General features: G+C 41.7%; 8 protein-coding genes across 12 annotated transcripts in view; 3 read left to right on the forward strand and 5 right to left on the reverse strand.

Annotated features, from left to right (window-relative positions):
• Window positions 1-6112: 6112 nt before the first annotated feature.
• On the forward strand, window positions 6113-53947 carry atp11b (ATPase phospholipid transporting 11B). Of its 4 annotated transcripts, XM_069704703.1 has the most exons (31): window positions 6114-6491; window positions 15333-15449; window positions 17022-17111; window positions 19300-19380; window positions 19732-19839; window positions 21592-21720; window positions 22649-22752; window positions 23766-23813; window positions 24177-24241; window positions 25015-25096; window positions 25192-25342; window positions 26486-26683; window positions 26789-26947; window positions 27071-27258; window positions 28636-28704; window positions 29279-29352; window positions 29621-29724; window positions 30598-30779; window positions 32351-32554; window positions 32956-33109; window positions 33207-33309; window positions 33429-33574; window positions 33734-33793; window positions 34241-34368; window positions 34671-34809; window positions 35206-35229; window positions 36537-36602; window positions 37362-37465; window positions 37823-37988; window positions 46139-46302; window positions 51323-53947. In XM_069704703.1, the coding sequence occupies exons 1-31, from the start codon at window positions 6465-6467 to the stop codon at window positions 51402-51404; spliced, it is 3516 nt and encodes a 1171-aa protein (XP_069560804.1). In that variant the 5' UTR covers window positions 6114-6464; the 3' UTR covers window positions 51405-53947. The 4 variants fall into 4 exon arrangements, 3 of the variants coding, with proteins under 3 accessions (XP_069560803.1, XP_069560804.1, XP_069560805.1); XR_011311155.1 differs by lacking the exon at window positions 35206-35229 and adding an exon at window positions 39167-39252 and having other exon boundaries at window positions 6113-6491; window positions 26789-27258; window positions 51323-51398; XM_069704704.1 differs by lacking the exon at window positions 33734-33793.
• Window positions 53948-57972: 4025 nt separating this feature from the next.
• On the reverse strand, window positions 57973-66178 carry mccc1 (methylcrotonyl-CoA carboxylase subunit). The gene is given in 19 exon segments (XM_069704699.1): window positions 57973-58118; window positions 58233-58304; window positions 59028-59135; window positions 59929-60066; window positions 60816-60865; window positions 62007-62093; window positions 62177-62393; window positions 62527-62636; window positions 62821-63004; window positions 63112-63239; window positions 63317-63398; window positions 63573-63684; window positions 63781-63902; window positions 64015-64162; window positions 64366-64568; window positions 64570-64680; window positions 64772-64911; window positions 65245-65288; window positions 66015-66178. Coding segments are annotated over 19 exon segments (2256 nt in total). The 5' UTR covers window positions 66071-66178; the 3' UTR covers window positions 57973-57974.
• Window positions 66179-66528: 350 nt separating this feature from the next.
• lamp3 (lysosomal associated membrane protein 3) lies at window positions 66529-72121 on the reverse strand. The gene is made up of 7 exons (XM_069704842.1): window positions 72061-72121; window positions 70638-70754; window positions 69330-69412; window positions 68869-68994; window positions 68190-68262; window positions 67919-68089; window positions 66529-67221 (listed from the first exon to the last, which is right to left on the reverse strand). Exons 1-7 carry the CDS (start codon window positions 72119-72121, stop codon window positions 67082-67084), a joined length of 771 nt encoding a protein of 256 aa, XP_069560943.1. The 3' UTR covers window positions 66529-67081.
• Window positions 72122-74199: 2078 nt separating this feature from the next.
• kng1 (kininogen 1) lies at window positions 74200-80685 on the forward strand. The gene is made up of 10 exons (XM_069704716.1): window positions 74200-74328; window positions 74473-74579; window positions 74804-74900; window positions 76302-76448; window positions 77281-77397; window positions 77504-77579; window positions 79022-79191; window positions 79281-79391; window positions 79511-79609; window positions 80287-80685. The coding sequence occupies exons 1-10, from the start codon at window positions 74239-74241 to the stop codon at window positions 80647-80649; spliced, it is 1377 nt and encodes a 458-aa protein (XP_069560817.1). The 5' UTR covers window positions 74200-74238; the 3' UTR covers window positions 80650-80685.
• A 4166-nt stretch (window positions 80686-84851) lies between these two features.
• On the reverse strand, window positions 84852-106561 carry LOC138624477 (phosphatidylinositol 4,5-bisphosphate 3-kinase catalytic subunit alpha isoform-like). 2 transcript variants are annotated; one of them, XM_069704707.1, is made up of 26 exons: window positions 106492-106561; window positions 106024-106099; window positions 102167-102273; window positions 101792-101960; window positions 101272-101398; window positions 100759-100968; window positions 100206-100300; window positions 99823-99978; window positions 98510-98755; window positions 97888-97973; window positions 97234-97339; window positions 95091-95243; window positions 94807-94941; window positions 92549-92673; window positions 92269-92350; window positions 91674-91838; window positions 91296-91399; window positions 90987-91158; window positions 90383-90489; window positions 90161-90282; window positions 89318-89396; window positions 88924-89094; window positions 88612-88729; window positions 87744-87895; window positions 86998-87160; window positions 84852-86890 (listed from the first exon to the last, which is right to left on the reverse strand). In XM_069704707.1, exons 3-26 carry the CDS (start codon window positions 102220-102222, stop codon window positions 86783-86785), a joined length of 3207 nt encoding a protein of 1068 aa, XP_069560808.1. In that variant the 5' UTR covers window positions 102223-102273; window positions 106024-106099; window positions 106492-106561; the 3' UTR covers window positions 84852-86782. The 2 variants fall into 2 exon arrangements, with proteins under 2 accessions (XP_069560808.1, XP_069560806.1); XM_069704705.1 differs by lacking the exon at window positions 106492-106561 and having other exon boundaries at window positions 106024-106233.
• Window positions 106562-108270: 1709 nt separating this feature from the next.
• zmat3 (zinc finger, matrin-type 3) lies at window positions 108271-120156 on the forward strand. Its single transcript, XM_069704700.1, has 6 exons — window positions 108271-108480; window positions 114718-115460; window positions 115549-115689; window positions 116372-116541; window positions 116952-117055; window positions 119935-120156. The coding sequence occupies exons 1-6, from the start codon at window positions 108357-108359 to the stop codon at window positions 120141-120143; spliced, it is 1491 nt and encodes a 496-aa protein (XP_069560801.1). The 5' UTR covers window positions 108271-108356; the 3' UTR covers window positions 120144-120156.
• A 7117-nt stretch (window positions 120157-127273) lies between these two features.
• LOC138624474 (E3 ubiquitin-protein ligase RNF14-like) lies at window positions 127274-133720 on the reverse strand. Its single transcript, XM_069704701.1, has 7 exons — window positions 133323-133720; window positions 132750-132880; window positions 131589-132560; window positions 130786-130864; window positions 130049-130261; window positions 129098-129270; window positions 127274-128947 (listed from the first exon to the last, which is right to left on the reverse strand). The coding sequence occupies exons 1-7, from the start codon at window positions 133474-133476 to the stop codon at window positions 128813-128815; spliced, it is 1857 nt and encodes a 618-aa protein (XP_069560802.1). The 5' UTR covers window positions 133477-133720; the 3' UTR covers window positions 127274-128812.
• Window positions 133721-135380: 1660 nt separating this feature from the next.
• ankmy1 (ankyrin repeat and MYND domain containing 1) overlaps window positions 135381-141886 on the reverse strand; it is an 8507-nt gene continuing 2001 nt past the window's right edge. Inside the window, exons 5-20 of the mRNA XM_069704708.1 lie at window positions 141835-141886; window positions 141408-141624; window positions 141010-141171; window positions 140273-140418; window positions 139840-140059; window positions 139545-139729; window positions 139256-139427; window positions 138878-139018; window positions 138666-138761; window positions 138054-138161; window positions 137753-137875; window positions 137144-137245; window positions 136665-136818; window positions 136499-136544; window positions 136189-136343; window positions 135381-135596 (exon numbers count right to left, since the gene is read on the reverse strand). The exon at window positions 141835-141886 is cut by the window's right edge and continues 181 nt beyond it. Of these exons, the coding sequence (XP_069560809.1) occupies window positions 135475-135596; window positions 136189-136343; window positions 136499-136544; window positions 136665-136818; window positions 137144-137245; window positions 137753-137875; window positions 138054-138161; window positions 138666-138761; window positions 138878-139018; window positions 139256-139427; window positions 139545-139729; window positions 139840-140059; window positions 140273-140418; window positions 141010-141171; window positions 141408-141624; window positions 141835-141886 (2201 nt within the window). The 3' untranslated portion in view covers window positions 135381-135474. The remainder of the gene's footprint in view (window positions 135597-136188; window positions 136344-136498; window positions 136545-136664; window positions 136819-137143; window positions 137246-137752; window positions 137876-138053; window positions 138162-138665; window positions 138762-138877; window positions 139019-139255; window positions 139428-139544; window positions 139730-139839; window positions 140060-140272; window positions 140419-141009; window positions 141172-141407; window positions 141625-141834) is intronic.

Below are 141886 nucleotides of genomic sequence, written 5' to 3' on the forward strand. Positions count from 1 at the left end.
TTACCCCGAAATTAACGTGTTTTTTCTGTTTAACACACTCAATAAACACACTGATTCTTCTGTAAAAAAAAAAAAAGACAAACTTTTGTTGCTGAAGCTGAAGTTTCCTCAGACGCCTGAATTTGAAAATCTTTACGTCGGTGGCCCCGCCCCCTTCCTCTACGTAGCCAAGACAGCGACCGTTTCGGGTGAAAACTGTCCAGCGTTTCATACTTCTTTATTTTTGGACTGTTTTAAGTGCATCATCCGGGGACTTGTAGCCCACTGCATGTTTTTGTACTTCACTTTGTGAACGCACTTATGCACTCAAAATGGTGAGTGCAGTTTACTCATCTAAGAATAAGAAATGGATCAAAGTAGAGAACAAAAAAAAAAAGAACTAAATCTGCTTTCATTTTGTTTTCTTCAACATTGAAAATCAGACTAAGCAGACGAGAAGCTGATGGGCTTTGGGAAAGCAAACCTTCACCATCACCACGTGGGCGCTGAACATCCCGTAGCTTTTTAAAGCTGTATTCTTCCTCTTAAGAGTCTAATTTTCTTGTTGAGTTGGAAATAAAATGGCATCTTTAAGAACGCATCTTTTATCTTTTTCTTAAAAAACTTTATTCAGAGAGAGAAACAACTCTCTCCTGCCTTCCTTCTGGCTTCGCTGTCGCTCCTCTGTGAAAGGAAAACCTTCTGCACTCTACGTGGATTATTTATTAAGAATCTCGGGTTCATTCAACGGTGATGCATTTTACCCACACACACACACACACACACACACACACACACACACACACACACACACACACACACACACACACACACACACACACACACACACACACACACACACACACACACACACACACACACACATTATTTGTCATCCATGACCAGGTCTAGTGAAGTGGATGAAGAGCTGCCTTCCCCCTGGTCTCTCTGGGTCACAGACTAAGGAGGTCGGGGTGTTAGGTGAAGAACTGGTAGCTCCTTAGGAAACCCAAAACCACCCACCTGGCCACACACACACACATACACACACACACACACACACACACACACACACACACACACACACACACACACACACACACACACACACTCAATAACACACACTTAGAACGCAAACACATAAACACAAAATAGTAGAACTGCAGTGATTCAGTGGTCTGATGAAAAGCTGCAACCAAAAACAAAAATGTGCACACGTATCCGAAAATCATTTGCAAATGAAGTGTGATGCTCTTAATGTCAATTTTCCATTTGATTGCATTATTGCATTGCTCTAAATTGGGTCTTTAATTTGCAACACCTCAGCTTGTCCTCAAGAGGGAGACTCACACCACACATCAGGTCTCCAACACAGCTTTTACTGTGGTGACTTATTAAAATTAAAAAAAAGAACCTCAATTATTACCAACACAACATACAGAGAAGAATGAACTTTTACACCCTCTGCTGCCTCTCTGGATTTTTTTTTGTTTGTTTATTGTTCAGTATCTAAAAAAAAACCAAACTGCACTAAACCACTTCCTTTTGTCATCCTTGTCCTGATTTGAAAGCAGTCTTCTTTTTTTTTTTTCTCTCTCCACTAATGGTCATTTAGTATTGAGTCAGCCCTCCAGTATAAAAGCCAATCCATTTATTTTCTATTTCCCTAAGAGGCAGGACGACTGTTTCAGTCGGGCTCCCGGAGTCCTCGTCCGCTCAGTGAGATAGATATTTATACTAACACATGGAGACAGACTCTGATATACAGACATGCAAAGTGGTTCTCTAGAAGCCTGAGCGAGCATCCGTTACACAGAGAGAGAGCGAGGGTCCTTCCTAAGCCTATTAGTACTATTAGGGATACTCGGCGGTAATGATTGAAAGCCACTTAGTGCTGGTGTATTTACCAAGAGGATCAGCCTCGGCACGGTTAAACAGGCCTGATGAATGAAGTCAGTTCAATACTGTCACTGACCAGGAGAGGAGAGAGGGGAGTCACGCTTCAGCACAGCTCGCATTGGATATAAAGGAAACTGATGTGCACCATTTTGGGGGTGGGGGGGGACACAGACACCGTTTTACATGTGCAAAACCTCACGTGACCGCACACGCGTGTGGTTTTGCACATCTGAGACATATATGTGGCCCGTGCATGGGAAATGTGTAGTTTTGTAGCGTTTTCATGGTGTAATGTGAAACCAATGTAGATTCCCCGTATGAAAACTTTTCCACTTGTTTTCCTCAATTTATCGTATGTTGCAGCGTGGAGATAAAACATGTGTCCCGTGTGGAAAACACGGGAAGCTCGTGTATTCACCATAATACATCAGTGAGGCCTTTCTTGCTTCGCTGATCTTTAAAGCTGCGCAACAGTTAAATGACGCACGAGATAAAACGATATTATATTAAAGAACTGCTTGCATGTTAACAAGCCTATATTGTATGATATATAACCCTAATATGTACCCTTCACTTTTACTTTAATTTTTCATGGAGAATTTCTACACCGCTGTGTGTGGTTTGAATCTTCCACTGCAACACACTTCTTTTTTTTGGTTTTATTTATTTGTAATGTGGACATATTGTTGTACGCTCTAAAAGCAGGAATATGTCTATGTTTTCAGCCACAGTTAAATTACACTGTACAAAATATCTAACGTGACTTCTACATAAAGAATATGTGTAACCAGTGGGCCACACAGGCAGGAAAAGGGATTCTGTGCAGAACGGAAAGCTTTATGACGAGCACAAGATTACAGTATAAGTTCAATTCAATACAAAGCTGGGAAGGCAGCCAGACATTATCTGGTGCCTCGCCATCCATTCCTATGACAGACGCTGAGGCCGTTATGGATCACTGGCCACCGTGCTCCTGTCTCAGGTTCAAAGAGGGGGGGGCGTTAAGCAGACTCTTGAACCGGCAGCCGCTGTGCATGTCTGCATGATCTGAATTATGCATCATGTCATTATGACATCAGCTTATGCACACACTTTGTGGAGTGCAAACAAATAGTGTGTATTCCAGACGATTTGTTCTGGTTTAAAAAAAAAAAAAAAAAAAAAAAAAAGTCTTGTCCCTGCAGATTTATCAGGGGAGGAATTTCCCAGTCCCTGAAAAAGTCAGCGTTTCCAAATGTGCGGTTTCCACTTTAACGCCATTAATATTTACGTCCCTGCCAACCTCTCGCATTAAAAGCTAGCATACTGTCTCCAGTCCAGCTGTGAGGCTGGAGCTCCCAGATGTTGCTGCGGCTGCTGCAGTGGCATTACGTAAGTCAGCGAAAGAGATTTCCCTGACAGTCACATGGGTGAAAACCACCGGGCTCTGCGGCTCACGTACAAGCAGACAGATAGCGGATTATCCACTGGATTTGCAGTTTAAATCTGTCTTTCTAAGATTACTTTATAATATTTCTGCTTTTACTTGGTTGCAAAGCAGAAAAAAAAAAAAAAACAACCACAATGAGGCACTGGTTATTGTGTGTGACGGATGAGAGGGGCCTTGAACCCAAGATGGTGCAAACACTGTGGCACAGTCGGAGCTGCACTCTGCTGACTTGCAGAGTGGCCTAAAGCCGTCTTAATCCTGGAGATAAATGCATATTGGTGGCTTTTGGCTTAGCTTCAATGTATTTTCTGTTTTTTTTTTTTTATTTTTAAGGGATTTCATGATGGAGAGGCCAGTCGGAGGGGTATTTGTGTCACGAGATAGTTGAGTCACACTTGCTCCTCAAAGAGTGAAGGCGAGCTCGCGTGGAAGGATGCGGAAACACGCAAAAATACATGCTTCACTTTCACAGGCGGACGGGAAGAAGAAGAAGAAGAAGAAGAAGAAGAAGAAGATGAAGAAGAAGAAGAAGAAGAAGAAGAAGAAGAAGAAGAAGAAGAAGAAGAAGAAGAAGAAGAAGAAGAAGAAGAAGAAGAAGAAGAAGAAGAAGAAGAAGAAGAAGAGCTTTGACAGCTGCAGCTGTTCTGCTCCAAATATAGCTGCTGGAACACATTGATTACACAGGATCATTATCATTTGCATTTTCCTTCTCCTTCCACTGATGGGAATTTCATCTTGACGTTTTCGATCATAATATACTGAATCCAGTTAAAAAGCTCACTGAGATTTTCAAACGTCTGAACTTTTGTCGACCTCCAGCCGTCATATGTTCTGATACATTATCGACCGATCGGGTTGTACCGCAGCCAAGTCCGCAAAGGAGGGAGGGAACAGGAATGGGTTCATCGCAGGGAAGGAGCCACTAATATTAAGATGACCTCACTCTATGTGAGATGACTTGCAAGAGAAGTCCTGGAAGAGCAAGAGCCCCGGAGAGCATCGCCAAGAGGTTCACAGGAAAGAGATTTAAAAAAAAAAAAAATGCGAAAAGAAAGAGGACTAGTTTATCAGCAGGTTCAGTTTGGATTCGTCCCAGAAGAACAAATTCTCTCTGGCTTAAGACGTGCAAGTCTCCGACTTGTTGGCTCCATGTCAAACAGTATTCAGTTTGAAAAAAAAAAAAAAAAAAAATGCTGAGTAAGCAGTGACTCAGAGCCCTGTCTTATCACATTTTGATGTCTACAGTACTGGCAGTTTGCATCGAGGTGAACTCTGCAATTTAATAGCACTGCAACTTGGTATACATGTATATCCGGTTTATATCCGGGACCACTCAGCATATGAAGATGAGGAAGTTTAACATGAATAAGTGGAACAGCAATTACTCATACGAATTTCACTCAATTTTATTGACACTGACATTTATAGTTCAATATTCCAACTTAAATTATATTTTTAAATGTCACTAATGAATTGCTTTTTTTTTTTTTTTTTTTCTCTCTAAGCATATTTTACATTTAGATGATTACATGATCCATGACTTTTGTCATTGTACATATATTTTGTAATTGATGCCTTTCTTTTTTTTTGTCTTGTAAAGCACTTTGAAATTCTGTTTGGAAAAGTTTTATTGTCATTATAAAGGTTATTTTTTACAATCATTAAATGTAATAAATTACAATCGATCGATCATTCGTTCTTTCTTTCATTTTCTTCCTTCCTTTCTCTCTCTCTCTCTTTCTCTGTCTCTTTCTTTCTTTCTTTCTTTCTTTCTTTCTTTCTTTCTCTCTCTTTCTCTGTCTTTTTCTTTCTTTCTTTCTCTCTTTCTTTCTTTCTTTCTTTCTTTCTTTCTTTCTTTCTTTCTTTCTTTCTTTCTTTCTTTCTCTCTTTCTTTCTTTCTTTCTTTCTCTCTCTTTTTCTTTCTCTCTCTTTCTCTCTCTTCTCTCTTTCTTTTTTCTTTCTTTCTTTCTCTCTCTTTTTCTTTCTTTCTTTCTCTCTCTTTCTTTCTTTCTTTCTCTCTCTCTCTCTTTCTCTCTCTCTCTCTTCTTTCTTTCTTTCTTTCTTTCTTTCTTTCTTTCTTTCTTTCTTTCTTTCTTTCTTTCTTTCTCTTTCTCTGTCTTTTTCTTTCCTTCTTTCCTTCTTTCTTTCTTTCTTTCTTTCTCTTTTTCTTTCTCTCTCTTTTTCTTTCTTTCTTTCTTTCTTTCTTTCTTTCTTTCTTTCTTTCTTTCTTTCTTTCTTTCTTTCTTCCTCTCTCTTTTTCTTTCTCTCTCTTTTTCTTTCTTTCTTTTTTTCCTCTCTTTTTCTTTCTTTCTTTCTCTCTCTCTTTCTTTGTATTTTTCTTTCTTTCTTTCTTTCTTTCTTTCTTTTTTCTTTCTCTCTCTTTCTCTTTCTCTCTTCTTTCTTTCTTTCTTTCTTTTCTTTCTTTCTCTCTCTCTCTCTTCTTTCTCTCTCTCTCTTTCTTTCTTTCTTTTTTTCTCTCTTTTTCTTTCTTTCTTTCTCTCTCTCTTTCTTTGTCTTTTTCTTTCTTTCTTTCTTTCTTTCTTTCTTTCTTCTTTCTTTCTCTCTCTTTCTCTCTCTTTCTTTCTTTCTTTCTCTCTCTCTCTCTCTCTCTCTTTCTTTCTTTCTTTCTTTCTTTCTTTCTTTCTTTCTTTCTTTCTTTCTTTCTTTCTTTCTTTCTTTCTTTCTTTCTTTCTTTCTTTCTTTCTTCTCTCTCTCCCTCCCTCCTTCCTTCCCTCCTTCCCTCCCTCCTCCCTCCCTCCCTCTCCTCCCTCCTTTATATGAGTGAGCCCAGACAGGCAGGGGGCGTCGTCAGGCCGCCGGAGAGCAGCCGTCTCCTCTCAGAGCTGTACTTGTGTTGGCTGGCAGGAGGAAAGTGATCGTGGCAGAGCAGAGATGTAGCAACGTAGCTCGCTGGGACTCCGTGGTCAGCCGTCTGTCACTTTTACCGGGATCCGTTTGCCCGAAATTACCGCGGAATGGGAGAGACCGGATGTGTTGTTTGGCACCGTTCCTCCGTGTGATGCGCCGCGGTGATGCGCCCTGAGGAGACTCGACTCCGGGGGGAGATCTTCATGTTTCGGGACGGTTGTGTCGGAGTAGCTCGTTGCTAGCGCCGGGCTAGCGGCTGTGCGGGCTACTTGGACCGAATTCAGCGAGGATGCTTCGGTGGATCCGACAGCAGCTGGTAAAAACAAACAAAACAACAGAAACAAAAACGGAAACAAACAAATAAAAATGCTCTCCTACCTTTCTCGCAGCGCTCACCTCCATTAGTTCGCCTCGCAACACGACGCAAAGATTCCTCCATTGAACTTTTATTCGTGTCAAATTTAGCGAGCTAACGCCGCCAATTATGTTTATCGATGTTGTCCCAAACATTGTTGTTGTTGTTGTTGTTGTCAGGTACAGGTTGCGTTAGCTAACACCTACCAGCTGGCTATCGTTAATTAGCTGGTAAAAAAAACAATTAAATTAAAAAAACATTTTTTTTTTTTTTTTTAAAAGCTGACGAGTTTATATCCGAGTTTGGTTAAAGTTTGTTGATATTAAATTCGCTGTTGAAATGTTTTTCCGCAATAATAATAATAATAATAATAATAAAATGTACCTGGAAGTTAAAAAGTAACTTAACACGCGCTAACAGGCTGATGACGTCAAACTCAGCAAAGTTAAACAGCGTTTCTAACTCTGGTGTTAAAACACTTTAACAGACTTTTATTGGTTATTTAATATTGAATTATTTATTTGTGTCACACACACACACACACACACACACACACACACACACACACACAAACTAACTTTAATAGGTGGTTAGACGTTAACCTGAGTTATTTAATTTAATTTTATTTTATTTGATCTCCCCTGTTGATTTATTTACCTGGGATAAATCTGCATGTTCTGGCTAAAATGCAACTAACCACATTACACACACACACACACACACACACACACACACACACACACACACACACAGAGAGAGAGCATCCTGTTTGTGCTGCCATCACCTGTTGTTTGCCTACAAACATGGCTGCGTGGTGACGCATTGAGAGGCATCAGCAGAGCAGCTGAACTTGGGAGGTTTTGAATTATGCTGGAGGGACGATGCGTTCCTGTTTGTCAAAGTTGTGTGTGTGTGTGTTTTTTTTGTTGTTTTTTTTAGGAAGGATCTGCATTGATGTACAGTAATGGGAGTGTTGTGACTGGGAGTAACGTGTGAGCATGTGAGGAAGGGCATGTCCATGTGAATGGATGAATAAGTGCGTGTCATGAGATTAGTCACGCAGTTGTTCAACTGTGTTGATTTCACCGTCGAGCCTGAGTTTAATCAAGGTGTTTCTGAACTCCCTGTCCTCCTCACTGAGTCCTCCCTGGACTGAGATAAATTTCTGCCTTTTTTTAAAAAACTTTTTTTTTTAAAAGAGCACCACCGAGAGTTGATGTCCGTTTAGAAACGGTAGCCTCTTTCTAATTTGCGATTGCGCCGCTCATTTGCCCCCATCGCACATAATTGACCCGCATGGTTAATTAAAAGTGTAATTAAAAGCCGTCTTAATGCGACCGGCCTAATGGAAAAGTTTGTTGAGGGGCATTTGTCTGACCTTAATATCAGCTGGAAGGTAATGCCGTGATGTTTATTAACTCCCATATGGCTTATCACCTGGTAACACGGGAAGAAGTACGCGAGGGGGATGTGGGAGAAACATTATTGGCAGCGTGTCTGGCTTTTAATATCTTTTCTTCTTCCATAAGCAGTGGCGACGTCATGCCAGTGTTGCTGCATTCGCGCCATAAAAGACCGAATTTTACGGCAAAAGCAACTGTAGCGTCTGTGAAAACTCCTTGACATTTTGTTCTGGAAGCAGGACATGGGAACTTTCTGTGCTCTCCAGTATTCACTTCGGAGAATCGAAATTTGCAGCGTTTATATAATTGCTGGCGATTATTATGACTGCTGACCATTAGTTTCCGTATTGATTGCTACCTCGAAGGCAGCGATTAGTTTATGCCCATTTGATATAACGTCTGGATGTCTTCTATGTGTTTACATTGTTCTTTTCATAACTGGAGATATATTCTATTATTCATGTCTGAATGTGAATTCCCAAAAGTACACTTTGCAGATGTAAAGCTTTTCTGCAGGAAGGCTTGATATGACATTTTGGATTTAGCTTCAGTACACTAAAAGAGAAGAATTTACAGAATAGTCCTCGATTTGTGAACTTCCGTTAGGACACGTACATTTTGGTACTCGGTTGCGTAACGCATGAATTTTGACAGTGTAGCGTTCTCTCGAATCAGACGCTGCTGCAGGCCACTTACCTGAAATGGCTTTAACATTTGAATGCATCACCCACCAACATATCTGTCAGCTTTTCTTGGTTATTCTCCTTGAAAATGACTTCTTTTTTTTTATGCCCCCACACAAACACACTTCTCTATGACAACAGTATAATGGTACTTAAAAAAAAAAAAAAAAGTTTGTATGGACGTGTACAACCTGTATGTGCGTAGTGAAGCGTTTGTCGCCGGAGCTGCAGCATAAAGCGTTCATGCATTCAAAATCACAGGTGTCAGTGTAATGCATGTACGCGATTTACTGGACAGAAGTAATCATGATGTCGTTCTGAAAAGAAGAGGTTATTAAATGCTCACTTGGATGGATTGCCTGCTTTTGTTTGCTAATTTTTTTTTTTTTTTGGTCCTTTATTGAAATATAAATAAACCTACAGCTGTATACAAGAAGTGGAAAAGGATGTAGATACGTGTGGTTTATTACACTACGTAAACTACCGTTGAGCTAAGATGACGCCCCGTGACTTTTACGCTCTCATTCGGGATCTTTTTATGGACACGGCTGCAGCAACGTTAATAATCCGCTGTCACCGAGCAGTAAAACATCTGATAATTAAGTGTCGCGTGCCACCCTTGATCAAAATCGTTCGTCCCTCCGTCTGTAGCTCAGCTCCTGGCTACCCATTTTAAACGCCACATGTTAGATATCGGTTTGGCGCGCCGGTAGTCGTGTTGTTATTATTGCTGTTGTCATTAGTCGTACAGTCAAAGGCAGCTCCCACGAGCGCCTGACGGCAGACAGACAGTCGGCTGCTCTCCGTCTTTCTCTTTGTGTTGCAGTTTCTCTGTCTTTTGCTGCTTGCTCTTTATGCAACTACCTCTCTGTCTTTTTCCATTACCAATTAGCTCATCCCATTTGATAAAAAGCCTCTCGGTCTATGATACGACTCGGTGCTTTACCTCAGTCGTGTTACGTCGCCATTGTTCAGGGCAGTGATCGCCCCCTCCCTCACCAGGGCACCGTGGGACTTGTAGGCTTCATGCGGGGAATAATTACCCGTCGGCCTTCAAATTGATGCGGGCTCAGGAGCCAGTTGACAAAATAAAAGCTCTAATTTCAGCTCGTCAGAGTGTTTATCACTGAGCCACATTGCACTTATTCTGCTTATTTTCCTTTTGGTTATGGCCAGTGTTGACACTCAAGCTTAAAAAGTTCTCTACGAAAAATATGTGATATAACTTCACATTAAAAATTGAAGACACCTTCCTGGTATTCACCATGAGCCTTTTTGCACAATCTTAGTGCTCTGAAAGCTTTGAAGAGTTTCATAAACAGATCTGCTACTAGTTATATCCAGGGTTTTCCCCTATGATTATAAGGCTTATGTTTTGTCCAAATCAATGCGGAGAGCATCAAAACTAGATTACAGTTGCCAGGACAAAAGACTGTATTTGATTCTCACTGGATTTCTTTTCCAAGTTTTCTCTTCAGGCTTTTTGGGTGCAGTTTGTTTATTATCTGCTTTAGCTTTTCCTTATTTTGGGGAAATTTTTTTTACACATGTGATTATAATAATGTTTTTTCTTGGAAGGATACCCCCCAAAAAATAACGCACCAAATATGTATACCGAAGTCTTTCACAAACTTAAGGGAAAACACAGTTATATCCACCTACTGTTTTGTGATCTGTCTGGATTTACTCTGAGAAATTGAAAATGAAAAATGGCTTTGACTTGGATTCCCCTCGTTGGTGTACTTACCTCACGGTTACCTGATTATCTGCCAGCCGAGACATCAGCACGATGCAGTTTTCGGGCGTTTCTACTCAACCTATTGTTTCCAACTAGTGAAAGTAATAAATACCAGAATCTGGCAGTTATACACCAGGTTAGGTTTTTGGCTCTTTATCAGCTGAAGTCAGTCGAGATGTTTAATTCATGTATAAATAAGTCACCATTTGCATGTTTACTTTATCTACACAAGCAAATATCTAGCCTGCATTGGATTAACTTGCTACAGTGCAACAGAGGTCGACTGTCGAAATGCAACTATGAGTTGAAGGACACAAATGATTTAGCAACTCTTTTGATAATTTAATATGGATATAGTCACTTTTAAGCACAAATGCTACAAATGTCTTGTTTCCAGCTTCAAATGTGAAAATGTGATGCTTTTCTTTGTTGTACGTGACGGTGAACTGAATCTCTTTGGGTTTTGGACTGTTGCTCAGACAAAGTGAATCACCTGGAGATGTCACCATGGGCTTTTTTTTTTGGGGGGGGGGGGCGGCATTTATTTACAAACAATCGCGAAAATAATCTGCAGATTACTTTGAAAACACAAATAATTGGTAATTGCAGCCCCGAGTGTACAGTCGGAGATCTAGAGGTTTGGAATGAGTGCTGCTTGTGTTGTGTATGTTATTGTATATTGTGATGTATTTATCAGTCTCGGTTCAGTGATGGTTTACATGCATTGGGAATCAGCAGTACGTTCAGTTCATTGCTTGCGTGTTTTTGTTTATCGTCGCGATATTTTTTTTTTTTACTCTTCAAACATTCGAGGCATCGATTTGTAAATTTGAGTTTATCTGTTAAAAATACGTGAAGCATGGCACTCTTTTCTTGTAGGGTGCAATTGCCTTGTTATTGGAATTACTTTTTTTTTTTTTTAATACACGTTGTGTCGTGTTGTTTTCTTTGCTTTGACAAAAAAAAAAAAAAAAACGTAGCAAATCACGACTCAGAAATCAAGATGCATACCGAATTGTGAATTTGATATTTCATCCCTAGTTGTCTGTGACTAAAAGCTGGTTGTCAGCCATCACATTTAGGGTTTCCTGTGTGTGACCGTTCAATGTAGGCCAGCCTTGACGCATTCACATCCCATTAGCTGTATATACTTAGCAGTTGTTCAGCACAACATTTATAAGCCTTTGGTCAAATGAAGAATAATGTTATTTTGTGGACGTTCTTCAGTTTGCACATGATGGTGCGACCAAAGTAGCTTCAGTCTAACTGTGAATACGTCGCTGCTGGCAGTAATGGAGGCATTAGACGAAATAGCAGAGGTGACGCAGCCAGTGGGAACATTTTGACATATCCGACATTTCTTTGAAACTGTCAACTTTGGATGACCTCGTACGTCATCAGCATGTTTTCTTTTCTCTATTGATAGTTCACTCACCAGTTCAACCAGATGATCTGGAAGCGTGACGCGTCATGAGCTAAACAGTACAGCATGGACAAGGACCACTGTGTTACAGCAACAGTGAAGCGTTTAGGAAGGTCCTTCCTGTAATTTCACAAGACCAACCACTATTTAGAGCAGACACAGCCGGCCGTTTACCCCGACTTGAGCCATTGTGTGCGATGATGATGATCAGGATTAAGCACTTTAAACGTTGGCTGATTGATGTGTTGCTGACTCCTCGGACTGTCTGAAAAACTGGGCGGGGAATGGGAAACCTTCTCAGACAACCGCCGTCTAGGATCCTCACGGCAGTCATGTGAAGGTGCATTTAAGTACGATGTTTAAAGTCTTTAAGTCCAAAATTACCATAAGCTATCTGCGAAGATATGGTAGCTCATTGATCAACGCCAGTGACTCAACAAGGGCTGTACTAGACGTGGGGATTTACAGATTACAAAGCGCCCTTCCTGCCCCTTCATATCTGCGGTTTCTTGTTAACATCTGTTGGGAAAAAAAAGAATCCCGTTTAATTTTCATGGACATCGCTCAGCAGTCAGTGGTAAAAAACAAAAGTGGTTGCATTGTGCGGGTTCTTATCTTCAGCATGGTTGTTAAGGACAACTCGAAGCTGTTGGTAAAGTGCTGTATGTGCACTTGATGTCTCTTGGTAAACAATGCAAGCAGCCCCTTCACAGTGTTTTTTTTTTGTGATTGCTGCTATCAGAAATGATCAATTTTGCATCATCTTTTTTTTTTATATAAAAAAATGTGATATGTGTGTGTTTTTGTTTAATCTGCACTTGTAATATAGATATAATATAAATGCTTTTTAAATAATGTTAATTATTGTGCAATCTGATGCAGGGCTCTGACAGTTGTAGTTTAATTCTCATGATATGACCACATTTCCCATAAACCTCATCACTTCTGGTTTTACAGGTTGACTATCATGTGGTTTGGTGTGATGATGGGAGGAGAGATCTAAGAGCTCTCCTGCCTGTAAATGAGGAGTTATAGTTTGTTGATGAAGCATACCTAGTGCTTTAATGCCTTCAGCAGAGGTTTTGTTAAGCACCATTACCGTAGAGAAATTTGCAATTTCCTGGAAATCAAATCTACATTTTAAAGTGGTGATTTCAGGCTACATTTGAACACAATGAGATACTCTGAAGTTTGAACCTTGAGCTCTGATTTACTTGGCATATGTGAGAACTTCCTTTTTCCCGGGTCAGGAATTCACAGGGAGTTGATAAATGCTGCTGTTTGCCGTGATGGACTTTATCAGTATGCTGGTGAGACTTCTGTGGTTCCAGTACATGTGGTATTTTTGTACAGAGTGGTTTCTGTTTTAAACCTTGTGCATGGAAAAGCAGCCATGCACTTAAATTGTTGTACAGAACATATGGAGTTGAATAGGGGTTTTAATCTTCACACTTTTTTGAGAAAGGCACCAATGAATGTTTCATCATAGGAGTCTTTTTTTTTTTTTTGCCCTGAATGCATTTGCTGTAGCATTGCTGTTGAGTGTCTAAATATAAATTTGGATATGTTTTGCTTGTGTGCATCTGTGGTCCACTTTTCATCAACTTTAAGTAAAATCATGTGACTAAATCGAATGCAAATGCCAAGAAATTAAATTTACATGGACCTTTTTTTTTTTTTTTTTTTTTGAAGCTGTGAAGAAAAGTAGATCAGCGGAAAATGGAAAATCCTGAACATATTGTTTTAATTTCGATTTTATGACTTCCTCTCTATGGCGGCTTTGATTAGTACGACAATAACCTTTGCACAAAATATACAGCAGGTGAGAAAGGGCCATCAGTTTGTAAAAAACAGCCAAAAGTTAATAAATGTCCTGTTACGCAATCAAAACAATAAGACAACAACCCGAAGATGGAGAGCTTGAATGAGTTGCACAGAAAGGCTGTAATAGTTTACGTGTCCCTGAACAGAGCTGAATCTGTGTGGGAGTGAGTGACGTGGCCCAAATACATTCCTGCGTGTGTGTGTGTGTGTGCGCGCGTGTCCGTGCGTGTGTGTGTTTTAAACCTACGTCATATAACATTTGCAAATGATTGTAAGCAGCACTTTCTTTCACCTTCCTTTTGTAAAGCAGTCGGTTTGGGTGTGACGCACCAGACGGAAGAAAAGTGCATCTTATCATTTTGGTCTCGAGGTGAACTCAAGGAAAAAAATTCCCAACATTTTCTAATTTTAACCACCGCATGAGACATTACATCTTCTTTGTTACATTTGGGACACCTTATTTTAAGGTGTAAAACTCAGTTGTCGGAGTTCCTTGAAATGTCACCTGTCGGCTATATAACCAAATGCTTACCGTTGCTGGTCATCTGCTTTCTAAATCCAAATGTCTTTGTAATTTCGGTGGTTAGGGGCAAAAGAGTACGAGAGTATTTTCTGATCGACCTCGTGCTTTAATCCTTATTTATTGTTAAAAAAAACAACAACAAAAAAACATAACTGTTTGAGGTATGGCTTCTGTTTAATGTGGGTCTTCGTTCCATTAACGTATATTTAAACCTAAAACTGGTTAAAATAACCTGGAAAATGTATGTTGATGCTGAAACTGCACTCTGAGCAACTATAGGTTTCATTTCGTTGGCTCCTCAGATATTTGCATTTAAATGGGAACACGCACTCGTAGTAGAGCAATAGATGTTTACCACGGTCTCCCTCTTCACCTGTAACTATATGCCAATCGTCTGTATTTGCATGAAGTGATATTTGGTGTAGTTGCTGCTATTGCTTCTGTTTCTCACCGTTGAATCCATCGAGCCCCAAACTAACCTCGTCTGCACCCGACACGATAACGTCCCCGAGAGATATGACTTTACACTCCCAACTAAACAGTGACTGAAACCACAGAGTACAAATAGAAAATGTTGCCCCTGGTGGATTCAGCCGTGGTGTACATTCAGTGGTTAGTCACCCTTCTATCCCGTACCAACAATAAAAAAAATAATAATAAATAAATAAAATAACTTTGGCTTTAAGTAAGGTCGCAGTGATGCAATTTCACCAGACATTTAATTTACTCATTTGCCTGCAATTTGAATAAGTGTGCTACCTTAAATTCAGGATATTTAAAATTTGAGTAGTTATGTTTGGGTTTTTTTACACTAAAATGTTTCATTTTGTTTATGCTATTTTTGTTTTTTTCTTAATTGGCAGTGACCAAGTGTCTGATCTACTGCTATTTCTTAAAGTGACATGAAAGTTACAATACATAAATTACGATTTTACTAATATTTGATACTAGATAATAGTTATCTTGATAATTTTACACTTTTCCATAGAATTTTCCATCAGTGAAATACTCAACATGCTTATTTTGTTGGAAAATGTTGAAAATAAAATAACTTTGACGTAAAGTATACTTTGTATGAAACTTGGACTAACGGATATGCTAAGAGTTATGTAAGTAACCTCCTTTTTTTTTTTTCTTTCTTTTCTTCTTCCCTTTGTCTTTTTCTTCTGCCCCGTCCTCCACATCTCTTGTCTCCTCCCTCCTCTCAGGGCTTCGACCCCCCTCATCAGAGTGAGACCAGGACGATTTACGTAGCAAACCGTTTCCCCCAGCATGGCCACTACGTACCACAGCGCTTCGCTGACAACAGAATCATCTCATCAAAGGTACCAAAAGTTTTCCACCATGATGTTTTCCTATATATATATGTCAAAAAGAGGCAGCCTGTCATATTCTGCTTTTGTGATTTATTGTCTTTATAAAACAAGGATGCTTATGCTTCCACTCTGATTTTAAAGTCTGTGTCATCACTGCGAAAGCACTATAGCCAAACTTAACATCTGGAGCCAGAAGTGCATAAACTATGAGTGATGGTGTTTATTTATTTCCAGATTAGGTATTCTGAGGCGCTTCTTTTGTTGAGAGACCTGAATTGTAACATTTTGCCGGAGCAGTGAGAGCAACAGTGGCTGAACAAAACATGTCACCTTCAGGAACTCTGAACTCTTGAAGCTGGTGCCAGAAATCAGCTTATATGTTAATAAAATAAATGAGTGTGGCGCTCTGGTGTGGTGGGAGAGAGATAAGCTTCAAGTGTTATTTGTTGATAACTGGATCAGCAAAGACAAAAAAAAAAACCCTTTGGTGTTGGTGGGAGGATTAGTATGTCAGCTAGAAGACCTACTGCACCAAAGGACAATAATCCAGAGAGGCTCATGATTATGAAGCGATGATTATCATTGCAGTTATTAAAATGATTGACAGGCAGCTTAAAGGTCCTACATTGTATAGATTCAGAGTTCCATCTCTTTTTTTCTGTGTTTTATAAATACTGGGAAAGTGTCAAAACTTTCAGTACAGGGAGAAAAGCTCAGTCCGTATTCAGCACCTGTTAGACTTGCGTCAGTTTGTGACATCACAAACTCACTTGTCATATGTCTGCCGTCGCCACGGCCCAATGTCCAACCCTTTTATACTGAAGAAAAACACGTGTAGTGATCATTCTGTTGTGTAGCAAACACACAGGAAACATGTGGTTGTCCTGGGCGTGCGTCGCTCATCAAAGATTCAGCCAATCAGATGCGAGGGTCACTGATATCGGTGCCCCTTAAAGACACAACCGCAAAACTCCAGACTGCACTTTAGCCAACATATAGTTGTCGAGAGGGGATGGAAAACTATTCTGTTATGGTTTTGTGTACTTGAAACCACAAAAATAGCTTCTCATGCATATCGAAACTGTGAATACAAAAAGGGAAGAGTGTAAATTATGGGACCTATAACACACCTGCATTGATGAGGAATTGATTTTAAGTTCAGCTTTTTGACTGTTCAGATAAAGATGAAGTGATTTTTTTTTTTTTTTTTAATGTTTTGTTGACTTTTCACCTTAATAAAGAGCAAATGTGAAAATTATTCAGTTCTAGTTCTGTATTTATATTCATCAACCCTGCAGTGGCACTGTGACAATATGCAAACGTGTTTTTATGTCTGCTGAACTAAACAGTTTATACAATAATCCGAATACTGCCAGTGTGAAGGACGCTAATTTTACTGCCTCATGTATATATTTTGTTTTCAAATGCAGCTCCATCTGTCTAGCTTTTTTTTTTTTTTAATTTTTTTTAATTTTTTTTTAATGAAAACATGCAGATATGCTCCTTAAATAACTTTTCATGATTCATTTTCCTGTTGCTTTAATCTAAGTTTTGTGTTTTTTTTTCTTTTTTCTCTTTCAGTACACAATTTGGAATTTTGTCCCCAAGAATCTGTTTGAGCAATTCAGAAGAATAGCAAACTTCTATTTTCTCATTATCTTCCTCGTACAGGTAATAACACGTTTACAAATGCACACACTTGCTTTTTTGCGAGTCCATGTTCTCGTCAGTCAGGCATTGACGAGTCGAGTGTGATCTCGGCTTTCCTGCCCTAAATACAAATGTGTGTGAGTGACTCATCGACTTCTAGGGACCAGCGGAGAAGACAGGTCTGCCTCTGTATTAAGACGTTACACCCACGCATATAGTAATACAGCCAGCCTTAAGCGCTAGGCCTTCGCTACGCATCCGTCATCCTGCGCCGGAGAAGGATTTGGCTTTCAAATTTTCAGCCTTCTCCTGATTTATTTGGGACTGTGTAGTGTGTAGTGAAGCTAAAAGCAATCGACTTGACTGTGTCTTAAAAGGCTTTCTTTTCGTCCACTCAACTTGTCAGCGGAGCTGAAGTCCGCTTAGCCGCAAATAACTGGAAAAAAGGGAACTCTTCAACTTGACGCGGTGAACATGACTTTTACTTTAGGTGGCCGATTTGGCCACTTTAAGATGGATTCCTCGGTGTCTGAAGTCGTATTTCCCTTAATGAGACCATTACAGTTTAGTTAGAGTTTAAGTGTTTGTTAAAATGATACGATGTGTCTTGTTTACCCCGAGGAGTTTTCTTGTAAACAGACAGTTTGCATTCAGAGTTCAGTCACCTAAACCCGTTGTTTGTATCCTCGAAGCTTAGATGATTTGAGTGCATTTTCTTCCAAATAAAACATTTCCAAAGCTGATTTTCTTTTGTCTTTTAAAGCCTACATTCTTTAAATTTCTTCATTTTTAGCAGCCTTCCTCTTCCCTGTATTCTTTTTTTTGTCCCTTTACTGCCGCCTGTAGATCGGTGCAACAGTGTGAAAGCGGTTGTGTATTGCATCACCTGCTTGTGAGAACAAACCAAACGGAGGCCCGCCCATTAAAGCACTTGCACCATATAGCAGGAGTGGTCAAAATCTATAGGGGACATTTGTTTGAACTTCAGCCTTCATAACTGAGAGGAAGCTTCAACTCTTTATGGACAAAAGTTAAATTACATTACACAACACAATACAACTACCACAATATGGGTGTTATCGATCACATAAGCTGACCCCCTGATGGATTTTTGGATTTATGTTAATACATAGACTTGTGCAGCATTACTAAACAGGTTATCTGAATTTACTGATATTCTCAACCACCAAGAAACAGATGCCGTTTCTAGCTAACAACGCTGTTGTTATACATTTAAACAACAGGATGTTAAAAGTGTAATCCTGGAAGTGGTGACAGAAACACAAAGAGGACACATTACTGTGCACGTGTTTTTGTGTGCGTCTCTCAGCTATTGTAAGCTAGTCTGTAAAAAAAAACAACTATGACGTGGGTGTTCATGGTGGCTGAATGGCCACATGTAACCAAATCTATGAAACCATAAAGTCCCAGCTTAGAGTCCAACTGTGCACCTTCGTTTCATGTCACATCTTTATCATTTCCTGTCGCTTCATGCAATCAAAGCGACACAAAAAGGTTTTTAACCAAAATCTTGAAAAATAAATGTTCGCATAAGTGACTTAAATCTTAAAGAGCACTTAAATGTTGAAGATTACCTTTAAACATTTGCGAAGAAGGATGTTTTTGTTAACTGTTGCCTTTGACGCTTTTATTATCCTTTGATTGTGTCTGTATACTATTTTGTGAGGACCATTTTGAGCTTTAGACCTTGTGTGTCTGTGTGAAGACATTTGTGAAAAGAAGTGAGGACATTTTTATTTGGTCCTCGCTCTTTGACCCGCCTTTAAATGACTGTTTGACAGTGTGGTTTAAGGTGAGGGTTGATTTTAGGCATTTAGCTGTGATGATTAGCGGTAGGAAAGAGGACTACAGAATGTATCACGTCAGTGACTCTCCTCACAAAGATAGAAATACAAACGTGTGTGTGTGTGTGTGTGTGTGTGTGTGTGTGTGTGTGTGTGTGTGTGTGTGTGTGTGTGTGTGTGTGTGTGTGTGTGAGACTAGCTGTGATCTTATCGTTGACGTTTTTGAAGGAAGTTATGCGGGTTTCCTGTTTGACACATCAGCCTCTACTTCCCTGTGTCATTTTTCCAGTTTGCTTGTTTTCGTTCTAATGGGTCACATGCACAGTTACTCTGATGTCTCTTTATTGACTGCACTTCCAACTTACTGACATCTCTGCTCTGTCTTCTCTATTTTTCCTTCCCAGTTAATGATAGACACCCCTACTTCCCCAGTCACCAGCGGTCTGCCTCTATTCTTTGTGATCACAGTAACTGCCATAAAACAGGTGAGAAAACATAACAGCTTCTCTTTGACGGGCTGGAAATGGGGAACTAACATGCAGTACATGCAGTGTCATTAAAGTTGAATTGTAGTGAAAGTTCTATGAGACACAAATGGTTTTGACTCGTTACAGTTCATTTGAACATGATTGATTCCTTTAAATTTGACCAGTTATGATGTTAAATATATAACAATCCTAAAAAAAAAATCTTGATTTGTTTGAGAAGTAATAACCTCGACTTTAAAAGAAGCTGATCAATGAGCAGCACCGCCATAACCATGTCGGTCTATATCATTGTATTAACTAACTGTCATGTGCGCAATGTGACTGGCTGTTGAATGAACCTCTTCTCAGGGCTATGAGGATTGGCTGAGACACAAGGCGGACAATGAGGTGAACGGGGCTCCGGTGTTTGTGGTTCGCAGTGGAAGTCTAGTCCAGACGAGATCCAAGAACATCAGGGTAAGACCGCAAAAACGACACTTTTAAAGGAACTTTCGCGTGTCTGTTTTTCAGTTCAGGGATTTGCTCTTTGATCTTGTGCAGAAACGACTTTGTTAATGGGGGGAATCCTGTATTTTAATGTGTCTTAAAATAGCTTCATGCCACTCAAAGCTAATCCCTGGAGCAGACTTTAGCTCGGCTGTTAATTTACTAGCGCTTGCAGCGTTTGTTTAAACCTACACCGGAGCGATGCCGTGGCCGAGTGGTTAGGGTGCATACCACATGGCAACGAGGGCCATCAGCCACGAGTCGGCCTGGTCCGACCTGTCACTGCACTCCCCACGTTTCCTGTTGGTTTCGACTGCTGCTTTTTAACAAAGGCAAAATGGCAACAAATACTAACAAAACACACACACACACTGTATAAAAAAATATATACTGTTGTCAATGAAAGTAGCTCTGTTTCATAAGGTTTGAAAGACACTAGGGCATTCATAGTGCCGAGCACCAACGTGACTGGAATGTCTCGTGAATGGAGCATTTTTTAGCAGCAACACAAGTGAGTTTAAATGCTGAAGTGGCCCTTTCTGCCACTTAGTGCTACCAGCCAAAAAAACCTTCAAATGTCCATTCTACTCATTAACATTACATGGAGTTCTTGCTGACCTCAAATGGAAATGTGTTTACCAAAGTTTTACGCACCGACTTGCTCTTAAGTAAAAACTAAAAACATTAAACAGTGATGTGATGTTCATATTCTTATCTTTAATTCATTGATTGAACGAGCGGCTGCATTTTCTCCACAGGGGGTGTGTGACTTTATGACTTGAATTGTCAAGTTACAGCAGCCTTGCGATGATTCTGGGTTTTCCTTGATCTTATCTGATGTCGTCAAAAGACTTCTGTATTTGTAGCTTTAGCCTGTTTCTGTCATGGTCACGCAAGTTGTGTTGAAGTAAGTGAAATAATTGAGTATTAAAATATTTTATTGAGCAATTTCAGCTCTTTAAAAGTGAAGATTTTCTGCTTTCTTTTGTTTTGCGTTTATAAATAATAATAAAAAAAAAAAAATAAAAAAAAATTTTCAGAGACATCACATTGGGCCTGTAATAATGGGCATATTTCACTATTGACACAACTTTTTTTAGACAAAAGGAACAAATTATACACACATTATTTGATCTTTTAATGTATTAGTTGTAGCCCCCTGGTCGAAGAATCATTGAAATACAGAATCAAGACATGTTTGAGTTGTTTTACATGTTTTACAGCTGACCCATTTGCGTGAACAGGTCTTGCTGTTACCTCTCTTCTCACTGAGGCGATGTTTTTGCTGCCATGGTTTGCCTGTAACTCAGAAAATTAATTGCGCACAAATCCTGTGAGGTCAGGCTCCTCAGACAAACTGTAACTAGCATGTCTGGAGTCAGTGCAGCCCTGTTTAAATCACAGTGGGCCCTTCAGTAATAAAGTAAAGGAACCACTCAAGCTTGTCAAGCACACTCAATATTGTTCATTCACTCGCAGCCAGGAGACTTTGCGCCGACAGGAGTGAACGAGTTTATTTATTACAAAGGCACAAAGATTTACAGAGTTGCTGTATGACAGAATTGTGTTTGTAAATCAATCCTTTATGTTTTAACCCAAATAAATGGCAAATGTAAGAATGAGTAAGGTTCATTTGCAATGACTATTCGACTAAAAATGTCACATTATTAACGTGTGTGTGTGTGTGTGTGTTTTTTTTCTTTTTTCTGTGTATTTGACCAGGTGGGGGACATCGTTCGTGTAGCTAAAGATGAGACGTTCCCAGTCGACCTTGTGTTGCTGTCGTCAGATCGACCAGATGGAACCTGTCACATCACCACAGCCAGCCTCGATGGAGAGACCAACCTTAAGGTGTGTGTGCCTGTGTGTGTGTGTGTGTGTGTGTGTGTGTGTGTGTGTGTGTGTGTGTGTGTGTGTGTGTGTGTGTGTGTGTGTGTGTGTGTGTGTGTGTGTGTGTGTGTGTCTTTGTCTTTGTCTTTGTGTGTGAACATGCTTGCATTCAAATTAATTGGAGACTCACACAGGAAATTTGTGGTCAAAAACACATCAGAAGTGGCACAGCTGTGTGGGCTGAGGCAGTGCAACATGTAGTGATGCATGAGAAGAAGAGGGTTGAGGATGTGCCGGTACTACTGGAGCATAATGCTGATGGTACAAATTTTAAAACTCTGTGCGTAACGACATCCTCACTGAGGCTCATTTATAAGCAGATTAACAGAAATAGTTCTCATGTATTCATAATGAGGTTTTCATTTGTTACAAAATAGAGATTAGTCGACAGATCTCTGTCATATAATAAAAGCCAGTTTTGTGTGTTCCCCTCCCCCCACTTTTATTTTTCCCCACATAAAGTAAGTTTGAAATTAGTCATACAGAACAAACAACGGTCTGTATCTTCTCATCAGCTTTGTCCAATGTCAGCGGTTTTGAAGTTCGATGGCACATACATATATATTTTTGGATTGAATTATGATGTAAATAAAATCACTCCTTTTTGTATGACCTCATCCTCAGCTTGAGCAACACCAACTTACAGAGCCAGTATTTTATAAATAGAGAGCTTTTTGTTGAACTTGTCTATTTGTCTTTGTTTTGAATTTATTCCTTATCAACTGAAAAAATCTTTTGTCACATTTTGATCAATGCGTCCTTTCCACCAGAGTTTAACTGTGTTTTTCTCTCTCTCTCTCTCTCTCTCTCTCTCTCTCTGTGTGTGTGTGTGTGTGTGTGTGTGTGTGTGTGTGTGTGTGTGTGTGTGTGTGTGTGTGTGTGTGTGTAGACCCATTACTCCGTGGCAGAGACATCAGTGTGTCAGTCAGTGTCCCAACTGGAGGCTTTACAGGCTGTGGTGGAGTGTCAACAACCAGACGCTGACCTGTACAGGTAATCTGCACCTGCGTGTGCACATGCATCTTTAAGATAAGAGTGTGAAATTCTGTATGAGGTCCAGTGTGGGGCCCTCATGTTGGAAAACATTTGTGTTTCTCTACTATATTTTGTGATTTTTTTTAATTTTTTTTTTTGTATATATATATATTGCATCACACACACTCTCTCTCAATAATATTGTAGCTTTTACTCATTTGCTTCGGGTCATCTCCAGACCCCTTTTCTGAACCCACTGTAATTAATACATGGTAGAAAATGCCCTGCCTGAAATGTGTTATTAAATGGTTGATGGGGTGAGATGGCTTCATTACCTCGTCGTCAACCTCTCTCCTTCTTAGCTCACTGCTTTACAATCGATCAGTGTATTTTTAGATCCGGCAGTTTGCTTCTGTGGCAGTGATCTCCCTTCCCCCTCTCAGGGTGTCCATCTCTTTCCTCACACTCTCCGTGTTTACGCACACTTAACTAACCCAGCTATCGTTAGCTTTCTGCAGTAATATTATTTATTTAACGTTCTGTTAACCTGGTTTCCTTAATCAAGTTAAGAATTCAAGATTAACCTTGTTAGAACAATAATGGAGGAACCTGATTGTTTACATTTCACATGTGAGCGTATGCATCACAAACACTACAGACAGGGAAAAAAGTATTGCTACTCATCATAATGCATCCTTGTTTTCAATATAATTTAACCCAGAGTCCAACTAAAACTCAAGTTTAACAAGTCTAAACGTGTATATTTATGTGGTGAATTGCTAGAATAATGCTGTCTGCTACAGATTCTATTCTGTGAGGAAAAACCTGCAGGGAAATTAATCTGATGAATAATGTAAAAGATGTATAAAATATGCCAGAGGATAGACAGTCAGTGGGTTATTGGAAAAACATGTAAAAATTCTTCCTCACATTTCCTGTGTTTACATGATTTATTTGTACCCTGTGTGCATTTGACCGGAGCTACCGTCTCCATCAGTCCACTCAACTAAAACGTCTGTGGTGTTTTCCAGATTCGTTGGTCGCATGACGGTGACTCAGCAGGGGGAGGAGATAGTCAGGTAAGATCACATTTATCCAGTTGTAGTGGCTAATAATAATCATTTATCATAGCTAAAGAAGCTGGTATCGTGACAACCCAGCAAGACTGGGATTAATGTAGGGACCGGTAGCAAGATTAATTCATCACACAAATAAAAATGGATGGTAGTTGAGGGAAATAATGAAACCCGTGTTTGTGCAACTATTATCAGAGCATCACGTTTGTTATTTCATTAGCAGTTTGCTGCTATGTCATGAAAAGAGAACAACATGTGTAACAAAATGAACATTATTTATTACACATAGAAAATACGTTTGTTGTAAAACGTATAAACACATTCATCTCTGTCTGTATTCATGTTGTTTTTTTACTTTCATGTCAGACCGCTGGGTCCAGAGAATTTGCTGCTGCGAGGAGCCAGGTTGAAAAATACCAAAGAGATTTTCGGTGAGTCAAAAATAAGGAGAGTGGAAATAGTTCAGCGAACCCTGACCTCCACTGAAAAGCTGCTCGGGAGTTAAATTATTTCCTGTAGTAAGACGTTTCCTGTCAAATTGACGGCGAAAAAGACTAATATACAGCGGCTGATGAAGTTGTCTCTGGAAGCAGGACAGATCGGTGACACATGACCACCACAGCTGTGACATGAACAAGCTCAGTGGCTGTTATGGGTGAGACGGGCCGCTCATTATTAGAGCTGAAGCTGACTCCAGTTTTGTCAGTCCAATTGTATTTGGCTGTTCAGTATTAGGCTTCAACTATTCGCTCCTTTTTTTTTTTTTCTTTGTATTTTCTTTGGTTTGTTGGGGTGCGTTGGGAGGTCAATACGGGGACCCATTCCATCACTTGGACGGTTAAACTTTCCATTGGTTTCATGTCTGTGTGTAAAATAATCCTAAACCTTTAAAGAAAGAAACCTGCTCGAATTAAAACATTTCAGTTGTCTAACAGGTTTCCAACAGATGAGTTGACTCATCAGCTTTTAAGGGACAGCCCTACTTTTTATCCTGAAGATGATCACGTCTACCGTTCCTGTTGGTTTTATAGCGGTGACTCGATGCTTCAGTACTGTGTGCTGTTTATAACGTCGCAAATGTTTTCGATGATGAACCAGACGACTATCTGCTGCTACCTGTTCTCATGACTTCAACCATGAGTTGTTCAGCAGTATAACGGACAAGCGACCATCGTGCAGTAATACCGTAACTATTCTGTTGCAGGTGTGGCAGTTTACACGGGGATGGAGTCCAAAATGGCTCTCAACTATAAGTGCAAGTCCCAGAAACGCTCTGCAGTAGAGAAGTGAGTATCTGCTGTTGTCTTTGAGGAACCAAAATATTTCTCTTATAGAAAGTGCAGAATTAAACCTTCAACACTGAAATGTTTCCATCTGTCAGGTCGATGAACACCTTCCTCATCATCTACCTGGGCATCTTGCTGTTCGAGGCCATCCTCAGCACCATCCTGAAGTACGCCTGGCAGGCTGAGGACGAATGGGACGAGCCTTTCTACAACCAAAAGACGGAACAAGAAAGAAACAGCAGTCCTGTTAGTCCACTTTGCTTTCAGTATCAGAGGAATGCATTCTTATTGATTTGTTTTTTTGCAAGAAGTGCAAGCTATCAGCTCCAGAGATAAGACGAGTCCATATTTTAGTTCACATTCCCCTTTTATCTCTCATTTTACGTGTGCAACCTACTTTTTTTTCCCCCTTTTGCTACATCTGCAAACATTAATGGGCTTGTTCTCTCTACTGCATTGAATAATAGTGGTAAATATATCAAGATGAATCGCCATATGTGTGCTCTCACGCACACACGCACACACACAGACAGACAGGAAGGCCTAAAAGGGTGCTAGGAAGGCGGTTTGAGTGTCTAGATTTTCTGACCAGACTTAAGAAGCAAAGTGCCTGTCACTGGGCCAGTCTGCCAGCCTATCAGCCTACCTGCCAACACTAATCAGTCAAAGGGAGCAATAGCCTCCATGTATTGAGATGGAGAGAGGCCCAAAAAAAAAATCGGTGTTGTGCAACAGCTGTCCTGCAGACAGAGAGAGGAAATATCAGCAAGATATGAATGGTCGTGTTTTTAGATTTGGTTTAACAGGTGCTCCAGAAACCTGCTGACCCAGTTACATCCTTTAGCAATGACTCCATATCCCCAAATCACTCCCCTCTCTAGGGAATCTACTGCTTCTTAAAAAAAGTCTAGAACTTTTTGTAAATCTTAAAGCCTAAACTTTCAATATCAAAGTCCAAATAACAAAACTATTAAAGTATTTTTTTTTATTGTGTGTCATACCTGCTTGTAGAATTTAAACACAAGCTTGTTTTATTATCTGTTCGTTATACTTTCCTTATTTTGTTTAGGATGTAAATCCGAGCTCGTTCCAGGTCTAACACGTCATGAACATGGCTGTTGAAAAGCTGCCGTCTTGCAGTCCGTGCTGCTTTCGCACTCTCCTTTCATGTCACATAAAATAATTAACTCCTTAATGGGAATGAATTACCCTGCCGGCTTTGATTTTGGACCATCAGTGCTGAAGCCCAATCATTCTGTGTGTGGCTAAGATGTACAGTATAAAAGGCAAATTCATTGACAAGCATTCTTAATCTTGTGTTTCCTCTTAATGATACTTTCACCCATTTTGTCGCCCATTTTCATACAATTTCTCTCCATTCTCCTTCAGATCTTAAAGTTCATCTCAGACTTCTTGGCATTTCTGGTCCTCTATAACTTCATCATCCCCATCTCGCTCTACGTTACCGTGGAGATGCAGAAGTTCCTGGGCTCCTTTTTCATCGGATGGGATTTGGATCTTTACCATGAGGAAAGTGACCAGAAAGCTCAGGTCAACACCTCCGACCTCAACGAAGAGTTGGGACAGGTACAAACGATAAGTGAAAATAACTGGATGAAAAAAAAAGTACAAGCACAAAACTTAATGTTTATTGACACTCGACTGCGTCTGTGTGTGTTTTCTGTTCCCCAGGTGGAGTATGTGTTTACCGATAAGACGGGTACGCTAACAGAAAATGAAATGCAGTTTCGTGAGTGTTCAATTAATGGAACCAAATACCGGGAAGTTAATGGCAAACTGGTACCGGAGGGAATGACGGACGACTCGCCAGATGGTTCTACGCCTCACCTGGTAATTCACCTTTTATCTCTCTTGACATATACGCACACCGTACACATACACAGTTCACAGTGCTGCCATCAAGAAGTGACTCACCGTCTCCTCCCATCCTTCCCTGTTGTCTCTTTCGTCCAGATCGGTGAGGAGCTGTTATTTCTCAAAGCGGTGTCGCTGTGTCACACGGTTCATATCAGCTACGACCAGCCCGACTGCCTGGTCGGGGGAGGAGACCCGTTCTCCCACGCCAATGGTTTCTCTTCCAGTCACATGGAATACTATGCGTCCTCACCAGACGAGAAAGCTTTAGTAGAGGCAGCAAAGAGGTAAAATAACATTGCAGCTTCATAAAGGGACTTTTCCTCTGTAAAATTCCAAACGTGCATAAGTTGAAATCTGAATGCAACCTAGAGATACAGTAGTTGATAAACTGTGGTGCTGAACTACAAAGGCTGCTGCTTCCAATGCATTTCACAGCTGTGTGGTTGTTACAACACAGGAAATGTGTAAATTCCAGTCTAACGGTTTTTGTTGGTGCCCAGTAGCGCTAGAACAAAACTTGTGGAAGCCATTAATCAGATTAAAGATGCAGTCCTTATTTTGGGGCTTTACTTAAAATCCCCAAAAACAGTCTTAATGTTTCTGCCTCATTTCTTGACCGCAGCAAACATTTTGGACTTAAATTCTACTTGGTGTGAAACCTTCACTGAATCTGTCAGCTGCTCAGGGACATTAAGACACTTGTGGAGGTTGGACTGCCGGCCACTTGTGCCTTGTAGTGTCACAGAAATACAGCACGGGCAGTATTTCAGTGTCTAGGGAGTGGTTCAAAAAAAAAAAACAAGCAGACCTGTGTGGAAAAAAGCTTAACAGGGCAAAAAACAGTTAACAGATTTTACTGTAGCAGATTGATATACCATAACTAAAAAAAAAAAAATTAAAAAAAAGACTCCGACGAGGAAACATTGTAGAATCGATGTTTAAGATAGTTTACTGGGTAGCACCAGTCTCTCTTGTTTTGGAAAGCTTTCAAGATTTATGGTGCATGAAGTCAATGTTTAAAGTAGTTTTTAAACCCATTAAATACACATAGCAGAATGGTGACTGGCTGCACCCATTGACCCAGTGAGTACCTGTGTTGATTTAAACCAAAAAAAAAAAAAAGTATCATCAGTTCTCACTGGCAAGAGCTCTTCTGTTTATCTCATATATTATTAGATACACGTCGCTAAACCCTCTTTGCTTCTTAAAGGTCAGATGCCACAAAATGATAACTGATTGTCTAATATTCACGTACAATATCATTATCAAAACAACTTCAGCCTAAATTCTCCACACCGTGCATTGATTGAAAAAAGTTAGTTAGTTAGTTAAGGTGACTACATTTCCTATTGAAATGTGATGCTGTTGGTCAGATTACACATGACATGGTGGGATTACACATCTCGGCACTTTATTATGATGTCCGGTCTTTTTGCCAAAAAAGAAAAAAGAAAAGCGTCATAATCTGTAGGCAGCAGAACTCCATGACTCTGATGAGGATCAATAAATGGAGGAACGAATGAATGATCCTAAGGGCCAGTGCCAAAAGTAAAACCGGCTCAACTCCATATTAGTTTGTCATCCAGTGTTTACAGTTCAACATGTTCAGCCTCCTAATGATTCTAGCTGAGTGCTTTTCTGGGTTTTTTTCCCCCCCTCAGGATCGGAGTGGCCTTTACTGGCAGCAACGGAGACACCATGGAAATCAAAACGTTTGGCAAGTCAGAAAAGTATGTCACGCCCATGCATCACTTAAATCACAAACACTCAAAACTATTTTACACTGAAATCACATGTAAAGAAAAAGCTAACTTTTTGACACCCAACTGTGAAGTGAGACTTGATATGTTTTATAGGTAACATTGGTTTAAATGTTAAAGTGGATTAGTTGTTACATCATTTTTATTCATCTCAATAAAACACTTTATCCCAGGTGATCTGTGCTGTCATGTTGAACTAATCTAATGCTGGACCGTTATTTATTTATTGTTTTATTTTTTTGTGTATATAGTCTGTGAATTTATTCTAAAATAATTATTTTGTATCTATCTTATTTCTTATATGTTAAGTATTTGTAAATGTTTTCATATTGTGTGCACTTTTTGGGTTTTCTTTGCTGCTGTGATGACCAAATTTCCCCACTGTGGGATTAATAAAGTCAAATCTAAATCTAATGTAGCAATGAAAACATGCAATCCAGACAGCAGCTGGAAAGTGACGTAAAACCTTCCTGTCCAAAAACACTGAATCTGTCTGGTAATTTCAAAGTGAAGCTAACACAAGTGTTCTTCGTTGGTCCCTCAGGTATAAACTTCTCCACTTATTGGAGTTTGATGCCGACCGCAGGAGGATGAGTGTCATACTGCAGACTCCCTCAGGTAACGCTACCTGCTTCAACAAAATATTGACTAAAGCAACTTACAATGAAAGAACAGGAGAAAAGACGAGACGAGAGACTGAAAACAATGAAATGCGAAGCGTAAAAGTGAAATAAACTCAATCAATTTAATAAATTCAATCAAAAAATACCTGAAAATGGTTTGAGAGAATTGTAATAATAAGTTTAAACAAATAATTAAAATGTAAATATTTGTTTTTGAATATATTTACCTTTCATGCCATTGTCTTGTTGTTTTGACTTCCAAGGAGGCCAAGTGCTGTTCACCAAGGGGGCCGAGTCGGCCATCTTGCCTTTCACGACTAGTGGTGAGATTGAAAAAACAAGACTGCACATTGACGAGTTTGCCTTGGTAAGACATTTTTTTCATGTTTTTTTTTTCCCCTTTATAAACATGTTTTGAATTTCGCACCTTTGACAGGAGTCAACGATGTATTGCCGATATGTTTCAGTGACTTTAATCAGCTGTACATAGATTATTCAGCGGTACGTCACAAACTACCCGACACGGTCTAGAGTTAATATGATTATCAATATTCATCTTTTCCCGCAGATAAAGGATGGCAAATGAGCAGATATTGCAAAATTCTTTGAGAGACATTGAATAAACTTGACATATTGCTACAAATGAGAATTCAACTGCAGAAAAATCCTTCTTGAACTTCAAATGAAACCTTTAAATATTTGATACGTTTGTTCAGAGTTGTGTGTGTGTCTCTGTGTCTCTGTTTGTGTGGGCGTGTGGGCTCAGCTTTTTGCAGTGTTACTGTGATTACTTTTGGCTCTGTCGCTCTCGGCCCCCTTTAGACTGTAAATTCTTCACCACAACAGCCCCCCTCCCACACACACACACACACACGTATCCGGCCCCCACATCATGTCATCAGAAGTCAGTGCCCAGGAGTTGTCGCTGTGGACCGGGTTGATTTGTGGTCATCTGGCCCTCAGGCTGGTTCCGTGATATAAAGCCAAGCTTTGATAATTTGTTTTTCTGTTCTTTCCCTCTCTGCTTTCTTTCCTCTCCCCTCTTCCTCTCCTTTCTACATCTCCTGCACTTTCTCACATTTACCATGCACCTCTGCACAAACTTTTTTCTCTCATTTTGTCCTTCACCACTTTCTCTTTTTCTTCAAATTTGTCCTTCCAACCCCCCCCCCCCCCTCCTCCTTCCCTCCCTCCTCTGTTTAATCTGCACACATCACCCATCCACCTCGTTCCATTACAGAAAGGTTTGCGGACCCTGGTGGTAGCATGTCGCCACTTCAGTCCGGAGGAGTACATCGATGTGGACAGGCGCCTGAACGCTGCCCGCACCGCGCTGCAGCAGAGGGAGGAGAGACTGCAGGAGGCCTTCAGCTACATCGAGAGAGACCTGCAGCTCCTTGGAGCAACCGGGGTGGAGGACAAGTATGGAGACTTTAAATATGCAATGGAATATATTGGTGCTGACCCTCCTAAAAAGAGTTCCCGTCACATCCATAACTCATCGCTAATGTATGCGTCTACAGCTGTTTTCAAACTGTCAGTCTAAATCTGATTAATGTGCATATCCGGTTAGACTTCGATCTTTACAGCTAATACTCATGAAGTTTTGTGCAGGTATTAATTCATTGTCCTCAGAGGATAAGCCCTCTGACTTTGATGATTTTTTTTTTTTAACTGCAAGCACCACCAACAGGTTTATTTTATTTTATTTTACTTTTTTGATTAACGTTTTCTTGACAATAATCAGATGAATTCCCATAAAATCTGGTGCAGATAGTCAAGGTCCCCAGAGGATAAATCTTAACGACCTAGGTCATGACTGGTCTTTTTGGCATTGCTGTTATCAACTAAAAATTGTTTGTCTTATTATGACCAAACCTGAAAAATCAATGATATTCCCATTAGCCTCAGTTTCCCTCTTTGTTCACTAATAATTAGCGAAAATTAGCATGCTACACTAAAGTGGATAAGTAGAACATTATACTTGTTAAACAGTCTGTTAGAAGGTAAGTTAGCATTGTTACTAGTCATGTAAGCATTTAGAATAAAGCACTGATGTTTCAGGATGCACTTCAGAAAATCTTGCGCATTTATTTATGTATTTATTTTAAGATGAGTTACTAGGAACTAAAGAAAAAAGGAAAGAATGGACAGAAAAACAAATAAATATGGTGTTAAATAAGTGTCATGTTTGCTATGCGAATAAAAAAAAAAATTTGTCGAACACCAAAGAAAAAACCAAAACGGATCATTATAAAGCAGTAGGAAACACATGGCCAATAACTGACAGATAAACACGGTTGGAGGGGGAATCTCTGACAAACAAACAATGTATGAAGTCAGCAGGGAGCCGGAGACGTCAGTTCGCCGAGCATCTCTAGAAACCAACGCTGATATGGGATTGCATCCGCTCACCATCTGTTCCTCCCATAAGCCCTTCGCTTCTCCCACTTTGTTTATCTCGCCGCTCGCTCTCTTTTTCTTTTCTCTCCACTGCTCTGTTTCCGTATCTGAAGCGAGTTCCTCCCCCGGGCGCTCACGGTCACGATCAAAGGAATCTGCTCTATTATGGAAGATGAGAATAACACATCCCTCTGTTCTCAGTCCAATATGAAGAATGTACCGCTGATGGGCATGGTGATATTAGATCGCATCAAACCGCTATTAATCCCATATTAGGATATTAACTGCGGTCGGAGATATGGCACATTAAAAAAAAAAAAGTGCGCTTCCCAATTTCAGAGGCAGTTTTTAACCTCTTCCTTTCATCAGCCCGGGATAACAAGAGGCTTACGTTTTGTGTTTTAAAGAATTTTGTTACCTATTAGTCTAACTGTAATGTACTGCTTCACTTTACCCACATCCAGTCTCGAATCAAATATTGTTTGTGTTACATTCAAGGGTAAACCTATTGCAATTACATAGGAATCACTGCGTGTTCTGCATATATAGTACGTGTTACATAAGTAAATTCGATATATTCTGCTCCTCAGGCTTCAAGACAAAGTCCAGGAGACCATCGAGGCTTTGCGGCTGGCGGGAATCAAAGTGTGGGTGTTGACGGGGGACAAACACGAGACGGCGGTCAGCGTCAGCCTGTCCTGCGGCCACTTCCACAGAACCATGAACATCTTGGAGCTGCTGCAGCAGCGCTCTGACAACGAGTGCGCCGAGCAGCTCCGCAGACTCGCCAGAAGGTGAGTGGGTGTGACTCTGCTGGTAAAAAAGGGAAGTTTGAGTGGACCTCAAAGAAAGGAACTGAACATGATTTTTACATGCTTGCAGTTACTTTAATGAAAGCAAACAAGAGTCATTCCTTTGATGATGTTTTTATGTGAGTGTCTTGTTTCCAAGATGTTTTAAATATTTACATTCCACATTTATGGTTCAATCACTCCGTTCACCTCGAACCTGCCTTCTGAGCGATGAATCTTTGAAATGCACACTCGTGAATAAAGTGAAGTGTTTTTGGAGCAAATAATAAGATGAGAAACCTGTAACGAGAGGATGTGCTCGTGAACCCTAACAGTAAAAAGCCTAAGTTGGCATTAGGTATTTGTAGTATTTCTTTCCATTCATAGTGTTTTCTTTTCCCCAGGATTAAGGAGGACCACGTCATCCAGCACGGGCTGGTCGTAGACGGGGCCAGTCTGTCTTTAGCGTTGAGGGAACACGAGAAGCTCTTCATGGAAGTGTGTAAAAACGTCTCCGCCGTCCTGTGCTGCCGCATGGCCCCTCTGCAGAAAGCCAAGGTACCGACCCACCGCTCGGGGACCGCATTCACTACGACTCACGGTGCGGAGAACGTCAAACTTACCCCGCATGTCAACGTCGCCCTGTTCTGTCCAGGTGGTGCGTCTTTTAAAGACATCTCCAGAAAAACCCATCACCTTGGCTATTGGGGACGGAGCCAACGACGTCAGCATGATACAGGAAGCCCATGTGGGCATAGGTAAACACGCGGCGCGCGCACACACACACACACACACACACACACACACACACACACACTAACTCCACCGCAGTCGCACTCTGCCGCTTCACCTCCGATGTGTCTGCGTGTCCCTGCAGGCATCATGGGGAAGGAGGGTCGTCAGGCCGTGAGAAACAGTGACTATGCAATTGCCAGGTTTAAGTTCCTGGCGAAACTCCTGCTGGTCCACGGTCACTTCTACTACATTCGAATAGCTACGCTTGTACAGTACTTTTTCTACAAGGTAAGATTTCCCTACGCTCGTACTTTAAAAAGATTTAAGATAACTATTCTGAAGTATAGAAATGGGCTTTTACATCAGCTGTTAATGAGTTTGTTCAGCCTCGTCTCCTTTTCAGTGCAACTGTTTTAATGTTTCTCTCCTTCACTCTGTCTTTTCTAGAATGTGTGTTTTATCACGCCCCAGTTTTTATACCAGTTCTTCTGTTTGTTTTCACAACAAGTAAGTCTCTTTATCGCTCCATTTCTCTCGCTTTTTCATATGTCATTGTTGTTCTGTTGCTGGTTTTGGTGTTGCGCAGTCCTTTAGCCCATTTTAGGGGATTATTTCATTTTGAGTGCATTCTGAAATAGGTTTTCTTTCCAAAATGTATCTTGTAATGACTCAGTTTTTTAAATGCTGTTTGATTTGCAGTTTTAATTCAATATCATTCATAAGTTTCTGGATTTTCAACCAGCAAGAATTTCATTGAGATTTCTTTTTTTTTTTTTTTTTTGAAGTTGCTGTAATAATCAAAAGTTGATAGTATTTTGCCGTCACTGTTTCTTCCCTGTATATCTGACTCCGTTCAGTCTCTGTTATGTACAAGCTTTGTTGGAAGAGTTTGGGGGAGATCAGTTTTGGCTAATAGGTTGGTGTTAAGTGAAACGCTGTCTCTGTCCAACCTAGACCCTGTACGACAGTGTTTATCTGACACTGTACAACATCTGCTTCACCTCGCTGCCCATCCTGGTGTACAGTCTGTTTGAACAGCTGGTCCATCCACACGTCCTGCAGAGCAAACCTGGCTTGTACAGGTGAGGCTGTGTGGAAGCTCTTGGGTGCACATTGTATTATCGTTAGCTGTTTGCAGGAAGCTCGTGTTTTAAAAAGAGAAGTGACTTTATTTTGTTTTCTGGTGTATCACCATCTACGACCTTTTAATTTCGCCGTTGCCATCGGCAGGCTGCTTGTTCTACAAATCATTCACTTTTTTTTCTGAATCACATAATTACAAATTCTTAACTTATTCATCACAAGAGTGAAATGTGTGTTTTGATACAGTATTATGCTCTTTAGAAATAACACACAAAAAAACCCACCACTGTTTATTTTCCAGGGATATCAGCAAGAACTCTCTGCTGTCTTTCCGTACGTTCTTGTACTGGACTCTGTTGGGCTTCTGTCACGCCTTCATCTTCTTCTTTGGATCCTACATACTGATGGGAGAGGACACCACGCTGATGGGCAATGGACAGGTGTGTTGTCTGTATGATGCGCTACAGGTCTTTTACTTTATGTCCCCAGAAACAATCTTGCTCAGAGGTGTTCAGTCAAATGTTTCTTCAGATATAAATAGTAGATAACGGATGTGTTTGTGTGTATTTTATGATGAGCTGTTGTTGGGACTGGTTACTCTGCTGGTATTTCTGCAATCGCTCGTTTCTTATCGGCCTCTTTCTCATTCTTATTTTGTTTAACAATCTAACAAATCTCCTCTCCTCCCTCCTCTGTACTGTCCTGCTGCATATCTTTCCATCTTTCTCTCTCTCTCTCTTTATCTTTATCTCTCTCTCTCTCTCTGTTGTCTTTTCCTTCCATATTTTGTTGATTACGCCTTTTTCCCTCTTCCTTCACGCTGTGCATGTCTTCAGATCTTGCGAGCTAACAGGCAGCTGGTAAGAGTCTGCTCTACAGTTGAATGCATGTCTCTTTGGGGGGTTAATGAGAGGACTCTCAGAAAGCTTCCTCAACATGTTGGTTTTTTTTTTTATACTAAAATATTGCTAATAATGCATTTGAATAGGATGAATGTTGACACCTATCCTCTGCTCTAAAGTGTATTTACATAATGGCTCATTTCAAGTACCAATTTTGTTGTTGTTGTTTTTGCAAACACTGAAAATAAGGAGTCATAAAACAGTCGGTGGCTCTTTGGATCCTGATGATTCCAGTTCATTGTAATCAGTTTTGATTCCTTTATTTTTGCTCAAACTTAATTATGTATTCAGGTCACAGTTCAATGGCTTTCACCCGAATACGTTATCAATAAAACTCCGCTGAAAAAGTTATTCATTCCAATTATAACTTATTTCCTCAAACACACTGACAGGCAGTAACAGAAATTCACATATTTATTTATCATCTATGAACATGCGGCGCAAAAACTTCAAACGTATGATCGTCTTGTGCTGTTACATATTGTAGACTTGTTTCACGGGCTTAATCACTAAATATGGATTCAAAGATTTATGACAACCTATGATAACAAGGTTAAGTTTGTGTGTTGATTATAACAAATCTGGACAAAGTTTATCAAAAGTGGATTGAAAGGTGGTGATTGTTTCTGAGACTTGAAGAGACGAGTATTAAAGAAGAGTTTTTAAAAGGTTTTGGTAAAAAATAAACTAGAAGTTGAACCTTTTTAGGGGGTCCAGGATTGGTGTTTGCTCCCCTTCGTGTCTCTCTGGATGCGCCTCACTCCGCTCGCTGTTGGCCCTCGATGTTCAGACTCCAGCAGGGAGCTGAATTGTCTGGCAGCAAAAACAATCCCTCCTACAGCTCTCGACCTATAAGTGGAGCAGTGGAGCTGCTGACGGCGGCCGGAGGGCGGGGCCTCACTATCGGCGCCGTGATGCCACACAACTGTCTGGTCACACCTTGTCCAACCTGCCCTGAATCTGAACATTTGTGGGTTTTGAACCGAAATGATATTTAGTGTTGCGTTACCGTGGCAACATCATCAGTCATTTTGCCTGGCGTTTCCGTCATCCGTGATTCAGAGGAACACAGGAAGTAACGTCAGGGTATGAAACTTACTTCGAGAGTTTGACCAGTTTAAGACTTTATTGGATATAATGCCACTCACCAGGTGCATGTTTACAAAGCCTCCGTTTCTTCCTGCTCATGACGTCTGGTCAAGTAGTGACAAATTGCAGTGTAATACAGTTGACTGGTGTTAACTTTGGTATGTCTGCTTTGATAGATGTTCGGGAACTGGACGTTTGGAACGCTGGTCTTTACTGTTATGGTCATCACCGTCACATTGAAGGTAAATGACATCAAACATCACGCAAGAAATACATGTACGTTTTTTATTTTCTAAGAATACGTTCAACCAGTATTTTAAGTTTTAAGTGTAATTATTCTATAACTAACATCCTTTAGTATCAATTGTGACATTTGAACTTGTAATGCAGCAGAAGTCATAAGTGTTTGATTTTTATGATAGCAGTTAGCTTAGTGTACGAGACCTGCTTCGCGTAAAACAGCAGAAAGCCTGAGTATAATGGAGTTTCTGGTGAAGAAAGTTGAGCACCTAGCAGGCTGAAGACCTCAATATTTTTCTCATGGGTCAGATAGAATTACCAAATCAAGTGTAAAAGGTAAAAAAAAAAACATTTCAACATCTTGAAGTGACCAGAAACGTCTCTTTTGCTTCAGTTAAGCAGGTAGTTGTTTGTCAGGAAGGTATTTTTCTCCCTGGTGGTCATAATTTAATCCTCCGTGATGTTGGTTGCTGTGAGCATTAAATAAAAGTGGAATCGCATATTTAGGTCCACAGGGACACACTTGTATTTCCACAGTCCCAGTATGAAATGCAATATGTTGTGATGAGGATGATGTCAGTAGCCATTTACTGCAGGAGATAATTTGTTACAGGTTGGGGTCAAGGTGTTTTTTTTTTTATAGCACAGAGGCAGTTATAGAGACTGCCCGTCCCTGTATCAGTGTTTTACACCTAGTTTAATTTTCCTCCCCCTCCTGTATGTGTATGTGTGTGTCCGTCCGTCCGTATATGTTATGACAGCTTGCATTAGAGACTCATTTTTGGACGTGGATGCACCATTTTGTGACGTGGGGCTCAATCGCCTTCTACTTCATCTTCTCCCTCTTCTACGGAGGCATTATCTGGTAAGAACGGCTTCTTACAAAGTTGTCAGTTTCGTTGCTTCATTGGGGAGAAAAATGTTTCTTTTAAACTTTCAAATGTATTTCCGAAGTGTAATATGGCCTGTTATTAACAGATCCAATTGACTGTGACTAAATGGATCTGGACATGCTCCATTACGATTTTTTTTTCTTCAGATAAACTTTAAAACTATTGGAACAAGCTTTAACCAGTCAGTATTGACAACCATATCCATTGTACGCCAAAACTCTACCACCTCCACCGTTGGAACTACTTCAAGGCATCTCATTTTGTCACCCCTGCTGCTTGCTGATTGGTCCTCCTCCTCCATTGGTCTCCCCCCTCCCCACCCTCCCCAGGCCATTCCTGCACACCCAGGACATGTACTTCGTCTTCGTGCAGCTGCTGTCCAGCGGTTCGGCCTGGTTCGCCATCATCATCATCGTCATAACTTGCCTCTTCCCCGATGTGGTGAAGAAGGTTATGTACAGACATCTGTTTCCCACCAGCACACAGACGAGTCAGGTAAGAAGGGCAAAAGGTGTAGATTTACTAAAAAACAAAGAGGGTGTGAAGATGTTTACAGGTTGTTGTCGTCTGGTAACTTCAGTGAAGAATTTCATTCCACTTGGATAAAGGTTCGCCTTCTAGTTGTTGAGATATGTTGGGGTTTAAATAGACTTGCCCTGTCTACCTCCTAGAGGTTTTCCCGTCTTCAAGGTACATCGGTTTTAGTTTTTCTGTACTTTATCTGGCTGCAGCTCCTCTGGGAACGGCTGATGTTTTGTTCCTCTCTCAAAGTTTTCTTTCAACGTGCAATGATTCAACTGTCTCAGTGTCAACATTGTTTTTGTGATAGTTTTTCTGTAAGGTCTGCAGGCCCAGGCTCCAAACTAAAAACTAACTGAACAGTGTTGAAATGGCACCAGAAAGGCCAAAAACACTCTCCAGTGGTTAAACTGTGTGTGCGGGGTGAGATTTAATACATATTCCTACTTTTATCGCAAAAAGTAGAAATTCTGTTTTCTGTGATGTGGAAAAGAGCCTGGAGGAAGAAAATAAACTAAAATGTCGAAGAAATAGAGACGCAGAGAGGAAATGTTCTGCGTGTCACATTGTTTAAACAGTTCATGATTTTCAGTGTCTGTGGTCATGAGTCAGCCACTTAACAGGAACAGCATGGTGTTCATACACACTGCATGACCCCCCCCCCTTTGATCTCTCTCACACACACACACACACACACACACACACACACACACACACACACACACACACACACACACACACACACACACACCGTGTATGGTCACCACTCAGATGACCCACACGGGTACTGAATCGATTTGTCCGGCTGGAGGTTGTTTATGTTTTAGTTTTTACTCTCCTCTTCCTCCTCTTCCTCCTTCTTCTCCTCCTTTTGAAAAATTCTCTGCTTATTTCTCAGAAAAAGATGAGCTGCTGTTTTTCCATCCCTGTTTGTCGTTTCTGCTCTAACCTCTGTCCTCCTTTTGTCTTTCCGTGTGTGTGTGTGTGTGTGTGTGTGTGTGTGTGTGTGTGTGTGTGTGTGTGTGTGTGTGTGTGTGTGTGTGTGTGTGTGTGTGTGTGTGTGTGTGTGTGTGTGTGTGTGTGTGTGTGTGTGTGTTCTAACCTCTACGTGTACCTTCTTCATCCTATCCTCTGTCTGCACTCTCCTGGTGTAGATGTATTCCAACCGTGTGGCGATAGGTGATGACTTCATCGCTCTGCAGCCTTTGTCCAGAGCCAAGAGCCAGCTGGGCAAAATTAGGTAGAGGATTTGAGGCTGATTCAGCCGCGGGCTTCAAAACACATCTAAAAAATCAATTCCAATACAGCAAATATTCAGGAGTGCTTTGTTCAAATGCAATATTTCTGTGCAGGAGATTTTATCATCGATGGCTTGTTCTGTTTTGTCCTGCATTTATTTGAATTGGCTCCCTTTGGTTTGAAAATATACATATTTTTAAGTCCTTATTATTTCTCGCCCTTTACAGACGATATGTTAATCACATTTTGCAAAGGTTTTTCATTATCTAGCACAAATGTATAAAATTATTATTTAGATAGTTCTTGGAGGTTTAATATCCTCATGTTTACGATGAAACAAATATTATTGCTACTTCCAACAACCTTTGTTTGTAACATCTGACAACCCAAACAAAACTTAGCTTGCAAATTTCAGGCCTGATATTAACTGTCGAAAATATACTTTCTTTGCAAAGATCAGAGATAAATCAGAATTTCTTAAACCCTCTGAAATATGTAATTATAGATTATTGACAAAGATACCAACAGCCTCTAAAAAGTATTGCTTAATGGAAAAGGCACTCCTGTTTATGATCATTTATACAATACTCAAATGTTTAACATGAGGCCTTTTTTCTAACACTGGCAGCATCCCGACTGCAGAGTTGTGTGCTGTTAGTTTTAGAGCCTCCCGTTTCATGTCTGTGACTGCATGCACCGGACAAGCCAATCAGCATTCTCTGTGATTGGGATTGGGGGAAATGATAACCTGTTTTTGTTTTTTGTGGGCGGGGCTTGTCGGGTCATGCAGAAGAATGTCATATCGAGCATTTCAGCCGCTGCATGTTTTGCATTTTTTGGTGAGAGGCTAACATAGAGAATATGTTCTAAAACCGCTCCCAGTCCTGCCTGTCACAGCATGGCCCTGTCATTATCCCCCCACCCCCCCCCCACCGCTTGAATACATGAATAAGTGAATGAATGAATGTCAAATCACATGGGAACCCTCGGTGACTTATTTTTTTTGACTCCCAGCATTCATTGCAACGTGAGCGCAATGTTGTGATGCAGGGATCCGATTCAAGGTCATCATTTAAAAAAAAAAAAAAGTTGCTACGTCAGGCTCAGACCCGCCATCCTGACTATTCAGCAAGCGGTCGTGTCATACAACCACAACCCGGCATGTAGAAGGGACACGTCGAACCGACGCATGGTGCAGCCCATCAAACCACCCTTCCTATCTCTACAGCATGGTCCATCCCTCTGACGTACGCTTAGCCCAGAAAGTCCTCAAACTGGTTTCGCCGGCCGAAACACTCTCCTCACCTCCAGAGTTTAGTCCACCTGCATGGTTTCAACCGATCCACAGAACAAGACTGCGAACCGACTGCAGCTGCATGACCGACTCTGGAAATGGTCCGGGCCGTCTTGTAGAGCAGCATGATGCCGTCCCGTTAGAAGCATGACAAACAGCCGGGTTGTCTCGGCGACTTTAGACGGATGACTTTCTGATCTTGCACTGTTGTAGCCGCCAATAGCGTGAGACGGAAAAATCCCTTAATCATGAGCGGTTTCTGTTTTTTACTTCTGAACATAAATAAATGTGAAAGTTTTCTAGAGATTTTCCGTATGTGAAGCCGTCCAGGATCATTTGAACAAACCTTCATGAAAGACTTGGAGCTAGTATTTTTTTTATATTGTGTGTTTAGTTCATTTAAATGCTACTTTGCTTGGTGGTTATCTTAACACCTATATAGCATGCTAATTTGTGTTTTTCTGCAGCCCAATCAGGTGGCATCTACATGTATATTCAAAGTCACTAAAAATGTCGCAAAAAGCACAAACTCAATGAGCAGAAACAAACCATAGATTCACAGATCATAAAGTGTCCTGTGCGTTGCATGAACTGCCGGCACTGAGCACCTAGAACTACACGTGATCCTCTCTAGAAATCAAAGCACTATGTATTTATGTTAATGTGTTGCATAGTACAATTCCTTCAGTTGTGGTGAAATCATTCCTCCAATAGCTTTCAGGATATTTATTTTTTTCCTAATTAGATTAGATGGAAGTAATCACAAAAGAAACCACAGGGCTCTCCCGGGTGTACGGTTGTTTGCCCACTCCGGAGCTCTGGTAGATCGAGCAGCAGGTTAATTGGTTTGGATGCTAATAGATTTGCTCTTATCTGCGCTTCCCTCGGGACATCTTTTCGTTTGCCTGAAGCTTCTTTCTGCTCATTTGTTGTCTAGATTTACAGCTATTTCTGAGCTTGACGGCCTTCTAGTCTAGTCTGTCTCTTGCTGCTTTTTTTTTTTTTTTTTCCCCCAAATCAAAGCCCTCCTCTAGTGACCTCATCAACTCAATCATATTTTCTGAGAAACATCTTTTCAACTTGTGATTTATGACAGTCCCACAGTCCCAATTAAAGCGCGGTTCAGATCTGCAGCGGGGGAATAAGACTAAGGATGCACAAAAGGCAGGAAGCAGCTGGTCTTATTTGCCTCGCCAGCTAAAACAAATTTGTTGTCAGCTCTGTCGCCATGTTGACGAGGTCACTTGTGAAGGTCCAGCATTGATGTCGAGTGAAGCTCAGAAATGTTTTCAATTAACTGCCCCCCTACAGTGCGAGCTGGACTGACTGCTTGTTAGCGACTAATTAATCCGCTAGTTTGTAAATAACCAGCACTGAAAAACACATCCCCACCCCTGCCCCCGTACCCAGGAAAATGTAAGATACCGCTAGTTGGACGAGATTATTTCTTTGAATAAGACTCAAAATACGGATAAACAAATCTTTTAACGCGTGGACGAAAACATGACCTGATCATCCAAATCGTTGACTTGTTTCAATGAAGATTTAAAGATTGAATATGAGAGTAAAAGCCTAAGATGGATGTTTTTTGCAGTGTGATCGGTTATGTTGCCACGCCGATGTCCGGCCTGCCAACAGTCTACCTCGCTGACTGATGGATGAGCTGTTTGACCAGCCAGCAGGGCTCACTGAAAGCATCTTGTGTCCTTCAGATGGAAGAGGGTGAGGGTTCAGTCGGCCCAGAATATGACCCTGTTAAAGCCCAGCGGAGCCCAGGGGAGGACAATTGGCACCTGCTAGCTGCTTATCCTCCCCCTGCTGCCCCCGGCCCAGACCCATGCTCCCCTAGGTAGTAACCACATATGTACTTTCACTCCCATTGTCTCTCACTGCCCTGGCATTATGGCTTCACCTGGGGACGAACCAACCCCGTGCACCCCCCTCACAGCTGCAGCCAAATGCACATGTTTGGTCACACCAACCTGCACCTCCGATCATTGCCTCCCACGCTGCCCTTTTATTTTCACGTAAAAAAGAAAATACTACTACTACTACTACTCCTGTGTGTCTCACTTTGTTTATATGAATGACCCCATACTTTCCCACCCAGTCATGATTAACCCCATCCTTCCCTCCCCTGCCCCCCTCCCCCGCCCCCCTTTCGATGGATAACCTCATCCTTCCCTGCCCAGATGTGACTGACCCTCCTGTCCTCCCTTACCCAACCATGACTGTGTCCATACTTTCCCTCCCCAACCCGGTCTCCCTTCACCACTCACTGTTATTAATCAGGTACGGGTTCAGAGTTCAGACAGAGAGAGAGAGATTGCTGTTGGCATGCTGACTTCATCGTCTCAGCCATTTCTCTTTTTTTTTTTCTTTTTCATTCAACCATCACTGTGTCATTGCTTGCTCGACACGTTTTTTTTCTTTGGTACCATAATTTTACGGTGTCAGTGTCGTTACTTTCTCTACACACAGTGTTCATTGATCAAACAAAAAAAAGATTATTATATTGTCTCACACCAAAGTGTGTTACAGTTTAGATCTCACTTCCTCTGTGCTCGATAAATGGACAACAAAACAAGAACCTAGCTGAGCTCTAATATAGTAAATAAGAAGCCAGAGGACAATGACACCCGTGTAACCGTCGCTATCGGTCAGTTTTATAGCAAAGCCTTCATTTCTGGCTTCCCTTCCTCAGAGAACCCACGTTTACAAGAGAACCGTTAATCATATGGTTTGGCCCGGTTTTACTGTGAACAGTTTATGGGCTGCTGCTTCTGCAGAACTGAAAAAGTAATGTAACATGAGCGCGGTCAGTTGATACTACTGATTTAGAAGTGCTGTGAGGACTGATTTAAGGAACTACTACATCAACTGGTGGAGCAGCAATCAGTCATCTGGGAAAGTGTTTATCACCCATGTGGTCGCAGCAACAGAGAAACGTCGGGGAACGTTTCACCAACAAATAAACTAGTTTTAATTCATGCCCATAGCTGCAGCTGTGGCTTCTTCTTCTTCTGTAGTTTGGAGTAAACACATTTTACAGCCTCGACTTTTATCTTCACTGTGGTGGAAAGTGCAACAACGCAAGTTTATTTTATGAAATTTTTTTTTTTTTTTTTTTTCAAAGACCAAACCAGATCCAACAATGTTATAATAGAGGATTTTATCACCTCGCAGCACCCGACACTGCCATAAATATATATAGAAATATATATTCAGTTTGATCGGTCTGTGTTTTGCTGTTGCCAGCCAAGAAGCAGAAGTAGTTTAGTTTCATGCCAACAGTCTCCGGTTTCTGCTGCAGAGCAATGTAACAGCAGCACCATCAGCCAGAGCGCTGTGGAAGACGAGCAGCCACAAATAAAGCACGACTCCGTCCAACGACGGAGGACACGATTTAGAAATCGTTTCCTAAAAAAGAAAATTTTGTAAACCTCTTGACTTGTTGATTTTCGACCACAACCAAGCGTTTGAATTATTCCTTAACTTTTTATGTACTCTTAAGAAGCTGGAAGTTTTTAAAGCTTACATAACCTCGACTTCACTTTCAATGGCACTCAAACAGTCTTGAGAATTATACGTTGCTCCACCTCGGAGTAAATTTTAATCAAGACGAAACGGCTCAACGATAAGTTAAACTTGAAGAACCAGATGGTTCACTGAAGCAATTCTGGGGTTAATCTGTAATTTCGCTGTCCTGTTGTTGTGTAGAAAAGGAGGGTGAGCCATGCAAACCAGATTTGTAACCTCACACCGCTCTGTCTCCTCTCCGTCACACACCGGCTCTCGGGCGCTGACTCAGACCGGCAGAGCCACCTGATCCCTCAGGTTTCTAGGCAGCAGCAGCAGCTTCATTCAGTTTTATCCACCAATGCATCACTGGCTCATGGAGGGATCTGATTAGTCACAAGATCTATTTTTAGCCTCGTTATTGTACTGGGAGGTTTCTGTGTACTGCGACTCGGCTTCTTCATTCACACAATATTTAGCTGTTTTTACTTCTACAGTATGAAAGGAAGCTGATCTGATAAAATGATGTGAAATGTTTTGATTTCAACTTTTATTTTGTATTCAATGTAAACCCAAGATACAAAGTCAAGACGGTATGTGCAAAGATTTCATTATAATGCGTATATATAACTATAATAAAATGCCATTATAAGGGCAAAGGAGTAAACTAAAAGGAGCTGGTCTCATATTACTGCCTGAGAGTCTGATCAGCTGGCCTTGGTTCATGGTTAGTTCATGCTGAAGGGTGCAGATCGGACGCTGAGTGATCCATCACGGATATGACAGCCCGGCAGAAAAGACCTGAGCTGAGCTATCGAGGCCTTGCAACAGAGAGACGGCTCGCCTCGCCTTGAAGGATCACTCTTGAAATCACGTATACTGCCACGGGTTCCGGTGTCGGAGGAGGAAAAAAAAACACCTCTGCTCTGAGGATCCCAGGAGGAAAATAAAAACCGGCTTACTTTACTTGTAAATGTTACACAGTCTCTTGCCTAAAGTCTCCTGCTAGTATCTGAAACTGAGGCTTCACAATCCTAAAGTTTTAGGAGATGATTAATTGTGATATCAATAATTGAGATGAATGATTTATTTGTCTTTCTGTTCATTTCATGCCACTATTAAAGTAGAAACCCTAATCATAGATCAGTGATACACCTTATACAGAAGAAGAGACATTTATTGGCATACAAATTGCATTTCTGTTTGACTTTTAGACTTTGTCATATCAGCTCTTTTACATTTTTGACAATTTGACAAATGACAATTTAAAGATTTAAAAAAAAATATATATATATACAAAAAGTGCTGACAATAGGAGGTTCCAGTAACTAAAGTAAACCATGTACTATGGTGGCAATGACTCTCCACTTGTGTGCCATTAAATTATAGCAGAAGAAGGAGGTGCACAGAGATGACGTCATTGAATAAGTGCCAGTCAAACCTCAAACGGGGGAAAAGATGTGGACCAAGTGATGGAAATATTACATTTCTGTTAGTTTCATCCAGCTGTACTTTATAAAATGATTGCGGTCTGCTCAAATAATTGCAATTTAGTGAAACCTGGAATGAAACCACTGTAGAAAATGGTGCCACAAGACGCAATCTGAGTAGTAGTTTAGTCTGTGAATAACTCTTCAGTCTAATGTGGTTTCCAAACAAAGACACATCGATCTGCTTCAGTCACCCTGAAATCTACCGCAGATCCTTTCTGATTCAGCACTTTGAGCTTTTTTGGTCCGTTTCCTCAACATTTGCTTCCAGGTTCGATGAGTTATTTGTTTTTATTTGCAACATTTCAGTCCCCTGTCCCCCCATCCCCTCCCCCCCCTCCCACAGTGTAGCATGTTTTTCCTGTACATCATTGTTGCCGTGACAGCATGCGATATGTCATCCTCCAGTTGCCCTTATCATCTTGTGAGAAGTGATAGTCGGCCAGTTGTCGTGTTGATTTTAATTTCTGCTCTTCTCTTTTTCTCCTTCTCTTTCCTCCTGTCCTCGTTCTTACTTCTCGTAACCTCTCCACGCCGCTCTCCCTCATTTATCTTCTCCTGCTCTCCTTCTGCACTTCCTCCAGTCTCTATCAGCCTCCCAGACGCAGGCCCTCAGCTGTGTGGAGTCCCTGTGCTGCTACCAACATGGGCAGAGTGGCTGTTCCCGCCTGGCCCGCCTCCTGGAGCACATGACCGGACAGTGCAAGGCCAGCGCCAACGGTTGTCAAGCGTCCAGCTGCAGCAACAGGTGGGGGGGGCGGCGGCGACAGGAAGCAATGATTATGAATCCCGATGAACCCTCACCATCTCTTGGTGTCAAAAATCTGGGCTGCAGTCCCGACTCCTTTCGCCCGTAAGGTGACGATAACTCCGCTGTAAGTCCTTCTCGTTCCGCCTGGTCGTCGTCGTCGTCGTGGAGGGGTGGGAGGGGTGGAGCCGGGTGTTCACACGGTCATAGAGGCGGGTGTTTTTTTATTTGGTTTTTTTTTTTAGGGGTGGAAGCTTAGCGGGACTTTGGGACGGCAGCCCGGAGGAGGAGTAAGAGGCCGAAGATGTGTGGATGAAGCCATCGTGGACTTTGAGAGTTTGTAATTACCATCAGAGTCCGACCGGAGGGGAGCGCTTCACCTCGTATACCGTCGGAAAGCATCCGCACGCCTTCTCGCCAAAACCTTTAGAGATTGCGATGGCCGTGCGGCATGCGGATGTTTGGCAGTGCAGCCCGGGAGAATTTGGGTCGCGGTATTTTTGTAGTAATGCCTGCGATCAACAGGCAACGAACCGGTCTCACTACGACACGACAGGGTGTCTCGTCTGTCTGTCTGTGTCCTAATCATATGCCACTGTTGTTCTGTCTGTCCTGTCTTTGTCTCCTCTGTTTCTCTTTTCTGTAATTTACAATCAAAGGCTGGTGTCCAAATGGTCTGATTGGACAGTTTTTTTTTTTTTTTTTTAAGGGAAGTTGTCTCATCTGTAATGCACTTTAACGGACGACGCCACCGCTGTTATTATATTGGCTTGTTAGCTTTAGGTTCCTGTATCGTCCGGTAGATCCTCTTGTTCGTTGGAGGGCTGCTCCTCTAGAGACGAAACATTTCCGGTGTTAAAACTCCGGGCGAAGAGCTGCAGAAGCTCCTCTGAAGTCGGACTTTGCGGCGACGTTGCATTTTGGTGGCGCCGAAATCAACCGCCTTCAGTAATACTGAAACATGATGTCATTTTACTGCACAGAGTGATGCGGACTGGACTTTTCTCCGACGCTGCGGGTCCACTTTGTTGACATTTTATCATCCTTTACGACAGAGAGCTTTTAGACTCCGGAGTTCCCAGTTTGCTGGTCTGCAGTTTCGTTCTTTTTTTTTTTTACCTGAATCCCAGTGACTCCGTGAGGTCATTGATTTTAATTGACCTGATCGGCACTTTCTGCTGAGCAATCAATACTCCTCAACACGGCTTGGGTATCGATCCGATCAGTAATGAAGATCTAGCATTCTTGTTCTCCGTGTCGTGTGAGTCTTTTGCAGTGGACTTTGCACGGCTTCGGGTGGTGTGTGTGTGTGTGTGTGTGTGCACGCATGTTTGTTTGTTTATTCGTTCATGACTCGTGTGTGTGTGTGTGTTTGTAAAGGTGATGACTGCATGCAGGGCGACATAAGGGGCGCCACCGTTCCTCCTCGCCCTCCCTTCAGCCCCTCTGGACAGTTACCTGCAGACTCTCTGTGGTCGAGCGCGTCATGATGACATCTCTGCAGCGCATTAATTAACGTATCCGGCATCAAATAGTAATGTCAAACTTTCAGCCAGTGGAGATCATAAATCAGGTCCCGTGCTTTAATATTTATACTCCTCATTATTGCTCTGATGTTCTGCGGGTGGGATATTCACCATGAAATAATCTATTACAGCTGCTGCCAGGCTCATTTCACTAAAACTAACTAGACTCTTTTGCTTGAGGTGGAAATTGCCACTAAATGCTTGATTCACTTAAGATGAATTTCTTCCCGTGGGAATGATTGATTTGTTTTCTGACCTTGGCACGAAGCAGCCAATTGGATTCTTCCAAGTGAGCAAACTGCAGCCAATTTGTGCTCCCGGAAGGATGAAACACAAACAATGAACATGCATAAAACGCTTCGCTTGGATGTGCTTTAGACTGTAAATACAAACAACAGTCAACTAATAGAATCTGGGGTGAAAGGTTTATTTTTGTCCTCGCCGCATCCCTTCATCCGTCCTTCCTCTTCCTCTTCTTCACCCCTTTGAGGAAATAATGCAGGAACCTACGAAGAACGATTGAACGAGAAGTGAGGCTCCGCCCACGTTTGGCCTTAATGCTAGGATACTGCCATAGGGGAAAGGGACTATATCCACGCATCCCTGTATTCTATGCTTAATGACGCCGAGGTACATATAGCAAGCATATTTACAACTTGTATAACACACAAAGTATTTATCTGATATTTATTGGAAGCCCAGCCGCAGTCGGCTGCTCGACTTTTGACCTGTTGTTGCTTGGATCTTGAATCTCGGGGCGACAAAGCAGGAGTAGACACGGATGTCAGGAGTCAAAGATGACGTCCCCCCCCCCCATAACAAACGAGAGAGAGATGCCCGCGTGTCGCTGTCGCATCCAGGCAGCCGAGTCGCCGTCCAAACGCCAAAACAATTCGACCGAGACCTTTTGATATGTGGAAGAAGGGAATGCAGATTGGCCTTCACCCAAAGTTTACTCAAAGACCAGGACCAGTTTGAGACGCTGATGAACAGACGTGCATCTTATGGCCAGATATTTATTTGTTTTCCTTTTTAAACATTTCAGGCCACTTGTCAGCTGTGGTGCAACAAAATGTAAACAATCTTAAGTGATTCTTTAATCTACTTTAGAAATCTTAATGAAAAGTAAAAATTAAAAAAAAACGGACGGCGATTCAGCTGCCGTGTTGCTCCTCTTCCTCCTCGAGCAAGGGGACCACACCCTCAACCAGAGAGGCTGCTGGGAAGTGTAGTCTCTGAGAGTCTTTTGTTTTGTTTTGTTTTTTTCTGCTACTTCCTGTATCTACTAATCTTTTTCTACTGAATCCGGAAGCCTTATATGTGCTTCTGTGAAGAGGCCAACGTCGAGAGTGTGCTCGTTTTATAACCAGGGGTGTTCCAGCCGGGTGGAGTTTTAAATTCCACCCGTCGACCAGAGGGGCTACAAAACGAGAACGCCCAGACTCTGTCTCGTTGCATGGGGGCTGCTGTTGCCTTTGGTATTTTGTATACAATATAAACCTGTATGTATTTGTGCCTCCCCCCTCCCTCCCCCCCCCCCCCCCTCCTGCACTTGTCTTTTTTTTTTTTTTCCCAGTCCTCTCTGTGTCTTCGTCCTTCTGTGTCTGAAATCTGCATAATTGTTGTCCGACCGTCTTGATTAATTATTCATGTGCTGTGAACGTCCTCCGCGATCTCCCATCTCGTCACAAATCTGCACGTTCTGTTCTTTTCTCGGGTTCGTGTTCCCGCCGGCTCGTCCCGAAAGCGTTCCTGGGCGCCCACGCCCTCGAAAGACGGTTATTTTTATTCACGTTCACCACGGCACCCCGGTAGACAGCCGAGCTAGCCGTGTTTAGCACGTGAGCGTGCCTCCAGTCTAAAGCGCGGGTTTGAGTCATGAGCCTATTTAAAGTATCTCCGGTTCCTCCGTTCACCAGGTCTTAAAACGGTTGTCTTCATCGCACAGAGCGGCGTCGAGTTAAAGGTCAGGAGAATTATTCAGAGGAGCCGCCGACATTAAAAACAAACCAAAAAAAGAAATGTATGTTGGTATTTGTGAAAGTGGACAGAGAGGTGCAGAAATGACTTCATCAACAAGTCTGAAGTTGAACTCTCGTCCTCTTGACACTCGTGTAAACGGGCTTCCAGGCTTCTCGTGGAGATCAGGCGGAGCGGCCGGAATAAAGCTTTCTGTTTGGATGTTTGAACCGAGTCTCTGAGCAGTCGACTCCCCGCCCGGCGCTCTGAGGTAGACGCTCCGGTCGTCGGCTCTGACACGAGTCGCGCAGCGGAGGTCGGTCTGCTGCGACCTCTAATCAGCGGGAAGCCGCGACCTTCATAAAAGATTCATGTTTCTTTTTCTTTCCAGTCGGTACAAAACGCTGACGGATGAGATTAGCTGTTCGAGATCCGTCTTCGTCAGACGGGAGATCCAGTTTGCGGAGCGAATAACAGTAAAGGACTGTTCCTGTGTCAGATCTCCTAAATACAAATATATATCATTTGATGCTGCGATCATACATGTTGAGTGTTTTGGAACATCGGGCAGCATGATAACCTATTTTTCTAGTAAAGATGCAAAGACGTTTAAAAAAAAAAGCCTGCTAACGATGTAGGTTTTACCAGCAGGAAGTTGAACACTGGTGGTTTTTCTTCTGGATGGATAAATGAGGCAAGAATGTTGCTGATGCTTGTTAATCATGATATTAATTTTTCTCTGTTGATTTATATCCATGAGTTGAGTAGCTCAAGTCTCACCTCTACAGATTCGGGGAAGAACGCAAGTTTCAAATATTTAAATCCCTTTTTTAGAGACATTAAATAAATCTTTTTGGTCTTACTGAGTGGCCCTAAAGAATAATGTTCCCCTATATATATTATTTCCATTTCTAACTTTAAGAAATGTCATTACCTGTCCTATTTGAAGAAAAAAAAACACCCAAAAAAAAAAACATTGGATTTTATGTGGGTGTTTATATTTTGTTATTTTAGACAGGAATCTAATTCAGTTCCCGGTAGCTTCACTTATGAACTCATAAAACCCCTGAAGACATATTAGTATTAATATTAATATCAATATCATAAAATGATTAAGCTGTTAGCTAATCCTGACTGATTAAAACAACCTCTGTTGCTCCAGTCGGTACCTACGATCCCACAAATGTTGCTCTGATTGGTGGTGCAATTAAATAGGCGACGTCGCCGGTTCTTCCGGTAAGCCCCGCCCCTTTAACCATGGAAACAAACGAAAGGCAAAATGGAAATCTGTCATGTAAAAATAACCAAAGCGTTCTGACGATGACGGGATTAGTTGGGAGTTAATGAGGAGAGACTTCTGATACTCAACACTAACACCATCACACTCATCACTAACCCTTCACCCCTCTGTCCCCCAGCTGCACACACACACACACACACACACACACACACACACACACACACACACACACACACACACACACACACACACTGCGTCAGCCTCCTAACCCTCAGTCACTGCTGCCTGTTTTCAGGTCTTGGAGCGACACGGAGAACTTCTACTCCAACGATCGCAGCATCCTGACGCTGTCGCCCATCGAGGCCTCCCACTGCTGACTCCCCGGGGCCGCCGGCTGTAACACACACACACACACACACACACACACACCTGGGGGAGAGGAGTCATAACCCCCGCCTCCCCCCTCATCCTCCCTCCCGCCCTCCTCCTCTGCCACCATTTTATAAACCCTGCTTCAGTTTGAACTCTCTGCTGGAAGCAACACGGAGCTGAAAGACTCGGCTGCTTTTAGGGAACCGGTTCTTTCTAAAAGCGGAGAAAGAAGATCCGTGGAGGGAGACGTGCCGCGAGTCGGCCTGAAGCGCTGCAGTACTTCATGTTGAAGGATCCAGGCAGCGTCTGATCGGACCCCTGCCGCCCGCGGGGTGTCCTGTACCGGAATCTGAACACACATTTTCATTTTCAGATCAGTTGCCAAACATATATATTTTTTTTTTCTCACAACTGGCATCAAAAGGACCTTTTTAACAAGAGGGGAGGTTCCCGACCGTCGGCGCTTCCCGTTGGTTACCTCGGAGACGCTTCGGACAAAACGAGGATCGCTCGCGCGGCGTCGTTCAGACACGCCGCTTCCATAAAGCGCTTCGTAAACTCTCCGAGCTCGACCGAAAGGGAAAGCGCTCAGACCCCGTAGCACACGGAGCTTCATCTTCTTCTGCGGTACCAAAGACCAAAACAAATAATTCAGAGATTCAAAGGAAAGAAAAGAAAGAAAAAAAAAAAAACAAGTGTTTATTTTTGTGCCTGATTGTACAGAAGCTTATATTGTTCAGAAGACTTGTTCTCGGTCGCGCTGCTTTCTCGTCTCGTCTGAAAGAGGCCGGATGTTTTCTAAAGCCATACGTTGTTGTGTTTTTCTTGAAGAGGTTGTGTTGTTGTTAGATTACTGAAGGTACCAGCTGGTTCGAGTCGGTCGTTACTTGTTCCCCCTTTTTCTCAGTCAGCCCGGTGACCGAAAGCATCTCAGCATTAAAGACGAGGAGGAGGAGGAGGAATGTTTTACGGCAAAAGAGGTTGAAAAATTGACTGTTTTTTTGTTTTTTTGGGGGGGGGGTCATCATCTCCGTGTCCTAGAAATATTCCCGGAGCGTCCGATCAGGTGACGGGACGGTTCTGATGGTGAGATGCTTTTTCCGAATCGTGGCTGATGTGCGTCGAAACCCAGACAGCAGAATGTCTCCATGTTCAGAAAGATGATGTGTGTGTATATATATATATATATATATATATATATATACACACATATATACACACACACACACACACATATATATATATACATATATATATATATATAGTAAAAAGCAGAGCGTTTGCACAAATCCAAACTCATCATCACGTCACCATTGAAATCATCCGTCATGGTTTTGCTGTTCCATCGTGTGTGTTTCTGCACCAGCTGTTGAAGTGTGTGTTTGTGTGTGGACATTTTTTGTTTTGTTTTGTTGTTGTTGTTGTTGTTTCTCTTGTGTGGCAGCCATGTTGGTTGAAGGAAGTACGGTACTTCATGTAGCTCAAGCGGCCTGAATGCTGCCGGCAGGTCAAAGGTCACGTCTCTCTTTTGATGCTTATTGTTCCCAAAGAAAGGAGAGGAAGAAGAAAAAAGGTGAAATGAGGAATATTTTGACGGTTTGTATTTTGAGGAGAATCCGGTTACTGACGGAAACCGCTCAAGACAACCGTTTTAAACTTGCCGACCGGCCGACACCGAGCAGCTGGAAGTTCACGTTGTTCCTCGGCAGCTCGGATTCGGAGTCGGCCGTGTTCTCGTCGGTCGATTCATTGAATATTCTTGATGTTTATGTTCCACACGCTGCGCCTTCTTTTTCTTTTCAGGCAATTTAAGAGTCTATTTATTATTGCGGTTCTTTTTTCTTTTTTTTTCCCCCCCTGTGTTTGTGTTTCTTACATATCGATGTACTTGTAAACAAGATGTTTGTGTTATCAGATGTTTGAAGGATCCAACAGATCATCGCGCCGCGGCTCCTTCACCCAGGTCAACGGGAAATGACCTTTTTTTTTTTTTAAACGTCATATCTGCTATTAAAATATCTACCTTGATACAACGCTCATCTGTCCCTGGAGTCGGGAGAATACAAGTTAATGCGGCTTTAAAGATGCATTTCGTCGATTTTACACTTAAAGTTGAAACATCTTTGTCCCTTCGGTCACGCTGGTTTGGAGTTTTATTGACGTGTAACCGGGCCAGAAGTTGCATGATGGGAATTGCTGTTTCTGAACTTCATTTAGGTGCAGACTAAATCCTGGCGCGTCCGTTTGATATCTTTTTAAAAAAGGAGCAGTTGATGCAGCTCGAACTGAAATATCCAGAACTTGATGATTAAACCGTTATACGAGGACCAACATTTCCCGTAATGCAACTCGGCAGCATCTTTTTATCAGAGCTTCCAAGTCTTTCCAACTCAACACGCTGAGTTTGTCACGAGCTTTTTGTTAAAGGGAAAAGTTCACAGTTTTCCACATGTTGTCTTAAACCATACCGACGTGTGAACTGGAGAGTTATTAATAACAGTAATATTTCCTTCTGTCTCTTCAGTGCATATTCATTGTCGGCGACAAAAATGAGACGAATCAAGTTGGTATCTTCGTCTTTTTAATACGAAATTCCCCTCTTTGATTTTTCCTTCAACAGCTTTCATATTTTTTTGCACAGAACAAGAAGTTGTTGTTTTTTTTTATCTTGTGATGAAGCACGAATCAGAGCAAGAAAAAAGTTTCACTGCACATATCAACACGTGTTTTTTTTTTGTTTTTTTTAAAAACGGACTTGAACATTTAAGAAGCTGTTGTTTCTTTAAATGTGTGAAATGTGGCGCTGCTTTGCACACAGCGCACGTAATGGTGAGCAGGGTGTTGTGGTTGATATCACAATTATTTACCAACATTTATACATATCGTTCTCAAATTAAACTCAATGGTTTGTATTTAACATAAATATTACTGTAAAACAATTGCGTCCAGCTCGGCCAGAAAAAAAAAAAAAAGTCACCGCCTGACGAGAGAGTCGAACCTTCACCAAAACTGGACAACTGCTGTCGGTTTGGGAGGTTTTTTGGGAACCAGTGCTGCCACACCGTTTGAGTTTCTACCTGATATTTGAGAGCAGATGGCAGAGGAGGGATCACGGGGTCCTTCTTGGCCAAAGGCAAATAAAACCGAGCTGTCAGTGCGGCTCTGATGCCCCCTTGTGGTCAATGTGGAGACCCATCGTGTTCAAAACCGAATATCATATTTAAAATGTCCCTGTTAAAAGACACTAAACAAGTGTGATAAATAGTAGTTATATGATTTGGGAAAAGTTCAAAGTAAAAGCTGGTAATGATGATTAAAAATATTCACATAGACAAGCATTTCTAATCCAAGTCTACTAAATACTAAATATTATGTCAATAGTGATTTTTGAACACTTATTTAGACCCACAACCAAAAACATCTGTAGTAGTAAAAAAAAAAAAAAAAAAAAGGGTGAGACTTTATGGGGAAAATGACATTTAAAAAAATGTCATTAATATTAAAATAAATAATTTAGTTAAAGATTTTTGGGGTTACATGTTTATAAGTTGAACACTTTGCGTCTCCATACTCAAAATTCATATCAAAAACCAAAAGAAGCATCCAGTTGATGTTTTAATTCAAACCAAACAGTAAAATGATCTTTTCACGGCCAATTAGTAGTTACATGATTTAAAAAAAAAAAAAAAAAAGCTAATAATATAAACAAAGATACAGAATATTCACATAAACAACATTTTAGCATTATTTTGGTTCCAATATAGCTTTTTTCAAAGTCTACTAAACAAAAGGCAATTAATCAAATCGCTCTGTTAATTAATTGGATTTAAATTCAATCATTTGACTAAAGTGGCATCAAAACTAAATATAACATAATTTAGTGGAAATAAAAGTGACACTTTAGGGATAAAAATTTAATTTAATTTTTTTTTTTTTTAATTAAAGTAATTTAGTTTTGGATTTTTTTTTTTTTTTTAGTTACGGGTTCATAAATTGAACACAAACCGGACAATTGGACTAAATGTAAATGCCACAAGCAATTCACTCTTAAGGGATCATTTCACGGCCAATTAGCAGTTACATGGAGATAAAATGTTAATAATGATTACAAATATTCACATAAACAACATTTTAGGTTTACTTTGGTTCCAAAACGTTCTTTTCAAAGCCTAAATAAAAGTGAATTAATTAAATCGCTCTGTTTTTTTTTGTCGACGGATTTATTTTGACGTTCAAACAGCCGTGAAAAGACAAATTGCGAAAGCCAGATTCAGTAAAACGCTGCCGGAGCGACGTCGTCTGCGCTCGGTTCCTGTACGAGGGGTTGCGGCAGAAAAGTTGGGACTCGAGGCCTCGGGGGTATTTCTAGAAGCAGGAGATTACGCGGCCTCATAATTCAGAACGGTGATTGAATATTTAATAACGCCTCGACCCCTCATGATCTTCATCGTCCATCAAAGTTTACCCGGACGTCTCCTGCTTTCAGAAATACGGTCCGTGTGTTAACGGGAAGATCACGCGTGCGTGTCATCCTGTACACGAAGCATGAAGCGGTAAACCCGACCCCTCGTCTGCGATATTCAGCTTGAATGATTCAGTTCAAAGATTTGTGGATTTCGTCGCTCTGCATTGTACAAAAGGTCAAAAGTAAATCTGCAGGAGATTCAGGAGAAAACTTCAAAACCACTGATGACATCAGCGCAGAGATGCTCTTTAAACGGCGGTTTGCAGACGGGAATCGAATCAAGGTTTCCTTGATCAAATCGGCTAAATAGAAGGAGTCCGGATGAAAATGTCAAGCGATCAGTTGGGCGCCCGGTGATCACCCGGTGAGACGGCCGGCTGCGGGTCGAGTCATTTCTCCTCCCTCCTCCGCAGACGGTTCACGAACCGCCTTTATCACTCTTCTGTTGTCTGAAGCTGTCTCGTCCGTCCGTCCTCTTCCCGTCTATAAATCTGTCTTAGAGCTGGAGATGCTGTTCTATATTATGAAATAAATACATTTTTAAGAAACACGTCTTTGCAGCTCGTTCTTTCAAATGCAACCACGAGGTGAAGACGTCGGAGCGACCAGAAAACAAACGACACCGCTCGTTCACGACTGGGAGACGACTCGTAACGAATCAAAGCGGCGTCGGGGACACCGCGAGACATCACTGAACCTTCGGCTTCCTGTAGTCAGCCTGAGAGTTTGAAAAGAAGTATGACTTTCGTTGAGGGTTTGGCAGGCAAGATGGTGGTGCAGTGGTCAGCGTTGTCGTCTGCAGTCTGAAGGTAGCAGGTTCAATTCCCGCTGAGACTCGCCCTGGAAACATCTTGGATGAAAAGCCACGTCGAGGGCAAGAATCGAACCTGCAACCTTTCTGACCAGGAGGCAACACCACCAACCACTGCACCACCATGCTGTCTTCCAAAATATGCTTATAGGTTATATATATATTTCAAAGCGCATCAAGGACGACAAGGGGCTGTTTCTACTTTAAAAAAAAAAAAAAAGAAGTTTATTCATGTTTCTTTCTTTTAAATCATCTTTCATATATCGACAAACAATCCAGGAAATAAAACAGGTGACAGTTTTAGTCTACAAGGCCTCAGAGAACACCGGTTAGTAAGAAGAACGTCAACGCCGACTGACGGTGGATTCACACACAAGAAACCATCAGACTACTAAAAGCTCTCCGTGACCGACAGTTCAGCTTTCTTCCGTCATTTTAAACCCAGGAATAAATCTGGGCGTAATAATGACGCAAATGTGACTTAACTGGGTATCTGAGCAAATAAATGACTGCGGAGTGTTTGGTTCAAACTGCTGCTCCTCAGTGGGACGACACACGAGGTCAAACCAGATTCCTGCTTCTTATTGTGACGAGGAAACAATCCTGGCGTAAATAAGGGAGTTTGGAGTCAGTTGTTGGAACAAATACAAAATACATTCCCATCCCAAGAAAACCTTCATATCCAGTTTTCGTGATTTGAGAAAGGCCACTGAGCCCCCGTGACACAGCCGTGTCTTTCAAATATTCATTCTCATCAACTTGCGTTTCATTTTAAAGTCACGTGACTCTCAGTCATCAGGAACTATTCCTGGTCCGCAGACGCTAGTAATTACATTTTTCACCGTCCATCCGACCGTCTTCTGCCCCAAGTGGTTTTCTACGCCGACCCCGTTTTTTTTTTTAAAGAAGTCCACACATGAAGAGGGACGATCCAGGATTTACCAGCTCTTTTACCGACAGAAACAAACAGAGGAGACGCTTTCAAAACGCAGAAGAAAACAAAAACAAACAAAAAACATATACAAGTTCTGAAATGAACATAAAAGGCCAAAAACTCTGCTGTGGAAAAGGAAGCGGTGCGCGAGAGACATTTAGGAAAACACTTCTTCAGCCCGGTGACATTTAACATCGCCGTCATCTGCTTTTGACCTTTGACCCCAGCCCACTTTTGTCTCGTGCATTTCAGACCGACTCCAACTGGTTGAGCAGACGACTCGCAGTTCAGGAAATATTGATTAAGTGCAAGAAGCCACAACGTGACTCACTTCCCCCTCCACTGGGTTTGATCGTTTCCTCCTCCTACTCCTCCTTCGCCACCACCTCCTCCTCCTCCTCCTCCGCCTCCTCCTCCAGTTCCACCAGAGCGGCGTGCCGATTAGCCTGAGAGCCCTCGGCGAAGAAAACCTTCTTGATGAGGCCGGACTTGGGCGCCCGGATGGTGTGCTGCGGAGACGAGAACGAGGGATAAATCGGCGTCTTTAAAAACGCAGCGGGGGAGGACGTGAACCCGTCGGTGAAAAGAAAGGAAAGAAAAGAGAAGCAGCAGGAGTCGCTCACCTCCATCTTCATGGCGATCATCACCATCAGCGGGTCTCCAGCGGCCACTCGGTCGCCGGCCTTCACGAGCACCTGAACACAAAACGGCTCCTTTATCTGATTTTTGTTCGGCCGGAGGAGACTCGGGAGTAAATATTAGCAAAATAACGAGACATTCAAATAAAGCAGACGTAACTCGTGTCTTCATTACTTCTCGCTTCGATTGCTGTAATTCTCTTTTTACATTTATGCCTCGGTCATCTTCGGTCTCATCACACAGGAAGTAAACAATAACGCACTTTTTTTTTTTTTTTTTACAGAGTTACAAACCTGGAGAATAAAACAACAGCTGTGCTACGTGGCATGTTATCCCCCCCCTCCATCAACTCAGTTTACATAATTTCCACAAATACATTTCATGTAACCGTTACACATCAGGAGACCTCCGTTCATACAGTGAACAATCATCTGTCCAAAAGTCCGTCAGCTGTCCTTTAATTTCCCTGAAAGACCGAAGTTTTAAGCCGTTTTCTAAACTGCAGATTCAACTTTATGACGTCAGAGCGGCTGAAACTCATTTTAAAAACATTATAATAACTTGTGGTTAGTTTTTTTTTTTTTGTGTGTGTGTGTTTGCAAAGTGTATTGGGACCATGTTTTATGGTGATTTTACACTTAAAATAAAAGTTGAATTGAATTGAAAGTAGTTTAATATATAAACTTTAAAAAAAAAAAAAAGAGACGTGCTGCTACTGCAGGCTGAAGAAAAATAAACGCGCTGCTTGGTCACGACAGAAACTTCACGTCCACACTCACCTTCTCAATGGTTCCAGTCATGGGGGCCACAGCGCCGCCCTGAGCGGCCGACCCGCTCACGCCAGCCAGATACTTCGGCACCGGAACCGACACCTGCGAGCTGCCCTCCTGCAGGAGAGACGTAAAACACGTCGGAGTGAAGTGACAGCCGACAGCCGGCGAAGGCGTGGAGAGGTTTTCATTCCCCCCCCCCCGATGGAAGAGCGGAAATAAAGACCGTTCGTGCAGCGACCGGTGAAGAGGTTGTTGTTTTTTTTTTAAATGACTGCAGAAAGTGAGGATTTAAAGCTTTTACATAATCTGTAATGAAGCGGTTATGAACTACCATTCTTCCAATTATGATTAAAAACCTGGTTATTCTCGAAGGCATTTCCAAATTAGGTCTGAAATTAATCTCCGGTGAACTTGTGTTGTGCATAAATGTGCTTTTTAAAATGAACTGAATTAACAAGCGATTTATTATGAGTTTAAGACTTCATTTAAAAATGTGTTGAAGTCATTTTTCAAGCCGAAAGTACAAAATATTCTCTGGTTTCACATTTTGAAATGTGTATTTGATGTTTTATTTTATCTCCTGTGATGCCAAATTAAATCTCTTTGTGGACTGTTGGTTGCAAACCTTAAATTTGTTTTTTTTTGTAAAGTGATTGTTTATTTCTTCATTTTAATAACTTGAATTAAAAAAAAAATTACCAAATTTACAGAACTAGAGAAAATAAATCACAAATTTCTGTTTATTGTTACCTAAAATAAGCATAAATCTGAGAACAACATGACAGAAGTTCTGCCTCTCTAAATTTAAGGAATACATCGATTCCTAATCTGTCTAAACGGTAAACAAAACAACAACTTCGCAGTGAGCAGCGCGTTTCTGTCGTCGGCAGCAGAGGGGGAAACGTACCGCGGAGAAGAGGTTCACCGTGTTGTCCACTATCACCAGTTTGGGACGAGACTTCAGCCCGTTAACGGAACAGTGCAGGAACGAAGCGCCGTCTTCCACCTCCAGCTCCCCCGTCACGTGGAACACCTCCTCACCGACCTGAAGGAAGAAAGTCGATGTTTTTATTATGTGTGGAGGAGCGACGCGTGTTCAGCTTCTCCTCCAGACAGGATCGACTCCCTCATCTCGTCTCCGGAAAATAAATAAATAAATGTAAAAGTTACGTCGTTAGATCTAAAATGCTGAACTTGTACATGTAAATGAACATTTGTTACATACGAGCCTGAACTAACAAAATAAATCTCCCACTGCCAGATAAATCTCTATTTCACGGTATAAAGTTCTTGTGTCTGGTGAGACATTCCCACACTGACTGGCTGGATGAATGTACATTTTCCAGACTTCTAAACTACCCGTTCAGCTCGAGGCCAACTCGCTTTGGGATAAAATGAACAAATTAAAAGTGTCTCGTCCAGACTTTCCACAGGTTATCGAACGGAAACTCTGATGGTCAGCGACTCATGTCGTGGAGGTTGTGACGCCTCGTATTTCTTTAATCCACCGTTTTACAGTTTCAGTGGCGTCAACGATATTTTTGTAGTAACGCTCACTGGCAGAAGGGGGAGACAAAGTTCTGCAAAGCGGGTTTAAGGTGTTATAAATATTTTGGGACAACCATCGACATCTCTTGAACTAATTATATTTAAAAAGTTGGGAGGTCTACTTGTATTGTACAACAAAATACAAAACCTAGTGGATTTCAAATCAAGATCTGCTTCTTTCAAATAAATTAAAATGAATTAAAAAAAATTGCAGTACCAAAAAAGACATTTCTATTTCCAGCTCACCTGCATAGTGTAGCTTCCATCTTTGTTGTACATGACGACCAAGTTGACTTCTAGAGACACAGATAAGAGGAAACATATATATTAATTTTTTTTTAAAAGGTTCAGGATTTGTAGAAGTTAAACACAGTGGGAGAAAAAAGAATAAGCCTCAAGTTCAAGATGACTTATTTTTAGTCTCATTTTTAATAGAAACACTGAATAATGAAGAGGATTACATTAATAAAGTGTCACAGGCCAGACCAACCTTTTACTTAATTATTCAAACAGTCATTAAATAAATCAGAGCCACGGTTACGAGTCTACCCCGACTGTACTCGTGATAATTAAAACGAACACATGATATCATTTCTGCAGCTTATTTAAAGCAAGATTTACCTCCTCCCTCTCGGTTCACCTCGTTCTGCACCTTTAAAGCCATTTAACCCTCATGCTGCAAATATAAACACCAAATTGATCCACTAACGTGTGTATTTATCTGTGAAGGTTTTTCTTATTATGCTGCTGTTAATGTAGAATAATGCAACTGTTCAGAGTTAGTCACTGATGCCAATTTAAAATGTTTACTGAAGCAAAGAAGAGTTTTTCTGGGTTACTGGTTTTACTAACAGCTAGAAAGGAATAGAGGGAATTTGAACTCAAATTCAAAATATCACTTCAATCAGTGCTGAAACGATAACGGACAACAATTTGGATAATTTATTAACAGTTCAAGTCATTTTTTGTTGAGATCTGTCATAAATGTGAGGATTAGCTGCTTTTAAGATTTTTTTTTTTTTTTTTTTTTAATTGAATACTTTCAATTTCAATAACATTTTCATGGTCCATTTCATACAATTTCACTGGACATTTTTTTTAATATCTTACATCCTACAAAATGAGTGAATTGATAACCTTAAATCATCCAAAATGTTATTATTGATAATAAACCCGTAATAAAAGTTGTCTGATTTTGCAGACTGAAAAGAATTGTGATCCTCTTAGTCAGGAGCTGTAAAGATGACCGTCTTTTATTTATTAGAAATAAAAAAAAAAATACATTTAACTACTGAAAAGAAAAAATGCTTCTCAGCTCTGATGAGACTTTTGATCGGGTTTCTGGCTTGTCCCTTCTTCTCCTTTGAGTCTCTACCGTGTCCCTCCCTCACTGAACACTAGGGGGCAGTAACGCGTCACAACACATCCGTGACTTACTTTTGTCTCCCAGCTGCAGCGTCATGTTCCTGTTAAACTGGATGTTGCTTCTCCAGCCGTTGCTGGAGCCAAAAGGAGAGAAAGGATCTGGAAGACACGCGCACGTTTTGTCAGCTTAAATGTGGGTTTGAAATCGTCCCTCCCTGGCGTGGACAACGTCCTCCTCTCACCGGCGGAGGTGTGCGTGAACTGCCGCGTGTGCTGCCTCTCCTGCAGCACCAGGCCGAGGGCCGCCCGGCACAGTGTCGCCCCGCAGGGAGCTTTCGGAGCGGGGAAGAGGTCGGCGTAGTGCCGCGGGATGAAGCTGGTCGTCACGTTTCCCGCCTCGAACGCCGGGTGGCCGGAAAGACTCAGCAAGAAGTCTATGTTGGTGTTCAGTCCCACGATCTGAGGACGGAGAGGAGGCGAAAGACAGGCAGAGCACAGAAACGTGAACTACAGGCGCTTCTGCAGGTTTTTTTTTTTTTTTTTTTTTTGAATAATTAAAACAAAAAGCATCATTTGAAGGCGCGTTTCTTACGTTGTACTGTCGTAAGCAGTAGCGTAGTTTCTTCAAGGCGGCCGAGCGGTCCTTCCCCCACACCACGAGCTTGGCGATCATCGGGTCATAATGAGCCGACACCTCGTCCCCTGGAACCAAACCGTCATTAGACTCCCGGGATTTTTACATTTTATTTGATCCATCTATTTGTTACAGTTTCTGAGTGCTTTTTCAAAGTAAAAAAAAAAAAAAAAAAAAAGGGCCTTATTCCTTTTAAAAACATCAAGTGTTGCTGCAGAAAGAAAGTGAAACTGCTCCCGGTTCATTCCTCACCTTCCCGGACTCCCGTCTCGATGCGCGTGTGTCGGTCTGCTGGCGGGGTTGAGAGATGCAGCAGAGGCCCCGCCCCCGGGAGGAAGTCGTTGTTTGGGTCCTCGGCGTAGATGCGAGCCTCGAAAGAGTGTCCCCTTAAGATGATGTCATCCTGGAGGAGAGGCAGGCGCTCCCCGGCCGCCACCTGGAGGAGCACGATCACAAAGCACGATCAGTTTCTGTCAAAGAAACTTGGGGGGGGGGATTCAAATCAAATAAAAACCAAGTCCTTATTGCACCGTGGTCTCTCACCCTGAGCTGCCACTCCACCAGGTCGGTTCCGGTGATCATTTCGGAGACGGGATGCTCCACCTGCAGCCTGGTGTTCATCTCCATGAAGTAGAAGTTGTGCTGGGCGTCCATGATGAACTCCACTGTGCCTGCACGGGAAGTCCAACAACAGGATGTCACTTCGCGGCGTGTTCTCCGTGCGAGTCGCCGCGTGTTCGAGTCTCACCTGCGCCGACGTAGTTCACAGCTTTGGCTGCTTTGACCGCCGCCTCGCCGAGCTTCCTCCGAACCGCCGGGCTTATCCCGGGCTGAAAAGGTGCCCGAGGCGATGAGAAAAAAAACAGCGGAGAGATTCAACGGCGGACGCAAACATGTTCAAGTGCTCCAGTTTCACGCTGCGGACAATATTCACAGCAACTTAAAAAAAGTGTTTTCTCGGTCGGTGTTAATTCAACAATTCTCCCCCGAGCCGGCTCGCTCACCGCCGGCGCTTCCTCGATGATCTTCTGATGTCTCCTCTGGACGCTGCAGTCCCTCTCGAACAGATAGACGGCGTTGCCGTGCACGTCTCCAAACACCTGAACCTCCACGTGTCTGCGGGAGCAATTTAAAACGGCTTTTTTTTTTAGGAAACAGAAACGAGTGAAACGGCGCGGGCGGAGGAGCCGCCCGGTTAACGGCGAGCTTCACCTGGGGTCCTCCACGAACTTCTCAATCAGCATCACGTCGTCGTTGAAGGACTTCTTGGCTTCTCGTCTCGCCGACTCCAACTGCTCCAGGAAGTCGGAGTCCGACCGCGCCATGCGCATCCCCTTAAAAAAAAAAATAAAAAAAAATTAAAAAAAAAAACCACACACGGAAGCTACTTTAAGTTCGCTGCAGCCGCTCTGTTGAAGTCATTTCAGCTTTTCCTCGTCCCCCCACCTTCCCTCCTCCTCCACGGACCGCCTTGATCATCACGGGGTATCCGATCCGGGCAGCCTCTGCTTGCAGCCGCTCATTTGATTGGTCCTCACCATGGTAACCGCCAATGATGGGCACCCCGGCGGCTGCCATGATGTGTTTGGATGTGCTGCGAAAAGGAAACAAAACGACGGAAGTGACGTCTCAGCGACGTGACGTACGAGATCAATTCCACTAATTTACGCCGCCGCAAAGACACAAAGTCAGAAAAGCGCAAACAACAACAACAACAACAACAAAAAACTTTACTGTTTAAGTAGTAATGAGATGACAAGTGGAGATATTATCGATACGTATGTTTGCGCGTTTCACCTCTTGATGCCCATGTCTCGGATGGCAGAGGAAGGAGGCCCGATGAAGATGATCCCGTCCCGTTTACACGCCTCCGCGAACTCGGTGTTTTCAGACAGAAACCCGTAGCCGGGATGGACCGCCTGCACGCAGGAAATCAAGAAAATCAGGACAAAAAAAAAAAAAATCAAATACATACAACCGAGAAAAGGGATTATTCTTGTAAGCCGGGTGACTCGCGTGTGATCCAGAGTTCTTGGCCGCTTCCAGCACTTTCTCCATGGAGAGGTAACTCTGCTGGGAGGGCGCGGGGCCGATGCGGTACGCTTCGTCCGCCTGGGAAAACAAAACCCAAGAAACGGGAGCAAAGGCGGGTTAAACGAGCGCTCGGCCTCCCCCGCGTTCGTTGAAACGAACGGCGTCTCACCATGGCGACGTGCATGGAGCGTCTGTCCGCGTCACTGTACACCGCCACCGAGCGCACGCCCATCTTCTTGGCCGTCCGCATCACGCGGCAGGCGATCTCGCCTCGGTTGGCGATCAGCACCTTTTCTATCCGTCCCACCTCTGAAGAAGACGCAGGAGAGTCGTTGGCAACGTTTTCTAAGAATTAAAAATCTACAGCAGTTCAAAAGCAGGAAAACTTCTTTTTGTTTTTTTTTAAATGTGCGCCCGCCAGCTGATATTTAAAAAGCCCAATTCATTCATTCATGAACGTTTCTGATCATCGGTTAATCGTGATCTACGTGGTAAATATTCCACGGTGGGGGGGGGGGGAGCGGGCAAAACCAAAACAAACGACATCCTTAATATCTCCACGCTTTTCAGAAGTATCATCCGCAGCTTGAGTCCAAAACGGACAAACGTCTCGGGAGACGCCGGTCACGACGGCTCGCTCACCTCCGGAGACGAGCCTCACGCCTCTTCTGCTCCATGACAGCTTCCTGAGGAGACGAAGAGGAAGAGGAAGAAGAAGAAGAAGAAGTCACTGCTTAATTAAAAATTAGAGGAACTCTTTACGATTATGCAACTTTATACTTCTACATTTATCTGACCGGTTCGGTTCTTTCTTACAGCTTTTAATAACTTTCCTGTCCAGTAAAAATCATGTTATTTTCTAATTTGATGACGTCAAATTGGCTTTTTTTTTTTTCCTTGAAGGAGAAATAGTTCATTTATGGTTTGAAAAAAAATAAAATAATACTTTTTAAGGTAAATTGAAATTAAACCATTTAAAAAAAAAAACACTTGGGGAGTCACTGAAAAAAAAAATGCATCGTTTGTTTCCACGTGTCAGAAACAATCCAAACATATGATGAAGATTAAACTAACACAACCTTAAATAACTAAAGCAGCAAAAATGAACATTAATGCACCTGTATTTATTTTTTTAATCATAAAAAAAAACAACCTTCCTATGATCATTTTATGATTTGATCATTTCTTCTGAGCGCTATTAGAAACTTTACTTATAAAAGATAAAAACCTGTCCGTTTATTTAACCTTCATCTGATCTTATTTCATCTTCCATCACTTCGCACTGAGCTCGCACGCAAAACTCGATAGCTCGATGCTAACGCCGAAACTCAAAAGCTGGGTTTAAAGTATCGGAAGTGGAGGGAGACGCCCCGGTTTCAGTTTCAGACATTAAACGCGTTGGTCGTACTCACTGTGTGAAAATCCTCAGACCTTGCAGAGTCGGGAAACTCAGAATAACCGCGGTCATGGCTATCGGCTTGCGAGGCCTGGCTAACGAGCGACCAGCTGATGAGGTGGGAAGGGAAGAGGAAAAAAAAAGCGGAGCGGTAATTGAATTACCAAGTTTATATATATTTATATATAATTTAGTTCATTTGTCGACGGCTGGAAAACATTCAACCGAATCCAACAAACGATAATTGGGAAATTCCACTTGTTTCAGTCGGGCCATAAAGTTCTGCCACGCTCAATAAACGTATTAATGGTATTTGTGACCTTTGCGGGGACTCGTAGTTGTCGACAGCCAATGAGGAAGAAGGATACGGGAGGCGGGGGGAGGGAAGCTGCAGTTTTCAATGGTCACCAGCAGAGGGCGACGTTTCTCTGTCAAACTGGAGGTGTACCACCAAAACAAATTCAAACTGATTTTATTATCATTATTATTATTATTATTATTATTATTATTATTAAAAGTTTTCTGTTCTGTAACTGACTGCCAATTAAAAATTAAAAATAAAAACTGTTTTTTTTTTAATAAAAAAGTGGTTGGAATAAGTATTTAACTCTATCAATACACTGGGAGTGAATCCAACTGTATTACAATAGGCCTATAAATAATAATGAATGAATAAAAAATGACAGGACTACTGCAGAATAAACATTAAGTTATCAAAAATAATCATCTTTATCTGTCAGATTTCTTTCGCCTGGAGTTGGTAAAAGAGGCCAACAACAAACAGTGTGGCAAAAGCGACTGATCAATCAAAACTCAAACCATATTTTAATAAAGAGATGTGAACGCCAAGACGTCACTGAAATCCAGGCACAAATAAATTTGTATAAAGATACTGAAAGATTATTCAAATAAATAAATAAGACAATACTTTCTGCACTTAAAGTTTAAATATCAGAATACCACTTTGTTATTAATAGACTCATTTGTGAAATACAAAGTCAAACACAGAGAGATGTTTGTGTAACAGTGAGGATGAAATAGTATTTTAGATGAAGTGTATCTCCATCCGCTTTCACAGCGAGCTCATAAGCTCTCATATCCTTGTACGCGACGGTCTTTGACGAACAGGCAGGTCAGTGCAGCGATGAGGATCAGACCCACACCGACGGCCACAACGATGATGGGGATGGCTCGCTTGTTGAAATCAGCCCAACACTCCACCCCTAAAATGTGAGACGGGAGCAAAATTCAAGTCAAATCTGGAGAAAATGTGTCAAAGGAAATTCGTTTTTTGTCGTGAAGAGTTTGAGATGATTAGCAGTTACAAAGTAGGTTCACTGCTTTTATTATTGTGCACAACTCTCGTCCTTAAACAATTTGTAGCTCACAATGTACTGAGCAATAAAATAAAAAACAAAAAAGGTCACAAACCGGTCAGGTTTTGTTTATTTTATCTGCCTCAACTTCCTGCTACGAACTCAGTGGTCTGAGAGAAATCAAACCTAATAGAAAACATGCACTGTGATGATCTTTTGTTACGTATCACAGCTTTTGACAACTGAAATTTCTGCCTTTTTGAACTGTGTTGGCGTGAATGGGACGCTTGACAGAGTACTGGTGGATTTTAAAATATTTTAAAAGTGTTTTAAAAAGCAGGAACAAAATCCGATTCAACATAAACTGACATGAAAATGTGTTTTTATGCATGAAAAACTTTGCAAAAAACGGTGCTCATATTCATTCATTTGTGCTCGCGCTTACATTGTGGCAAGTGCTGAGTCAGCAGTGTACATTTTTCAAATTAAAATGATTAATCAAAGCGAAGGAGTAATATCTAAAACATAAATGTGGGTTGCAGAGATAAATGTGTCCTTTTAAATCATCTCCAGCCTTCTCAAACCAAATGATCATCTCCGTCACCTTTTCCGTACTTTCCTTCCTGAACGTTGAAGGCCTGAATCTGCAGAGAAACCAGTTTGATCCTCAGCTCGGACGACGTCAGAAGCAGATTCTCAGATTTGCACATGAAGCTTTGACCGTCAGCTGCCGAGAAGAGCTTCTCATGGACCATCGAACCCGAGTAATTCTTATCTGTTGGGGAGACGATGGAAGACGGGAACAGGTCGATTTCTCCACATCAGAACCGTGTACGTTATCTGTCATATCTCGCGACGTGTCGTTCTGCTCTTACAGGCGCATCCTTGGCAGACGGGTTGAGGAGACAAGTGAGCTGTCAGATTGGTGACGTAGAAAATATTCTTTTCCTGAGGACAAAAACAGAGAAATTTGTGCTGATTTAGAAAGAAGAAGAAAAAAACAACATAATTTCATCATTTGTTGTGAACACTTTGACCGAGATGTGAAGCTGAAATAATCCGAGCGAGTCAACTTTCTTCTTACAACTTAAACACAGTTTTTGTTGGTGTTAAATTAAATGTTTCCTTAAAAGAAAAATGCCACTTTTTTTTTGTCTTGACCATTGTTTAATTTCCAATCATGTGATGATCTGAACAGTTAAACATTTTAACATTTTTTGTTTTTTATTTATCTACTAGCTGTAGAGGAAGAAACCCTGTAAGCTTCATCTTTGTTATTTTCTAGAATGGCTGGAAACTATTTTAACTTCAACTGCAATTAGTCGGGTGATCAGTTAATGCAGTGTGTCCTATTCTGCCTTTGTGCATTTGTAGATGAACTGATTTGATTTTGGCGGTCAAAAGGTCAAAGGTCACTGTGACCTCACACAAAAACATGTTTGTGGCCTTAACTCAAGAATGGACAAACCTGCACATCGCGAGACCTTGAACGAAACCAGAGCATCTACAGAAAACCAACACCGGCGTGAATACGTGCAGCATGTTGTTTAATACCTTTCTGAAGGTGAACTGCAGACTGGCAGGTTTGCCCGGCAGCGCGAGCGCGAGAACAGCAGCTTCTTCACCACAGGAGCCGTCGGTTCTGACCCTGTTCGGGTCCAGATTGAAGTACCAGGTCTTCTGAATGCACACAGGAGAGAAATATCGATTCACATCACAAGTCGCAGTCTTGTCCTCTTTGTCTTTTTTGATTTGTGCTCTAAATCTGCACAAAAGATGCAAAGAAAATGAATCACGGCTTGTTTTTCATCAGAAATGAAAGCCGATCGTAGTTTTCAATTTGTACAGTTTGAACGGCGACACCACAAAGAGACCAGGAAACAAAAACACACACACAAAAATGAAATGCTGACACACCAGAAATTTACAGGCAAACATTCAGGGTCCTTTTTTCACAATTAACAAGGCTGACAGATGCAGACACCCGGAGCGCTGAGTCAGTCGCAGCCTCTGACCTTGTTTTCGATGACAACGTACTCGACTCCCATGGTGGCTCTGATGCAGGTTCTCCCACCGGGGTTATTTAACGTGTACGTTCCTGCACATAAAAAAGACACAAATCCCAAATGCAACGAGAGGTTCGGACAGGAGTGTGCAAAATTATATTAAATCTCCCAATTTTTCCTTTTATATTATTTAATTTTTTTTAAACTGTCCTGTTTGATTTTGTTCTCTCTCAGCGGTTGTGTGCAAAATTAAAGGATACGCTCTGTGACTTTAAATTTCTTCTTTGCTCACTATTTTAAAACGCAGCTGTAAACTTTGTTGAGGAGAAAAGCAAATAAACAAATTGTTGTGCAGACGCTGACTTAGTAATGAATGAACCTTAGTGGAATATATGTGGCTTTATTCTTGAGTAATGTTAGTTGTTATTGTGATTTTCTGAATATTTAATGTACGTTTCATTCTTTGCAGATGGAGGCTGCAACTGCTGCCCTCTTCAGGTCTGAATCATTGACTCCACCAACAACTAGCTGTAAAAAAAAATTGTGTTTCATATTTCCTAATCACATTTTAACGCTGTTGTTCTTTGTGTTTGTAAAGTGTTTTGGCTCCATGTTATATTTTTGCACAAGAACTAAAACTGAATTGAATGACTGTGTTGCACGTATCCTGAGTTATGTCAAATTTAGTTCAAGGTCAGCACTTACTTGACTTCTGTTTCACATATCTTGAGTTAAAATTAATACATTTATTAACTGTTGCTGCGTGGAGCTCCCTTCTTTGTTTTACCTTGAATGAGCTGGGCATAATAAAGATGGAGCTCCTGCCACTATCAATTATAACAGAATATATTTCAGGTTTATGTAACATCTTATAAATAATGATGACCCAAATATGAGTAATATGTGAGTTATAAAACTTTATCTAAGTGCTAAAAAGTTCCATTTACTCCTTCTGAATCTCAAACATTACAAAGACTGGTGTCAAATCTCACAGCACTCTCTATGAATTATTGATCAAACCTGCCTCAGCTTCTGCAACAGCTCTTATAGCCTTTAAGTTGTGGAACACATTGACGAGTTTTCATTGACTCGGTGTCAAAGATGTTCAAAAAAACTACTCAAAGTCGGCCGACAGCCGTCTACATTCATTTTCTTACGTTTTGAATGAGCTGTTTTTACCGCAGCTCCTTCTCATCCGACTTCTACTTCTGCTGTTGCTTCAACATCTTTGGGAAATTTTTTTTGCAGCAGCAGGTGGGCTACAAAGGCGATGATATGTTTATAATGAATAAGTAAAAGTTTTGTGTTGGTGTGCACCTGTTAGAGGAGTTGCCTCACAGGGTTGCAGGACTGGCCGGCGGATCGGAGCCTCAGACGGCAGCCTGGAGTTTGAAGCCAGCCGGATGGAGCTCTCATCTCTCCGGAGGTGGACACCTGCTGGAGGAGGAGACAAGTTGCTCTCACTGTTGTTTTTTTACTGCTCATAAATCAATACATCGTCAGCACTGGCAATTTTGAAATCGCAACAGATTTGTTGGGAAGACTGCAGTTTGCTTTATGGCATCAAACAGCGCTCAGTTCTGTTCAGTGCAAATACAATTTATGGTCAGATTAACATGGTAAGGAGCCCTGTAGAGAGAAATCATAGTGGGTCCACTGTATTGATCTCCCACTATAAGTTCCCATTAAGTGCAGTGCACACTGCAATTTGTCCAGAGACTCAGAAACAGGCCTGTTGGCTGGATCGGTCCAACCAGTCTCAGTCTGTCAGTGACTGCACTGAAAACTGAGAACAGGACAGAATGGATTTTAACAAAAGTTGAGGCCAAAACATTAAATAAAATATAAAAGGAGCCTTAGTTGATATTGTTTTCCAACTTAGAGTCACAAAGTCCTCTAAAAGTTATGTTCAACTAAGTAATACTCAGTGAGTCGGGAGGTTTCGGAGGCCCCTGCACATTGGTAAAAGAGACGAAGGTTTGAAAGAATCGTGGAAAGAAAATGTTGTGAAAAGTGGAGCCAATTAATGGAAAACATTTTTGGTCTCAAGTAATTACTAAAAATGTGGATCTGCAATTATATTATGAAAAACAAGGCTGTCTTAATCAGCATCATAATAACAGATGTGAAATAATAGCAGATGATAAAATAAAACATGTGTTTTATTGAATGTTTCTCATCATCAGCATATTTTGGCATTGGTTAGTGAATGCAGTGGACATAGTGCCCTGCTGCATGAGAAATGTTTCTGCTCATGATTATACCAAAACCACAGGGTGAGAAAGACGACAACTGCGAGTCACTGTGGGAGAGGAAACTAGAACAGCCTCATGTGTAAATGTCATCTTTAAAACCAAACCGTGACACAGCAGGGACACTATATACAACAGTTAGAAGGAAATATGAGTCTTTGAAGAGAAATGAAAACAGCAGAGTTGAGTTGATGCTGCAGGGCATCACGTAAGTTTAGATCTGTGGTGTAAAAGTTTCAGGAGGGAAAAAACATTCAGCTTTTTCATATAGCGGAATAAATCAAATCAAAAAGCTGCATCTCCTTTCAGTTTGTCTAATTTTTGTGTGAAATAAACACTTTGGTAAAGGTGTGGAAACCTCCAACAGCGCTCAGTGAAAAGTCTACTGAAATGTTTGAATTAGAGGAAAAACAGAACAACCTGTCGAGCGAGTTCACAGTTAATTTTCAGAGGAGGGTAAAATGAAAAATTAATATTTTCAAACTCACCTGGAACAAAAGCAGCCAGGAAGAGAAGAGACCAAACACCTGTGTGAGCCTTTGGCCTCATAGCTGTAATATAACAGAGCGATGGCAGTAGAGTAGAGCTGCAGTATAACTGCTGTGGTTAATGTGAAACTGTTTAACACTTAAAACACCTAAATGAAGCATGCAGAGGAAGTGAAGAGTCACAGGAGGCAGGACGAAGGCCGCCGCTGCTCAGCACTGACGCATCTGATGGTTAAAAAAAAAAAAAAAAAACAGCTTAACGGACAAACAGTGGAACCTCTCAGGGACTGAATGACATCTCTGACTTTATGAGAGCTCATTACTGGCAGCAACGAAACGCACTAGAAAATCATCTCCAGCTCAAATTCACAAATGTACATCTAAAGTGATGAAAATCAGCTCGAATCATGGAATGATAGATTGACATGTTACATTAGAGTTTAGAACAACAACAAACAATATACAGTGGTGTGAAAAAGTGTTTGCCTGAGTTCAATTTCTGGAGCCACACCCAGGCCTGATTACTGCCACACCTGTTCTCAATCAAGAAATCACTTCAATAGGACCTGCCTGACGAAGTGAAGTAGACCAAAAGATCCTCAAAAGATAGACGTCATGCCGAGATCCAAAGAAATTCAGGAACAAATGAGAAAGACAGTAATTGAGATCTATCAGTCTGGAAAAGGTTCTAAAGCCATTTCTAAAGCTTTGGGACTCCAGAGAACCACAGTGAGAACCATTATCCACAAATGGAGAAAACATGGAACAGTGGTGAACCTTCCCAGGAGCGGCCGGCCGACCAACATTACCCCAAGAGAGCAGCGACGACTCATCTGAGAGGTCACAAAAGACCCCACGACAACATCCAAAGAACTGCAGGCCTCACTTACCTCAGTTCAGGTCAGTGTTCATGACTCCACCATAAGAAAGAGACCGGGCTAAAATGGCTGCATGGCAGAGCCCCAAGACGAAAACCACCGCTGAGCAAAAAGAACATTAAGACTCGTCTCATTTTTGCCAGAAAACATCTTGATGATCCCCAAGACTTTTGGGAAAATACTCTGTGGACTGATGAGACAAAAGTTGAACTTTTTGGAAGGTGTGTGTCCCATTACATCTGGCGTAAAAGTAACACCGCATTTCAGAAAAATCATACCAACAGTAAAATATGGTGGTGGTAGTGTGATGGTCTGGGGCTGTTTTGCTGCTTCAGGACCTGGAAGACTTGCTGTGATAAATGGAACCATGAATTCTGCCGTCTACCAAAAGATCCTGAAGGAGAATGTCCGGCCGTCTGTTCGTGACCTCAAGCTGAAGCCAACTTGGGTTCTGCAGCAGGACGATGATCCAAAACACACCATCAAGTCCACCTCTGAATGGCTGAAGGAAAAACAAATGAAGACTTTGGAGTGGCCGAGTCAAAGTCCTGACCTGAATCCTATTGAGATGCTGTGGCATGACCTTAAAGAGGAGGTTCGTGCTGGAAAACCCTCCAATGTGGCTGAATTACAACAACTCTGTAAAGATGAGTGGGACAAAATTCCTCCACAGCTGTAAAAGACTCATTGCAAGTTATCGCAAACGCTTGATTGCAGTTGTTGCTGCTGAGGGTGGCCCAACCAGTTATTGGGCTTAGGGGGCAAACACTTTTTCACACAGGGTCATGTGGGTTTGGATTTTTTTCCCCTCCCTTAATAATAAAAACCTTCATTTAAAAACTGCATTTTGTGTTTACTTGTTATCTTTGACTAATATTTAAATTTGTTTGATCTGAAACATTTAAGTGACAGACATGCAAAAAAAAAAGAAATCGGGAAGGGGGCAAACACTTTTTCACACCACTGTACATGTGTATCCGTTGGGCGGTGAACTTGTTGCATCGCTGTAAATGCACAAAGCCAACACCATGATACATGTACTGTATGTGGCGTGTAACATCTGAGCACGTTTCACCTCGTTTCACGGACGAGCAGTGAGGAAATCAGAGTGGTTTGGGCCAAAGGTCGACGGGGACAAAGTACCCGCTAAAACACACACACACACACACACACACACACACACAAACCTGATCACACCAAAGTGGCCCCTAAACACATACAGCGGGGACACTTCTGCTACCGCAAGCTCAAAGCCAACCAACTCTACTTTGTGTTGTTTAAAGTGTATTTGTGTGCGTCCATGTCACAGTGTCTTAATCATAATAAAGCGAGTTATGTCTCCTTTCATGCTCTCTTTGTCTCTCTGATACCGGCTGTATTGACTCAACAGGTAGGAGGGCAAACAAAAGAGCAAACATTTACTCTCCTTTTACCGACTGAGCGTTGTGAGCATTAATGTGTGTGTGTGTGCGTGCCTGCTGTGCCCTCCTGTCCTCTGTGTATGTGTCTATCTGTGTGTCATCCTCTTTCTCAGGATTGCAACCTACATTTTCAGGAGAACTTCAGTGTGGAGAGGAGTCGAGTTTTTTTTTCCTCTCGGAGCCCGGCAGGATCGACAGCAGGCCTTCACCTCCAGGAACTGTAAGCAGAAGTCCATAATTATTCAAATTTTCTTTGAAAAGCTTGAAAAATGCCGACCACGCTTATTTTTCAGCCACAGATAGGAAAGTCTGTGATTGATCCCATCAATACTGCAAGGGTTAAAAAAAAAAAAAAAAAGTCACTTTGGACCTTAAAATGCAGTGAACTGTGGCTGAAAGTGTGAAGAAGAGTGATATTTGCCTTTTCTATGCCTCATGTATCAGAACAGAGCCGAACATCCACCAGGATCAGACGATGAGGAGTGGAGTGGGGCTGTGTGTGCTGGGCCTGCTGTGCCTCCACAGCTCGGTCTTCGGGCAGGTAAGGAGAAAGTACCAGAAACTATACCTGGTTTTCAGGCACTAAAACTTAGATGGTACTATGAACTATTTGGCTGCTGAGGGCCACAAGCAGCGGTGGAGGAAGAGTTCAGATCATTTACTAAACCTTTGGCTATTTTTTTGTAACTTCCACCTTAAAAAGATTCCCAAATTTACTCAGGAATAGCTGGAAAACTGTGAAACCAAAATGATCTACCTTGGCACGTGGAAAACAGATATAAACATAAATATATCCTTATTCTTCTCACCAGGCCGGAGTTAGATCTGAAAAACTCCTGTCAAATTTTTTTTATTTTTTTATTTTTTTTAACTTCCATCTTTAACTATAAAATAGAGTAAATAACAGCTTTAAGTCAGCAAACTCTGATGTCACTGAACCTGTTCAAACAAATTCTCAACTGCAACTTTACCAAATTCAATGCAGCAGAAATGAAGCACAATCAGATGTTGCATCTATTTTAGTGATAGCAGAACCGGGCGACCTCTCAAGTGAATGTCTAACGCTTGGCAACCTTTTAAAAAAAATGGCATCGCTTGAGTTTTTGTAACAGATACGTCCTCGTCTCAAAGACTTCCAGGCTGGAAGAGGTCAGATAAAACGATATAGTGAAATCACTATCATGAAAAAAAGGATTATGCACCTTATTTATACGGCAGTTATCAGGATCAGCCATGGCCTTACATTTCAAAATGTAAATACAGATGTATGATTATGTATTATCAGCTAAAAGCATCAAATATGAAAGTATTAGGTGACGGCTATCGTCAAAGCAAGACATGTGCGCTTCATTTTTATAGTTTCTGTTTGATTTCCTTTCTTCAGTCTTGAGGAATATCGTTCTTTTCAGAGAAGATCTGTGTTGATAAAAAAAGAAATATGTAGAAACACTCATCTGAGTCACATGCAGTGAACTTTAAAGGAGCAGTGAGCAGGATATAGTGGCATCTAGTGGTGAGGTAGCAGATTGCAACCAAGTCAACAGCCTGTGCGTCACCCTGTAAGAGAGTCAGTGAAACTCTAGAAAAACTGCAAAGTCCCGGTCGAATTCCCTGTGTAGATATGAAGGGCTCATTCATAGGTTACAAAAACACAATAATTCTTAGTTTCAGGGCATTATACACTAATTAAAACATAATTATGAATATTATATTTGATTTTTGCTGCTAAATTGTTCACACAGATCCTTTAAGTGCTCCGTTTTATAGCACAGTACTTCAGTTACTGTCCTGATCTTTATAACCAAAAAGTGTTTTTCCCTGAATGAAAAAAAATACATATTTTGATCCGCCCTTGTTAATCGTCTCACAACTCCTTTAATTTATTCCAGTACCATTACAGAGGGTTTGTAGTCAGCCGTCTCTTTTTCTTCTTCTCTCCCAGGATGCAGTGGATGTCCAGCCCGGCGTCCTCATCTTCTGTGACGACCCGTCTGTAGAGAAGGCCGTCAACAGCGCCGTGAGCAAGTTCAACAAGGGGATGAGCACCGGATACAAGCTGGCCCTCTTTCAGATACTGGCAGCCAGCAAGGTACAGAATTATGTGACTCCCTGTGTATTCACTTCACCTGCTTTATCTCACAGCAAAGACCAGAGCCGGGTTTCTAATTTCATGTCGCCTTCTTCAACTTTCAATATTTATTTGAATTGTCTTCTGCAAACATACATGCACAACTGTACATATAGTGTATCCGTTTGCCGGTTGAACTACTCCATACAGCTGTGAAAAGGGACATAATATGCAGAAATAATCGACATAAATAGAGTCCGTTCAGAGACAGTTCAAAACAGTCACTACAAATCATGCAGAAATTAAGTTTTAATCTGCTTTTTCTTTTTTATTCCTGACTGCTGCGAGAGTTCATTGAACATACAATGCACACGATTTTACAGATTTATTTCATGTTTAAATTCCTTAATATTAATAAATTAGTCACTACTTGTCTGATAAATGTGTGTAGAAATGTAGAGCATAAATTGAAAATTTTAAGTCTGAAATAAAGTTGCACAAAATTTGTGATAACTTGTCACTATTTCAAAGGCATTTTTTATTTTTTTGTGTGTAAATAAACCTGCATTTGTTGAATTATTGTGTTAAAGATTAGGAACTTATCTAGCGGCTGTTGCTCCTTTGAAAGTCTGCACTCTTCAGCACTGGAGGGAGATGACACAAGAGGAACCAGAGCTGTGGGATGATTACCAAGAAATTCTAGGAAAACCTGATGTGACCTTCTGAACTCTGGTGCACACTGATTGTGTGTGTGTGTGTGTGTGTGTGTGTGTGTGTGTGTGTGTGTGTGTGTGTGTGTGTGTGTGTGTGTGTGTGTGTGTGTGTGTGTGTGTGTGTGTGTGTGTGTCTCCAGTCAGAGAACGGCTCAGACTCGGTGTATTCGCTGCAGTTCACCAGCAGGAGGAGTGTCTGTCCAGCAGGGAGCAACAAACACTGGACAGACTGTGACTATTTGCCATTTGGACACCGGGTAACAAAAATGAAATAAAATGAAAAATATGTAAACATTTTTTTTTTTTTTAAATGCTTAATTGGGCATAAAACTGCTGCACTTCAACATTTGTTGTTTCTTCAAGGCACCATTTTCCTGCAACGCCACGGTCCACATGACCGAGATGGACGCTGACACCAAACAGGTGGATTGCCTGCTGGGTGAGTGAATGAACTTTTAAAACTTTAAAAGGAGCAGTCCCATAGATTTTTGTTTTTGTTTTGTTGTCTTTAGCGGCTCCTCTGGTGATACACCGTCATTACAGCTGTGTTTTCGGACTTCACTTCCCAGAGATCAGTGTTGCCTTTATGACATCAGTCAGTCGCCATAACAATTTGAGATCACCAATTAAAGAGTGAGCCTGTTGCGTTAGCTCCGCCTACCCTCTGTGATGCAACAACCTCGTCACTAGCAGTTTGTAATACTGCAAATGAAGTGGGCCACAGGTTCAATCACCATTGTGTCACCTCATTCTATTCGATAGATTGACTTTAACAGAAATTTATTTGAAGGTGCAATGTGTAAAAATGAACCTCTTGTAATACCACGTTCACCCTTAGGGGGCGATAGTGAGTCACCGTAGAGCATCCAATCAGTCTGTCATCAGTCCGGCTCTCAGATTTTCAGTTTAGTCTAATTTAAAATGTTCTTTCCCTGCTTTTCTTTTTTCTTTTTTTTATATATAACTGATGATTGTAACTACAGATTTTTTTTGGACCCAGTCATTGATCACTTAAGCCTAAAGTTGACGTTATAGCTTGCTTATCTCCGTTTTGAGCAACACTATAGGAGCAAGAAAACAGACACAAAACCTTAAATCGATACCATCTGTTTTTGGCATGGTTCGTGTTGTCATTAGCTGCAGCTAAAGATCCATTTTGAATTGTCCAAACTAGCCAAGAACGGTTGATTTGTTTGCTGCATAAAATTGGTCGATAGCTATTTTAACATATTAACACTGTGTTGTACTGTCAGATGCCTTTTAAACTATCGCTACAAAGCCAACATTAACAGCTGTTTGCTCTCAGTCAAGAAGAAACTTCGAATTCGGTATCAAAAGTCATTCGTTTACTCGCCGAGAGCGGTCTCCATCACAACGCAGAGGCCGGCTGGTTGTGTAATACGCCAACACTATCTGCAAATAGGACAAACACAATATTAACTTATAACACCATAAAAGGCAGTGGGGCCTTCTAGACTTTAATCTGTTTGCCTAATCAGCCCCACGGCGGCTGAAAACTCTTTGCAACTTTTAAAGGCTCAGTTTAGGAAATATCTTTGCATATTAAAATAGCATTTGACTGCGTCGGTGGGGTCTGGCCCTGAAGAAATAAAAATGATGTGGTGTGAAACGAGGGGTTCAAAAAGGTTACATAAACAGGCTGAATGCAGCATCAGCGCTCTTCTTACTTCAGAAATAAACTTGACTTTTCCTTAGTTTTTCTTAGATTAGTTGAAATATAAGATTGAGCTATATATTCATCAGGTTTTATACTTATCTTAATTTTTCTACCATCCAGCTATCTGCCACCTCCACCTTTCTCTGCCCTCCGACCTCATCTCTATTTCAGTCCTACTTTTTCACGACCTTTCTCCTCTCCAGACGATTACGTCGTCCCAGTGAGAACTTCGTGTTTGGGCTGCCCTGAGGAGATCGATGACACCTCGGAGGACATTAAGGTTCCTCTTTCTGCCGCCATCTCCAAGTACAACGCCATGTCCGACTCTACTCACCTGTTCTCCCTGCACACCGTCGGCCTCGCCACCAGACAGGTACGCTGGCGAGGGGAGAGGAAACGTGGAGAATAATGTCGAAAACCTTCATTTCTTCTCAACATACATGCGTGTGTGTATTCTTGTAGGTGGTTGCAGGTTTCAGGTTCAAGCTGAGGTTCGATATGAGGAAGACCACCTGCGCCAAAGCCGACCACAAAGACCTCAACGAGCTGTGTGTCCACGATGAACAGATCGTGGTAAAAATCAAGTCAAAACACATCGTTTCCTGGCTTTAAAAAAAAAAAAAAAAAAAATTTAACTCGGTGTGTTCCTCATTGTGTGTTTTGCGTGTTGTGTTGTATTTTGTGTGTTGCAGGAGTTTTGTAACTGTAACGCCACCGTGGATGTTGCACCGTGGAGATTTGAAGTCCCAGAGGCCCAGATAGAGTGTGAAGACGGTCCACTGCCTGTCGTGGTGAGACCCACTTTTCAAAAACATGAGTCAGCATTTTGCCTGTTTTAGAAATACAAAGAGCAGGACAGGGATCACTGATATCTTAAAGTCTGATACGTAGCTCTGATGTTTTATGATTTTTCTAAAGTCTTCCTTATCTTTGTGTAATAATGTGGTACTGCGTGCTCTTCTCCTTTAAAGTGATTCAGTGACAATCAATTTTATTCATATGGTGCCAAATAATGAAGTAATGTGATCTTGGGGCACTTTCAATGGTTGGATGAAGACCTTACAATATTATAGAGAGAAAACGAACTGGTCTAAAAAAAAAAAAAAATGTAAGCGCCTCAAAGTGCAATACCACGGACGGCCACGAGGGGCTGCCTTCAAAAAAACCTCGGACAAATTGGTGTCGAAACATGTTTTGGCGAAACATTTGCAACCGAGCACTGTATAGACTGTATAAGAAAAGGACAACGTCACCTTAAATATTTGGCTACTGGCAAGTTTATACCAACTTTCTACCTTTTGCCTTTTCAAAGTCAGTCCTCAAAACCAAGGTCGCACTTCAAGTTTGAAAATGGTGTTTTCAGATCTGAACCTGGACTGGAAAGTATCAAGGAAGCTGTTAGAAAAACAACAGTAGCAATGAGGAAATGTCAGGTCACAAGTGTACGTGTTGCTTACCTTCTCTTCAGCCATACTCCAGGCGCCGCCCTCCCGGCTGGTCTCCACTCAGGAACCGTGATGAGAACCTCTCCACCCGCGCACCTTCAGATCCACCCTCACCACCGCCCTCCAAGGCTTCTTCAACCAAAGAAGACTCATCTGAGGAAGACACCACGGCCTCCAAACCGTCCGCCTCGCCCGACATGACCTCGGGCACTGGAGCTGCAGATGCTGTGAATGACCACCCTTTCCACTGCCCGTCCAAACCCTGGAAACCTTTCAACCCGGTCAATCCTAATACCCCTACAGAGCCGACGAAGGTCGCCGTAGAGGACGCCTCATCACAGCCTCCAGCTGACGGAGCCTTCAGTGATGCAGACCTGCTGGGATAAAGTTTTCCTCAAGGGAATCACACACACACACACACACACACACACACAAAAATCCCACTTGTCACGGTCTCCCAACAGATTTTTTTTTGTTGTTGTTAGTTTTGCAATGCATTTTTGGGAAGGTCATCAGGGATGTTAACAGATTTGAAATGCTAAAAGCCAATAGGTTAAGTTAATAAAATAACCAGTTTAGGTTAAAACAAAGCGAAACAACCCATTTTTGGGCACCACAACTCGTCATAAAGCAGTGGAAAAAAGGACTGAAATGATGGCAGCAGCTTTTACTGTTAGAGCTCTCATTCATTTCTGTTCATGCAAGAAAAAAAACGAAAAAAAAAACTGTCAGGTTGGTAAATGAAGGGTAATGAGAGACTTTGTTCCCTTCAATGTTGAGAAAATCATCTATTGGAAATTTGTCATTCTCAAATGGAAAAATCTAAAATAATAAATAAAACTGTTCTGACTGCTGGTTTTGTGTGACTACAAATACAGATAATTAATAATGCTTTTTTTTTTTTTAAACATTTCCCATAATCACCTATAACCACTGAAACAATATTATTATGCGGAGTTCTGTTTTTCCCCCGAACATGGCATCCAAAGATTTTTCTGAATAAAGTCATAGCACTTTTTTTTTTTTTTTTTTTTTTTAAAGGAATAAACAATCAGGATTACCAACATCTGGACTGTAGTGATGCAACACATGTGGAACAATCTGGAAAAAAGTGACATCAGTCCCTGACAGCCCTCGACTTCTGCAGGAAAATATATTCTCTGAAATTCCTTCTTCAGGATTCCACCTTTACTGAAAACAAAACAAGATCAAGAGTTTATGTCACCGTGGTTGGAAATGCAAGACGAAGCTTAAAAAAAAAAACCCACCTGAATTACATGACTTTTTTCAATAAAGATTGAAGTCTGATGGTGGAAGAACAAACACAGCTGAGTGAATCTTTAACAAATTTATTTGTACATCTTCACAGAACACTCAGATGGCGAGTCAGTCAGTCAGTCAGTCAGTCAGTCAGTCAGTCAGGGTACAAACCTTTAACTCTGTGACCAGTTAGCCTGAACGAAACACGAAATATACATTTATAAAAAATTTAAAAAAAAACGCAGGTTATTGTGAGGGTGTCCTAGAAACTACAGGGAGCAAACGTAAGGCATTAATTCAATAAACATCTGTATGGCTGCCTATCGGAGAAAAAAACAAAAACAAACATAAAAAAACAAAAACATAGCAAGAAGAATATTCATCTTCACCCAATTTCATGCAGGTAGGCTGTGAGAAACAATACATTGGCCCGTTGTACATTCATTCATAGTATAGGTTAAAGTTCTGACAGCGTGGTACGTTATGGAAATACATAGGTGACACAGTGTAGTGTAGTTTAGAGTACTGCACACGGAAAAGAGCATGAAACCGGAAAACTTTTTCAGGAGACAAAAAAAAAAAAAAAAGATTACAAATGATCGATAATTGAAATGATTTGTCACAACTCCTCTTTCATCCAAAGCTGATTTATTTCTGCCGGTATGAGAGTTCAAAACCCCTCAACATTCACTCTGTTTACAGCCCGTTCAAAGGCTCTTTAAAGAAAAACAAAAAAAAACAACACAATTTGTGTTTAAATTCCCAAAACTGTGACTTTGACAGAAGAGTTTTACAGCTGCTGTATTCTCTAAATATCTGAGCCCGTATTCAAACAGGTGGTGGACACAATAACAGGAACACCTGCCCGTCACAAACGGGAACAGGAACAGAGACGCCTTCGACCAAAAGACTCGTCGTCAAAAGACGGTACACTCTGAGCTCCACAAACGCGGTATTTACTGCGCGGGTATTGCGCTGGACCGCATTCTGCTTTCTGGGTGTTCGTGATATTATGTCCGCAGTTCATCTTGGAATCAAAGCTTCGATCAAGTGATTGTGTTAGCAGGAGCAAACGGAAGAGATTTCCCTCTTCGCTCAGTTCAGAGTTACAGTAAATCTCTGCACACGAAAAGGGGGTTAAAGACAACCAACAACCATTTTCAACATGATCTAACGTCAGATAGAAATGTTATGTGTCATCATATGATACAGAGTACTGATCCATACAGGTTGAACTGGCTTAGCAACAAAAAAAAATACTAAGTTTCGCTGATCCTGTAGTGAGCAGATTTGAAAATATGAGCCTGTGTTTTCCTTTTGGAGCCATGTGACAGTCAAAAGTTAGAAAGCCTCCTCTTCACGGAGGGACAAACTACAGTGCAACGATGACTGCAGGAGTCCCGGACTAAAGTAAAACTTTCAAATGCACTCAGAAGATGTACGAAGCATCACTTATAGCAGGAGCTCAGCTCGACGTCACTCCTATCGTTTTGAGGCTCATGATGAAAATCTAAGATTCATAAATCTCATTAAATTCTATGAGATTCTTAATCTTAAACTGTCACGGCACCTGATCTTAGAAATATGGACTCAGGCACAACTTTAGTCCCTCGTTACTTCAAGAAGTAGCTGTGTCTTCACTCTGAAATTGTAGGACTTGTGGCATCGATAACATTCACTACCGGATACAATGCTTCAGCCTTCGGTGCTTACACACAGTAAGGATACCAAGACACACACACACACACACACACACACACACACACACACACACACACACACACACACACACACACACACACACACACACACACACACACACACACACCCCACCGTCTCAGCTCTAAACCAACAAAATACAGCTGTGGTTCTGATTCATGAAAACATAAACAACTCAAGTATGAAAAAAAGTTTCCCCCTCGTTTATGTTTCCTTACAAACGCTGCAAAAACTTCAGCAATTTTTGTTGTTGTTTTTTCTTCTCTGGCACAAACCAGCCGGGGGGGGGGGGGGGGGGGGGGGTTTACAAAACATTTAAAGACACCATCACCGCAAGTGTCATCGCACACAGAGACATGGACGTGTACATACATAGTGTTAGGTTTTCATTGGGGCCTGCCAATGAAGCTCTGCAACCTGTACAGAAAAGACAATAAATGCAAATAGGCGCGCGCGCACACACACACACACACACACACACACACACACACACACACACACACACACACACACACACACACACACACACACACACACACACACACACACACACACACACACACACACACACACTCATATGGAGGGCATATGGGAAAGGATATTAAAAGATAACAACACTACAGGTTCGTCACACTTGAGGCCTACCATAGAAAAAGACTGTAACTGTACATACATACTGCTTAATGCTGCTTGAAAAATCACACATACTGGTTATGCTGCTTCAGAAACATGCATACTAGGCTAACTTTCTTCTTACAGAGTCCTTCTGGACAAAAAGGCATTGAGAACTAGATTTTTTTTTTTTTTAAATGCATACCCACCAACCTTTTTCTTTATTTATTTTTAAAGTCTGTAACTGATACGCCGTACTGCGTGATGCAATTCCAGCATTAGCTTTCACAGGCGTCAGTGATGCCTGATTTGGCACGTTACAAAAAACGAAGGAATAGCGAACAAGAGATGTGCTCTCGGCTGATCACCGCCTGCGTGTTTAGTGGCACTGCATCTGACTTCAGAAAACAAAACAACAACAAAAAAAATCACATGACTGATGTAAAAACATTAAAAAAAAAAAAAAAAAAGATGAGTGCACATAAGGTCCATGTTATCAGTTAAATACATTCTAGCTAGTAATGCGTGCCACATTAGAGCAGACCACAACTTTGGCTTTTCAATATCAACAGTTAAACTGGCAAAGTGCAGACTTTATTTCCCTCCGACAGATTTGAATTTCATACCGAGGGGTTACTAAGATAAAAAGCGAGCAATATGCACATCCAGATGTGTTTCTAGTTACAGTGTGAGTGCGTCAGGTGCTCGTGAAGCCACTTTTCTTTTGTAAAGTACTACATTCTTCGAGAGGTTCTCGAATCAATTGATGAAGTCCCGTTTAACGCCAAAACCCCCATCTAGTTATGGTCTGCTTTAAAAATGCAGTCCAACATTTTCAGAGCAGTAACCATTAAACTCAGTGTTAACTGTATGTCTTGTCGTGTTTTGCTATATTTGCACTTTAGGGCTATCCAAGCGATTTGAAGGATTGTTCAAATTGCTCTAGATCTCAGCCACATGCGTTTTTTTCACTATATATGCTGCAACTGTCAGAGTGAGAGGTCTCCTGGATAAAAAAGACTCATATGTGGCTGGACCATGTATGAATGATGGGGGGGCTTTTACTTTGAAACCAGGACTTTTAGTTTGAAACACAGGAAGTTGTGGTATTCTATTGAGCGATGGTGTAACTTCGATCACTCAGTCACTGATGAAGTGACAGACATTCACATGTATAGGCCATGCTGTTGTGGTCCAGACATAAAAATAAAACAAAAAAAAAAGGTTAATTTAGTTGAACTGCACTTTGCAAGGATGAGAAACATGACATGAACCCAACAGTCAGAAATGCCGATAATACGCAACAACGAACAAATCTGTCTTTTCCCTAAAAACCGCCGTGCTTTTCAACTGAATAGTAACGTCGTGGTTTGATTATTACAACTTGCTCAGGCGGAGTTTGTGGAGCTTAACGGCGTGCAGTGTTGTGGACTGTTGTGCTGTGACACCAAGGCATTTTTTTCAACAGAAAGACGTGACATTCCCCTGAGCCTCCGCTTGCCGACAAAACAGACAGCCAGAGGCTTAATATATTAATATTCATAAAACGTGAGGCTGGCACTTTTCACTTTGTCCGTTTTGCATCCACAAAACAAAATTATTCCAAGTAGGGCTGCGATGGAACAAATTGGGCTACTGATGAGGACAAATTTGATGTTTAACTTAAAAGTGACAGAGGCTAAAAAAAAAAGAAAAGAAAAGAAAAGGCATCGAAAGTCTTAATTTGTGAATGTAGGCAAATCTCTACAAGCGAGAAAACAGGTATGCGGTTGCACTCATGGTAGTCAGAAGAAGCCGCAAACAGGTAACGCAAACACATAAAACTCCAAACATATTTACACCAATTTCTGAAGTGAGTTGAGTTAGGGCTTTGCCTTTGTTGAAACTAAAAGAAACTAGATACATAAATAAATTTAAAAAGTCATAATAAATCTGTATATTATTCTGGTATTTCTAAGTGCTGTTTTCGATGGAGAGGCATCATCACCCTGAAGTCTAAAGCTGCACCACCATTGTTCCCAGAGGTGGAGGGCTGTTTCAATGAGGCTGTGGGAGACTACAGAGAAGAGCTGTGCAAAACAACCCAAAGACTCCTCTGCAGTTTTTTTAAGCCTTGAAATGTCTGTAACAAGGAGGTAAAAGGTGGAAAAAAAAGTTGACGCAGAGTCATCTCTGAAGGGCAACTTCACCACAAAGATGGTGGAAGACATCATAGAAGCTTCCATACCCCAGTAATCCTGTGCTGTACAACAACTTCAGATCAGGTCAAATAATTTAGACAGTTCCTTGTGGCCGCTATCTTCTCAGCAGTTACAAGATTTAAAAAAAAAAAAAAAAACGTTTCCCAAGCACCTCCTTACTGGGTTGGAGCCACAGCGCAGCACGAATACAGCAGACGGGCAGCAAGTTGAACTTACTTCGTGGCTACATTTATACTGTAGCAGATGCATCTTCTTCACCTTGGTTTGTCCAATTGGTGTTTTTTTTCCTCCCAGAGCAGCAGAGTAAGGGGCAGAAATTCATTGGTTGCAGTTATTTCCTGTTGGGGACAAAAAAAAAAAAAAAACAACACAAAAAAACAGCAGGAGTATAGTTGCCAGGGTTACGAGCATCATCCAGGTAGGTTACATCTTCACAGGGACATGAGGAAAAAAAAAATGCTCTCCTGTAGACCCTGAAACAAGCAGAGGACGGTGCGAGGGCATATAAAAAAAAGGCAAAAAACCAACTAGAAACCTCGTTTAAATAAATAGAAAGTGTCTTTTAAAAAAAAATAAAAAATCAAGCTGCACACTTCCATCATCGGTGAGCTGTTCACGGTGTCTGCTGTGAAGGAGAAGTGAACCTCCTTGAAAGACGATGCTGCGTCTGGCCGAGCGGAGTGAATACTCCACGGGGGGCGGGTAGGTTCTGTTTGTGCGCGGAGGGTCAGTTTAGTGCATGCTGTCTAATTGTGTGGAAGATCCAGTCCATCTTGGTGGTCCACCCTCCATGGTGAGCATCGTTCATCTGTTTCATGAAGTAGTCCAAGGCCTCCTGCACCACGCAGAAAAAACAACAACAAGCTGATTGAATAACCGCTCAAAAGTTTTAGCGAGCCGAACGTGAGGTCGGAAAAGGAGAAGAGAGAAACGGTGACTTACCTGCTCGCTTTTCTCCAGGGCCAGAGTCTTCCTGATGTAGGCGATGTCATCAAATGACTGCAGCTCAGGCATGCCAGAGCCCAGCATCATGGAGAACAGGTTGATGAAGAGGTTGGCGTGCTGCCGGATGGCCAGGTAAGCTTTATAACACATCTCCTGGAACCTGCAGAGAGATGGAGGATGTGATAAACACAAACCAAACCTGAACGTCTTCGTACGATTTGCTTCGCGGCTGCAGACGCAACATCGACAAGAGAGGGAAAAGAAAGCAGAAATGACGTTTCGATTCCAGTCTTTGTTGCAAGTGTCCTTTATTCTAATAAGCGAACTTGCAGCTTTTAGGTTTAAAACGTGGAGAATTGCCATTTGCTGCGTTTTGCGTACAGTGAGGCACTAAAGAAAATGTTGAGTGGAAATTTCTCCAAATGGGAAAGTGAGGCGAGAACGATGCACTGTGCAGCAAAAAGTAAACACAATATCTATCAATAAATAAATTCAAACCTGTGTTACATTCCAGTATTCTGTGTTTCCAAAGTAAAAACATTTATGTATTCTTCAGAAAGAAAAACTGTTTGTTATCCAGCTCTTCTCACAACAGGACAAAAAAAGAGTTGGGAGCCGGTCAGCCAACAAACCAACAGACTGCCTGATTGTAGCAGCAAGTAGCAGAGAGAAAAAAAAAAGAAAAAAAAGAAGAAGAAGATGAGGAAAGCATTGACAGGACGGGAAGTAAGATGCTGCAGCACCTCTCAAACTCTTTGGTCTTCGTGCACTCCTGAGACCCCTTGCTGATGACGATGAGGAAGTCTTGTGTCAGCACAAAGGGCACTCGCTCTCTCTTGTAGCCAAATTTCTTCTTCTTGTGATCCAGGAAATGGCCAAAATCTATATGAAACAACTGAGGGAGGACAGAACGCAGAAGAAGAGAGGAAGTGTAAGTTTAGTTATCCTTTAACAAGTAAAACCCTTCTGAAGTGATATCTATACACTCCATACCCACAGGGAAACACAAGGCACCGGCACCAATCCTTCACCACTAATATCAAGTTATTTTACAGAACACAGTACAGCTATTTTGTCTGCTTAGTACTGGCGTACACTCAAGTAATTTTATATGGACTGCATATTAACTAATCCATAATAAAGTAATATACGTGATGGAAAGACGGGGAAAAAATGTCTGGCTGGGGAAGCAATTTCTAGCTATGCTGCTTCTTTTTTTTTTTATCCAACAAGATTAAAAGGAATCTTCACGCCAAGAATATTTTTTTTTTCTACAAGCAGTGAAGTATTTTATTGGCAACCCAATTAGTAGTTACACTGAGTCCATAAACACGACGAGCCCAGTGCACTACGCTTTTATTTCTACGACTTAAACAGAGAAACACGAGGAAATTATTATTTGTGGATGAAATGAGACCAAAGCTTAATCATACTAACGTCACTCGAAGGTGCAAAGCGATCATTTAAAAAAAAAAAAAAAAAAAAATCTCCTGCACACTGACTCCGAACTGCAAATGTATTTAAATGGACAACGTTTGAACCCCCGTCAGATGCTTTGAACCCGACAACCCTCTGAAACGCAGCGCAGGTCAGTGTTAATACACACGTTACCTGTCCGTCGTCTTTGACCATGATGTTGCTGTTGTGCCGGTCTCCTATCCCGAGGATAAACGTAGCTACACAGTAGCCAGCGCAGGACCTCGTGAACAGATCGACAGCCATGTCATACCTGCACAAACACACACCAGTCGTCGCTGATACTATTCATTTTGTATTTTCAAAAGAATGTTTGAAATCTAGTTATATAAAGTATACACATGGGCTATATCTCTAAAAAAAAAAAATGCCTCACTCGAAGCACATTGTTCTGTGCGATCTACTGATGCGAAGATGCAGCGGGAGAAGTACGAGGAGACAACTCACATCTCGCCTTTGTTCTTGTCCTTGAGCCACTGATGCAGAGTATTGGAGTTGAACTGCAGGGCTCCCTTCAGGCCTCCCTTACACTGAATCTGCATGATGGTGTGGGAGCTGCGAACCACCTCGATGAGTCCCACACAGTCTCCTAATGACAGACAGCCATAAGGCAACATCCTGGAGACACACACACACACACACACACACACACACACACACACACACACACACACACACACACACACACACACACACACACACACACACACACACACACACACACACACACACACACACACACACACACAGCACGTTTCATTAGCCTCATACACACTGCAGCAAGAAAAAGACACTGAAGCAGAGAGAAAGACAAAGGATATAACCGGAGAGAGAACTGTACCGTAGGTCCAGTCCCTGATTCTGCCATATATTCTCCATGATTTTAATAATCTGCAACGTCAGCATATCCTGTCGCAAGTCTACAACACACAAACACACACACACACACACACACACACACACACACACACACACACACACACACACACACACACACACACACACACACACACACACACACACACACACACACACACAACACACACACACACACACACAATGAAGACAGTTAATTACATCCTGGAATACTTACAGATTAAACAAAGACACAATATAAGGATGAGTAAGTATTTATAAGAAACGACCAAGTTTGCCAAGAAGCTCTGCAGCTTCTAAACAGCAGTTTGTGTCAACATTTAGGACCGGTAAATATGCTGCATCATGTTCAGAGCACACATCAGGGAGAGTGAGCTGTTCTTACTGTGCAAACGGAGCTAAAGCTTTCAGGGTTTCTTAAATATGCAAAGTCTATGCTGTTGTCCAAATCTTTGCAACCATTTTCCCGTGACAAGTTTGTGGAAATATGGTCTTGCATCGAATGTCATGAGCACCACCAGTATCATTTGTATATAGTACTTATGGCCTTCTGTTTAAGGAGAGTATCACAATTTATTGGGCAATAGTACATTTATGGGAAATGCGATGACATTAATGAAAGAAAATGTTTTAAATTTGTTGTTGCAGGCTGGTTTATAAGCAGTCCTGTAGTGAACAGAGGTTAAAAAGTCTGTGTAAACTCTAAAGTGTGTGTGTGTGTGTGTGTGTGTGTGTGTGTGTGTGTGTGTGTGTGTGTGTGTGTGTGTGTGTGTGTGTGTGTGTGTGTGTGTGTGTGTGTGTGTGTTACCATCTCCATTTTTGAAGATGATCTCATTGTTCTGAAAGAGCAACTCCGACATGATGTCTGGATTCTCCCAGTTCAGCCACAACGGTCTCTTTGCTGACGACATGATCCTACATTCATCTAACCTGTGCACAAATTCAGATTAAACACAATTTTAGTTTCTTTTTCTCACCACCACTCATACATATGTACACACATAAAAGCTAATTCTCTGTTGCTTCTGACCTCAGGTTTCCCAGTTGGTGTGCAGGGTTGAGAGGAGACGTGTAGTTCTGCAGCGCGTCCATGTAGTCCGGTCTCTTCATCTGGTCCACAAGAAACCGCATCTGGACCTCCACAAGAAACACACAACGATACAGTTTGCACATAACTGTGTACACATGCATCAGCATACGCGTAAATAAAGTTTCCAAAAGTCACTGCATTTGTGTGATGTTACAACTCTGAGGTCAAATTAGGAAAAAAAACAAAATAAAAGCTCAATGGTCAGGCTGTTTATCAGGCTATTTATTGTGATAATGGATGATAATTAAAATTGTATGTGTGGTGTTGGTTGTCGAAATTTTTTACCACTGAAACCTGGCGTGACTGATAAAAGCACCACATGTATTTAACATATTATGAATTGTTTCAAAATTATAAGTATAATTTTTTCTTTGCTTCTTGTAATTTGACACTATAAGTGATGCCCAACACAGACGGGCATCAACACAGATGGCGCCTGGATTGTGCTTTTGCATACTTTGAATGCTAATGAGGAGGAATCCTCACCACAGTGTGTCCCACACATTACAAGTCATATGTTCCTGTGTGTTTACTCAATTCTTACCTTCTGTGTCTCATCTTTCTTCTCCTGTTTAAGGATGTCGGTGAGGTTTATGAGCTTCTCCATGGCCTCCACCTGTCTGCTCAGGTGTTTCAGGTACATGCCACAAGCCCTGCAGTACGCCTCTAGCAGCAGCCCAAACCTCTGGCTCACGGTTTTATTGTGCATTTCTGACCTGTGAGGAAGCCACAAGAAAAAGGATATGAGAAGCAGAGAGGCAAGAGGATTTTTTTTTTGGTGCTTTCTGGAAAGACTTCTGCTGAAAGGAAAGCATCTAAATACGAAGAAACTGCATTCTGGATGGCAACTCACTTGAGATGCCAGAAGAAGAAGTGTCCTATCCTTTGATTGGTCAGGGCCTTTTTGAGGAGAAAGCGGGCCAGGGGATTGTCAAGATACTGCTCATATTTCAATACCTAGAACAAGATGAGCAGAGGTTCAGATTAATATTCTCACACTCTGTGATGCCTCACCAACATGAAGTCTCTGCACACTGAACACCAAATACAACCTGAGGCATTACAAACAGGAACGTCTTCCACAAACAAGAGCAGGTGAACAAATGCTACTTTCCAACAGTTATGAAAAGGACACTGAAGAGAAGAAAGATACCGTCTTCATTTTTTAATCCCAATTCTTCCGGCAGTCAGTTTTTGGAATTCAGTAGCTCCAAATCTTGGTTAGACCCACCTGTACAAGCTGGATTAGGTACTGGGACAGTTTATCATCAGTCAGGTATTTGTCAAGGCAGCGTACAGCGAAGTGCCTGACCATGGGGTCTGGATAGTTACAGTCCAACAGCTCCATAGCCTGCTCAGGACGGATGGACGGCCATTCCTTAAGCAGACAGTACATCTAGGAAACACACAAACCGAGAACTAGGAATTCATCGTGTTCATTCAACAGCGACAGACTCGGTGGTACTTTAGTAGATATTTAATTGAACGGGTGGTAAAATGCAAAGAAATGAAAAGTAAATATTTGTTTACTTTTAGAAGTGCAAGCCACAGTTAGGTAGCTAACACAGTGTGTATAAAGTCCACCGGTCCATCGGTATTTTCACTAAAGTATAGATCTGTGTAAAAACAATACAGGAGGTCTTTCCTTAAAATAATGTCAAATGGTACAACAACAACAAAAAATGTGACTTTTATTTTCTAAAATCTATTTGAACTTTATGGGATAGATGAGCAGTGATCATCTGCTTTTTGCTCTCTTCCTTCTTGTTTATCAGACAGATCATATTCAAGATACATCAAGCATGTTTGAAGTGGCATGTTATTACCTGTGCTACTTCATCTCTGGAGTTCCATTTGACAGCGAGAAGGATCTTCGGGAGGATTTCAGGGATGTTCATGCAGTAGTGCCTGTCAGAGAAAGAAAAAGGGGGAATAAGCGTCCTGTGTTGCATCTGAGTTTGAATCGTAATTCGTTGTTTTTACATCCGGCAACTTGGTATTCAGCTAACCTGTGAAATCTATACGATGCTGTGCAAGTTACGGCTCTACATGAAGTCGGTGTTTAATGTGGTGGAATAGTGTCATATTTGCTGGTCGGTATGTTACCTGTGTCTCCAGAGGAAGTCCTTCTCCTGCTCAGTGATTTCTGACAGAGGGTCCCTGTTGCTCAGCTGCCTCAGCTGCTCGGTGTCGCTCTCTGTCAGGGCGTGATCTCTGGCCACACGATTGCTCTGAAACACAACAGAAAGGAAACACCCTGAAACATGACATTTTCAAATGACCAACGCTAAACTACACAGGAGCAGTCATTAGAAAGCTCCTGAGCTGCAGAGAAAATAGTTTTACAGTCACATAAACAGATAAAATAGGCAAAAATACCAGTCTGTGCCCCGGGGCTGTGCTTTGAGATTGACTATTTAAAATGGGTCATTACAGGGAGGGTTAGAAGCAAGACGTGTTTTTCATATTTATATTGCCAAAAGGCATCATTTACTGCATCTAAATCAACTTCAAGTGTGCATTTATGCATGTAAAATTAAAAAAAAAAAAAAAAACCCTCACAAACTATAATATAAATGCAGCTGAAGAATAACAGAGTGATTCTGAAAGCCGGAGTGCAGCTGGAGCACAACGCAGCGTGCACTTGTCTTCAGGCTCAAGCTGTGAACAACCCTCACAATGTCTCTAATCCTGAATTTGAGCCTTCTGTTTTTCTACCACAAGTTCTTTCATCTCCTGCTCGACCGTCCACCTCAATCAAGTCTGATTTCTGACAGCATTAATTAATATGACGCTAATTTAGATCTTAATCATGCTTGAAACCGGATCGAATAACTTTCAGGTGAGGCTCAAGCCAGATGATGTTTTCATCCCGACACATTAGTACGAGATGGGCACTCCTCACATTTGACACAACACATCATGAATAACTTAACACATCAAGGCATACTATTCACATCCTCTCGCGTGGCGCGGTGACTCCAACCACATATCACATTAACACTTCACGGAGTCACGGCTCTCATGTCGCACATCATCTAGAAATCTGATAAGACGCAGCATCATCTACACCATCATGAATAACTGAGAACAGAAACGTACACTGGCAACACTGAGTCATGCCAGAAGTGTCGGGAGAGAGTCTTCGTTGATAAAGTCAACAGTGATTTTTATAGTTAATTGTAGGTGTGAAATCGAGGAGTTGGTCCACTTTAGCTGTGGTGGACACACCACAACCCCACCGAGTACCGTATCTAAACCGTGCTGGTGACTGTAGAGGTCGAAGTCTCACAGTCTCTCTGTGTTAAGCTGCCGGGATTTTGGAGGCGACTCCCTGAATATCTGTGATTTTGTCAGGGGGGGGGGTTTAGCAGCTGAGTGGCTTGACTGATTGCAGTGTTTGACCAACACAGAAACAGACATCTACGCATTCACACCTACGGGCACTAATTAACCCGACATGCATGTTGTTGGGTGGTGGGAGGAAGCCGGAGTTCCACGGAGAGAACCCACGCGGGCATGGAGAGAAAATGCAAACTCCTACATTTGAAAAGCCGTCGCACCCGGTTAAGATTCAAACCACTGCAGCACCGTGGCAATACACTCAAATACAGCACGGACAGGTTGACATGGTCCTAATGCAACCATACTGTCACTGAACATAATACTATGAGCATACTGCAGTTCAAACACTAATATAAATGAGACAAGTAAACCCTGACTAGAATTACGTGCGAGTGGGTGTCACACATATCTGTGCGTTACAGTGCGCCAAGCGAGCAAATGTGACTAGTGTGCGAGATGATGTGTTGAGTTATTCATGATGTGTTTGTCAGATGTGAGGAGTGCCCCGCTCGCACTACGTGGCGTGATGATGATATCATCTGGCCACTATCACAACTAATTTAGCAGATTGTCCCGTTGCATGTAAGAGCTTCGACGCGACACCTTTTGGGGCCTCGTCAATCAATGTCAAAACGTTTCGGTCCACATCTGATCTCATGAACGGGCAGAAATGCATATTTAAGCTCTGTTACTTGCAAAATAAATCTACTTTTTGCATTGAGGATCTGAGGGCGAACATGTATTTCATTATCTAAATGGTAAATGGTCTACACTTATACAGCGCTGTGTCACCTTAGCTGTCTCTAAGTGCTTTACACAACACTCGTAATAATGCCTCTCATGCTCATGCAACCTCAAACCCGCAAGCGCCCCTAATGGTCTTTAAGATGTCAATTTGAAAAACATTCCCTTCCATACAATTGTGAAAGCACAGCGTACTGGGACCTGTAGCATGCACATTCACATATGAAGGTTTAAACACAGGTAACAAAATAGTTCAAATGGGTGACTTATATCACCTGTCCTGAGAGGTTGTAGTTAAACCCCAGTTCCCTTGAGATGGTCCAGTTTGCATGATCTTCCACTGCATTCATATCTGGGTATTTGACGGAACTACTGAAGTGGTCGAACTCCAGCTCCAGACATGGCGTTTCCTGGGCAACAGATACCACAAGATATGATCGCATTGTGTCATTTTACAAAAACTCTACAGTAAAATGGGGAAACCTGTTACCTTCTTATGCCCACGTGAACGTGTAAAATTTGCACTTTGTGTTTCTGTTTGTACTTTTTGTCCACATACCTTGTTGGGGTTCGACCCCGTGACTCCTATGGGGTTGAGGAGGTCTTCAAGGCCGTGAGGGACGGGCCAGAGGTTCAGAGCCATCTTGTTGGCCACCAGCGTGTGGGTGTAATCAAACAAGTTGATGTTACCCCAAGCTAGCGGACAGTGCTCCTGGGAAACAAAACAGACACAAGCACAGCAGGTTCAGTATTGTGAATCACAGACACTTTCAACTAGAAAGTATGCTGGAAAGTCTCATTAAAGTTTCTAATCTTACAGACGCCGGAAAGACGGAACTGAAATTAACATCAAATAAAGCTTGATGCAATAAAAGTGAATCATCTGTTTCTCGAATGTAAATTCATCCAACGAAGTAGCTCAGAAAACACTTCAGTAAAAGGATTTATAAGAACTAAAGAGAATTTCAGATGCTTTTTAAATTCTTAATTTACTCAAGTTTTTCCAGTAATTCTTAAACCTGGTAATCCGGCGCTCATGCCGCTGAAACTCTGTATGGGTTGAGGATGCTGGTTGGTTCCCTGTCCTGAAGGTTAGGTTTCGTTAGACAGACAGAGGAGATGCTCCTTATGTGCCTCCAGTGTGTTGGTTTGCGGTGTGTTGATGTCCTGTTTACAAGGCTTTTATCAGGTTTTAAAAGATTTTAAAAGGACCGTACAAGGTTTTATTGTGTTGTTCCGGTCTCAAATGTTTTAACGAGGTTTTAACACAGTTTGTCCACCTCATAACTGTAACGGCACGACCCTCAAAGTCCACGAGGCGAGCGTGACTGCTTGTTTTTACGGCACTGTGGTTTCTTGAATCATCTATCTTAACTGTACTCTTTCTGTCAAAGCAACCATGTTTAGCATCACAAAGCTTACAAAGAAGTTTTAGATAACATCTTGATCCGGTGGAGTGTGTTCACTAAAGACGTGACAAAAGACGAGAGAGCGGTGGACAGTTACATGCGGACAGACAGTCAAAATGCCCCTATTTATCATAAGTGGTGGAACAAAAGGGGGCTGCAGCAGAAAAAGTGTTTATCTTTAATTCAGGCGGGGCATGAAAGCGCATCCGCTAACCTGACCTCAACCCAGCGTGACACTGCAGGAGACGGGACTCATCCCAGGTTTCTGTTACAATATCCATGTCTGGCATTCATTGATACACTCACACTCACACTCTCACACTCTCACACACACACACACACACACACACACACACACACACACACACACACACACACACACACACACACACACACACACACACACACACACACACACACACACACACACACACACACACACACACACACACAACCTCTCTCTTCCAGCCTTTCCACCAAAAGGAGATGGAAGAAATAAGAAATAAAAAATCAATCAGTATGGGTGTCGGTTACGAGAATCAGACCATGAAAACACTGACACACTCCGGCAGTTTCACACCACACGGTTTCTCCAGACATCGTTTCTTTGCAAATCCCTTTATTTTAATTCAGCTTCATCTGAGTGTTTATTTTTTGCTGCCGTCAGTCTTTTAGTTCAAGTGCTTTGATGTGACTTTAAAAAGACAACCACGAGCCTCGTTTACATCACAGGGTGCAGAAGATACTCTCGGATGAATGGAAAAGTCCCTTCTGCTGATAGTGTTTCTGTTGATGTTTTCTGCCACCACAGAGCCCATGGCTGATTAGTAATTAAACAGAGCCAAAGACGATACCACAGCTTCTATTCACCTCGGACACAAATACTCAGACACACAGGGTGGAGCGGGTTCAAATGTGATGCACAGGCACATACACAAAGGCGCCCAGCCAAGTCATCCCGGGATGGCTTAGCAAGCCATCGTTTAGACGCAGGTCATCTGCTATATTTAGACAGCACTGTCTGCTTATTACCATTATTGGTATTCAGGATAAAATGCACTCATATGTGCTTTATGTATAAATGTTTGTGTCCCTTCTCAAATATACAAAACTACTTAGTTCATTTGTTTACTTTTACAGTTTCAGTAAGATGTCTTTTTTAAACCAAAGTATTTTACGTTTTCAAAAGCTAACCTTTAAAAAAAACCTGTCTGTTTTAGTCATCCAACTTCCTGCCAACCATGAACTCAAGTTGTATTGTGCAGTCATTTCCTTCACCGTGTTACTTCCTACCTCTTTGGCTCCTTTTCTTCCCTTAACAGAGCAGATGGAGAGGCAGAGTCTGGCAGCACGGGGGATGTCTGGGATGTACATATCATAGGTGAGCCACTCGTTCCACCTGCAAGGAGAATAAAGTAGAAACAAAAATAATCACGTCAAGCTGTGACCAAAATAGGTGCTTTAAAAAAAAAAAAAAGGGAGTTGTGCTTACACAACCAAAAAAACTGAATGCTCATAAGCGCTGCAATCGTATTTTGAGCTGGGATGATCTTGTTTTTTTTAGGTAACAAAATTTATCGACACATCCTGCAAAGCAAATGTCAGATGTCTCAACATATTTTCGTTTTAATACAGGACTTTTCCACCGAGCCTTCGTCTTTCTTTTACTTCAGGTATAAGAGAGGACTCGGACAGGTTCAACAGTAACATAATACAGCAGTTTAGTGTTTCTACGCAGCACTAAACTGTTAACTTACCCTCCTACTGGCGACTGCTTAATGTAAATTAGCGGCGTAGACTGTCTACAGGTCTATTTCAGTGAAACAGTGTGAAAGTGAATTAAAGTAGCATATTTTTCCATCACCAGGTGCCATAATTGATTGTTGTCATTATCATTATGATTTTTAAGTGATCCATTATAGTGAATTAAGAAGGGTTGTCAATTACCTGGGATTAGAGCAGGGTACTCTCTGTGTGTTCACGTTGTCACACATTTGTTCACCTCCATGGTAAATCCCTGTCCTTACATATATCTGTACAAAGAGAGGGGAAGCAAAACAAAAAAAAAAAAAAAAGAATAATTAATAGCAGCAATGAAAGAAATATGATGTTATTACTCCAATTTGTTGACCTCTTCGGAGAACGGGCCTACATCTCGGAAGTACAAGAGTGATAACCTGTAACAGCTGTCAAACCACATCTTCAGGAGTCTTATTGTAAGTGGCATGCAGCCTGGTAGTTTAGCCAGAGTAACAAATATGATTGTAGACAGCGAACAAACATGAGCTACCAGCCCTACTTTCCCTTTTCTCCGCTCACATGAGAACTTGACAATGACGGTTTGTTTCAACAGGATATGAAAGATGGGATGTATAGCGAACCTGAAAAAAATAACTCAACCGATACAGCTCGAAAAATCATAATTTAATTTAACATACAAAACAAGTCAGTCCGCGTGCTTTGGCCAGTTCTGTACTTCTCCTACCATCCATATCAGCATAATAAGGAAGGTATACAGGTTGTATTGTGATCGACCTACACAGACACGGGCTTATTTCCGTGTCCTCACCTTGTCTATGTCCCGTATATTGACGTTAACGTAGGTGGCACATAGGATTCGTATCCTCAGAGTCCCGTTGATGGTCCACAGCGACTTGGCAGCTGCCTCGCCATTCATATAGGATGTCGCCGTGGAGATGCGTCGAGAGTATGATGGCATGACAAAGTTATCTGTAGGCAACTGGGTGTACAGGCTGTCCTTAGCCATTAGCATCAGGTTGGGCATTCTAGCCAGCATGATGCAACTACGGATATACTAGAGGGATAGACAGAGAGAAGTGGGGTTGGGGGTTGGGGGTGGTGGGGTGACACAGAGAAGGACATTTAGTAGAAAGTCTACACAGAGCTACTTCAGTTACATCATCCCCTAGGTGTAACCCATGATGCCAATTGGGTCATTTTCCAGCAGCTGCTGGGTAACCGAAGAGGAAACAGTGACACGTGTGTGCATGGCTCACTTTGATCGGGCTCTGGGGGAATTTCTCTGATTGTAGGTTTGAGCTCACAAAGCTGCACATGAGTAAATGGTTCCAGAGCTTTAATGAAAGCGATGGAGGCATTTTAACATATCCATAATAGTTACAATAAACAAATGGATCACATACTCTATTTCAATTTGATAGAATACATGATGATGTTTTTTCTTTCTTTTTTTTTTACTTATTTGGAAATTTGAATTTTTTTTTTGTGTGTGTGTGTGTGTGTGTGTGTGTGGAACAAATCCACCATTTTTTTTTCACTGTTTTTCTTTTTTTCTATTTGTACAGTTGTATATAAATGTTTTATAGACAAGTCAAAGAAACTAAATCAAAGAAAACAGAAAACAAAATTTCTCTCTGGCTTAAATTTTAGTACTTGAACTGGAACAAAGATACAACTTAAAAAAGGATTACAAACAAGAATACAAATGTAAAACAAAAACAAAAAAGAGGAAACTAAGGATCAGGGAGGGAAGTTGTGTGTGTAGTGACACGAGTGTATGTATTTGCACAGTGAGGTGCAACAGGTATAATTCAGACCACTTTGTTCTGTTAATGTAATCGTGACAAAGATCCATCTTTTAGTAAATATTTCTTTTTGGAGTCTTAAGGAATTTATTATTTATTCCATCTGGTGAATTTCCTGATTGACTTGTTTTTTTTTTTAAATGGAGAAAGGTCCCTCCTCCACTCTTCATTCATCTAAGCCAATAATGGTGGGTCAGTTTTCTATCAGCCTGAATCAACCCTAGATAATATAATATTTTGAAAATCGAACGTGTTTTCATATTTTTAAGTCACCGGGAATAACTTGAATATGTATATTTGCCCACACGGCTCTTACCTTGTATTGGCTGATGGGGTACTTTTCCAGCAGGTACTCGTCACAGCCACAGACTTTGAGGATGTATTTACCCTGATATTCCTGAACGCACATCTTCAGCTGCTCTGGGGACAGCAGCATGCTGCGTGTCTTCTTACGAATGGCCTCTGCAATCACCTTTAGGACACGATACATGCAGACAGACTGCGTTAGAGGTCAGTTTAATGCCAGACTGTTCAACTGATCTGTGCGATTCTTCTTCTATTTCTGTTCACACAGTGTACATGTTGGAAGTCTACACACTAGCAGTGACACCTCAGAGTTTTCACATCGAATGTATGAAATTAGATGGCGCACAAAAAAACAAAAAAAAAGCTCTATTGAATGGTAGATATTCGTCGCACCTGTTCAGGCACACAGTCGTGGTTGATCTTCAGTGTGTACTTTTGCTTGTCATTGTTCGGAGAAACAATCACCCATATCACAACAATAATCTGACCTACAAAACAAACAAAATAGAAAAACAGATATGGAGGCTGAGAAAAAAGAATCAATAAAACACATTTTCACAGAAACAGAAACCCACCATAAATGATATTATGGTCTGAGGCTGCTGCTTTGAGTACAATGCTCACTTTTCTATTGTTTAAATACAATAGCATCACAGGAGTAGCACTTGAATCAATCAAAAATATTAAAAGCCTTATTCATTACTATAGATCAGTTGTAAGGTGAGGTCAATAAGTTCACTTGCTCCCTGTTGTTATCTGCCTTTTTTGTCTATGCTTTTTTTTTAAATGCTAATAATCATAGGTTTGATCAGACACTGATAAAAAGTAGGTCAACTTTGTATTCATAAAGTTCTTTATTCTTCAAATAATCCCCAAAGAACAAGCTGTGATATTGGTTAGATTCTAATGTAAAAAAAAAAAAAAATAGACAAAAGTTGTTGCCTACCTTTGTCCAGTTTGCTATAGATGTGTTTGGGAAGTTCCTGTGTCGATTCCACGTTGGGTGGGTAAACATAGAGCGCTCTACTGTGAGGCCCGTTGGCGTCTCTCAGCTCCACAGAGTCTTTACAAACATTCAGGATGTTTCTCCTGAAGTCCTGAACCTCAGAGTCCTTCACGAGGTCGAACTCGCACACCGGCATACCAATGGCGAAACCTGACAGAGTACACAGAGGAGCTTAACATCTCATTAAAGCCACCAAATATTCGACTTAGTTTGCTTCCTGACAGAGCAACGAGTCATTTACAAAAGCTTTTTTTTGCACTTCATAAAAATTAGCAACTCGTTTGATTAATCTTTTTTTTTCTAAGTATCTAGTAAATCAAACAGAGTAAATTCAACTTTTAACTGAACAGGAAAACATCTTTTCAATTTCTCACATTCTCCAAACTACACATATATAAAGAAAAAAAAAAGCAATGCAGATGCAATACTTATTGCAGGAGAAAAACCTCTCACCGATCTCTCTGTTGAGGATCTTTTCCTCTCTGTTGCCAACGGGTTCAATGACCTTGAGGAAAGGCTGGAAGAGTCGGAGGTCACACAGCCTGCGGGTCTCATCATAGAACTCCTCCCGCTCTGCTTCCTGTAGGAATAAAAAGAAGAAAAAAAAAAGAAAAATCCCAGAGGTCGTGCTCAATATTCAACTTCTTTTTCAAAAGGAAATGATGAACGGCTGGAGGGGATGACGGTCTTTGTATAGATGTAGAATGGATTTTCTGGAAAAGTGGAAAGCGTGTTGTGTTTTTAAAGCCAAATTTGTGCTATTTTTTTTTAAAGCCTTCCAATCACAACAAAGTGGGTTTCTCTCAACATCTTCACAAAACTGGAACACATTGAAACAGTTTCTGATACGTTATAGATCTCTGAACATTTCTGTTCTCCTTCATAAACGGCTGTCTCGGGGTTGTTTGCATTTTATTTATGTTTGCCTGTTTAGAAGCAGTCAGGAAATCCAGTTGAGGTTGAGAGTTCTCACCTGTGTTACACTGACAAAGATGTAGGATGTCTCCTCCTGCAGGAGGTGATGAAGAGGATATTTTCGGGCCTCTTTGAACAGCTCATGTTTGATGGTGATGAGCGTGGCCTCGCGGAGACACTCCAGGGTCAGGATCATCCCATTGGGCAGCAGGCAGTCCACCAGGATCCTGCATCATCACACAATGTTGATGATAAACCTCATTACCTACTCTTCGAGGATTTCAAAATGATAATGATAACTGCAGATAATCATCTGAACTGTGGGGGGTTTATTTCATTTGCAAGAACAAAAAAAAAAAGACTGAACTAATCAAGTGCTGACGTACACAATAAAAATCTATTTGTATCCGTAATAGCATCCAGCGTGTCATACCTGGGAGGCATCAAGTGGATGCCCCATAGCTCCCCTGAGGACGGCCTGGGAGGCATCTTCCTCTCTGACCCCCAGCTCAGTCACACAGTTAAGCTGCAGAGCACAACCTGAAAGATAATAACACTTTAAAGTAAGTCCTGGCCCTCGCAAGTGCAGAGCACAGGCTGAAAGTCCGGTTCAGCTCGAGTCCCAGCGGTGGTAGGGATAAAAGAAACGGTGCATTACGTTTATTAAATACAGTTTCATCAAATACTTCCGTTCGGACTAAAAATAACGACAGACTGACTGACTGACACAGTTCAAAGCTCTATGCAACTATGTACCTTGTGACTTTAGAAACTCCATTCAGCAACTTAATAAAAAAAAATATAACTTGAGTTTCCTATATCTGGCAAATTGATTTTTTTTTTTTTTTTTTAAACACGCCAAAAGACGAATCTTTTGGCTTAACGTGAGCTACTTTTGTGAGAGGGTTGCCGGGACCTCTTGGTCAATCTGCATTCCCGCCTGCTCACTGTGGTTAAGGCTCAGCTGTGCTCACTGAGTTGAAGAGAACAAGCGTGTTCGATCAACCGCACAGTAACAGGACTAAAACAACAGCAGCGACTGACTGCAGTATCCACGGCATGCCAAAAATATATAGTTTAGTCCTTTTCGTCATTCAAGAGTATATTATCAACAGGCTGCACTTACAGTCTAATAATAGTCTAATATTTCATTAGAGAACAGCACTTCAGATCCACATTGAGTGGTTGATTGTCTTTGCATGTGTAAACTTTTGCACACATTTTAAACTGAAAATTTGGTGTCACTGAACTTTGTGTTGGACCTGGCAATGTTTCCTGTTGTTGTCCAGTCATATTACTTATTCTTGATCAACTGCCTCAGCGCCTGATACTATTCGGAGGCGTTGTACTCCCTTTCTAATAGCACCCTCTTGTAAAATGTCCGGCACCATTTATGAGCAAGTCAAACTTGTGTCTGGGATATCCTTTGCCATCATTAATGATAACGGATACTTTGATAGATTTTAAAAGTAATTTAGCAACACCTCATACCCAGCAGTTGTGACAAAAAGAAAAATGCTTCTGTAGGACCAGCAAAAAGATAAATATGTATTAGTCATTTATTTATCTGATGTTGACCCGCCTTTCTGTTCAGATCCAAATTAGATGGGTTGCTGCACTGAAGAGCACTTGGCTTGACACTCAACACTAAATACAAAGACAAAAGAAGGCGCTGCCTTTTTGGGAATTCAGCCAGGTCAAGCGCCTATCTGATACTTTAACAGGGAGATCAAATACAGCAAAAGACCTTCATCACAAGCCTTCCAAGCCTGTTAACATGAGGAATATAGATCTCCTGCACCACTTTCACAAATAATTACCCTGAAACAAGATACCTATTCCCAGCGCTTCAACACAACCACACTAATACCTCCATGAGATTGGAAAGTTCAGTCTTAAAGACCTACATTCAGCCCTTGGATAGATTGACCTGCACTGATTCCAGACCTCTGAATCTCTGCATATGACTCAGAGTTTTCTGCACCAATTCACAAAGAAAGTGAAAAAGAAGAAAAAAGAAAGAATGATAGTGAAACTAACTATATAAAAGGTTTTACTGCACATCACTGTGTCCTTCAAAGAGTATATACAAAATGGTGAAAAAAACAAAAAACGTATTTGAGCCAGCTCTGTACAAAAGGGCCTCCTGTCCTTTACAGATACAGGCTGGATGTTGTCTTTTAAAACTGATATCAGTCAAGCTTTTTAACATCTAAGGAGTAGTACGAGTTTTAATTGTACGGAGCAGGGCACCAATATACCGTAAAATAAATATCAAAGAAGAGACCTAACCCTTAATACGGAAAGGTCTACAAGTTATTAAAGCACTTTTTTTGTTTTTACAACAAAGCTTTAGTTAATTAAAGTACTGGGAGGAAGTCAAATAATCTAAAGAAATGGACCAACTTAAAAAAGACATAGAAACTGATAGTGCCATTGAACAGGAAAAAACTATGACATTTTTCCCACCAGCAGATGGAGTTTGATACTAAAATGCTTCTATAGTCACTTGACAAACTACAATGTTCTGGTAAAATGTGATACCTTATCTCTTAAAAAAAAACATTTATAATATGATCAGCCAGATATTGTAAGCAGTAGACAGATATCGCTTATTAATAATAATGTCAGCTGACCTCGAATTCAACACCGTATCTGGCCTTGATCTTTCTCAAGCAATGTATCTGGATTTGTCCCAGTGGATATGAGCTCATTCAACCCTATGTCATGCAGTGCTGGGAAATTAGGGGTCTTTGGGGATCTCAGTGACACAACTACTCGACACAGACTGTGAAGGTCCAACTCTCAGAAACACAAAGGCAACGCAGTGAGTCAACTGCAGATTGAGACACAGTAATGGGAAAAGTGTGTTTGTGTGGGCTCTTAGAAAATTACAACATTATACCTTTACTTAAATTTCAGCCAATTCAAGACCCTTAATGAGTCTCATAAGAGACGAAACCAAAACGTATTATCATCGTGTCAATATCAGTACTTCATTCATTCCAAGGAGTCTTTTGTTGGTCTGAATTATAAATCCTGAGTAACAAGTATTGGTCAAAGCAGGTAAAAGTCATTTTACTACAATTTACTACAACAAGAGCAATCAAGTAAGTTGAGGATGTTAGAAGTCTTATTGGAGCCTTTCAGACCAGGAAAGAACACTTAAGATTGTTAAGATGATTTGTTTGTTTTTATCATTTTATAATATTAATATGACTTTCACACCCCCTGACAGCAGTCTGGGCCTCAACAGCCCCCCCCCCTCCTGGGACTTAGATCAGATGGAGTGGTTCAGGCACCTGGCAAGATGCCCTCCTGCACCAGACTTTGGAAATGTCTTGGGGGGGAGGTTAAAGGGAGGAGGGGGTGGGGTCTGACTGGCTGGGAGGCTCTACATCTACAGGCTGAGAGGTTTAACTCTTTGGAGAACTTAAGCATTCAAATCACTGGCCGCATTCCCCATTTTTTTCCTCAGTAGTTCAAACCGGCCTGGTGCTGTGCTGGCTGATGGCTACTTCCCCGGGGTTGGAAGAACAAAGGAGTCAATCAGAGCTCCATTAAGAAAAGGGGAAGTCACAATCCCGTGCCAGAACTACAAAAACAGCCACAATTACCCGCAGATGACGAAGTGAAAGTTGACATACAGAAATGACAACTTTTCAACCTTGAATGAAACCTCTCACGATTCTGCATATTTCTTTTATCAACTTAAAAAAAAAGAAAAAAAAAACTTCAGCAGCTACAGCTGATGAAAAACAGTTTAAAAAAAAACAAAAAAACAGCAAACTCAATGTTTAAGGAAGGACACCACTGAATATGTACAAAAAAAACAACAACAACAAGCTAAAACAGTAGAACAAACCACCCATTGAGCAGTTCTGCGATCTGTGACCCTGATCAGGATGCAGCTAAAGCGCTTTAGGACAAAAGAGGAAGCTTCCTCGCAACACAGGATGTAGGGAGTGGGGGAAACACTGGCCTCGACACCAGCTCGCTTTGAATACCGACACACAAGTACACAACAGTTGTGTGAGCCGGCCGTGGCAGGTTGGCAAAAATCAAAACACTATGCTCAGTCTGTACAATGAACAGCTTAATGTAGTTATGGTTGACGGAGTTAACAAGAGAGGCACAACAAAGTGGTCGTAAGGAAACACTTTGTGAAGACAAGTTTCCATTTTGCTTTTGCAAAGCCAGCTGTTATTAACAAAGACAGGAGGACAACGTTGCATTTTAAAATGGGCTTGCCAGAGAGTCCTGTGATGGAGACGAGCGAGTGGGACATACCTAAGAGACACACCCTCCTTATTTGGACGATGGGACCTGTCCACCCTTCATGCTTCAATCCATCTTCACCCTGTCACTGAAAATATTGTTGATGGGAGGAGAGAGGAAATCACAAACACAAACAATACCACGGTGGGTCTGCGTCTGCAGATCAGCTGACGTTGGATGACAACCACAAAACATCCGATCCGATGAAATGTACGCGTACAAAAAAAAATGAATGGAATCAATAAAAAACAACAACAACAACAACAACAACACTGAAACGATCTCGATAGTCAGTGGAGGATCACTCCAGCCGCCTCTGCAGCTCCACATCTTTCGGTTCACGTCCACCGGTTCGGTGAGCTCTCTCGGTCACCAGCGTTAGCTCCCGGCTAACCGGCCATCCTCTTCTTGGGAAACAAATTCACAACCGACGGTCTCGTGAAATGCGTAAATACGGCTAATTTGAGCACAATAACTTACCCTTCTGGGTGGGCGTCAACGCGGCGACGCGTTTGAGGACGCTGGGCTGAGAGGCTCTCCACCCTCCTCCACCACCACCACCACCACCACCCCCTCCCCCCTCCCCGGCTAGTAAACTAGCCTTCCAGCTACCCACCCACCCCCCCACCCACCCCCACCCCAACCCCACCTCCGCTCCCCTGACGGCCGGCTGGTGGCTCCCGTGCGCCGGGCGAAGCAGCCTGTTATCCGTCCGACGCCCGCTTCGTGCGCCGGCGGTCGGTGACAGCGAGCCGGGTGAAATCCTCTTTGCGTTGCGGGCTGTCAGGTGTAACAGTCAGGGGTAATAACAACAGAGCCGCGTGTCCAGCGGAGGAAGAGCCGAGCTGGGGATGTTGTGGAGCAGATGAACCGCCGGTCGACTGGGACAAGTTGTCTCGCTGCGACAATGCAGCCACGCTGTCTGTCTGGGGCCCTCCTCCCTCCTCCCTCCTCCTCCTCCCTCTCTCACACACACACACACACACACACACACACACACACACACACACACACACACACACACACACACACACACACACACACACACACCGGGAGGGAAACTGGAGGCGGTGATCCGTGTGAGATGTCTGTGCTGTGAAGGTGTCGTCACCATAATAATGTCCAAAAACATATTTTTTTTTATTCACATGTTATTAGAGGACTGTATCACATTACCGTAGCAAGTTAAAAAAAAAAAAAAAAAAAAAAAACCAGGCCGATAATTAGACAATGAACGTGTTTCTTTTTTTTGTTTTTTTTTTGTGGGTGTGACACACACTTATACAGCCCATAATAAATGATAAAACATCCGGTCGGCACGTCACAGCTGCACAAAAGACTGGCAACACGTAAAATTGAAAAAACAACACCAAAAAAAACACATTTATATGAAATAATTACTAGGCTAACTATAAATACAATATACATGAAAATATAGCCTATGCCATGTATGGCCTGCCATAAAAATACACACATATATATATGTATATATATATATATATATATATAGGAGACCCATTTTCTGGCTGTTAAGTCATATATTTGTATATTTCCTCATATACTCAAAGTAGTGTCTAAATTTTAACTATTTGTTTTATTAATGTGTTGTCTGTCTATCTATCTATCTATCTATCTATCTATCTATCTATCTATCTTATTTTAATAAGATATGTAAATATAGATATAATGTCGTAAAATACAACAGCAACACCGTCAACAATAGGTTGATAAAACATTAATAATAATAATAATAAAGTAACTGGTGTTTATTAATGCATAATTCTAATTAAAACGATTTAAATCCCTTTTTTTTTTTTTTGCCCATATCTTATCATAATATTTTATCATAACGACAGACCGGCTCTTTTCTCTGCAGATCTGGGATTGGAAAATTGCCAGCACGGGTGATCTGTGTGTACCACAGAGGTGAAACATATTTATACAATGTGTCATGATTGCATCCATGCAAAGAAACAGCAGTGGCATCGGAAATGGACTGTACCAAGAGGGAGAGGGACGCCGGAGGAGCCTCGGAGGGATTTATGTGCTAAAAAAAAAAAAAAAAAAAAAAAATCTAATTGCGCAAGCGAGAATATCTTTGTCCATATTTCATGTGAAAATACAAATAAGATAGGTTTAAATATTGTGGATTAACACGTATTTTCGCTGACTCTCGCTTTGTGGATTCCGCTATTCTCTGTGAGCTCTCACCCCACCCCCCCCCACCCCCCGTCACCCCCCTCCGGTGAAAGCTGCGGTGCCTGCGCGTTGGTAGGGACTGTCATCCTGCCTGGCCGCCCGGTTTTTTTTTGGAGAGAAGAAGTTGGCAGAGGGATGTTCCTGCGATGATGGCGCTGCAGCTCAAGAGCGGGGATGCAGCTTACTACCCGGGTGCGGAATACTGCAGAAACTACACATCGCCGCCTGTCAGCTACGGTGACAGCAGCCATTATCTTGCCCGACTGCCAGGTAAGGAGAGGCTTTACCATACAGGATCCCCCCCCCCCACCCCCTTTGACTCTCAGCAGTCCTGTGCGCTAATGTGCAAGGATGGAGGGGAAGAAAAAAAAAAAAAATCCAACCACAGACATTTGCAGATGGTTCAGGGGAAGGTGGATGCTGAACCCGGTTGCCCCGGTGCTGCTGCTGTCATCATCATAATGTCATGTTGAGGGGTGCACCAGCCACCATTCTGCTCAGCTTATGGAGCGTGGATGCTGCGATGCAAAATCTGAGCTTGTCGAGCTGCTCTAATGATCTCTGTGCACTGCAGGAGAGCTCTTATTATCTCAGGCTCCAGGGAAATTCCTGCAGGTTACACGTATGACTGTAAAATGAAACAGTGCAGCCTCAATGCATTGTTCACTTTCATCTCTGGAGTGTGGCAGTCTGTCAAGTGGTCTGCTGTCAGAGCAAGTGAAGAAATCGTTGTTGCACCCTTTGGACTACAGGCTTGATCTGCACAGCTGATGGTGACATGTGGCAATTGCACAGTATGTGTTTCTTCACTGCACCTTCAAAGTCGAAGCCAAAACTAGCTTCCCCGTTGGATTTTGGGGGGACTTGAGGCATGCGTGTGTCCTGAATTTATAGATGATGAAGATTTACAGCACGGCTAGGATCAATCCACTTGGTGATATTCATGGGTTTAAATAGTCATTTGTCATCTTCACCTAGATTTCTCTGTCATGGTGAATCAACGTTATTGCAGCTAATTGGAACATATGTGGGAGAAAAAGGACATGATTAATGGGCCACTCAGTAGTAAAAAAATTGATGACCCCTTTCATAATAAACCAACCGCTCAAGTAATTTGTTAAATTACGTTTCTCAAATGTTCTCTTGTGTGCCTTTCTCTCAAAATAGTATCAATTTAATACCTCCACAAGTTTTAACTTTTGGTCCACAAAATTTTTGAGCTGTATTTCTACTTCATAGATTAATATTTTAATCAATTACTAAAGAAAATCTAAACTGCTCAATAATAATAATTGCAACAATTCATGTGTAAGACAACTAGCTTTTCATGTCAAGAGCTAGTTGTTATCTTTAAGGTGGAATAGATACTAATCAATATGGTAATAGCCGCCTAATGTGTAGGCCAGGTTAACAGTGCTCTGGGTCCTTAACGGAGAATACCAGTCACTTTATGTTATTAAAGTTAATGCCTAGATCACAGATAGACCGTGAAAATGAACTTTTCTCTGGTAAAAGGAAACGTGATGGATGTTTAAACTGTACTCTTGAAGCCAGGCTTTACTGTAATGGCTCAGTAAATAAATTTCAGATTACAGTAAGACGTATTTGGACTTTGCTGCTCATCCGGTGCCCAGTGAAGCAGATGGAATAAGTGCAGGAGGCATGTGGCCCTCATCGCTCCATAATTGATGTGACACAACACAGTCTGTACGGCATGAGAAACTCTCGAGAAAAAGAACACTTGGCCTATTTAGTGATTCTCAGTGGAGGCCGTGAGATTATCAGGCTACAAGACAGGAGGTTTTTTATTTCTTTTGTCTTGGTTCGAATCCAGCACAGTCAAGCTCCAAAAAAAAAATCTGACAAGCGATAGAAAAACTTCCGATCTCGTTTCCAGACAGCCGTTTATTTTTTTCAACTTTGGCAGATTCTTTTGAGAGACTTTGAGAACAATATTTCTCCCAAAAAATATGATAAATATGACAGTGTTGTAAATTGACTGATCACTCGCTGCCTTCGGATTCAGATTTATATTACATAAGCCCGATTTTGACTTGCAAAGTTGATTGTGTCCACTCCAAAGCTTCAAATGCAAAATGCCAAAATTAGATTTTTGTTTGTTGAGGTCCACCGCTGAGAATATGTGAATAAGTTCTGCAGCTCTGTAGTCTGCTCTATGTGGGCGAGGATCTGGGTCTCTTTGAGGAGAGGAGGAAACTAACCTTGACCTACAGTATGTAGCTCACATTAAAACCATAGGAAGACAAAAGAGCCCAAATAAAAGAGCAGACAGGCAGGTTCTTCTCTGACACATCTCTTCTTGTCAAACCAGGGTGTGAATTCTTCTGAGCAAAGGTCAAGCACCAACCCTCTTTTTATTATGTTCACTGGTATAATTCAAAGCTATTTTTGCTCCGCTTATCATGTTCCTGTGGGAGAAACCTCTTTTGTATCACGATATAAGGAGATATTTCTTAATAATTTTGGCTGCCATATTTGCAGTCTTCACACATACCTAATAATTCATTGTTTTTGGTTCGCTCCTGAATTTTCTCCTATGGTTGCTCTTTATGCCGGTGCTGAGCCATCACTGCAAGATTTCCTTCCTGGCAAGTCTGATCAAAAGAGCATCATAATTAAGACCAATTTCTATTAGAACTAATCAGACTTTGCCTACAATGCATATCTTGATAATAACAGGATATCAAATCAAGAAGAGATGTGTCTCGGTTTAATACTCAGGAACAAAAAAAAAGATGAAGGAGGAGGCAAAATGAGAGTAAATGTTTTTGATATTGTTATTGAGCACAGTCAGTCCCAGCTGGAGTCTTATCTGAACTAAAAATGACAAAAAAAACACGAGGAGTTACTGGCAAAATAAGACATTGAGATTAAGTACAAAAACGAATTGACCATAAGGGTTTTAAGTTACAAATGTAGGGTAGAAGTGATAAAGGTCTGTGAGTTTGGCCTAGTAAAGGGTTTGAATTACCAAGCAATTAAGACTAGAGCTTGTGTTAATTGTATATAAAGACTCATTAATTACAGTAGAAGTGTGACACTAACAAAATGAATAGAAATGTACCTTAAAAGAGGAAGTTAAGTTACATTCATTGGGAAAAATATGTTACAAAATGAGATGGTATCAAAGACCTTCAGACCAAAACTGGTTGGTTGGTGTAGTTCCTGTTTGGCTCCTTGTTCCCTGACATAGTGATGGCTGCACGAAATCATAATGTTAAGTTATTAACCAGGTAAATACATGAGGAAGAATCGGCAAGAAGAAGAAGAGGTCAGGAAAGATAAAATGCAATGTACAGAGGTGATGATGGAAAAACAGCTGACAGCATGTTCCAGTTTATCTTTAGTCAAAAATGCTCATAGTTAAATGCATTACATGTAGTTTAATACGTATCTTGTGTGCTGGTACAATGTCTGCTCTGAAGTGTTTAGTGGATCAAACATAAAGGGTCAGCGGTCCTGCAGCGGCGTTCTGGACTGCTCCTAATGCTGCTGATCACACTGATGATGAGCAGTATGTGATTGGTGATCTGACTCTGGATGGCATTAATAGTGACTGCTGAGCATCGAGGTGTTTTCTGGTTCAACATCATACTGGACTCATCCAATAGCACAAGTGAAAAATAATAACATTTGAAGACAGTCCATTTATTTTCCTTCTTTTATGTTTACCATAACATCAAAAACACATTTTCCCTGTTTTTTTTCTCTCCATATTTGGTGTTAAAACTAACACGGCATTCTGCCATGCACTTTACCTTCTGTTACATTAATTCAAAAAAAATTCATAAAGAAGCTTGAGATTTTTCTCTTTAACTGTCCACTCACAGACTCGCAGGGGCCAACATTAACCCGCTTCCCCTGCTGTTTGTACTACAAATAAATCCCTGTTGATGCTCCCTACGGAGGCCCGAGAGTATCTCCGTAAAAGGAGCCCCAACAACAGCAATGTAAAACCATCTGTGAGCAGGATATATTAAGACACCATTTACAATGCCACTAAGTAGTGAAATTTTAAAAAAAAATGTATATGCAACTGCCACATAGTCTTACCTTATTAATGCAGAGGCACCATTTCCAGATCCACTAAAACTTCCACGGTCTCATCTTGCAGTCGACAGGACTTATACTAAGGTCAGTGTCTTTTCCAGCATACCTTTCTCTTGAGGTCAGCCAGGCCAGGTGACAGACAGGCAGCTGGACAGATCGGACACACAGACTGACAGCGAGCAGCAGTTGGAAACACAAACACTCCAGGGTGTTATTTTGGGTCCGTGATTCACTGTCATTGGGCGTCCGATTGGATCCCAGATGAAAGTTTCCAGCAGAGTGAGTTTTGACACAGCTGTTGGCGTATTAGTGATCTGACAATATATATGTAGTTACACCCCCCCCCCACACACACACACACACACAAAAGAGCATTAGAACAACACAAAAAAATAAGCATAGTGCCATTCCCTTCATGCTATTTCCTTCTGTTTTACTTACATGAACAGCCATGTCATCCATTCAAACCGACACACACACAAACACACACACACAAACACACACACACAAAAGAGCATTAGAACAATGCAAAAAATACACAAATAAGCATTACCTTTTGTTTTTCTAACATACACACCCATGTCTTCCATTCAAATTCACACACATACTGCAAATGTAGAATTTAAGCGACTCAAAAAATACACAAATAAGCATTTACCTTCTGTTTTTCTAACATTCAAATACACACTCTCCCTCACACACACACACACACACACACACACACACACACACACACACACACACACACACACACACACACACACACACACACACACACACACACACACACACACACACACACACACACACACACACAAAAGAGCATTAGAGTGGCACAAACAAAATACACAAATAAGTATAGTGACATTCCTTTTATAATTTAATTTTCTCATGTTTTTCGTACAACGTACATGAACACCCATGTCTTCCATTCAAAAACACACACACACACACACACACACACACACACACACACACACACACACACACACACACACACACACACACACACACACACACACACACACACACACACACACACACTGTATCAGTTTATCCAAGTGGTCACACTGCAGGCCGTGATGATTTATCGTCACTGCCTCTGTTTGTGTGTGTGCACATGGACATATATGTCACATCCCGTATGCATGACTGCAGGCGCTGCAGGCTCAGCCTAATCTTCCTGATGCCCACTGGAGTGTGAAGCTCCTCTGTCCTAGAATCTGTTTCTATTCGCCCATCTCTTTACACTCCCCCCCACACACACACACACACACACACACACCTCGGGGCGCCATAGAAATAAGTGCCTTAATTTTAGTCACTGTAGATCTGTCATTGGATTTTCACGAGTTCCCTCTCGATGACGGTTTGGTGATCGGTCAATAGACAACATTCACTTAAATCTGCAGAACAAATCGGACACATTAACTTTCTAATCCAATCATTTCGTCACATATTTATCTTTGGCAAAGAGGTTTATACATCGTTACAGCCCTTTCTTTTCATACAACTGTGAGACATTGACTCCAATTCCACTTCTCTGGATTTTTGCTTAAAGACAGATCTGCCACAATGGGTTATACCTGTATCCACCTCAACCGTAATGTTTTTCCACTGCAGTTCCTACAAAATCCATTTCATCTTTACCAGATTTGAAACATAACAAAGTTGGGCATATTTAACAGAATCCATCTTTGCACATTCCTTTAAAGCCCTCCTATTCTCCAATGTGTATTTAGGTGCAGATCGAGATCACATCCATCATAGCTGCTCTGTGAGGCTGTTCAGCAGTGGCTTGATGACGTCAGCAAAACAAACACACAATGGAAATGTTGGAATGCTGATGTATAGCAAGTACAATGTGTGTTGTGTTTATCATCTCAGTTTACAATCTGAGTATATTAGCATTTTCTAATTAGCACTAAACACAAAAAAACACTTGAAACGGACATGAATGTCATTCATTTAAACTGTATTGGACAAAAATGAAAACCTAACCCGATGATGGTGCCAGATGAAAAGACAGTGGCGTCCTAAATGTATAATGATGCAGCCTGAGTTTCATGCTCATCTTTTCAGTCAGGCGTCAGACATTTAATTCAAACCCACAATCGCATGATGGTGCTCAAAGAAAAGCCAGGCGATCACTAAAGTCAGCAGAGATACACTATGAATAACTGTGACAAGCCATTCAATGGTTGTAAATAGGTTGCAGCTCCCCCGTGAACCTGTCGTGGATATAAATACTGGATGGACAGATAAACCATCAAGCTTTAACGGGAAAAAAATGGCACACAATGCAGATGATCGTGCATTTTTTCTTTCATGTTTGTCCGAATCAGCACCAACTTCCGCGTCAAGGTTTTTAAATTCCCTTTTAAAAAGTGTCTCTATTTTGTAAATGTGAAATGTGTTTACCTCTGATGTCCACAGGCCCAGAAACCATGCTGAAGCCTCCTCTGAGTCTCTTCACTCATCCCCAGCAGTCTTTCCAACACATGGACTCTCTGCACCATCTGGGACCTCCTCCGATGGCCCCTACGCAGCCTCTCGGCCCACCACCCATCGCCCCTGCTCAGGCAATCAGACCCCCAACTATGGCTCCCACCCAGACTCTGGGGCCCCCTCATATGGCTGCTCCTCACACATTAAGGCCTCCCCCCATTACACCGCCACACACCTTAGGCCCCCCTCCGATGCCCCCAGCTCAGCCACTGGGGCCTCCGCCCATGCCACACGCCTTGGGGCCCCCACCTGTCGATCACACGCAAGCAATAGTGCCTCCAACCATGGACCTCACACAGCCGATGCGGCCTCCGCATCTGAACCCCGCACATGCGCTGGTGCTGCCACCTGTGGTGGCGCCCCACGCCGGACGATTCCCCCTCCTTCCTAGCCCCCTGTCCTCGCCCCACGCTCCCGGCCCCGACCCTTCACTGCTGCCCCCGAGGCCCCCGGGACCGGCCCTCATCCCAGCCCCGGTGTCCGGCCTCATCTGCGGTCCTCTCCCCGGTCAGGCGGCCCCAGCCAGCGAGCAGCCCCACGATGAGGGCTCCTCGCTGGGGATGGAGGAGCAGGAGGACTCCCTGGGCCTGGAGGAGCTGTGTAAACCATTGTACTGTAAACTCTGCAACGTTACCCTCAACTCTGCTCAGCAGGCACAGGCTCACTACCAGGTCAGCGGAAATACACATACAGACATGTACACCACATGTAAAAAAAAAAAAACTATAAATAAACATGAAATTCTGTTATCTTATCAAGGGAAAGAACCACAGTAAAAAGTTGAGAAACTTCTTCGCTGGTAGTCAACAGCCACCCGCCATCAGGATCCCAGAAGCCCTCGAGGCGACTGGCCAGACAGCCTTCAGCTCAGGATCCAGCGACAGTGACGCAGGCAAGCAGGTCAGGCCCACACTTTTCACAATTCAGCAGCAGCCTACCTAAATGTGACAGTTTGAGTTGAGGAGGTGGGTGTGCTGCTGCTGCTGCTGCTGCTGCTGAAACGGCCACCGTGCTGATAGAGGTCGCTTCCTCTGAGGAGGTGGGAGGGAACTGCAGAGTCACTCTGATTTTCATCTGAACAGCGGAAACTCATTCTCCTCTCACCACTGAACGGCTTAATGTCTCTTCTCACTCTCCGCACTTTAAAATTAAGATGCCTTCTCCAATTTTTCCAAAAATTTAAGTTTCCAAAGTTTACTAATGAAATAACTACATTTAAAAAACAAAAACTCTGAATAACAGCATCAAGTAAAGATCTGAACAATCAACAAAACTGACAGAATTTTGATCATTTTTAGCTCAAGTTTTATATTATATACCATCAAATGTCCTTTTTGTACATGACTGAACTTAACTAGTGTATAAAATTAATAAGTTATACATATATATCAAGTTTTTTGGAATCGTCTTTAGTGCACGGACGGGATTGCGTTCTCAGTAATTACTAACTTTCATATTCGTATCCAGTTGAAAAATAAATTCTTCCCCGCAGCCCACCGGAGGCTAAACATTTCTTTCTTCTCCTTCTCAAAGTTGACTCCTCTCACCACGAACACTGTGCTGCCTTGTCCCATCTCTGCAGGCGCTGCTGTATAAGGGGGCGCCCCGGGTCATCCTGGCCACTGAGAACGACTATTGTAAACTGTGTGACGCCTCCTTCAGTTCACCAGCAGTTGCACAGGCCCACTACCAGGGCAAGAACCATGCCAAGAAACTACGGCTGGCCGAGGCCCAACAGAACTCCACTAACATGTAGGTTTGGGAGATTTTTGTTTTGCTGTATTGGCAGCAGGTTTCGTCCTCGTTCTGCTTTGTGCAGGATGATTGCAAAAATGTGCTCGCAGACAAATTGGAGGTCCTCTCAGAGTTTGCTGATTACAAGGCAGGTTTAAATAAGTTAAAATAAAAAATATTTGTGTCTTAATACGAAACATTTTGGCAATAGCCTGTTCATAAGGAGTTGATGTAAAGATAAATTTAACTACAGTATTTTTCACCGGGTACAAGTTACTCAGGAAACATTGCGGACCGTGTTTGATTTTAGCAGCTTAACCCAGTCATTAATTAGCCAATTAGCCATGTTGATATCATTAAAGATAATAGAACTTGTTTCGTTCACCTTGTGGACCGAACTGAAGTGACTTTGGTTCTGCCTTTTACAGGGAAGGCAGCAGTGAGGCTGCTCCCAGGAGAAACAGGAAAGACGGCAGCGAGTACCGACTGGTGAAGAACCGTCGCAGCCAGCAGATACCCGCCTCCATGCCAGGTAAAGTATTCAAAATGAATTCAAATTAAGAGGCAGCAGCGGCATAATTTAGGGAGATAAATAATTACTTCTGTCTGGATCTGATAAACACTTCTTCCAGTCAAGTTCTAAGCTGAAAAATAGACAAAGATGTGAAAAACTTGAAGTTGTGGACACTTTGGTTCCCTTCAAGGTCAGTTTTTAAACTTCCCATTCTTCCAGTTAATATTTAACCAATCAGTCAGAGAGTTAAACAGCTTTACAGTCCGGCTGTATCGTGGACAAATGTACAAACACAACCACAAAGGAGGTATTAGCTATGCTTACTCATGTTAGCAGCTGAATAAGACACTTTTAGCTGGATCATGAACAGATTAATGTCAGCTGACCACAAACAAGGTCATACAAGTCGGGTTAGGTAACTATTCCTTAGTTCTCCAAAAATGATTCCACACTCCAGCACTTCACTGGATTTGGACGGTAGCAGCTCAGGGTTTATTTTCCATCATAAAAAGTGATTCATATCCATAATCCTCTTGATGTAGATATTCTATAACGGGAAGCCAGCTTGGCGGTCCAGAATGCCATTTTCAACTCCAGTAGCTGACTGAGCACTGGCGAACGCCCTTAAGGCAGAAAGAGAGAGAAAAACAAATCAAAAGCAGCTCTTCCATCCGCTGATGTCAGAGTACATCAGTGAAGTAAACAGCTTTCTAAAAAGGTATGATGGACGCCCGCAAACATGAAACACTCTCTCCCAAAGGACGAGATGTGTCACGATTTGAAAAAAAAAAAAAAACGGGTTTTGAAAATAGACTTTTTACAGCGTGCAGAAAGAGTCTAGGGAAAAAAATTACATATATTTTAGTCTTTTTCACTCAAAGTGCTGTCATTTCATTTCATTTCCCACACTTTGTGAAGCACCCACTTATTATCGACCTCCTCTGTGGTTTTGTAAAAGCTGATGCAAAGCTGCACCGTCGCTGGGAGTAACGTGGTTGAACAGAGTTTACCGGCGTTTCATCCAACTTGCAGGTTAAAGGACATCTTTTTGTGCTGAAAGCTTTTTCTTTCTTTTTTTTTAATTTAGCCAAGTTTTCAGTGTGTTTCGGTGTGAGTGTCTGCTTTCGCCTGTGTGTGTGTGTGTGTGTGTGTGTGTGTGTGTGTGTGTGTGTGTGTGTGTGTGTGTGTGTGTGTGTGTGTGTGTGTGTGTGTGTGTGCGTGTGCGTGTGTGTGAAAACAGATACAGAGAGGGTAACGTCAGACTTTCTACTGACGTCAAACAACCATCTCTTTCTTGTCGGACTCCTTCTTCTCTGTCTCTCCGCAGACAAAAGCATTAGCACTTCAGCTGGAGATGAAACAGGATAAATCATCCAGTGAAGCCTATTCCCTTCTTCTCTCACTCACTGTCATCCACTACACACACACACACACACACACACACACACACACACACACACACACACACACACACACACACACACACACACACACACACACACACACACACACACACACACACCGCAACGTTCTGCTGATTGAATCAGTTTTCTTGATGGACAAATCCTAAAATAGCTGCACTCTTTCCTGCGGTTGCGTTCTCGCTGTCTCTTTATCTCTCTCTCAATCTGCTTCTCGTTTTTCTGCCGTGTTAACACAAGCACAAACAAGCAATAGTCTTTTTTTTTTTTTGTCCAAAGGACCACCTCGATGTAATCCCAGAAGACTTTGTGCTTTTTTTTTTTTTCTTTCTGTCCAGTCTGGTGTATCATTATCACCCGTAGCAGTGATATGAATGTGTCTCTGGGTGTGTCCTCAGCTGAAGACTCCTGCTGAAACAATTAGTGAATTGATCCACTTTAATAATGAATGCAAGTGTAAGTAATTTATCAAGTATCATGACCTATTGTTCACAAAATTGGCTCCATGAGGCTGTACTTAAGCTATAAATACTAGATTTAGTCTGCTACAGAGTTGTTTAGCAGGTATAATTTTTAACATAATCACCATCTTAGTTGAGCATCATAGCATGCTAGTATTTGCTGACGGGAGTTGATGGGAGTGCCATTAGTTTTGCAGATATTTTTGTTTTAATGACCACGAAAGAAAAATCAGGAGGTCAACAATCTGTCCTGACACAGACTTGCACCAAATTTCACATTAATCCATCTAATAGTTGTAGAGACTTCTCACTCAAAATCATAAACGTTAACCTCATTGGGTTGCCAGAAACAAAATCGCTAAAGTCAGGAAACTAAAGGACTCTGACTCTCAAATATTTGCTAGTTCCAGTTTTTTTAAATGCAAAGACTAAGAAAGGGAATTGAATATCTTTGGGTCTGGGACTGCTAAACTACATTAGACATTTATTGAATTTTTCATCAACATTTTAAGGTTCAGCGTGGAGGATTTAAGGTAATCTGTTGGTAGAATTGGAATATAATAATCATAATTGTGTCGTGCAATCGTTGTGTTTTTGTTTCCGAGGCGGGTCTTCTTCCACGCAGTGCGCCATGTTTCTACTGTAGCCCAGAAGGAACAAAAGATGGCTCTCGCGAGGGCCTTTCACGTTTTTTTTTAGCCGCCACCGTATATTCTCTTGACATGCTTGGAAATTGAGGGAGAGAGAGAGAGGAATGTTCAGTTAGTTGCAATCTGCAAAATCACCACTGGAAGCCACTAAATCCTACAGACTGCTCCTTTAATTGTCTAAATGATTAATTGGAACAAAAAGACAGATGACTTATAATACAAAATAATTATTGCTTGCAGCCTTTCATCTCGTATCTTTTTCTACCTTTAGTCTCTCCAGCTGTCATGGTGGATAAATATAACATGAATCAGCAGCTACTAACCTCTCTCCTGTCCACTGTCTCTCACTCTTCCTCCCGCCTCAGGGCCGTACTACAACCCCAGGCCGAGGCAGCGCATCCCGAGGGACTTGGCCATGTGCGTGACTCCCAGCGGACAGTTCTACTGCTCCATGTGCAACTGTGGAGCCGAGCAGGAGACGGACTTCAGGCAGCATCTGGAGAGCAAGCAGCACAAAGCGAAAGTGTCGGAGTTGAGATACCGCCACGAGATGGAGAACCTCGGCTACAGCTAAGAGACACGAGAGGGGAGGGGAAGGAGGGAAGGGGGGCGGGGAGGTGGGGCGGGAAGCGTGAAGACGGGGACCAGAGTGTGACAGAGTAGACAGACGGTACCAACACCACAGAGCAGGAAGGCAAACACTGCCTCGTGTTTGAGAGAAGCAGTTAGCCCAAACGGCCTCAAGATCTTGTTGCAATTCATTTGGTATACGGATCAAACGCTTAAAATCCTGGTATTTGACAAGACAAGATATACAAATGGGCGGCTGAGACTCTGGCGGTTGATGAGGTTGTACGCCGGGCGCGGGATCGATGTCTGCATGTCAAAGTGTCCTCGGGCGAAACACTGAATTCCTAGCTGCCCCCGATGGGCGGGCCAGCTCTGCCCATCCCATCTACAGTACCGTAGGAGGCCATAATAGGATACACTTGACCTGGGTATTACTCTCACAAATTCAGTCGGTATATAGCACCATGCAGAAAAAATTGGGAGTTTTCAATATATAATTTAGAAATAAAACAAGAAAAAAAAAAAAAAAAGGCACAGAATCAGAGCACATTTTGGACCCGCTACTTTTTCTTACACTTTTTTCCTGGTCAGTTGTCGTCTAAAGCTGCGAGCGGGTTGTACTCTGACTCAGGGGTGAATGCAAATGAAATGCAAAAAAAAAAAAAAAAATCTTGAGCTCGTTTGGGCCAATAGGGTGAGAGGGTTGGTGGTCAGCGGAGAGCTGGCAGGACAGAAGAGGAGGCACAAAAACACTCGTGAAGAGGGTTCAAGCACTGAGGGAGAATTCAAAATGTGCAAAATAGACAGAGACTGGTGACTAAGTGAAAGCGACGAGGCAAACACTCGACGTGAGAACATGTTGGGAAAAACTGAGGATGGGAGTTTCAGTTTGAGACTAGTGTGAATCAGGCCTACGGGGTTTTTTTGTTTGTTGTTGTTTTTTACAGGCCCTGCAGCAGGGACATCAGGGCCACCTAGTGACCGCAGAGCCACAACAAAAATGCATCTTTAAAACCTAACAGAGGGAATAAAAATCCAAAGCACTCCTTCGTAATTTAACAAAAACAAAGCACAATGAACATCATCTGGTAGGAACAGCGTTACGTGAATCTGTGAGCCTTAGCTGACCTCTTAGCGGTCCTTTGGCGTGTACAGGCTCAAGACGGAGACCCGGCCAGCCTTGTTCGTGCCTTTGGAGGGAATTAGGCTGAAGACCAAGCTTTGGCTAGCCATTTATCTAGCAACATAGTGGAAACCAGTCTGTAGTATGGATTGGGTTTTATATTCTGTGTCATCTCTCTTCTTGTATTAAATCCACATTAATGTTCTGTAAATATTATTGAATTACGTTATAGATGTAAATATAGTACAATAGACATGAATCCTGTTGATTCTTTGGTTAATGTTAGCCTAGCATATAATGTAAATTCTCATAATCTATTTAATAATGATCAGGAATCTTGTACAAAGTGTGCACTGACTGAATGTCTACTTATCGCCACTGTATGTTTGTGTGTGGATTTCCCAGCAGGCCCTCCACACCACTTTGGGTGGTGCCTTGGTTTATTGTAACTCTGGTATCTTCAGCGTGTAGTTAAAAAGCTGCTAGTCTCATTATTTTGACTGCACATGCCCGTAGAGGCTGCCTCTGAAGCTGAAACGTCTTCGGATGCCGAGTACAAGCTGAATCTTTGTCTTGAGAAACAACCAGAATGGCATTATGAGGAGGAAACGTGTAAACAAATCACTGACAGTGGTGCGTGCAGCCGAAAGCATTTCAACTCAAAACTTCAAATTGGTTTGCAAATTGCAGAGCTCCTGGATATCTCTGGATTTAAGACATGTCATTTAATTCTCCCAATCAAACTCGATTCCCGAAGGGGACGTAACCAGGTCTTAATGCAGCGTGAAACGTCTGCAGAGGAGTGACGTCAACTTTATCTGGATATGCAGGGTTTTTTTTTTTAAATTTTTATGACCAGGTCCAACTGCCTTTCTGTCTTTAACCCATCCTGAAAAGATCAGGTACATAATCGGAAACAAATTTGATCTGTTCCAGTTCAGCGGTGCAGTCACAAGACATTCGGAGTTTACAGTCATACTGTGTATTAAATGACTAAATATGTGTACTGTGCCTTTAATATTGGCTATGATCTCCACTGCATTTGAAGATTATAATGATGGGGGTCAAAATTTTTTTTATATTTTTTTGTTTTTTCAAACACAAAACTGATGATTCTTTAGTCTTTTAAATAGAAAAAAAAAGGATCTTATTTATGCCTCAAAAATCTTTTTATTTTGCAGTAAAACTGATTTTTCAAAAGGAATTTACATATGCCGACATTTTTTTTTATCTGCACAGTCTACGTAAATAGATTTTTGGTTCAAAAGAAGAGACAAACCTTCACTTCCAACCCTTTCTGCAGGACAACAGTGCACACCCTCTTCCACAAAATTGAATCAGGCCTGATCAGTTCACATAATTAGATGTGTTGGAAAGTGAAATGAAAGCAGAGTCCCAGCTTTTTCTCTTAGGTCGGTTTCATCAGCTGTGGGGAGAGGCAGCTGCTGGCAACTTGTGTTTGTCTCTGGAGCACAAACATACACACACCTGACCACACACACACAAACACACACGAGGACACTCAGGAGAATAGCACTGTGAGGACAGAGTACTGTGGTGTTTCGGGGATTTAACCACAAGAGAAAGGCACAGCCGAGAGGGAGAGGCAAACAGGATGAAATTTAAAAAAAAAAAAATCATCAGGCTGTTTATGATCCCACTGTGCTGTATAGTTTCAGAAAAAAAAGGAACAAAGATGAGCTGATGAAAGCAGAGCTCGAACCAAATCTGTGGGTGACACGAGTTTTTCACTTTAGACGGAGTTGCGGTCTTTTAATAGCACTCCTCCTCCTCCTAGAAATAACGCGCTTTGTCTTAAATGAAAGCACTGGTAGCGTAACCTTTTATTATGTTGACAGGCTCCTGCATTCAAAGTGAGAGTCACGCTCCAATGCAGCTATTGAACACCTTCAGTAAGTGCAGGAAACGATCAAATGGAGAGGAATGGAGGAAATAACAGGCTCCCACAGATGAGGCTTAGAGAGCAGAAAACAGGAATCTGCTTCTGCTCAGTTTAATATTTGGACCCTTTACAACCTTTTTGACTTTTTAACCCATGAAAAGGAGCATTTATCTACTTAGGACTAGTCATCACAGGTTGTGGCCTTAATGTGGGCATGAATATGAGCAGTCAGACCAAAGATTGATATTTTCTTGTCAGAATTATTTGAACAAAGTTCGATCATCGAGGCCAAACGGGCAACTGCTCCACAGTATAATGCCTATCTGCAGTTTATTTATCATTGTGAATGTGGATGTGAATTAGTTGTTACTTGTCACGTGGACTAATGAGGACCTTTAAAAAAAAAAAAAAGTGAAAAGCAATTTGTCTTTGTGCCATCAGAATGTGTCACTGAGACACAATCCCCTGGTGGACTGACAGGTGTATTACACGCTTTGCCGTGATACTGGGAGTTCCTTCTTTGAGACAGGGAATACAAAGAGAGGTGTTTGGGAGGTGTGTGTAGGTGGTCAGCAGGGGTCCGATAGGTCTGATTTGCTCTAGTGGAAGTCAATCGATCTATACTCTATGTGTTGACCTTACATCATCGTGTTTTTTTGGGACAATAATGTGCCAATCACAGCAAATAGTTTGAGGTTGATTTTGTTCTTTCAAAACATAAAAGATCATTCGTCCTCCAGATTCATAGAAGTATTTAAAATTATTAATGTGTGACCCGAAGCCTCTATTTTACTTTGAAAGGGTTCCAAAGGAAAGAGCTCCAGAGAGCGGCCTCTAATTGAAAATGAATTAATGAGCCTGAAACAACATCGTAAACGCAGTTAGTAGTTAATGGGCTGAAGCATGGCGATGTTATGGGTACTGAAGCCGTGAAACTCTATTCTGCCGCTAAGGCTCTGCATTTGTTTGGCAAAAGTTTTACGCAGGCAACCCGCTCGTCTCCCCAAGAGGAAAAAAAAAAATCAAGAAACCACTGTGGTTAATAAATAAAGGCATCTACGTGAATATAAGTCCATGAGCTAATAACAGGTTTCTGGATATCTGCACTTTTATTTGCCGAGCTTTCACTGAAATTGATCAGATTGCATTAATGCTTATAAAAAAGACTTTAGCGTGTGTTTGGTCAGTTAATACGTTGAAAGAGTTCAAATACCTGGGGCACTGTTTCTATTTGTTTCTCTTTGTGTTTACTTGACTATAGGGTTTAGTAACTCTAATATAATGCTAATTATTGGATTGACTTTATGAACTAACGCTGTTACCTGAATGCTGATGTGTTTCAGCACCATAAGTTATAAGTTGAAGTTCAGAGCTTCGTTGTTAATGACAGAGAAGTGTTGCATATATTGTGCCGCATAAATTGTATCTGGTTTATTTTGTGCACGAGTAAAGTCATTGTCAATGTTTCTACTATAGAGCGAAAATATGAGGATGCCATTTCACGAGCGTTTTTGTGGTATTTGTATGACCGGATGGTTCAGAAAATGTCTTGTGTGTCGCAGGGAATCTGCAAAACGGTACCGGAAAGAACAACAATTTTGCACTTCATATAAAAAGACAACTGGTGATTATACAGAAAAGTGTGCTACCATGCAGTATGTCGTTTAGTTCAAAGAGAAAGACTTCGCTATCGTTGTCATTATTCGCCTCTGAATAATTCCTATCCTGATGTTTACGAGGTGAGAAGGTGAAGCTGTTACGGTCATATTTGTAATTCTGTGTGTTTACTAATGTGCTGCACCGTTGGATGGATGCAGATCAGGATAGATGGGCAACAACGTGAGGTTTTAGAAGAAAATAAATATAGCTATAACATGTGAAACACGCCACCAGACTATTACATCAAGGACACCATTTCTTAAGTTCAGGTGTGGCGTCTGGCGAAAAATAAATCAAAATTATTGGGCTGTCATTTTTCTGAAAAGCTTTCTCGACTGTGAGGATGAAGACACGACTCCCAGGTCACAGTCACATCCTCACCATCTGAGCTGAAGAAGCTTTTGAATGTACAATGATGTTTTTAATCGAAACTCCAGTCCGCTCAATTCTATTTCCTCCAGACGTTGTACCACCTGAATAAAAATGGAGAAATTAGGTGTTTTACAGTAGGATTTCCAAAGTAGCGTTTGTTAAAGGAATAATTGGACATTTTGCTTGATGTACTTTTTCACTTTCTTACCCAGATTTGGATGAGGAGATTGATGCCGTTTTTGCATCTGTGCTGCAGATCCAGGAGGTTATTAATTTAGCTTTGCTTAAAAACTGATACCCAGGCTTCTTCCAAAGTTAAAAGATCTCAACACATCTAGCAGCTCATTAATTATTATGTATGCCATTTTTTTTTTTTTTTTTTTTTTTGTGCTCTCATTTATGTTGCTTTCGGTTTTAGGAGGAGTTATCCAGTGCATTTCTTGGTCTGATACCAGTCGCAGAGCGCGTTCACATCGTCACGATCGAGTACTAAGCCAAGATGGACGTCCTGGAAGGTGTCAGAAAAGGGGACAAAAACACACAAAGAGCTTTAAAGGTGCCAGCCGTTTCCCTCTGTTTTCATTGGTTATCCTAAACTAGGTTAATCTCCTCCTGGTTCTGGCGCACATGTGACAGAATAAACTCTCGGCCCGGAAGTGACTGAACATATTTCCCTTTTGCCTCACGTAAGAGCCCGTGTATCCTGGTCTACGGACCGAGTCGGTTTTGTACACTGACTGAATTCAGCCTCCACCCCCACCCCCGCCCACACACACACACACACACACACATCCACTTACTGTCAGGGGCCCTCGACCTCCTGGCAGCGCCCCTGCAGGACAGTGTAATACTCTCTGTGAAAACCTCAGCACACTTTCAGTGCCTCTGAACAATGTTGCCAACACACCGCTGACTGACTGACTGACTGACTGACTTGGATGCCTGGACAACTGATTTCTGAGGCCGTGCGCGCGCGTGTGTGTTTTCTGACAGACTAAATAAACGTGCAGATGATAACAACCGAGCCGAGTTGATGATTATTGCGGTGAATGTGTGTCTCCTTCTCTTTCACGGCTCAGCTCGCAGCGCTCCGGGGGAAATCAGCGTTCTGTTGGCTGATGCTGTTATTGGCTCAGAGGGAGAAGACGCTCTGCGCAGCCTAGTTTCCACTGCGCTGATAACCGGGCTTCACTCATTATTCTTTATGTGACTTCTGCCAGGAAAGATGTTTTCGTGCCCCCGGTAGATTGTTTATGTCAGCAGGATATCTCACAAAGCTCATGAACAGATTGCCTGAATTCTGGTGTAACTGCTTTAACTTTAAGTTATTAGTCGTATCTGGTGTTTCTGCCAGGGGAGGGTTCCTTTTATTTGAAAATCCTTTTTATTTCACTTTAATTGCGGCAATTACTGGAAATGTTTGGCACGATAGACCCATTTTCTTACTCAAGATTTCTGCTTTTGCCTTCCAAATTTCTCAGCTCATAAATGCTCTATTATCAGGGGAGCACTTCCACATCGTTCATGCATATAAATTACTTTTAGTCCTTCAACTTACGAGGTATTTTGTACCTCGATAGCATTTTTTTCTTCTGCACAATTCATCTCCCTAAATGCTGCAGGTGCATTAATGCCGGTATATAAGTTTATAGTTTTTTTCCCCGCATGAAACCTGCGAATAAAAAGACACAATTACTAAATATTAAATCATGCACCACCAGCTCACAATGTTACATCAGTCACTCTACAAGCATTTGCTTCAAACAGACCGTTCAAGCAGATGATTGACAGTTCAGTGAGACATCAGCGTGAAGCCGACTTAAACAGATACCACCATTTTGATCTGGAAAAGCATGGCGGTTGCTCTGTAGACGCATTATTCTCAAACTCCCGAACTATCAAATAAAATCAGGCAGGATTGTGCCATGCACTTGCTAAATATACTTTATTTTACTATATACAGTAAATGATGAAGATACAACAATAAAAAACACAAAACATCTGCCAAAACATAGGATCGACCAGATTTATAAGAGAAAGCCTCAAAACCATTATATCATTTTTTTTAAAGTCACAGCAGACATTTTGGTTTGTCATCGCAGGTGTAACTGATAACATTAGAAATAACTATTTCATTTATTAAAGCTCGTCCAAAATCCTTGTTTTGTGCGGTCTGGCTCACTATCATGAGACTTTTAATGGAAATTTGCCTCACCTGCTATAATAAGACCAAATGTGTGCTGTGCAAAGAGTCAATAATCAGTCTGTCTCTAGTGCAAAATGAAAACTTAAGGAAAGTATTGCGACAATTAATATCAAAACAAATACAAAGTGAGTTTGAAGCTTATCAGATTCATGGGAAGAAGAAAGATTTCTGCATTATTTGTTCACCATGCAGTCTTTCTCTTCATACTATTTGAACTTGTCAGTTTTTGGCCTCTTATATTCTCTGAGCATATCATAATTGTCGTGACATCATTATTTGCTGCGTGCCTTTTAAACCCCTAAGAGTAACGACAAACACGTGTCCGGCCCAAACGGCAGTCCTCCAGGCCCTGCGGAGGGACCGCGGGTCATTAAGTCAAACAGTTGTTTTAGACATTTATGAGGAAGTGATGACCCCTGTGTGGGAACATTTTTCCTGGAAGAGACGCAGGAACACAAACAAGTTGGCTTAGTATGAGAGACAGCTGTGGATATCCAATCAAGTCTCGGGCAGCTTAGGGGACATTGGACAGAGGTCTTTGTTCCACTGTTATGACAGCGCAGTAGAGGAAGGGAGGAGGACCTTTTTAAAAACAGGAAGTCAACGAGTGAGCAGAGATGCCAAACGCCCAAAAGCTACCTGTAATAGCTGCTAGTTCAGGGGAATTTAAATGTCCAGAGCAGAAGTTTGAGGCTTTCCCTGCAGTCTTAACAACAACACATATGACTATGCCCGTATAAAAAGATCAACTTTACTCCTCTGTGCTCAAAAGTTACAGTGACAGTATGTTTACAGTGTCGTTTTTTTCCCCTCAAAGCTTCATAACATGACAGCAGCAATGGTTTTGTAGATCTAATTCTCCATTTATTTGATTCCTTTTTGAAGATAACAACTACATAGCAGGACGTTCAACAAAGGTGATTCCCTCGATATTGGAGCTGCATCGATTTGGTTAATTAACAGAAAATAAAAAGTTCATCTAAAGGGATTATTTTTGAAGATTTTGAACTGTTGGTGAGATTAAAAAAGACTTAAAGCACAATTTACAGATTTTGTAGACAAATAGTTGATCAATTAATTGTATATTAATTTCCCGACAACAGCAAAACAATTTTGAGTTGCATGAGCATGTGCCGAAGCCGTTTTATCATTCTTGTTATTTTGCGCCCTCTACTGATCAGGATATGGTATGACATGGTACATATAGTGTTTATACATTTGTTGTTGGTATATCTGATATCAAAAGATCATTATAGTTTATAATGTTTACTGTGTACCGGTTCCAACTAAGTTCGAATAATTGCTTTAAAATGTGCTCCATATTATTTCAGTTTTTTACCTGTCTGAATTTTTTTGTTTTGAATAAAATCAGCTTTTATTTGCACTCTTAAAGTGATAAAAAATAAAAAATCAGTACGCGTTGGCAGAACAGGCATAGTCCTGAAAGTGTGAGGATGAATTAGATTGTCCTAGTCTGGTGAGGCAGGCCCAGCAGAAGAGCCGCCTACACTGAGAGCATATCATCCTGTTACATCCTTGGTCCTTCTGCAACACAACAACACACAGTTTGTCCAAGGACAGACAGGTTGGTTTCAAACAGGAACACAACAGCAGCAAAATTATTTCTGAACTTCTCTCTCTGTGTGTGTGTGTGTGTGTGCGTGCGTGTGCGTGCGCGCGCGAGTAAATAAATACCTGTATTCTGCTGAAGCAGTAAGGACAGGCCTTGCTGTTAATGACGATCCAGTCTTCACTCAGATACATTTCCAGATTTTTCTGCAGGATGCCGCGGCCGTATCTGCTCTCCAGGAGCTGCCGCCTCTTCTTACTGCCGCCGTCATAGTCGTCCCAAAGAGCCCTCAGCCCCTCTGAGACACAAGCAGCAACACAGAGCGCTGCTTCAGACACACGCCGAGACACACCTGCATCCACGCAAACTGAACACTCAGTCCAGGGACGGTACCGTGATTAAAAGCTTTTAATAAAAGTGCGCTACGGTTAACATGTTACATTCAAAATATCAACCCGCATGCCGTCTGGTTCCTCTGCTGCATACAAATAATCACAATTTTGGGTTTGTTCTTTATCAATTTGATTGTTCTCTGTAGGCCTTCATTCATAAATATTTGTGGGTCAAACAGGCTTAAAGAGCAGCTAATTATAAAAACGGTTGCTTTTCTGGTGCATCATGTCATTTCAGAGTTTTATCCACTCTGAAATATTTGTGATCGTGAGCTGAATATTTTTAGGTTTTAGGCCTAGAAACATTACATGTCTATTTACATTAAATATGATTTCAGTTTTTGTTACTCTCTTACACAGTATTTAAAAAGTGTTGCAGCTATTTTCAGTTTTAAAAGATGTAATGCTCAAATTCAGTGAGTTCGCACATGGAAGCAGCACAACTTCTGTCCTGTCATCAAAGATATAAAGCTAACAACTATATTATTTCTTTTATACTTCTGATTCAACAAATCAATTATTTATCCACTGTTGAAATATTGTCAACTCAGCCATGCAGTAGTGACTTACACTTTAACATTGGTGCTCAATTAGTCAAGAATTTAACAATTAAAAAAAAAAAAAAAAAAAAAATCACATAAGTAAACATGAAACATAAAATACTTGCGGTATATCTTTGCGTACCTTGTGACTGGGGCAGGTCGACACCGGGAAGCGCTTCGTCCCTTTTTATCTGCAGTTTGATGCTCTTCTTTGTCTGACAGTCATCTGTGCCGTGGTAGGTCTTCCTGCAGGTGACACAGAAGGCGAAGCGGCACACGGAGCACAGCGCCGCCGAGCTGGACTTCTCCAGGATGACGGCCGAGCCGCAGCTGGGCCGAGGACAGTACGTCACATCTGAGAGGAGGGGGAGAGACAAGAAAGACGCATGAGCAGAGATTCTTCCATGAACCCAGTTTCTTTTTTTTTTTTTTTTTGATTATTAACGTAATTGAAAGTTCCAACATTCTCATATGTATGCTTCATTATGCGTATGTTCTGTTCTTTTGCATTCTTAGATTCTTGTGTGCATGAAACATCCACGCTTTAGAATTTGGGGCTGTTTTTTTTGGGGCAGACACAAGGACAAATTCAGAGACGGTTGGAGACGGTTTGTGCTCAGTGTTCACCTCGTAGCTCGTCTTTCACAAGGAATTGACACTCAAAACTGTTGAGTGCATTCCTCATTCTGGGCAACCATTTTGTCCCGTCTGTTTGAACGTGACACTTTTGGTCATGTTATAAAAGACAAGTGAGACATCTTCTCTTTTGTCAATCTTCGGTTCAGAATTTTTCAAGGCATAAAACAGAGTTCTATCTGCTCTGCCAGAGAAATCCCCCACTCCGATGTATACGAGCCTTGAATTTAAAAGGGAACACACCGGGCATGCAGTCCAGAGTAGACTGCAGCAGCAGTCGATCGTAGCGGCTGAACAGCTCCTCCCCGACCAGACTCCTCACCTGCCAAACGGGACGAGCAGAGAAGCAGAGAGGGCAGAAAAGGACAAAAGAACGTCTTGAAGAAGTCAGTTTATACAAATTTAAAATGGAAGAGATTCCCCTAAATAGACCAACATATCAGCTCATATTAGCTTGTTACAAATATATCGGTATTCACGTTTAACAATTTGTCAGAAATGCACATCATTGGCACATTTCGAGGGGTGGGTCTTTAAATTTACTGTAAATGTAGTTCTTAAGGGCAATTTTATGCTACTTTATAAATCTACTCCTCTACATTTCATAAGAAAATATTTTACTTTTTGCTGCACTGTATTTAAGTGTTTTATTTTTACAGATGAAAAACATAATATTAACATAATATATTAAATAATATCCTCTTACAAAATAATTTTCACTAATTTCCTTTAGGTCAAACACCTGCTGTATTCAAAGACTATTTACATGTTAATGCATTAAAAAAACAAAAACAATCATCAAACAATCAAATATGTATAATAATATACATTTCTGAAAAGGTTTAACTTTTACTTTTGATACTTTAAGTACATTTTCATAATTTTTTTACTCGCACTATTTTATTAATAGTTAATAATCTCAATATATTTTTCAGCACAGCCCTAAAAAAAACTATTGTGCACATCTTTGCACGACATCCTAAATCCTCAGCACCAGAATAAGTTGCAGTGTGCGGAGAGAACAGACAGCCAGGTGAGCAGTGTACCTGTGCGGGTGTCGGGGCGGCGGGGCAGCCCGCCTGCGGACAGGTGACGCCCCGGACGTTCCCCTCCGTTATCTGGACCTTACAGAACGCGCCCAGACAGGCCCGGCAGAAGATGTGGCCACACGCAGGCAGCTGGACGCACGCCGAGCCGAGCCAGCCCGTAAAACACACGCCGCAGTCGAACACCGTGGTGGCGAACACTTTCTGTTTCTGGGCGGCATCGTGGATCAGAATCTGGGACAGGAGAGTTTGCGATGGGGTTAGAGGGAGACCGGAGAGGGTTCGGCCTTTTTTCTGAGGGGAATCTTCGGGGTTGTCAGGCGGAGAAGCTGCTCCTTGTTCACTTGGATCTAGATGGCCCGAGGAGATAGAGGGAGGCAACAACGAGGCTGGAACTTCCCCTTCGTTTGAGAAATCCTCCTGACCAGTTTGATCAGACTGAGCGGATGGAAGATTCTTGGATCTGCCTGTTGCTGAAGAAAGATCATCTTGATATTCGAGGGTCTGTTCAGCCTCTGAAACACGTGGTATCTGATGTTGGACCACAGTCCCTGAAGAAAGAGTCTTTTCATCATCTGTATTCGGCCCCGAGCTGCGATGGTCAACCTCGTGGGAGTCCGACAGTGAAGCTTCCTGAGGGTCTGCGCTCCTCCTCCCCTCTGAGGTCGAAGGATTTTCCTGAACCTCCAAGGACAGTGCAGAGATGTCTGGTTCACGAGGACCTGACGCATCACAGCGTTGGTCGTCTGTGGGCTCTGACTTTGTCGTGGGTTGGTGATTCTTCGGTTGTGGGGATGAGGCATTTTGTTTGTCCTGCGCGGTGCCGGGTCCATCGGAGGGGATCTCCAGCAGGCTGTGGATATCCAGGAACTTCAGGGCATCTTCTTTAAGAAACTGCACCCAGGTGAAGAGCACCACAGCGCCCCCGGTGGCCTGGTAGAGATCAGTGAGCTGAAAGCTCAATGCAGCCAGCTGTGGGAGAAGGCAAATAAACTGATGTCATCTTTATTGAGCTTCTGCAATCTTGCAGTCTTTATGACACTCTCTCTCTCACACACACACACACACACACACACACACACACACACACACACACTGGCAGGCTGTACTCGTGACCAGCGTTGTTTCAAGTGACCCGCATTTCTTCTACCTGTGGATTACCTGTGGAGGAGTCAGCCAGCTGCAGGTGAGGGTGAAGGAAGGAGGAGAGGAGGATGGGTAGTCCTCAGGGAGTTCAAAGGTCAGATGTTGAGGTGGAAGGAATGAAATGTCACACTGGATCAGCGTTTCACCTTGGGAAGAAAAACAACAACACAAGACGAGCAAAGTCCATCAAAGCTCACATAAATAAACAATATGCTTCACCACTGTCTATCGTTTATTGGCAATCTTTTTTCTTTTTAAATAATTGGGGCGAATTTAACAGGACAGAAAAGGGTGGAACAGTGCTGATATGTGATGTTGATTGAAGAAACTGATGATAAAAATCTCCCTCTTTAGAAAAAACATTGCTTTCTGTGAAAAAAAAAAACTTAACTGAACTTGTTTTTGATGTTACAAGTTACTATAGTAATAATAGTAGTATATAATAGTTCTTTTCATGTTTTCGCTTTTCTAGTGAACAAAGTACCCCCGCGTCTTATTACATAGACGTGCAAATGATGCAGTACAAACATGCTGCTATAATCCAGTGTTCAGTTAATGTCACTAACAACACGCTCCTGCCTTATTTACCCTCCTTCATAGCCACACTGAAGTCTGCAGGAAGCTCAACGGACACTCGGATTTCTCCGGCCGGCTTCGACTCATCCCGGACGAACTCCTCCGAATCAAAGATACTCTGAAGGGCGAGCAGTTCGTCTTCCTGCTCCTCCAAGTCCGTATTCATCCCTCCAGACGGACCTAGATATTACAAATCACTACGCTTCCTCCTCTCGCTGTTTCTAAAGCCACTTCCTTGGAAAACAAAAAAAAACAAACAAACAAACAAACAAACAAAACAAAACAAACCCGTCTCCTTTGAAATAGTTTGTTTCCAACTCGAGTTTAACTCGTCGACGTTTGGACTGGACTTGTTTTAATCGGCGGATTTGTGAACGTCTATTTGAATAGATTAGTACCCGTATCTCGTGTCCAGTGACTGAGTTAAAGCAGGCTGTTCCTGGTTCATGTCTGCCCGTCCCTCTGCTGACTCATCTGTCTGATGCAAGGAACAAAACAAGGCAGCAACCTTTACGTTACTGCAGCCGCGATCATGTAAAAAAACAACAACAACAACAACAACAACACATGACCAGATCTGGATAGTATATCCAAACAGATAGAAAATATTTATCTGAGTCACTTGTTTGAATTACGAAGTAAAAAAAAAAAAAGAAGATGACTGCGACAATTACCATCACCATGAACCAGGTAGTGAAACAACATTTCAGAGTGCAATTAACTCCACTAAAGTCTAAATATCTAACTTTATAAAGTTAAAGTAGTTAAAAAAAATAGTTCCACCTTCACCACATGCTTGTATCAGTGTAACTAATCTAATAATGTATATACTATAGCAGCCATGGAGGACACGTCTCTGCTTCGTAGCTTTTGATATTTTAAGTACAATTTACTTATAAAACAAAATCTAAGTTATGTTAAGTTTATTTAACTTAAGAAAAATGTATAATGCAGAAGTAGGTATATTGTGCACTGTAGTAATAGTACTTTTATTTAAACAAATAATCTGTGTACCAGTCTCTTCATTCAGGCTGACACGAGCTCAGCGTTTGCCATTTCAGTGTGTTGGTAAATACTACAACTTCCAGAAAATGCAACTGGAAGATTAAACTGCCTGCAGCGCAATAGAGAGACTTCTGTTAATTGCGCCACCACAATAAATACAAAAATATAATCAAAATACAAATAGCATTTGTCCTGAAGGTGGTGCTACAGGAGAGGCAACTGCAGCTGAGACATCACAGTCAAATAATCGAGCCTTAAAGTATAATTAATAGTACAAATATAACAGGTAATTAAAAATGTAAAAAAAGAAAGAAAAGGTCTCTTTTGGACTTTTAAAAAAAAAAAAATTAAGTATTGTATTCTGTAATCTTTGGTTTGGTGATTCAACTTTTAGTGAAGTTGAAACTTTTGGAGAAATTGAAAACGTTTTGCATACACTACACATTACAAGGAAGATATTTAAAATCCCTTGAAAACACGTATATCTACTATCCAAAGAATGTCTGCGGCAATTTTGGTCACATTTAAATGAATATTTGTGGACGGTGGTTGGGTTGCAGTGAGCCAAAGATTGGTCACAATGCAGGTAAATACCCGGGAAGATTGGTGGGGCAGTGGTTAGAACAGCTGCCTTTCAACCAGAGGGTCTGAGCCCCCTCTTTAACACGAATAAAGAAATTACTTTTGGGTCACTTTTTTCTATTGTATGACTTTTAAGACACTTTTTGGACGACATGCTATATATAGTATGACTTTTGGGTCACTGAAGGCCCTAATAATAATACAAATATTTTATGTCAATCTGCCAATTAGAATATGCAAAGCTGAGCAGGAGGCACAAATATGAATGTCTCTAAAAGTTATTTTAAGTCATTAAACAACCACTCAGAGAATATTATGGAAGTGAAGATAATAAAATCATTAGTTTCGCTATAAAGAGGTCACATGTCAAATCGACTACTGGTTCCAACTGGATTCAGCCATTAAACATTACAATATCAGTACAATACCATTTTAAAGGTATACATATTCTGCAGAGAAGTGATAATGGCACAAATACACTGAAATAAGTGATGTAAGAAAAACAGCGCATTGCTGGATCGGATCAGCCATCATTAAGCGTTTTTTTTTTTAATTTGTTTTATTTTTTTAGTATCCATCAGTTGAAGCTGTAGTTTTCATTCAGGTTGTCGTCGAACGGAGTATCCTTCTCCTCTGAGTTCTGAGACAATCCGGATGTTATATCGGGATTAAACATAACATTCTTATGGACGCCATCCGCTGGATTGAGAGAGACAGACAGAAAAAGGATTTAGATGCTCAAATCATCCAAAACATAAAACTGAATTAGTGTTGCACATCATCTATTGTTGTCCAAAGTATAATACTGTCCCGTGGATAACTGACCCACAGACTCAACACCAAGCGGTAACCGACGGTGACGTCACCCGTTGGTTTGTGAACGGCCGTTATGAAGTTTGGAATATATAATCCCTCCAGAGTGTCCTGGGTCTTCCACGGGGTTTCTGAAGCTTATTTTATACTTAATGACGGGATTATTTTCAGATGGACGGCCAGAACAGTAATAAGAAGGAGTGACAACACCGAGATAACTGGCGGAGAAATTGTATTCACTGAGAATTTCATGAGACCAAGTTTAATGGGAGTCTACGGAGCCGCAGGCTTTTTAGAGCCGACCTCTAGTGGCACTCGGTGGTATCGCAGCTTAAGGCACTTCCGCATCGGCCTCCTTTTTCAGAAGGCCGGAAGCTACGCCGACTTTTATAAACTATCTACGTTCAAAACACTACGAAAACTTTAAACATCGTTTTTTTTAAAAAGCTAATTTAGTGGTATTTGTGGTGACTCTCACCTGACATGCGGTTACACTCCAGCTTGTGTCTTTCAGTCCAGGCTTGTAGTTTGCAGCTCCTGGAGCAGTGGAAGACCTTCTTGCAGCGGCTACAAGGAGTCAGCTGCACGAACACAGAGCGGCCGCAATGGTAGCAGAACTTAAACACCGGTTTCCTAAGAAAAGATTCACACGCACAAAATTAAAAAACAAAAACAAAAAAAAAAAAAAGCTTCTGAAAGTTTGTCTAAGTTTTAATAACATGGGAAAAAAAAAGAAGAAATTAAATATGCAGACACCTCCCACACAGTCAAGGTGTGTTTATGTCTACCTCTGATTTTCTGCTTTCCCTGGTACTCTTTCGTAGTTTGAGGCTGCTGTGAGCGCACACACACAAACAAACAAACAATATGATTATTAAAAGGTCCAATATAACAATAAACTATTTGTTTTGCCTTCCAAAAACACAAATACATTGCACTGACTCTTCAACGTACCAAGTCTTTCTCTCTTTAAATTCTCTCTCTCCCTCTGGGCAAAAGTCTGCCTCAGCAGATCTGCCATCATCTTTAGCAGCAGCCGCCGTGCCTTTAATGTTTCCCTCTCCCTCCTGTTCAGAACGGCGAAAGGCGTGGTGGCAATACGCACGTCCTGAATGGGGAAATATAACAAACAGACATTCAGGTGCAATTATGCAGGAAATAAATAAGTAATCAAGACAAAAACTGAAGAACTGTATATTATGTAATAACTCTAAATGTGTCCACCACCATTGGCCTACATGAAAGATGCAAAATACGAGATGCAAATGTCAATAAAATGCAGTCCAGTTCAGCACTGCCACTAACTGTGGCTTCAACAAACAAAACTACAAAATCTAATCATTGTAATGTTTACAAAGTCGTTTTTTAAATTGTCGGATTTTTGACTGAATTCAACTAAAACGTATGAAGTGTGTTCATAACTAGTGTTTTACCTGGTTGAAGTAGTAGTGCGCATAGTCGACTGCGGTTCCCACAGCATCGCACAATATAACTGGCATCAGGATGTCAGCACCAGCTTTAGCTAACATCTCCAACTACATCAAAGACACACACACACACACACACACACACACACACACACACACACACACACACACACACACACACACACACACACACACACACACACACACACACACTTTTAAATGAATCAACAGAGCGATTGCTTTTGCTCTGAAGTATAAAAACATTTATTTTCTTTTAAACACTGGAATATTGAGGCATACAACCATTTCCATAGGTTTTGAGTGAACGACTCATTTGAAGCCACAAACAACAGTTATCCTTAATGTTTAGATCAATAACCATCGTATTAGAAAGTATTAAAAGTCAGCAGTTAAATAAATTGAGTTTTTTTTTTTTAGGGGTTTAGTGGGTTGAAATTTCACGACAGTATGCCTCAAAGATGTTAAGCAGCAATTTGACAAACATGTTCATATTTTCCTGTGTGTGTGTGTGTGTGTGTGTGTGTGTGTGTGTGTGTGTGTGTGTGTGTGTGTGTGTGTGTGTGTGTGTGTGTGTGTGTGTGTGTGTGTGTGTACCAGCTTAATTTTGTTGCCACATAGGTTGTAGTTGATGTTGGACAGGGCACAAAGGGCACTGCGCACCCCGGGGCCCAGAGGTGTGTTGGGGTCCGCACCTCTGTTCAACAGCGCCTCCACCGCCTGAGGAAGGAAAAGGAAGAAGTCCCGGACAAAGTGAGATTTGGCACGCGTGTGTGTGTGTGTGTGTGTGTGTGTGTGTGTGTGTGTGTGTGTGTGTGTGTGTGTGTGTGTGTGTGTGTGTGTGTGTGTGTGTGTGTGTGTGTGTGTGTGTGTGTGTGTGTGCGTGCGTGGATTGTACCAGGTCGTTGCCACTTGCTATAGCCAGGGAGAGGGGTGAGTGTCTGCTCCAGAGGAGGTCTGTCCGTGCGTTGTGGGAGAGCAGGAGGTCGACCACTTCACTGGCATGCTGCAAAAAAAAAAAAAAAGGCATTTCAATGGATCATAACTTCCTTGTGAGAAAACCTCACGACTTCGGTGATGTTTTGCTTTGCACTAAACTATCCTTCAGTTCTTGGAAACCTCTGGAAAGGCAACAGCCATGGAAAGTTTTGACTAAGCAGCAAAGTAAATAATAAATATTTCTGTGACCAAATTATGACTCAACATCCCCCCCCCACCCCCCAAAAAAAAAAGAAAGACAACCTGTTCAAAGTCAAATCACTGTAGATGATATATATTCAAGGCATATTTGCGTGTAAAATGTATTCGTCATTGACTGACGCTGGGTAAATAAATTATTCAGTTGTCATTTGTTCTACTTACGGATGTCAACGGTCTTTTAGCATCGTGTGTCTTAGAGGGACGGTGTGTGCAGGTGTAAATGTGCATGTGTGTGTGTGTGTGTGTGTGTGTGTGTGTGTGTGTGAGTGTGTGTGTGAGGGTGTGAGTGTGTGTGTCAGTATTTACTGACCTGGTAGTCAGTGTTTCTCTGGCAGGCCACGTGCAGGGCGGTTCGGCCTCCTTCTTCGGGACACGGCTCCTCACACATGCTCAGTGGTTCTTTTATCTTCATGGAAATCAGTAAAAGACAGACATTAACGCAACTTTTTTTTTTTTTTTTTTTTTACCATTTCAACTAACACGAAAACATCTACTAAGTTTAATGCTCAAAATCTCATGTACCCCGTCCGGTTCGTAGACGTCGTCCTGGTCGCATGCCCGTACATCCGGGTCAAGGGCGGTGTGCAGCAGCAGCTCTGTGATTCTGGGACCTGCTGTACCCGGCAGTGCTGCAGCTACATGCAGTGGATACAGGCATTTCTTCTGCAATAGGGAGAAAATATTCAGGGGACTTTTACGGTTTATGTAAACGATGAAAGGAGGGCTGCAATAGAGACGTTCTCATTTCTTTTCTTTTTTTGTGTGTGTCTTTGTTTTGACATCAGTCATTTTGTTGTCTCTGTGGCTCAACAAACATGGAAACCTCCCCCCCTCAATGAAGTGACCTTTAATGACACTTCTAATCAGCAAAATCCTTCAGAAGAAGGAAAATGTGAATACCTCTGGTGAGAGGCAAACGTCAGCGCGAGCTCCACACAGCAGCAGCCTCCTGACGGCCTCAATGTCTGCAGCCATTATGGCTATAAAAAGGACGTGCATGGGGACCCTGGCTCGGTTGGGGTCGGCTCCCCGATCCAATAACAGCTTCAGGGTGCTCAAACGAGTGCGGTGCCTGTGTGGACATGCAGCACAAAATGTGCACTTACACAGAGAGAAATTTACCATTTGAGATATCAGAAAAGAACAAAGAGAATGTGAAAAAAAAAAAAAAAAAAAGGCCAGAACTGACTCGATTTCCATGGCAGCCATTTTGCGTACAGCCCCCTGTGTGTCATCGTGCTCAGGAAACCCCGTGAGACTCAGCGCTTCCTCTGAGTGCTGCATCACTTCCTCTGTGACCCAGTTGTTATAGCTGCTGACCGAACAGGCAGAATCAAAGTTCTGTTTTGGGGTCAGTTCGTTGTCGTTGCCCTGCTGCAGACAGACAGATACAGGAAAAAAAGAGAAGAGCAAATTCAACAAACTCATCGAAACCAAATATAAAACGGGATGTCTGTGTAATATACATGAACACTTCCTGCTACCTTAGCTGGAGCGTTCCTCCACTGCCCACTGCCCAGACGAATGTGACCATCCAGCACTTGAATGTAGCGCTCCACACCGGGCACGTCCTCACTTCCTCTCCCTTCTCTCTCTTCCTCAACCTCCTCCTTCCCTTCCATATTTTCTCGGTTTGACTTGGTGTCTCTGCTCTCAACAAGCTTAACATGTTCCTCTTTCTCTCCCGGAAGATTTTCTGATGTCCTGAAAGAAGACAGTAAATAAAGAAGTTCAAGGAACACATCAGTTTGTTTCAGAGATGCAAATCTATAAATAAAACATTTTCAAGAGCATGATTAGTGACTCAATTATGATTTATCTCTTCATGGTGGAGGAGACCAGCTTTGTATAACAGGAAATAGTATTCGGTTAACCCTGAATAATCTGTGACAGAGATCATATTAGCTACATTCCTACTGGTCAGAGAGGGGGCACCGGTTGTCCTGGTTCCCCAAGGACGTGTCACTGGTATGAGGTCTGTTGTTGGGTAAAGGTGTGTCTGTAGTGAAGGCTTCTTGGTCGATCTGTGAGTCGGTCCCATATGACGATGGAAAACTGTCAACCTGATGACACATTCAAGAGAAAGTTGTTGAGTAAAATGTCAGATATCCGTATCAAATGTTTGTATAAAAATACTTTAAAACATATCACTTTACTTTGGCCTTTAACGAACAACACCTGAAGTTCTTTTGCACTTGTGCACAACTGTGACTTCTAAAATGCATTATGTCGTATTCTACATTTTTAGCTCTATTTCTTTTTTTATCTTTCTTATTATCTGTTCTGATGCATTATATTTTTTATATTTAAATGACATTTTAACATGTTTTTACAACTGTAAATGCTTTCATGTTAAGCCTTAGTGCATGACATTTTCTTGCTGTAAAGTACTTTGAGCTGCATTTCTTGTATGAAAGGTGCTACGCAAATAAGTATCATTATTATCATTATATCATACATTTAATTTATGGTTTGACCAAAGATGTCATGGTGATTGGTATCGCATCAATAGCAAAGCAGTGAGATTCCTTCTCTGAAGATGGTCAATAATTTAATAACATCCATCTGATAATTGTTCATGTATTTGAAACGGGCCGACTGAAAAACATTGCCAATATACAAACTACCAAAAACTATATTAAGCTTAAACTTACTGGAGTTTTGGCCGGTGGTTCAGCCAAAGTGGTGTCCAGACACTGAAAGGGATAGTAGAGGACGTAGCACACAGCCAGGGCAGACATGCCCTCACAGTTCAACTTGTCAATATCAACACCCATATCCAGCAACAGGTGGATCACATTGTTATGACAGTTTACCTGACAGGGGAAGAAACATAACAAACATAAAACATGAGACGAGAACAGAAGATTAAGTATAAAAAAAAAAACTAAAAACCTCTGAATCTTGTATTTATTTATTTGCTGTAACTGTTCTGTGTTTGACTACAACGGAGGCTTCAAAAGCACCTCATTCTTAATGGGTAACTCAACAAATTAGAAAATTCAGCTGAATCAATAGACGTAGAGCAAAATAAAGGAAAGAAAATAATTACTGTGGCAGCGATGAGTGCAGTGTGCCCTTGTGAATCAGCTACATCAGGGTGGACCAAACCGGTCTGGAGGACCTTTAACACAGCCTGCAATTCCCCTTGGGCTGAGTGCTGGAACAGCTGTTCTGAATAGACTTCCACGGGCCCCTTAGGACCGAAACTGTCTCTGTTCAGAGAGACAACGCCTGCCACGTTCCAGCCCACATTTTTAGCCTGCAGTCTGAAACACACACACACACACACACACACACACACACACACACACACACACACACACACACACACACACACACACACACACACACACACACACACACACACAAGTATATACTTATTAGTCACCTACAATCCTGTTGGTATCTTTTCTTTTTCTCAATACAGTGTGTTTGGAACCAGTGCTCATACTCTTTATTTCTTATGTGTGTCTGACCTGTGTTTGTGTATGTTCGCCTGTATGCGGGCCTGTAAGGGCAGAGTGGAGA

This window comes from Brachyistius frenatus, unplaced genomic scaffold (genome assembly GCF_029030835.1).
Source record: "Brachyistius frenatus isolate BFR_SWC_R1_liver_20210118 unplaced genomic scaffold, ASM2903083v1 Contig_52, whole genome shotgun sequence".
NCBI lineage: Eukaryota > Metazoa > Chordata > Actinopteri > Embiotocidae > Brachyistius > Brachyistius frenatus.

What these genes read in the sequence shown, in the direction of transcription:
- atp11b (XM_069704702.1), top strand. Translation starts at nt 6,465, where the DNA reads ATGCTTCGGTGGATCCGACAGCAGCTG. An exon ending in GGAAGCCCATGTGGGCATAG is followed by an intron (nt 33,310 to 33,428) that starts GTAAACACGCGG and finishes GTGTCCCTGCAG; the next exon opens with GCATCATGGGGAAGGAGGGT. An exon ending in TTCTACGGAGGCATTATCTG is followed by an intron (nt 37,466 to 37,822) that starts GTAAGAACGGCT and finishes CACCCTCCCCAG; the next exon opens with GCCATTCCTGCACACCCAGG.
- lamp3 (XM_069704842.1), bottom strand. Translation starts at nt 72,121, where the DNA reads ATGAGGCCAAAGGCTCACACAGGTGTTTGGTCTCTTCTCTTCCTGGCT. An exon ending in CCTGGCTGCTTTTGTTCCAG is followed by an intron (nt 70,755 to 72,060) that starts GTGAGTTTGAAA and finishes CTCCTCCAGCAG; the next exon opens with GTGTCCACCTCCGGAGAGAT. An exon ending in TGCAGTTCACCTTCAGAAAG is followed by an intron (nt 68,263 to 68,868) that starts GTATTAAACAAC and finishes TTTTGTCCTCAG; the next exon opens with GAAAAGAATATTTTCTACGT.
- kng1 (XM_069704716.1), top strand. Translation starts at nt 74,239, where the DNA reads ATGTCACAGTGTCTTAATCATAATAAAGCGAGTTATGTCTCCTTTCAT. An exon ending in ACAGCTCGGTCTTCGGGCAG is followed by an intron (nt 74,901 to 76,301) that starts GTAAGGAGAAAG and finishes CTTCTCTCCCAG; the next exon opens with GATGCAGTGGATGTCCAGCC. An exon ending in ATTTGCCATTTGGACACCGG is followed by an intron (nt 77,398 to 77,503) that starts GTAACAAAAATG and finishes TGTTTCTTCAAG; the next exon opens with GCACCATTTTCCTGCAACGC.
- LOC138624477 (XM_069704707.1), bottom strand. Translation starts at nt 102,222, where the DNA reads ATGCCTCCCAGGCCGTCCTCAGGGGAGCTATGGGGCATCCACTTGATG. An exon ending in GACTTCCTCTGGAGACACAG is followed by an intron (nt 92,351 to 92,548) that starts GTAACATACCGA and finishes TTTCTCTGACAG; the next exon opens with GCACTACTGCATGAACATCC. An exon ending in CATCTTCAAAAATGGAGATG is followed by an intron (nt 89,397 to 90,160) that starts GTAACACACACA and finishes TGTGTGTTGTAG; the next exon opens with ACTTGCGACAGGATATGCTG.
- zmat3 (XM_069704700.1), top strand. Translation starts at nt 108,357, where the DNA reads ATGATGGCGCTGCAGCTCAAGAGCGGGGATGCAGCTTACTACCCGGGT. An exon ending in TTATCTTGCCCGACTGCCAG is followed by an intron (nt 108,481 to 114,717) that starts GTAAGGAGAGGC and finishes TGATGTCCACAG; the next exon opens with GCCCAGAAACCATGCTGAAG. An exon ending in AGGCACAGGCTCACTACCAG is followed by an intron (nt 115,461 to 115,548) that starts GTCAGCGGAAAT and finishes TATCTTATCAAG; the next exon opens with GGAAAGAACCACAGTAAAAA.
- LOC138624474 (XM_069704701.1), bottom strand. Translation starts at nt 133,476, where the DNA reads ATGAATACGGACTTGGAGGAGCAGGAAGACGAACTGCTCGCCCTTCAG. An exon ending in TACTCTGGACTGCATGCCCG is followed by an intron (nt 130,262 to 130,785) that starts GTGTGTTCCCTT and finishes CCCTCCTCTCAG; the next exon opens with ATGTGACGTACTGTCCTCGG. An exon ending in CGACCTGCCCCAGTCACAAG is followed by an intron (nt 129,271 to 130,048) that starts GTACGCAAAGAT and finishes CTTGTGTCTCAG; the next exon opens with AGGGGCTGAGGGCTCTTTGG.